The 142,822-nt window shown below is 41.5% G+C and overlaps 8 protein-coding genes and 1 long non-coding RNA gene across 14 annotated transcripts in view; 5 read left to right on the top strand and 4 right to left on the bottom strand.

Annotated features, from left to right (window-relative positions):
• ntrk1 (neurotrophic tyrosine kinase, receptor, type 1) overlaps positions 1-2,232 on the bottom strand; it is a 21,064-nt gene extending 18,832 nt beyond the window's left edge. For 2 of the 3 annotated variants that reach the window (XM_083529760.1, XM_083529759.1), the window contains exon 1: positions 1,868-2,230. In XM_083529760.1, the coding sequence (XP_083385886.1) occupies positions 1,868-2,064 (197 nt within the window). In that variant the 5' untranslated portion in view covers positions 2,065-2,230. Of the gene's footprint in view, positions 1-1,867 lie in introns of all 3 variants that reach the window. The other variant, XM_083529761.1, reaches the window with a different exon arrangement.
• Positions 2,233-35,136: 32,904 nt separating this feature from the next.
• LOC310719524 (apolipoprotein A-II-like) lies at positions 35,137-37,482 on the bottom strand. Its single transcript, XM_083529342.1, has 4 exons — positions 37,388-37,482; positions 37,208-37,278; positions 36,980-37,115; positions 35,137-35,455 (listed from the first exon to the last, which is right to left on the bottom strand). The coding sequence occupies exons 2-4, from the start codon at positions 37,251-37,253 to the stop codon at positions 35,236-35,238; spliced, it is 402 nt and encodes a 133-aa protein (XP_083385468.1). The 5' UTR covers positions 37,254-37,278; positions 37,388-37,482; the 3' UTR covers positions 35,137-35,235.
• Positions 37,483-40,603: 3,121 nt separating this feature from the next.
• rbm8a (RNA binding motif protein 8A) lies at positions 40,604-43,778 on the top strand. Its single transcript, XM_083529749.1, has 6 exons — positions 40,604-40,742; positions 41,289-41,348; positions 41,438-41,515; positions 41,649-41,785; positions 42,847-42,983; positions 43,241-43,778. Exons 1-6 carry the CDS (start codon positions 40,676-40,678, stop codon positions 43,284-43,286), a joined length of 525 nt encoding a protein of 174 aa, XP_083385875.1. The 5' UTR covers positions 40,604-40,675; the 3' UTR covers positions 43,287-43,778.
• Positions 43,779-44,656: 878 nt separating this feature from the next.
• On the top strand, positions 44,657-66,747 carry otud7b (OTU deubiquitinase 7B). 4 transcript variants are annotated; one of them, XM_083529687.1, is made up of 12 exons: positions 44,657-45,131; positions 56,814-57,000; positions 57,730-57,903; positions 59,520-59,753; positions 60,301-60,402; positions 60,786-60,913; positions 61,102-61,208; positions 61,339-61,466; positions 62,096-62,245; positions 62,471-62,585; positions 63,224-63,302; positions 63,479-66,747. In XM_083529687.1, exons 2-12 carry the CDS (start codon positions 56,916-56,918, stop codon positions 64,880-64,882), a joined length of 2,706 nt encoding a protein of 901 aa, XP_083385813.1. In that variant the 5' UTR covers positions 44,657-45,131; positions 56,814-56,915; the 3' UTR covers positions 64,883-66,747. The 4 variants fall into 4 exon arrangements, with proteins under 4 accessions (XP_083385813.1, XP_083385812.1, XP_083385811.1 ...); XM_083529686.1 differs by having other exon boundaries at positions 59,517-59,753; XM_083529685.1 differs by having other exon boundaries at positions 44,658-45,131; positions 63,224-63,308.
• Positions 66,748-73,035: 6,288 nt separating this feature from the next.
• On the top strand, positions 73,036-95,013 carry mtmr11 (myotubularin related protein 11). Its single transcript, XM_083529688.1, has 17 exons — positions 73,036-73,269; positions 80,884-80,953; positions 85,133-85,269; positions 85,480-85,549; positions 85,630-85,769; positions 86,480-86,564; positions 86,965-87,112; positions 87,779-87,866; positions 87,964-88,052; positions 88,607-88,731; positions 89,087-89,165; positions 90,123-90,193; positions 90,819-90,991; positions 91,126-91,296; positions 91,498-91,713; positions 92,528-92,809; positions 93,349-95,013. The coding sequence occupies exons 1-17, from the start codon at positions 73,216-73,218 to the stop codon at positions 93,754-93,756; spliced, it is 2,406 nt and encodes an 801-aa protein (XP_083385814.1). The 5' UTR covers positions 73,036-73,215; the 3' UTR covers positions 93,757-95,013.
• A 1,268-nt stretch (positions 95,014-96,281) lies between these two features.
• LOC310719715 (uncharacterized protein) lies at positions 96,282-99,956 on the bottom strand. The gene is made up of 3 exons (XM_083529704.1): positions 99,255-99,956; positions 98,806-99,069; positions 96,282-97,485 (listed from the first exon to the last, which is right to left on the bottom strand). Exons 2-3 carry the CDS (start codon positions 98,892-98,894, stop codon positions 97,161-97,163), a joined length of 414 nt encoding a protein of 137 aa, XP_083385830.1. The 5' UTR covers positions 98,895-99,069; positions 99,255-99,956; the 3' UTR covers positions 96,282-97,160.
• A 2,968-nt stretch (positions 99,957-102,924) lies between these two features.
• On the top strand, positions 102,925-133,917 carry sv2a (synaptic vesicle glycoprotein 2A). The gene is made up of 13 exons (XM_083529695.1): positions 102,925-103,567; positions 116,055-116,762; positions 125,333-125,513; positions 125,686-125,837; positions 126,963-127,096; positions 127,242-127,331; positions 127,678-127,788; positions 128,228-128,316; positions 128,641-128,805; positions 129,021-129,154; positions 131,091-131,294; positions 131,374-131,533; positions 132,821-133,917. Exons 2-13 carry the CDS (start codon positions 116,162-116,164, stop codon positions 133,002-133,004), a joined length of 2,205 nt encoding a protein of 734 aa, XP_083385821.1. The 5' UTR covers positions 102,925-103,567; positions 116,055-116,161; the 3' UTR covers positions 133,005-133,917.
• Positions 128,370-133,154, bottom strand: LOC310719717. The gene is made up of 3 exons (XR_014531558.1): positions 132,463-133,154; positions 130,609-132,394; positions 128,370-130,449 (listed from the first exon to the last, which is right to left on the bottom strand). It is a non-coding gene; the product is annotated as an uncharacterized lncRNA (long non-coding RNA).
• Positions 133,918-137,874: 3,957 nt separating the features above from the next.
• bola1 (bolA family member 1) lies at positions 137,875-139,744 on the top strand. Its single transcript, XM_083529703.1, has 3 exons — positions 137,875-138,003; positions 138,983-139,596; positions 139,664-139,744. Exon 2 carries the CDS (start codon positions 139,018-139,020, stop codon positions 139,456-139,458), a length of 441 nt encoding a protein of 146 aa, XP_083385829.1. The 5' UTR covers positions 137,875-138,003; positions 138,983-139,017; the 3' UTR covers positions 139,459-139,596; positions 139,664-139,744.
• Positions 139,745-142,822: the final 3,078 nt, after the last annotated feature.

Here is a 142,822-nt window from a genome sequence, read left to right as displayed (position 1 = left end):
AGCTTACCAAATTTCGTAAATGTAAATGAATAAGAAGTGCAGCAAATCAGAGTGTGACTCCAGGCTGTTTAGAGTAACTTCATCCAATCCCCTCGTTGTTGATTATTTTCCTCCAACAGCATGAAGTTTGGGTTAATTGATTCTCTCAGACTTATTAAAATGCGTTTATTGTTTTAGTTTTTTCCTAAAGTGTATCTGGGAATCCAAAAATGAGCCACGCTTCTTGTTTTCTTTTCCTGTTCTATAAAGATTAGAGGATTGTATGTCACTCAATAGATTTTAGAGTAGGCTCTAAACTGATAGTCAAACCAGACTAGAGTATGTTCAGCCACAAAACCAATTAAAATAAAATAAATGTCGTCTACAGCACTGAAAATGGCAGGAAAACAGACAGGGTATTGAATGATGTCCCAGTGCACACTCGGGTTACCGATCGCATTCTCCATCGGGGGAATCTGCGTCTTTTTTACGCACTATTTCTAGATTGCACGTGGAATCAAAATGATTGGTGAGATCTGACTGGAAGTATAAGTCTTCCGTTATAACAGGTGGCGCAACGCAATAAAGATCAACTTGTAATTTGTAAAGATAGTGATATCAGATGATGTTCTGAAATGATCACCATCAATATTCAATAACTCATTTATAAACATAATAATAATAATAATAATAATAATAATAATAATAATAATAATATTCTTAACTGTGTTTCCTTTTTACTCCTCCATGATGCAACAGTCCCAGGCACCAGCATATATTTATTTGTGTCTGATTGAGCCACAGGGCTCGTAACATAATTAAAGGGGAGGTGGGACGAGAATCTTGAACCACCCTCGCTTATTTGATTGAGCCAAGTGGGTAATATTTCATCTATTGTTCTCTGCATTTGTAGGCAATTCGCAGAATTGAATTTATGAACATGATGCATGATGAATTTCTGCTGCTGCTCTGGAGGTAATGGCTCTGCTTGTTGATGGTAGTGAGGTAATGCTTCACTTCGCAGTAAAAATTATGTCCCTGCGTCCGACTGATACAGAGAACGGCTTTTTGTTTCAAGCGTTTCTGTAGAATTGCATCACAAAACAGCGCCGTGGTTGGAACTCTGGGGGACAGAGTTCATGAAAACCCCGGTTGTTGCCTTCCAATAGATATGATACAGTAGCACGAGTCGGAAGATCTTGCCAAAGTTCTTTTATCAGTGTTCAAAGGAACTGCTTGTTATTTATGTCCACTTGGACAAAGCTGATAAAAACATCATTAAGAGCAAACCAGAAGCCTCTTAATGACCAGGACAGGATAGTTACATTCTTGTGAAATAGTTTCCCTGATTCTCTGAAATTCCTATTAAGGAAGCGACGTGTCTGAGATGTTTACCCAAACACTTAGAGTATCCAAATTGTGTGGGATGATTATACATTCTGTGTACAAGTTCAAGGAGGTTTTGGTATCATGTTTGGAAGATGGTTCAACATCGCGTTAATCAGCGCTCAAGGTTAGCATAAACGGACTTGAAGTTAAGTTAGTCACTTCTTAGCCTGGTCCTTAGACTAGTTCTTAGACTGGTTCTCTCGTTTTCTTCCAGTTTTCGAATGAGTCTAAACTCTGAGTAACAAACTTTTCTGACTGCATGCAAGTATTTGTGAAATCTCCGCTGACTGCATGCAATATCGTAACAACCTGATCGTATAAAAAGACCCACGAGCAGGTCTGTGAAAACTTTGTACTCATATTGGAAACGCATTCAAATCAATCATCAAAAAAACTGGTCAACCGGTCATGTGTTATAAAAGCAAACGAATCGCAGAAGAACGACGCGATTAGACAATCAGAATCAATCTGCATGCTTGATCTTCCAAACCTGACTCACATTTCCGTGACGTTCTCGCTTTCCTGCTGTGACAGCACCGGGATGCTCTTGATGCCGTCCACTTCTAAGCATTGGAGCATGGCAAAAGAACAGCGACAGGCCCCGGGGCATCCGACCCATGCTCCTGTTGCCAGGCTGAGCATCAGAGACAGAGCCAAGGCCATCTGGCACACGGCCCTGCCAGCCATGGTTAGCATAACCTGCCCTCGCTTCTCTTTACCGGGGATCTGGACTGCAGAATCTCCTGGATTACAAGGCAGCTATCAAGCCACTGGAGCTGAAATAAGGCAAGGGCCCAGGGGAACAGTGGGCTGCTGCCTCCTCTCCTTTTCCTCGCTTCTCGTCTCTCCTCTTCTCCCCTTCTCTGCTTCAGAGTTAGAGATGGAGAGAGGAATGGCAGGGGAGGGGCAAAAGAGTCCATTAGCTGGCGGGGTGTGAAAGGGGAGAGGGGAGAGAAGATGTGGTAAGGAGGGGGTGGCCTGGGGAAACAGAGACACAGAGTGATGTGGTCAGGCACCTCTAGGACATGAGTGGAAGCTGGCCAGAAAACCGAGGGACGAGTGCTGCAGGTGGACGGGATCGAGATCGAGGCCAACACCTGTTGGAGGGAGGAACCAGGCGGAAGTCAAGGACCTAAGATCTAAGAGTTCCTGTTTTGGATTTATCACTAGGAGATGTCCAAGCATCCAAGGCCAAAACGGCAACTGATAAAGAAGCTTCCAAATGAATTTCTTACAAATGAAGTTCCTTTAGTTTCTTAAAAACATCTCCACATTTATGAAACAGGAACCTTGATTTGGTTTCTTTAGCATCAATAAAACAAAAAAGGACATTCATGGGCCATTGTTCTTCTGAAGAGACAGAGACTTTTTTCAGAACCTCTTTGAGGAACAAACATTGAGCCCCAACCCCCTGTGTCTCACTGGGTCATAGTGCACTGACCATAATTACTAAAGCTGAATTGCCCCTTTTTTTGTTTTCATTTAGGACACAGCCCTGGTTCTTCCTCACTTCTATGTCGTTTCCTTCTGTCTCAAAAACAGACAAATTCATGTATGGTGGCATTCGGGGCCTTTGTCCTAAAATACTGCCTTTAGAGCCTGAAAAGATCTTTTCAGCACCGTCAAAGCAGGAGTTCACCAGAAAAGCTTTTAAGCCCTTTTCACTCATTTGGCTCCTGGTAGAATTATTATTGGCAAGTTGTTTACCTCTTTATACTGAGCTTCAGTCACGCATTGAATTATTTCTTGTTTTTTTCCCTCAGACCTTCTCCTGATGAGTTCAGAAATAACTTTGAGGGAAAAGAGGCCTCATTTCTTTCGTACTTGTTATTTCTGATACGTACGGATTCTGATGATGGAGATTTTTTTTTATCGTTCCGAACACTTTTTAATGTTTCAGCTCATTATCAGATGAATGCCATCGAACAATTTGAATGAACATCTTTAAGAAAGGTCAAGAGTTCAAGGCCATGTCCACACTAATATGCTTTCCTTTGAAAATCTATTTTTGTCTCTTCGTTTTGGACTTCCATCCACACTTAGATGGCGTCAACCAAGTTTTAGTCAACCAAAAAAGTCGGCCACCAAAGTGGATCAATTTGAAAATTCTCGTGTCGCAGCGTGGACTTTTGAAAACGATGCATTTTTAGTCATGTGACGCACCAATTCAGCCAAGATGGTGGACATCATTGCTGCGAAGTTTCAAACAGCCGGAAAGTAAATAGACACCAGGCAGAAATCACAAAGAAATCTTACGGTTTGCTCGTGTACGGTTTGTACCGGGACGTAAGAGTTTTCAGATGTTCCACTGTGGAAAAATATAATGTGGATGAAAACGGCGTTTTGAAAGACGCGTCTGCCCTCAATATAAATGTAAACATCTAAAACTTAGATTTGTTTTACCATAAACTACTATTACAATTTGCTCTGCTTGTTTCCCAGAGGAATGGTTTCAGAAACATCAAAGTGATGCTGACGGATCAGAGTGGGAATTATAATATAATATCCTTTATGTTTACTTCAACATGACTTCAATAAACTTGCGACAGGGTGTGGATCGCAACTTTCCCCAAGTCAATCGACAAATACGGCATTCACGCAGAAATGCGGCACGTTTTCGAAAAAAAACAACGGGTTCAAGTTTCCACTTTGCGTAGTATTTGATATTATTGGGGTTTTTTAAAAAAGAAATTGCTTTTTACTTGTCACATTGGAGAACTGTGAAATTGTTTCTTCACATATATCAGTGATGTTAGGAAGCTGGAGTCAAAGCACAGAGTCAGCCATGAAACAGCGCCCCCTGGAGCACAAAGGGCTAAGGGCCTTGCTGAAGGGCCCCATGAGTGGCAACAATTTTGGAGCTTAAATCCCCAACCTTCTGAGTAACCCAGAGCCTTAACTTCTGAGCTCCCACCTCCTCTTATACCCCCATAACTGAAAGTGTATTAATTCAGCATAAATCTACATTTAACTGTTGTCTGTTTTTGCATTTTATGTAACAGCTATAAATTATATGTTCCTTTATGAGCCTCGCTCAAAAACAACAAGCAGTTTGCCATGTAAAGAAACTGAAAAGAAGCGTAAAAGCTTTTGTTCTGAATGTCTGGGAAAAGGACAGTGATGGACGAAGTACACAAACCATTTATTAGAGTTAAAGTACAGATTTACTCAGGAAAATTGCTCAAATTAAACATTCACTTGAGTAAAAGAACAAATGTTTTTGCCTTCAAATGTCCTTAACTATCCAAAGTACTGATTTATTATAACTCTAATGTTCCTATTATAATTTTTATCACAAGACTTCATCACCTCAGTTTATGTGTAAAGACTCGAATGTGACTCTCAGCACACCAATGATGTTAATGAGTCAAACACTGATTGATTTCTATTCAAATTATCATTAGGCCAAAAAACACTTCAGAAAATCACTAATGAGGTCACGTGTGTTGTGGCGAGTTCGAGTCTGGAGTTTCTTTATTACTTATTCCTCTTTAATGTTCTGCTTGTCCTTCTCTTTGTTCTTTCTTTTCACATTCCCTCCCGGAATGCAGACTTTAGAACGTGTCTCAGTCAAGGCCTGCTCTCTTTTATACTTCGTTTTGTTTAGAAACATCTAATGTCTGACAAATAAATCATAACGGCTCCTCACTGGAGAACCTGAAGTGTGTGTAAATCCGGTTTCTTTATGTAACCTACCCTAAGGTTTGAGTTTGAACGTAAAAATATAATCACCAGAAACGTTATCGTGTCGGACTCAGAAACGTGCGCTGGCTTTATTAGTGCTCCGAATCAACACACTATTCAGGAGCGTTAATTACAGAAACAACGACTCTGCTGGGAGAAGGAACCTGGTGTGTGTGTGTGTGTGTGTGTGTGTGTGTGTGTGTGTGTGTGTGTGTGTGTGTGTGTGTGTGTGTGTGTGTGTGTGTTTGCGTCTCCAGGCTTGATCCTGATTGACGGATTAGAAGATGGTTAATTGCTTTCCTCCTGTGTCAAGGACTTTTCTTTCATTAGGGAAAAACCTGTGTAGGAGGAGGCACACCGGCTTCAGTTCTTCCATCTCCCTGATGTTCCTGACATGGGAACAATCCAGATCTTTTCACTTGTTTAACTTTGTTGTTGTATCTTGATGTGGTTTCATTCCTGCTTCTTGAGATCTCTTTAAAGACTCCCAAAAACAAGTAGAATTGAACAGAATTGTTATGTGGAGTTTTTCATGGGTTTGTTGGATCATCATGCAGTTTCTGCTGTTCAGGGAAACGTTCTACACTTAAACCCTTATAGAGAATTGGATTTTAGAGAACCCTTAATGTGTCATGAACTATAAATAAAGAACCTTCAAATAGAAGTGTCCTGGGCTACACAGGTCTGGGTGAAGACTTTGAAGACTATAATGAGCAAGTTTTAATGGTAGTGTGTGGAAGTGGTAGTGTGTGGAATTGGTATGATGTTGTAGTGGTAGTGTGTGGAAGTGGTAGTGGAAGCGGCAGTGTGTGGAAGTGGTAGTGTGTGGAAGTGGTAGTGGAAGTGGTAGTGTGTGGAAGTGGTAGTGTGTGGAAGTGGTAGTGTGTGTGGAAGTGGTAGTGTGTGGAAGTGGTAGTGGAAGTGGTAGTGTGTGGAAGTGGTAGTGTGTGGAAGTGGTAGTGGAAGTGGTAGTGTGTGGAAGTGGTAGTGTGTGGAAGTGGTAGTGTGTGGAAGTGGTAGTGTGTGGAAGTGATAGTGGAAGTGGTAGTGTGTGGAAGTGGTAGTGGAAGTGGTAGTGGAAGTGGTAGTGTGTGGAAGTGGTAGTGTGTGGAAGTGGTAGTGGAAGTGGTAGTGTGTGGAAGTGGTAGTGTGTGGAAGTGATAGTGGAAGTGGTAGTGTGTGGAAGTGGTAGTGGAAGTGGTAGTGTGTGGAAGTGGTAGTGAGAGTGGAAGTGGTAGTGTGTGGAAGTGGTAGTGGAAGTGGTAGTGTGTGGAAGTGGTAGTGGAAGTGTTAGTGTGTGGAAATGGTAGTGTGTGGAAGTGGTAGTGAGAGTGGAAGTCGTAGTGTGTGGAAGTGGCAGTGTGTGGAAGTGGTAGTGGAAGTGGTAGTGTGTGAAAGTGGTAGTGGAAGTGGTAGTGTGTGGAAGTGATAGTGGAAGTGGTGGTGTGTGGAAGTGGTGGTGGTAGTGGTAGTGTGTGGAAGTGGTAGTGTGTGGAAGTGGTAGTGGAAGTGGTAGTGTGTGAAAATGATAGTGTGTGGAAGTGGTAGTGAGAGTGGAAGTGGTAGTGTGTGGAAGTGGTAGTGTGTGGAAGTGGTAGTGAAAGTGGTAGTGTGTGAAAGTGGTAGTGTGTGGAAGTGGTAGTGTGTGAAAATGGTAGTGTGTGGAAGTGGTAGTGAGAGTGGAAGTGGTAGTGTGTGAAAGTGGTGGTGTGTGGAAGTGGTAGTGAAAGTGGTAGTGTGTGGATGTGGTAGTGTGTGGAAGTGGTAGTGTGTGGAAGTGGTAGTGGAAGTGGTAGTGAAAGTGGTAGTGTGTGGAAGTGGTAGTGTGTGGAAGTGGTAGTGAAAGTGGTAGTGTGTGGAAGTGGTAGTGTGTGGCAGTGATAGTGTATGATAGTTTAAATTTCAGCACCACTGAGCTGCCACTGTTGGGCCCTTGAGCAAGGCCCTTAACCTGCATGGGTAAATGTAAGGTTGTCTTGCAAATGCTATAAATGTAATGTAAGTAATGATGTCCTAAAAGTGCTGAATCAGCCGTTCAGACATCTTGACTGCTCCATTGTTTGACACAATGTTCCCAGATCTCGTAGTCTGATAAGTGGCGCGTTCTGGCAAACAGGACGGCGATGTGGCCAGAGGGGTTTGCGTCTGCTCGTTGTTAAAACCTCGCCTGGCATAAAGCCTGTCGGTTTAATGTCCTTCCAGGGAGCTCGGGAGTAAGTGGTGTAAGAGCTCTTCTGGAACAAGCACAAGGCTTTTACCTCTGCAGTGGTTAATAAGCGCTCCTGCGCAGGTCGTCCGCTGCTGGACGCTTGCTCCGCTAATGGGGAAAAGCTCTGCTGGGGCACTGAGGTGTGAGAAGTGTTGGGGCTTAGTGCATTTTATCTTTTCCTGCAAACTGACTCACCCCAGAACCCAAAAAGTCATTCGGATTTGTCACAAATTCATTTCTCAGTCAGTCACACTGTTTCACTTGTTTTTCATCCACTGTTTCCTGTTTAATTCTGTCTTCAATCCCAGTCCTGTCGCTGCTTCATTATTCGAATGTGTTCACCGTTTCTGTAGCATACTGTTTGTCTGTTAGCCTTTATTGTGAAACCTTTTAATATTAGACATTTGGTTTAAGTGCTCAGGTCTGATTCTGGGCTCATTTGTGGGTGTGGCTTATTGAATCTTATCATATATATATATATACATACACACAACCCGAATTCTACAAATGTTGGAACTTTTTTAATATGTAAATAAAATGAAAACTTAAAGACTTGTAAATCACATTAGCCAATATTTTTCCCCCAAATAGAACACAGAGAACATAACAGATGTTTTATCTGAGAAATTTTACGCTTTTATGCACAAAATGAGCTCATTTCAAATTTGATGCCTGCTACAGGTCTCAGAAAAGTTGGCACGGGGGCATGTTTATTCCACGGTGTAGCATCTCCTCTTCTTTTCAAAACAGTTTGAAGACTTCTGCGCATTGAGGTTATGAGTTTCTGGAGTTTTGCTGTTGGAATTTGGTCAGATTTTTACCTGATATCGGTTTCCAGCTGCTGAAGAGCTCGTGATCGTCTTTGGCGTATGTTTTGAAAAGAAGAGTAAAAGTTTTCATTTTATTAAAATTTTAAAAAGTCTCAAAATTTCCAGAATGGAATATATACAGTACGCAAATTACGGTACGGTACGCAAAATTCACTGTTCGGTACATACATCTCCATTTGAGAGAAGTTTTTGAAGCTGGACATAAAATGCTAAAGAATCCATTATTTCCTGTACAGAGTGAGGAGCCACAGTGACACTGCGCTAACTATAGTTTATTTTCTTTTTTTTTTATAAATATACCCCTGGCGTTTATGTTTTCAAGTTTAATTACAATAAAAAAATATTAAATTTCCGTATATTTCCGAAATCTTTATATTATTAATATATTAATTATTATAAAATGTGGGGTTTTTTTGGTTGACTGCAGCATGACAATATGTAGTGCTGGGAAGAGGGAGTGGGGGTAAATACTTATGCACCCCAGTGTACTGTATCTATGGAGTGTTCAGGACAGCATTCTGCATTGTGCTCCTCTGTTTTTATTACACTTAGAACAGGACTGTGAATGCGATCAGTAATTTTTATTCACCAACGCCCAGTCCACTCCAGTCCACTCCACTCCAAAAAAAGCTCTTTCCATCATCAGAGTTGTAGGGGAGAAAAGCAAAGAAAGGTAAAAAATGTTTTTATTGGTGAAAAATGTGCTTTATTTCGTTTTCTCCTGGACACATTTTGGACTGGGAACTGGTTTTATTTCCAAAAAAAACAAAGAAAAAGCATTGTGTGAATCGAAGATGTTTCTTTTGGTTGGTGACACAAAATAAAAACCCTCCTTCGATCGATACGCTACGTCACACGAGTGTAGGATTCAGACGTCTCCATTTCCAGTCTTTTTTTTTTTTCCACCTCCCAAACCTTATTTTTCGTTCGCCTCCCCTCTGTAGGAGAAAAAAAAACCATCAACACCCAAATGGTAATATTCGGAGCAGCTACCAGGCGGTGATAGTGAAACTCACTGGGGTAAACCTGATCGATGGGCTCGTGCTGCCGGGGGTTTCAGTACTGTAACCCAATCCAGGCTCGCTCATTAGGAGGCTTCTCAGGCCAGGGCTGGGGACTCGACGTTCATGCAGATGAGCCGAAACCCGAGCAGCTCGTGAGAGAACCCGTTCGAGTGGGACTAATGAACAAACAGACCTCTCCTCAGACTCATCTCTCCTCGTCTCGCTTTCTTTTCTTGTTTTTGGTGACTGTTCCACCTTTTTAATGTACTATATTTTTTGAGAAAGGTGCTGGTGAGACCAGAGTTGAAATCGTTCACCGGTTCCTTGTATCGTTCTTCGTAATGTAGAAGTGCCTCAAAAATCGTATATGAGATTATTAGTGGCCGTGGTGGATTGAAATGTGGGCGTGTCTTAGAAGCCAAATATTTGTAAATAACTGAGGCTTGATGTAGACGTTCCTGCTTCACTGAGAGGAATTCAGGCAGGTTCTAAAGCTCATATATGGAGATAAACGTAGTTTAGTGTGGGTGTGACGTAGGTAGAAGTGTGAGGGTGTCTTTGAATCCATCAATGGAAATAAACGTGGCTTAGACTGAAATACAGCTGTGAGTCCAGATGTGGAATTAGAGTGAAATATAGAAATGTAGACAGGTCTTAGAGAAATGAAAAGACGGCGTAGATCGAAAGAAGCATGTCTTTAAGTTCATAAATAAAAATAAGTGGGTGTGGCTTCGAATAGACCTACTAGAGACAGGAGTGTGGGAGTGTTTTTGATTCCATATATGGAAAAAAGAGCTCCTGATTGGACTGTCAGAAATGTGGGTGTGTCTATGAGTCAATATTCTGTGGATATAAACAAGAATGGCTATCAGTGGGCGTGGCAAAAGGTAAAATCTCAAAGTCTATGGAAATAAGAGACTGTGTATGGAAAAATGGGCGTGTCTTTGAGACGTTAAATGAATGTAAGATTGTGTTTTAATTGAAAATACAGATGTGTATTTGAGTTCATTTATGGAAATGAGACAGGGTGTGTCGTCGAGGAGAAAAGTGATGAGCAAACCAAACAGAATTATTATTTTTATTTTGTACAAATCAGTCGTTTGTATTTCACATATTCGTTTTAAAGTAAATAAGATTCAGGACTTCCAGCTTTTCGCTTCCTCGTCTTCCTCTTTCAGTCTTCGTATCCTTCCTTCTGTCTATGCCACCTCCTGTATTTCTCTCTCTCTCTGCATCTTCACAAATCCTGAATCATTTAACTCGACGTCCCCGCGATCGTTATCAGACGTTTCCCGAAAGTTGCTCATCCACACTGAAACGTCTAAAAAAAAACGTCCAATGTCGAGGGACGGCACTGTCACGTGACTAAAAAATCATAGAAAGCATTGTTTTTAGATTGATCCACTTCGGAAATCGTTTTCAAAAACCAAAACCAAAAACCGCCGTCTCAGCGTGGACAAGAGGCCAAAACAGAGAGAAAAAATATCCGTGTCTCCCTTTTCTCATGCTTTTCTCCTCTCCTTGTTGACTCAACCCATCTTTCCTGTTCTTCATCCTACATATATATATATCTTATATATAACCTCTGTTCATAATCTTTAATGATACAGTGTGCAACCTCCAGCTTTACTAGTAATAAGTTTTTATGGTACAGTCAGCGCAGGAGTCGGAATGAAACCCCACGGCTCTGGTGTGAGTAACGTGAACAGAAGGCATGCGGCGCTGATTCGGTCTCCTTTCTGAGTTATATAGATCTTTTACCCTTTTTCTTCCTCTCTCCCTGGTTCTGGGCGACTCGCGGGGTAAGAATAATGCACGGCCGGATTAGTCTATAATGAAAAACCTCACATGAGGTCACCTGCTCATAGAAGAATTCTAGACGATTAGGGTAATTTTTTCTCTCATTTTTTTTTTCTTTCTTTCGCCCTACACTTATTCCTCAGAAAGCTGCTCTTAAAAAGAACATTTCTAATTGACAATAGGAACTGAAGAAAAGTAGAATAGGTTTGAATAAAAGAGGTCCAAGGCCCTTAAGAAAATTGGACGGTGGATGGAAGTGGATGGAGTTGAAACCCACCGTTACAAAACCCAGGGTCACGTCGCTATTCACAGGCAAGAAAGAAAACTTCGCTCACGAATGATCCTTGGAAGAGTAGCCAATAACAATTTAAATTGTAAGTTGGAGCGTGGTTAATATACGTCACATCAGGAAACGTGAGGAGTGTTTAAGGAGGATGAGGGACGATCGAAAATGATTAAAACAATAGACGAATAGGAAACATCCAATTCGGGGTGCGTCTCAAATTAGCTTGTTAGTCGACTTCCTAACATTGCACCTTTCTTTCTTTCTTACAGTTCGTAGAAGTGGCGAATTGTTTGTCCGCCATTTTCTTTCAGGTCATTTCCAGTAAGGAAACATACAGACCATCAGCGAAATTCTGGGATACTGTGATTGGACCAGACCTCAAAATGGCCGCCTGATCCGGGCCTTGAGAAGCGAACAAGGAAGATGATTGAGAACCATCTCTTGTGCCTTTAAAGATAAATTTAGAACAACAATTGTAAATATTTAAAGTACTTTATAGGTTAAGTTTATCGCTTAGGGGCGGGGCTTCTCTTCGTACGTTTTCTTATGATGTGCAATCAAATAAAAATGTAACGACGATGCCGTCCACACCGACCGCAGCACCGAAACATCAAACCTCTTTCTCCATTTATAACTACATCTAAACTTCCCCACATCCAGGAATACACGCCTGCGAGTCCCTGTGTTGCAGCTTTTACTATAGAAATGATAAGAAAGAAGACGGAATTAATGGAAGAGACTCGTTGAAGGGTCTGTTATTTAATTGCGTTTCTCAACATTTATATTGGCCTTCTTTAATAAATCTTAGGGGACGAGATGAAATGAATAGGGATGTTTTTCTTTTTTCTTTTTTAAACACACACACGGCTCATGTCGTGAATTGATGATTGTGGACGATCGAGCGTGGCATTGAGCTGATGTGTGCAGCGTGGAGGCTGCATGTTCTCCACGGCCTTGTGACTCAAAAGGGATTCAGATGCTGGGAAATCGAACGTAACTCCAGGAGTAACTCGAGCTTTTGTACGCACACATGAAGGGACGCGTCTGAAAGGGTTCGAGCTTCCAGAATCGCCCCGATGGGAACATTCGGATGAATGAAAGAAGTAAAAAAAAAAAGTCCCTTTCGGTGTTTTTTGTGAAAGTTTCTGCAAGGGTCAAAAAAAGAGACGATTGAACCGTAAATACGATTTATTTCCAAAAGTACTGGGACACCTGCCCTTTCCTGCTATATGTGGTTCTTTTCCGAACTGTTACCACAAAGCTGAAGGCACTCGATTCTACAGGACGTCTTTAGATGCCGCTATAATAAAATTTTGCATTCACTTGAACTTGGACACCCAAACCTGTTCCAGCATGGCAATGCCCCTGTGCACAAAGTGAGCTTCTTGAAGATGTAGCGTCTGGCACAGGTCATTTAGACTTCATGTCCCAGGTATTCCTTTTAACCTATGACATCTTCATCTCAATCAAAAGGTGAAACATTTATTGGGGGTGGTATATCCGTTAAGGGTCACACTCCCCCTCCGAAGACACTAAACACGGCCCAAATCCTAAACTCTTGTTTAGTTTACCGGGACCCATTACACAATAAAGTCATAAAACTCATGAAACAATCCAAACTCGAAACTTGATCCAGCATGGCTGCTTGTGACAAACACACACAACCGGCTCCAGAATGTTTGGATTTTACCACAAGACAGATAACCCCCTTTTGCAGATATTCTGTTTGACCCTCACACACACACACACACACACACACACACACACACACCACCCCGAAAGCCAGATAACCCCCCCTGGTCTCTCTGGTTGAATTCACAGCGACCCTCAGACCATAAAACAATTCACTCTCGGAATTCGGCCCCAGTACGTCTGTTTGTGACACACACACACATATGCAGACACACACACACACACCAAAAGGGAGCATTCTTTTATTAATTAAATAATAAATAGAATGTCCCACTTCACATGATACAAACATACATCTTGTTTGTATCTTCTACTATAAATAAAGCAAGTGTTTGACTCTACATCAATAATATTTTAACCTTAAAAAAGCAATATACCTCTGTGTTAAATGTTGTCTCCTCTCTTCTTAAGGCTTGATTGACTTAGAAGTATCTGTTCTTTACTTTCCTGACAAGGGTGCATTTTATTTATCAGAATACAACATTGTATTAACATCAGTTAATTACTGATCTCTGTAAGTTAATGTACCTCTGCCTTATACTGCCATTCCTTTTCATGTTTAGGATCCAAATAACCGCAAAATTATCTGTTTCTTTATTTTTCAAACAATGGTGCATTTTATTTGATCATGAAACGTACCATACCGTCTTAATTCACTTCAGATAAAACTTTAAAGTTCAAACACATGAAACAAAGGGGAGTTTTCCCTTCAAAATCTCAACCCTTAGTATTGGCCATTCCCCCAAGGATGGGTGGGGTTCAGGACCTTTAAAACATCTTGAACCCAACCAATCATTGTCCAGTCAGAGTGCAGTCAGGTCCAGTCAGAGTTCAGTCAAGAGAGCTACTCGCTCACTCGGCTCGACCGGAAAGGCTCGGACCCCCGGGGCCCGGAGAGTCGGACGCTTCGAACAGCTCAGCAGCGACTCTTCGGGACGAGATCTCAAATCTCTTTTGAGATCTTCCAGCAAGCTTTATCTTCAAAACACCAACTGCTCTGATCTTCAGGAGAAGCTGGGAGAACATCTGACTCCATCCTAGCCGACTCGTCCAAGATTCTTTTGTCTACCGAATCCGGACTCTTGTGCAACAAGTCAATGCAAGTAACCGGTTTACCAACTCATTTAGATGCGTGTTAAGTTTGAACCCCTTAATATTAAGGCGAATTTAAATTTCCGTGACGTTTCTCAGTTAGGATGTGATTCATTTGAAGTAAACTGCCTTTCCTTTCTTTATCTCCTTCTTCCTTTCCTTTCTCTTCCTCCTTCCCTAATTTCAACTTTCTTTTTATTTTGTTTTAATTTAAATTTTCTTTATTTCTTTTTGTTGTTTGTTTGTTTGTGTAGTTAGTTTTATGTTGTGTTTGTCTCATTCATTAAACGCCGTATTTTTCATAAGTGATGATCTCTGAGTACGTTCCATAAATGAAGTTCCTGCAACATCAGGTCTGAACTACATGCTCTATTTAATTTAATTTAATTTACGGTATAAAGTAAAAGGGGGGTTGCGTCTTTCTTGGCCTCTTTTATAGAATTAATATAAAATTATACTGTCTGTTTGCCGGACGAACAGACAAATAAGTGTAATGTTAATTCCATTACCGTCAATTCAACTTAATTTAAATGTTTAGGAGTAACTAAAACCCGTTATAATTACTTATAAATATTTACCTTTCTTTGTGAGCTAAATTCGCTACATATAATGGTGGAGAATGCAGGCAAGACTGTGCTTCCAACTATATACTCAATTTATCTGTATTATAAGTTTGTCCATCTTATCCCCCAGTCGCTACAAAGATCTGGTGTACATGCGTTGGAGAGGAAGATCTTGCTGCTAAAGAGCTCTGATTTCATCCCTACTGAACATGGGATGAATTTGAACACTGACTGCACCCCAGGTCTCCTCACCTTCATCAGTACCTGCCTTTCAAAATACCCTTGTAGCTGATGAGCACAAATATTCATTAACACTCCAAAATCTATTGGAACATCTTCCCAGAAGAGTGAAGGGAATTATAAAGTGGGACTAAATGTGAAATACGATGCTCAAAAATCACATACCGTACTTATGACCGGGTGTCCCAATACTTTTGGCAATATAATGTAGTTCATTTTCTGTTCTAATAAGCTTCATTTTGCTGGGAAGATGTTCTACTAGATTTTCTGGAGATTTGTGGAGATTCATTTATCCACAAGGGTGTTAGTAAAATCAGGTTGGACCTAATCAAGTTGGAGCTCTACAGCAGGAGAGCTTCTACTCCCACCTCTGTAAAGCAGATCTTCATGAAGCTGGCTTTATTTTTGTCATGCTGGAGCAGGTTTAAGTCTCCAAGTTCAAGTGAAGGGACAATGTAATGTTTGTGCATCCAAAAAGACGTTTGATACAATTGTGTGCCTCCAAGTTTGTGAAAACAGTTTGGAGAAGAACCACATATGAGTGGAAACATGGAGGAGACATGAATGTGGTGGTTTATAGGAAATGAACCTAATAAGCTGAAGGTGAAGCATCAAGGTGTCTTCACAACTTCACTTCTGTGACATCACCACGTCCGTGAATGGAATAAACAGCACAGCATTAGCAGCACAGAATCAGCAGCACAACGCTCTTCATATTCACAGCATCTCAGCTCTCGGACACACGCTCAGGATTTGAGCTTAAGCTGCCCGAATGCTCCACATGAGCAGGATGTGAGACGCATGTGAGATCTTTGATCACGACAGGAGACAGGAACGTGCTCGGCTTGCTCAGAGACTCTGAAGAGACGGCACCCTCGGGAACAGATGGGGGTCACGGTGCGATTTGTTCGCTCTCACTACCTTAAAAGCGCAGCCTTGTTATTGTGTAAATTCAATTTACTGCCTTTCACAAGTGGTGGGTGTAACGTGTGTGTGTGTGTGTGTGTGTGTGTGTGTGTGTGTGTGTGTGTGTGTGTGTGTGTGTGTGTGTGTGTGTGTGTGTGTAAAAACATCATCAGTGAAAGACGAAATGAGGTCGTCCAGCAAAGAGCTGATTGTTCCTAGAGGATATTGAGATAAATTTCCACCTACCCCCTTTACCCCCCCCCCCCCCCCCTTACCCCCTCAGCCCCCCCTTCTAAATAATAAAAATGTTAGCGTGCCAAATGTTTAATAAAACATTGTTCTGTTTTGAAAACTGGGACAGGGGTGGAGTCAATTCTTACAAAAGTTACATCTCAAATCTTTCTTCCTTCACTATTTTTGACTGTGTGAAATTTGAAATCCACTCGTCTCACGTTTTAACGCAGAACAGAAGCGATACAGACGCCAGGACATCGCAGTACTGCAGGATTTCTCGAGTAGACACGTGTGTCTCATGTTTCTGTTTATTGAAGATCTACAATTAAAGTTTTTGGAAAATGGAGCTCTCGCTACACTGACTCGTGTGGGCTCGAATTTTCAGCTAGCCTTCTTAGAGCAGATGTCTGTCTGTCTGTCTGTCTGTCTGTCTGTCTGTCTGTCTGTCTGTCTGTCTGTCTGTCTATCTATCTATCTATCTATCTATCTATCTATCTATCTATCTATCTATCTATCTGTTTATTTAGGTGTCTATCTATCTATCTATCTATCTATCTATCTATCTATCTATCTATCTATCTATCTATCTATCTATCTATCTATCTATCTATCTATCTATCTGTTTATTTAGGTGTCTATCTATCTATCTATCTATCTATCTATCTATCTATCTATCTATCTATCTATCTATCTATCTATCTATCTATCTATCTATCTATCTGTTTATTAAGGCGTCCGTCCGTCCGTCCGTCCGTCCGTCCGTCCGTCCGTCCGTCCGTCTATCTATCTATCTATCTATCTATCTATCTATCTATCTATCTATCTATCTATCTATCTATCTATCTATCTATCTATCTATCTATTTAGCTGTCTGTCTGTCTGTCTGTCTGTCTGTCTGTCTGTCTGTCTGTCTGTCTGTCTGCCTATCAATCAATCAATCAATCAATCAATCAATCTATCTATCTATCTATCTATCTATCTATCTATCTATCTATCTATCTATCTATCTATCTATCTATCTATCTATCTATCTGTTTATTTAGGTGTCTATCTATCTATCTATCTATCTATCTATCTATCTATCTATCTATCTATCTATCTATCTATCCATCTATCTATCTATCTATCTATCTATCTATCTATCTATCTATCTGTTTATTAAGGCGTCCGTCCGTCCGTCCGTCCGTCCGTCCGTCCGTCCGTCCGTCCGTCCATCTATCTATCTATCTATCTATCTATCTATCTATCTATCTGTTTATTAAGGCGTCCGTCCGTCCGTCCGTCCGTCCGTCCGTCCGTCCGTCCGTCCGTCCGTCCGTCCGTCCGTCCGTCCGTCCGTCCGTCCGTCCATCCATCCATCCATCCATCTATCTATCTATCTATCTATCTATCTATCTATCTATCTATCTATCTATCTGTTTATTTAGCTGTTTGTCTGTCCGTCCATCCATCCGTCGTCTGTCCGTCTGTCCGTCCGTCCGTCCATCCGTCTGTCTGTCTGTCTGTCTGTGAGCGATTTTTCAGTCTTCAAGCTGCTTTTAATCTGCGTGATTTCAGCGCTCTGATTAGATGAGATGAGATTAGATTAGATGAGTTTAAATTAGATATGAGATTAGATTAGATTATTACCTCACGCTGTGCCAGATCTCAGTAAAATGCTATGTGTGATAATGAAGGAGATCCCTGTGTAGGATTTTCTAAGGAAGATCTCCAGAACCTGCTCACGTCATCAATCAGCATGATCACAACGTGAGCTAACACGTGAACACGTGAACACGTGAACACGGAGAGGAGAGATGATTCTCTACAATAACATCATGCTAAAGCTAGTTCGCCGTCACGCTGCAACATCCTCCGTGTTGGACTGGTTTTTAGAGCTTTTGTGGTAAAAGTCTCAGAACATCATTGTTGAGTGCCAGCAGATGATTTTACAATTTCTTACAAGAGTTCAGTCTGTGACTCCGAACATTAGTCCAAAAATCAAACATGTCAAACCTGAATTCATTTCGTCCTCACGCTGAACACGCTTTCGCATGTGGGACGAAGTATAAAAGCTGTTTTCTGCTTAAAAAATCAAGAACAAAGCATAAAAATCCTTCCTGCATGAGGAGAACTCGGTTAGGTTTCATTCTAGCCGTATTTTTTCGAATAGCAATAATTCGAATAATAGCTCGACCTTAGAAGTGTAATTGCTTCAGTAAATGCTTTGCTAATTTTCCCCCACGACTGACCCTCTCCTGCTGCCAATCGCTTTTTAAGTGCACATTATGCAATTAATTGAAGTAAGGTCCTTTTTTTTTTTTTTTTGCCCTTCCACATTTCTGCATTTTTGTGTAACCCCATTTATAAAATCTGTCCAAACACAGCGTGACCCTTTCAGGTCGAGTCGTCCGCTCCGGGTCGCGCTACGGCTCCATCAGCATCCACAGATCAATGAAAGGCCGAGCTGAGCATCGATCTCGTCCAGAAATGGCTACGCTCGTTCTCGAGCTCCAGCCGTGTGTTCGCGTGCCGGCAAGAAAACACACAGACACGAATACAACTCATTCATTTTATACTCGTGTTCAAGACGGGGGAAAAAATATCAGCTTCAAAAGTTATGGCACCCTTTATTCGATTTACTGCGATCCTTTTTTCGCATTTGCTTTTATTTCTAATTATATCTTTTCATAAATCTGGACACCACAACAACGTCTATTACTTTTATTTGCTGTGATTTTTTATTATTTCTTTGCTATAAAACTTCAATTTACTTTTTTTTTTCCTATTCTAAATATACTATTTATTTTACCTTGGAATTTTTTTCTGTTTTTATTATATTATTATTATTTTCATGTGGACGATCTTATAGAGTATCTTGTGGAGAATTTTGTGGAAGATTTAATGAAGGATCTTGTTGAGAATGTTGTGGAGGATCTCATCAAGGGTCTTTGGGAGGATTTTGTGGAGAATACCATAAAGGATCTTGTCAAGGGGTTTATAAAGGATTTTGTGAAGGATCTTGTCAAGGGCCTTTTGGAGGATTGTGTGGAGGGTCTTGTGGAGGATATTGTAGAAGATCTTGTGATGGATCTTGTGAAGGATCCTGTAGAGGTGATGAACCTCTTTCACAACCTTGTGCACATGGGCGACATTTGTGGTGCAGTCACACACACAATCGTTAAAAGCTCCTGTTCATTTAAGAACAACAAAACAGTTTGTGGAGATGAAGAACAAATCAGTTAATCAGCCAATAATTTTTACAACAGAAGAAAATTTTGCAATAGAATAAAAGATGAAAAGGAGGAGAAAGACATGAAGAGTCTGTGAAACCAAAGGAGGTATGATGGAAAGAATTCTCAGAATTATTGGAAATGAAATGAATGAAATAAATGATGTGCATTGAGTGAGAGGTTTTTTTTTTCCTGCCAAACTGCAAGGTTCAAATATATTGGCACCCCCCCCCCCCCCCCCCCCTCCCGTTCTTTTCCCAACAATAGCTCTTCCCCAGTCTCTTCCTGTAACACAGCTGGAGACACTTGTGGAGGATCTTGTTCCACTTTCCATCCATTTTAAACTCCATCATAGTCTTAAGCCTGTGCAGAGATGATACACGGGATACAGTTTTTCTCAGGTGCTTCGGAATGTTTGTCAGATCAGAAATGAAATTCTTGAAACTACTTGTTCAACCTTGTTCAAGTTGCGCAAAAAACAGAATCTGTTAAGCTTCAATTTCTATGACTTTATTTTACACTTTTTTTGTAAACGTGTCTTGAATTAATCAATTGTGAAAAAGAATCTTAAATGTCACTAATGAAGGCGACTAAACGGCATTAGATCAACCAGTTCACTACAATACTTTAAAGGTGAATCTCGTGAACCTTCAATTGGCGACAAACACAGACTTACAATTTATGAAAATGGATGAACAGCCAGGAAATAATGAACACCAGCACAGTAAAAGTGAGAATCCTGTCTGGTGGAGGATTTTGTGAAAAAACCCATACTATCTTATGCAGGATCTTGTGGAGAATTTTATGGAGAATGTTGTGGAAGGTCTTGTCCAGTATTTTTGGAGAATCCCATAGAGGATCTTATCGAGGGTCTTGTGGAGGATCTTGTAAAGGATCTTCAATTGGCGACAGACAGCGTGAAAGGCAGAGCTACAATTTAAAAATAAACCAAGGACCAGGAAATGTACGAACTCTAGTACAGTCGAGTAAAAGTGTGAATCCTGTCTGGTCTCCTGCACTCGATGTCCCACATACATTAAATTTGTGCTGATGATCTCCATAAAGAAGAAATTCCGCCTTGTGCATTTTCAATCGTTGTAATTCCAAACTGTAGTTTAAATCAGGAAGCACTGAAACCGTGCGCCATCATACTGACGACATTAAACATTTTGACGATCTTAAAAATAAACAAGTTTGTGAGGAACGAATCATTGAGCTCTATTTGTTTTGGGTCGGGGTGCTAATATTTTTGCAACTTGGAGTTTGTAAGAGAGTGCGATGTGTGGGAAGGAGATTCAGTACAAAGAAAAGTGAGAGAAAGACATTTAGGTGTAGAGTAAAAAGAGAGAGAGAGAGAGAGAGAGAGAGAGAGAGAGAGAGAGAGAGAGAGAGAGAGAGAGAGAGAGAGAGATGATTTGTGTGCTAGCATTACAGGAATTGGCCTCCTGGGTGGCATGAAAAGCTGCCTGATTGTATGGAGTGGTAACGTGATCTCGGCGCTCCTTCGCACTGATAGATTTATTTACATTTCAGCGCCTCGAGTCCGTCTGCACTGCAAGACAGAAAACAATGTAAGAAGCACATCAATATTTGTATTGATACGATCGTGCTCGGTTTCTCTGCCTCCTGCGTCGAGGTTCTACGTGGCCGTTTTATCGCATTATTAAGATCTTTTACTCAAATCCTGATGTCATGTACACACAGGAACTCGAATTCCTACGGGCCGAATGACACGGCTGTGTCCCAAATCACCGCTAGTGAGCTGAACAAAGGGACCTGAACAAATCGGCTTTTTTACACAGGCTACGAATCACAGTGAAGTCTGAAGTCCACTGTTTCTGTTCTAGAGTAAAAGTACTAATCCTCTGCTGAACTATGATCTTGTGGAGGACCTGGTAAGAGATCTTCTGGTGGATCTTGTGGATAATTTTGTGATGTTGATCCAGTGAGATGATCCAGTCATATGTTGATCCAGTGAGATGTTGATCCATGATGTGATGTGTAGCGCTGCTGCTAATGTCTGCTCTGTCTGTAGCAGTATAACATTATCACCTCATTAATATTTAAATGCTTCTGAATACTAAACCTTTTAAGTAATTAAAATTTGAATGCATTTTTTAAAGGGATTTGACAGCACACACACACACACACACACACACACACACACACACACACACACACACACACACACACACACAGTGATAAAAGACTATCCATGAGGATGAGACAAGGTTTTTGGTCTGTTTTTAAAACTAATTCTACTGTTATATTTTGCAACACCTCAAAGGTCAAATTTCTCTCTCTCTCTTTCTCTCTCTCTCTCTCTCTCTCTCTCTCTCTCTCTCTCTCTCTCTCTCTCTCACTGTTTCTCTGTCTCAGTGTCTCTTACACTCTCTGTCTTTCTATTTGTCTCCGTGTCTTGTGTCTCTATCTATCTGTCTGTCTGTCTGTCCGTCCGTCCGTCTGTCCGTCTGAATGTCTGTCTGTCTGTTTTTTTCTTTGTTACCATATTTCCCTGTCTTTCTCATTATCTCTTTTCACTATTTTCTCTCTCTCTCTCTCTCTCTCTCTCTCTCTCTCTCTCTCTCTCTCTCTCTCTCTCTCTCTCTCTCTCTCTCTCCATCTCTCTATCTTTCTCTCTCTCTCTCTCTCTCTCTCTCTCTCTCTCTCTCTCTCTCTCTCTCTCTCTCTCACTCTCTCTCTCTTTCTCTCTCTCTCTTTTCTCTCTCCATCCCTCTATCTCTCTCACTCTCTCATATCAACTCATCAGTGTCACTATTGCTATGCTGCTGCAATCCAGTTTCTAATTGAAAATGTTACACACTCGCGAGTGAAATCACGCGAGTGTGTAAAATTTACCCGACACACACACACTTACACGCTCATGTTGTAAATAATTATAGCGTGTGAAGCTAACATCTAAATCGCTATGAAAATTAGTCGTTTGAATCACATGCTCTGTACTAGCTTCATTAGCAGGTTAGCGGTGCAAGCTAGCTCTGCTAGGTTTGTGCTGTACGCTCAGCAGACGCACTAACGATCTTCACTAGCTTCAGTTTTCTCCTCCGCAGACGTGTAACGAGATGCTGTAAGGGATTTTTCTCTTTCGCGTATCATTCTTTCTGGGAAATGGAGAAATGTCCAAACGGGTATGGAATATATTTTGATTTGTCGCTCGCTAAGGTCATAGTGTCCTCAAGTTAGCGGTGTAGCATGAAGTCTGGGACTCTTTACGCTGAGATGATGACGTCCATCATTCGTTCGTATCAACGCAGTGTATGGTGCCGGAGGTGCAAAAATCCAGGAGACAAAGGTACAGTTTATGAAATGGACACACCTCAGTCCTGAGAGCATGATAGAGATGAAGAGAGAGAGAGAGAGATGGGGAGAGAGAGAGAGAGCGATGGAGAGATAGAAAGCAGAGTTCTCATTTAGGATAGTGGAGCCTCTTTAGCTTGGCGACCATTAAATATGAATTAAAAACCACACGGACCTCTTTGCCTCCGAAATGTCATTACGCATCTTTATGGCAAGCGATTGTTGAATAAGCATTTCACAGCGTCCCCAGGGTGTAGTGGGGGGGTCTGTAAGAGGTTCAAGGTGGGGGTGGGGGGGGGTGGGATTGTTGCCTTGGGGCAGCTGCCTGTATTGCTAACAGAAAGGTCTGGAAAATACGCAAGGATAATAGCCTCTGAAATGGAATTTACATTAAGAGCCCTAACTGAGTGGACCACTTCTGCCTCTGGCCCTCTGTGGTGGTAAGAGTGTGTGTGTGTGTGTGTGTGTGTGTGTGTGTGTGTGTGTGTGTGTGTGTGTGTGTGTGTGTGTGTGTGTGTGTGAATAATTGTGTGTATGTGTGTGTGTTTTAGGGAGTGAGATGCTTTTTTTTTCTGCCCTCACAACTGCCCAGCTGGGGAAAATGAAAATTAAATTGAAGCAGGTAAAAGGGAGTGCGCTACTTACAGTAAACATCATCTCTCTAATGTTTCTGGAGTGTTTATGAAAGACCTTTTGGTGCACATTTTCCAGATTGGCCTTCTATTGTGCGCTTTGTCCTCAAACCCCCAAAAAATCCACCATAACAGCCCCATGCTAGGCACGAAGGGCAGGAGGAAACTTTTAGAAGGTTCTCCAGACAACTTTCTTATCTCTTCCATGCAGATGGATGATGGAAAAATCCGGACCTTATGTACGTATGGAAGCAGAAAGCAGGGATTTTTTAACATTTGCTTCTGATAATCTATATTTTTCTGTGGTAACCATTAAGGCGAAGCAGCGGATTGAAAAAATCCTGAAGAACACATTGCTTATTTCAAGATCTTCTCTGTTAGCAATTGAACATGTTCCACAAGGCTGACTTTTTCCACTGGCCATCTGCACAAACTGTTTCAGCAAAACAAACCCTAACAAAGTAACATTTCCTGTAAAAAATATCCAATCAAATGTAACATCCAATCTGGAGTGCAGTCAGCATTCACATTCATCCCAAAGGTGTTCAAAAGGTTTGGAGCTTTATAGCAGGAGATCTTCCTCTCCAACCCATAGAAAATAGATCTTCATGGACCAGGTTTTGTGTTTGGGACTCAAGTGAGGGAAAAAATTCAATGCTCCTGCATCCAAAGACGTCCTACACAATTGAGTATCTCCAACATTGTGTACCTCCAACAGTTTGAACACGTATGGCTGGAACAATCAGGTGTCCCAATACTTTCATCCATAGTGTATTATTCATCTAGAGTTCTTGCTGCTGAGAACACGTTGCTCAGAAGCAAGAACTTTAAAAAGTTTTGAAAATGCGAAACCCTTAATGGTTCTGGTTTTTATGCAATTTTGAGCATTAAGTAGGATTCAGGATTTGCTCAAACACTTAGGGTTCTACATAGAACCTTAAAGTTCTTCTCACAGAGGAACAACCTCAAGAACCCTTAAGGGATCTGGATTCTTTTTTGCACTGTTGTACAAGGTCTTAAAACTCGGGACAGTGTAGGAAATGTAATGTAATGTTCTTCAGATTATGTAGGTTTCTCATTTTGGAAGAATAAAGGTTCTTCTTGGAACCTGACTGATTCAGGAGAAGACGTTTACAGCTTTATTAGGAACATCTTCACTGCACGAGTCACAGCCAAGAACTTGTAATTTATTTGAAACTGTTTTTGGGTGAGGCTTCGCTTCAATTCTTCATCTTTCTCATCACCTTCCTCTCTCCTTCTCCACTGTGCAGTTGTTGGCAGAACACACACCTCTTTACTTACTGTTTTTATTGACGTGTGTGTGTGTGTGTGTGTGTGTGTGTGTGTGTGTGTGTGTGTGTGTGTGTGTGTGTGTGTGTGTGTGTGTGTATTTAGGAGCTCTCAGGCTGAACGTGTTCTGGCAGGTAAAACCGTTTTATACAATAAATTATTGTGAGTTTTCTGCATTAAAATAATCTATAACTGAATTACACCTTCTTCCTGCTCCAATTCTACATCTGAACATCTCAACAAATCCTCCTGAGGCTGGAAAAAACACGATGTACAGACAGCTTCAGAACTATTGGCACCCTTAGTGAAGATGGGTAAATGTAGTTGATACATTTATATCTACACTAGAAGGAAAGGTTTGTAGACTCCTGACCATAAGTTTGCTATGCGCTTCTTTTTCCCACATTTCATCCCCATTTGTTGTTATAAGAACCTTCACTCTTCTGGGAAGATGTTCTGTTAGATTTTGTGAGGATTTGTGAAGACTTACTCAGCTACAAGGCTGTTAGTAAAGTCAGGTACTGATGTAGGTGAGAAGGTGAGGAGGCCTGGGGTGCAGTCAGAGTTTACATTCATTGATGATCATTTAGGGGTGGAGGAGATATAGCAGGAGACCTTCCACTCCAACCCATCTAAAGCATCTCTTTATAGAGCTGTCTTTGTGCTCAGGAGCATTGTCAAGTTGGAAAGCGTTTGGGTCTCCTAGTTTATGTGTAGGACAAATTTCATGCTACAGCATCCAAAGATGTCCGACACAATTGTGTTCCTCCAAGAACCGCATATGGCTGAAAAAGCAGATGTTGCAAAAGTCTTTGAAATGTTCCATCTGGTCTCTGCTAAACTGACGTTCAGCTGAAGCTCATGATTAATCCTGTACAAATCTTCTGCAGTTTTAAAATGAGTAGCAAACAAACATCTGATCTGCGTAACGCAGGAAACTGAGTAGTTGTGTATTATTTCTCATCACATGAATACGACTAAAAGAAACATTTGCATTGACATATTTTCTCAGGTTTCACTGTGGTCCTGTATGATGAAGATTTGATGGTTCTTTCTCCTCACATCCAATTCCAGCACAACGTTTGATGTGGTAGGATTCAGAATTTAAGAAACCGGGGACATGGGACACTGAGCCCCACTGCAACCTTCCAACAAAATTGACCTTCAGTTTTTAGTCCTTTAACGGGGCAGCGTTCATCCTGCCCACATGGGCCTCAATTAGTGCTTGTTTTAGGTCACTTTTTTTTTTTTATATAGATTATTTATTTATTTATTCTTTATTTGAACAGGATTTTTATGGATGGAGTTATGGATGAGGACTTGATTTTTTTTATTATCGTGTGTTGAATTTGTTAGAGAGGCCAAAATTCAGCATATGGACTTGCACATAAAAAAAAGTCATGAAACTAAAAAAAAAAAATACGATAAAAAAAAAAGTCATCATAAAAAATATCGCATTCAATTAATATGGCCTACTTTATTCGTGAACGAAATGCCGTCCCGGTTCCCGCTGCGTTTCTGCTTTTCCCAACTCGCGCGCACAAAAGAAAACCACATCCTTTTAACCGGAGGCTTTAATTCGCCTCCAATTCGGGAGCCGCGGAAACCCGTCACTCAGCGGGCTGCGGAGAGCGCGCGCACCTGCGCGGAGAACAATTTAGTGCAATTTGCATTTTTGCCTTCCTCCTCCTCATCATCATCATCCTCATCATCCTTAGCATCCTCCTCCTCCTCCTCCTACTACTGTAGCGCGTGGATCTCACCAGGAGGCGCGTCAAAAGCTCGCGCTCTGCCTTTCTTTTCTTTTACCGTGCGTCATTTTTTTCTCCTCCCTTCTTTTTTTCCCTTCTTCTTTTCCTTTTTCTTCTCCTGATTGTGTCAGGGTCGTTAATGGCCTGACCCCGTCTTAATGAAAGAATGGCGCACTAATTGCCAAACGAGCGCTCGCGCATGTAGACGGAAAACGAGTTAAATGACTTTGTTTGAAAAAAAAAAAGAAAGAAAGAAAGAAAGAAAGTCGAGAAAGAAAGAAAGTCGAGAAAAACGAGAGAGGCAATTAATGATCACACACGGACCACTGCTCTCTGACTACTGTTCTAAAAAAAATAAGATTAACAATGAACTTTATATCAACTGCTTTTAAAACAAGGTTAAATTTCATGATTGATTGATTGATTGATTGATTGATTTACCTAATTGCTTAATTGGATTTGTGGCTGAAAACACATCCAGATCAGTGCATGATTTCTGGGTGAAAATAAACATAAAAATATCCTCCTGGTTTACTAAAAAAAATAATAAAAACACAATTCCGGTGTGATTTTAAAGTCTGAGGATGGAAAAGTCTACCAAACTGTACCTTTAACATTAAAGAAGTACTGTTACTTCCTGTTCCATGTCCATTCTGCAAAATATTTCACAACATCTCTTTTTTATGACCTGCTGAACGGATCTATGGCCAAGCATGACCATAAAGTTCTTGAATGTTCTTGAAGGTGCATCTTCTGCTCCGTTAAATGTATAGCTTTTAAAATGATGTAAATGTGCCTTATTACACCCAAAGGAGCGCTAATGTACCCTGTATTAGCTTTCAGAGAGCTTTTGATGGCACCACAACAGTGGTACCATTTAGTACCCTTGTGTTCTCTGAGTGTTTGGAAGAACGACCTGTATGGGAAGATGCTGATATTATTTCATCATGGAATATTAAACTGCAAACTTTTCTTTGGTTTCTTGCTTCCGAATTACGGCCCAATGGCCACCGATGTACCTGTTATTATCTTTCCATCTCAATGTGTGTGTGTGTGTGTGTGTGTGTGTGTGTGTGTGTGTGTGTGTGTGTGTGTGTGTGTGTGTGAATAATTGTGTGTATGTGTGTGTGTTTTAGGGAGTGAGATGCTTTTTTTTTCTGCCCTCACAACTGCCCAGCTGGGGAAAATGAAAATTAAATTGAAGCAGGTAAAAGGGAGTGCGCTACTTACAGTAAACATCATCTCTCTAATGTTTCTGGAGTGTTTATGAAAGACCTTTTGGTGCACATTTTCCAGATTGGCCTTCTATTGTGCGCTTTGTCCTCAAACCCCCAAAAAATCCACCATAACAGCCCCATGCTAGGCACGAAGGGCAGGAGGAAACTTTTAGAAGGTTCTCCAGACAACTTTCTTATCTCTTCCATGCAGATGGATGATGGAAAAATCCGGACCTTATGTACGTATGGAAGCAGAAAGCAGGGATTTTTTAACATTTGCTTCTGATAATCTATATTTTTCTGTGGTAACCATTAAGGCGAAGCAGCGGATTGAAAAAATCCTGAAGAACACATTGCTTATTTCAAGATCTTCTCTGTTAGCAATTGAACATGTTCCACAAGGCTGACTTTTTCCACTGGCCATCTGCACAAACTGTTTCAGCAAAACAAACCCTAACAAAGTAACATTTCCTGTAAAAAATATCCAATCAAATGTAACATCCAATCTGGAGTGCAGTCAGCATTCACATTCATCCCAAAGGTGTTCAAAAGGTTTGGAGCTTTATAGCAGGAGATCTTCCTCTCCAACCCATAGAAAATAGATCTTCATGGACCAGGTTTTGTGTTTGGGACTCAAGTGAGGGAAAAAATTCAATGCTCCTGCATCCAAAGACGTCCTACACAATTGTGTGTGTGTGTGGGTGTGTATATAAATATATATTATTATAATACATAATAGCAGCACAAAGTGATACCATTTTTCTTTAAGCACAGGGGTGCACATACTTTCACACATTAACATGAATCTGATTAGAGAGATGTTTATATACTGTGGAAGTTTTTATTCCTATTGCAGATCAACACACACATTCCTGACCTTTATAACTATTTGAAGTGTGTTAGTGTGTTTGTGTGTGTGTGTGTGTGTGTGTGTGTGTGTGTGTGTGTGTGTGTGTGTGTGTGTGTGTGTGTGTGTGTGCGTGTGTGTGTTGGAATATTTTTATATAGAAACGGAAGGCAGGAAGAACAAATTGAAAAAAAGCTTCATTTAATATTTGTTTAACGTTTAATGGAAATATGAAGTGAATTGAAAGGTGTTTAATTAATTACAGATAATAATAATGTGAATATTCATATTATTATTAATATTAATGATAATTGTATTAAAGTGTATTTTGTTTTCATGAACCTTGAGGTGGTTTTTTTTTTTTATCCTTTTGTTTTTGCTACCCTCTGTAGATACTATAGAAATGTCCTCATAGATGTGGTTTGTGTGGATGAAGAATGTGAGCGGTGACACATAAATAATAAGCAAATGTGCACCGTTTATATTAATTTAATTTAATATAATATAATATATTGTAGTAATAGTGTCGTAATAATATTATTATAATACATTAATAGCATTGATATAAATAAATAAAAATGGGAGGTTACAAAATAATTGAAATAAATGTTTTTAATGCTGAATTATTTGTGATTTTTTTAATCAGGTGCTATTTTTTGAGTTTCACTTCAATAAAGTTATTAATAAACGTACATGTTATTAAACACTGACACTTTTTCAGACTTCGATTTTAATTCTATAAATCAAGAAATTCCCCATTTCACTGAGTTTTCTGTCTTTCGTATTTGGTTGCCATATAAAAATACATGATTGTAAAAAATGTATAAATTTGAACAAAAATTATTTCGAAAGCAAATTTTAGGTTCCTGATTTTATTGTGGGGAAAAACGACGTCCTGTCATGTGACTCTCCAAACAGCCTTGAGACCGAACCTTCAGTGCATTAAATGGGGTGATGAAGTACAGCATATGCGATGCGGTTTATTACTCGGAATTGCATGAAAAATTATTTACATTAAAATATATTTTGCAAAAAAAAAACATTTCATCTAAGACTGTGATTGGAAACATCAATAAATAATTGTTTGTATCTAAATGAGTTCACTTTCATAAGCAGAATTAGAATTTTGTTTAAGTTTTTTTGTGTGAATGATAGAAATCAGGTTGAGTCGTAGATAAATGTGTGCATGGAAGAGAGCAAAAATCAGATAGTAAACAGGAACAAATCCGGTTTCTGAGTGCGAACTTTTTTTCCCCCTTCGTTATCGGGTCACATCTCGATCTCCTCATTATCTGATTGTCTTCATGACGAGCGCATGCAGTTTGGTGCTTGGGCGTTGTTTTTGCTGCTGCCACGGTTTCTTTTAGCCCACTTAAGGCCTTTTGATTTCTAAGGAGGCCATTGTGTTTCCTTCGATTGCCTAGCAACTATCACCAAGGCCAGCACTCCACTGTTGCTGGGGTGAAAGCGCTCGGTGCCTCGAACTTCATCCGTATCTATGTGTTTTTTAGTCTGTAATTCAACAGGCTGCTTCGACGGCGTCTCGATCACGGCCTCCGCGTGTTTCATAAAGCTACGACTTTGATTTGGAATGAAAGTGTACACGAGACGTGTTTTTTTTTTTTTTAACAATTCATCGTACAAAAACCCGACGCGTAGATGCTGGTCAGCGCAGAAGAAACGTGTGAGGAGAGTCGTAGGTAGAGGTGGAGGTGGATGTTGAGGGTGGGGACTGGTGTGCGAAGAGAAGGCGTTTTTTTTTTTTTTTACTCGCAGTGACGTCATTTCTTTTACTCCATATCTTGAATAGCACCTGTGTGCAGGGCGGCTGTGGGTTGCCTGTCTGTCAGCTTTGAGTAAAAAAACCATAACCCGTGCCCAGGAAAAACATCTGTCAGTGTGCAACTGCTGGTCAGAGAGTCGCAGACGTCGTCTCATCTCGTCTCGTCTCGTCTCGTCTCACACAGAAGGCCGTTTTTCTGAACAACTCAGAACTCAGAAAGGTGAAGATTTATCCAAACGATCTCTATTTAAAATATTTTTTTATTACTAATGATTTTTTTTTGGTTTTTTTCCTCCTGATTGCCACCAAAATGACGCTTTCGAACGAACGGGTAAGTACTATTTTATTTCCTGCTTTGTTTTTTTCATTACTTTTAGTTCTAAACGTTGCACATCTTCCTCGTGCTTTTATTTTAACCAAACGACACGGCACTGGTGTAGTTTTATGGAGCTGTGAGAGATCTCGAGGTTGCAGAGTGAACTGCTGCCCTGGAAGTGATGCAACAATGTATCTTCCTGTTCATCCTCACAGGAACGCTGTGACATCAGGATGCTCATGCGAGATATGCAAATTCCTGAATTTGCATAGCGAAACCGAAATCGTAGTAAAACCTGATGTATGGCTCAGAGGTTCAACTTCACGTTAAAGATCCAACGCAAGCTCCGATTCATACGTAACAGATTTTACTCAGAATTAGATGCATGAAATTATCGAAGGTTCAAGAAATGACTGTCACAACACTCATGCCTTCATAAAAAAAATGGATTTGAGATCCTGGTCCTGCATTAATTGTTTTAATGCTAAAAGGGAACCTTTTGCACTTTCACCAAACGTTCATGCATTTTACTGCTGAATTTGTATCCTAAAAGCTCATTTAGCCTCAATTTTTGCTTCAAATCATACCCTCTTTCCACATTTCCCATTGAAATCGTACAGACAGAGTAAAGTCCTGAACGCAGGAAAAGTGCAGAACGATTTTTCTTTGAGTTTTTAGTTATTTAGTAATGAATTTCACCTCTACACCATGTGCACACTCCAAGATATAACATATTACACATTCTCACAATACACTAAAATCCAGTGATCACTTGTGCCTCCCGGATTGTTACATCGAAAAAAAGATTTTTCCTCTGTAAAGGTTTGGAGAAATTTAGAGCTTTTCTCTCATCTTTCTCCAAACTCTAGTAGTTTGGACAAATTTTTTAATTTTTTGTATATTTTAATTCTAATTATTTAGGACTCACACTTGGATATCACATGTATCAGATTTACATTCTCATGTTTTTATTTCTTATTATTAAACAGCCAATATCCCATGTGGAGCTGTCCGGTGCTGCACTGATTCAATGTTGTTGTGTTGTGTTGCTGCACTTCATGTGTGTGTGGGTCTGTTTCTGTGTTATATTTTGTCCATTTCTGTGGTTTTATAAATCCCCTCGGTCCTGGAGGAACGTTGATACGTTTCACAATATACTATAGCAAGTTTATTCAAGTGAAATGACAATAAAAGCCACTTGACTTAATATTAAGGATCACTCTTGGACTTATTAGATAATTAAAGATAGACGACTTGCACTTTCACGTGCAAAAAAACCCAAATCGTGTCGCCTTTATAAGACTTTATATGGAGTGTTTTATATTTGCAATATCAGACGAAAACTTAACAAACGAATAAATGAAATTTCTTCATTTGTGGATAAAATACAGTTCTATAAAAATGTACTAAAAAATGCCAGAAAGCCAAACGAACCCCGTAATGTATTTCAGTGATCTAGTGCTTCTGTAAGATCTCACATGATCTCAAATCGATCAATAAAAATAAATAAATTGGAGATGTTTTGTGCTCAGCGTGGCGGTGTGGAAGACTAGTGATTTTGTTGTTGGTGATTTTTAAGCAGACAACAAGTCCTTGTCTCCCTTACTGCCCTGAGACCCCCGGCTTTACCACACCACCTGATGAAAATTATGATAAAAAAAAAGGGATAAAATTTGGGAGACACTTGCATCCCATTATGGAGGGTACATGTTTTATAAAGTGTGAATTCATTTTTTATTTAATATATTACATGAAATGATTGCTATAGTTAACCTTTATTAATATTTCAAGGCAAACAAGTTGATCTTAATTAATTTAATAAGTAATGGTTTAAAGGTACCTGACAATCTCCTTTGTTTTTGAGAGAATGCTGCCCCCTGCTGGCTGAATTAACAATTGATCGTTTCGTAAATTCTTTATGTTGTTTAATCCCGTTTTTATATTTTTGCTTGAAACACATTTGCTTTTTTTATGGAGATTTTTGTTCTAAAGACCAAATCAGGTCGTGTATGAGTAAATATTATGTACAATATGTCATCTTTGATGATTTCCGAAATGTGGAGCTAGCATACCGTAACTAGCGTGACATTTTTTAAGTCGTATTTTGATTTTTTGGGCGATTAGAGATGGTCATTTCTGGAAATGTGGAAAAAAGGAAGGGAATGGAATTACTTAAAGGGAACAAAATAGGAATACGCCCCAGTAAGAAGTGTCTGAGAGTAAAAAAAATATTTATCTCGCCCTTTAGATTTGTTCATATCGTGTTTTTACTTCCAGTCACGTGATGAAAAGGCAGACGGATTTCTCTGAGTGCTCCAGTTGCAGTTTTACAAGCCGGAAACTGTTTTCTCAGGTTCAGAGAATCCACGGTCTATATTTCATACAGTGTGTATCTGAATAAAGCAATAATAATAATAATAATAATAATAATAATAATAATAATAATAATAATAATAATAAAACTACATACACTACATGTCCAAATGTCTGTTCACCCCTAGATGTTCTTGTTGAACATCTCATTTCAGATTTATTTCTGTTTTAAAAGGCTCTATTCTTCTCTTCTCTTCTCTTCTCTTCTCTTCTCTTCTCTTCTCTTCTCTTCTCTTCTCTTCTCTTCTCTTCTCTTCTCTTCTCTTCTCTTGTGATAAGTGATATTAGATAATGTTTCAGTTTATCTCAAACGTATTCATTGGGGTTGAGCAGGTCAGAGTTCTGCAGCGGACACTTCAGATCTTCTACTGCAACCTTAACACTGAAGCTCATGGAGCAGTGGTCATGTGTTTAAATAGAAAACGCAGCGCTACAGCTTACAGAGACTTTCTATACTGATACTGATGATTGTGCAGGAACAGTTTTTTTGGAAAGAACCACATATGGGTGTGATGGTCAGGGTGCACAAATAAAGGTACAGAAGGATAATAATAAACCTAATGGATCATTTTAATTGTTTAATTGCCACAATGTGTAAGGATTTACCTTAATGATCGTCAGGAATGAAAATTGTTGCTTTTGTTGACACAAAAACGTCCCAGTTTTATGAATCAAATGGATTTTGAAGGCTCTGAGGGCTGTACAGATACTGGTGTCAATTAGTTCCATCTAAAACACGATGAGTTAAACAAAAGCACAAATCACATCAAATTTACCTCTGATATTGTATAAGTAATTACCTTATAAAACTAATACGTCCTGTTGGAGCTCCAGAGCACAAAATACTTAACATGATGGTCGTAATTTGCTCTAAAGGCCCCTGTTTATTTATGTATTTGTTTGTTTGGTTGATTGTTTGTTTATTTGTTTATTTCTATGATTATTATATTAACTTAAGTGAAGATTTGTAATTTTTCGAATGTCTGTTATTTATTTTGTATGTATTTATTTATTATTTATTTATATTTAACCAACATCTGTCTGTATTTCATCTCAGACAAAACCACACAATTTCATATTTCCTAGCCGAGCTCTGTGTGTGTGTGTGTGTGTGTGTGTGTGTGTGTGTGTGTGTGTGTGTGTGTGTGTGTGTGTGTGTGTGTGTGTGGTGCATTTATAGAGGAAACAAAAAATATCAAACAAGTCAGATTTGTTCTGGTACTAATATAAATTCAGTTACATTAAAGGTAGAAAATCTTACAATGTGTTAATAAATAAAAAAATAAATGTATTAATAAATAAATGTATTAATAAATAAATGTATATACATTATATGTACAGAAGGATCTTTTTTTTCATGTCTTTTACACTGCTGATGAATCTACAGTGATGCATGTATTTGATCAGATTTATCTCTTTTCAGCTTTTTTCTGTTGTTGTTGTTTTTTTACTGGTTTACTTTTGATCAGATCTTTGGGTTTTTATCAGAGTTATAATCAGTATTTCTCCCTCGCTTGCAGGATAGGATTTGTAGATGCTGCTGCTTGGACCCCAGACTTACTGCCTGGATGCTCAGGGTCTTTCTTACGCATGTACAGATCAGACTGTTTGACTCGGACATCATCCAAGTGATTCAGGAAATCAATTCAGTACGCATGTGATGATGTGAGTGGTTTCGGGGGGGGGGGGGTTGTTATATCTGAGTGTTATATAGAAAGTTTTATACAATTGCACAATAAAATGATCCTTTTGTAATTCTCATCTGTGTCTTTTGTAGTAATTTACCCTTTATTCTATTTTTATATATATATATATATTATATATATTCTTTGGGTTGTGAAAAATTAACGTGTTAATAACGCATTCATCCGCATTTCTGTTTAACTGTTTTTGTTTTAATAAAAATATAAAAAAAATGAAAAATTAAATTAAAACGTTTGGCGCAACACACATTTAATCACGACGTCTTTTCTTTACTCGGATATAAAAAAAAATAGTAAACTTTACTGGAAAATAAATTTTAAACGTTTGGTTTAATGAAGCACCAAGTCTCAAATCAGCACCAAAATCCACCATGATGCACACGTTCGGCAATTAAAACGGTCCGTGTGGAAACATCGCAAAAACAGCCCTTATTTATATATAATATATGTATAAGCTTATCCTATATTTTTCTAATATATGACTCAAAATAAAAATAAAAATAATTGTGACATCACTGGGGAACATTAACAGTTATTTGGTGGAAACCTTTGACATGAAAATGAAATCATTAATGAGAGAATATAAATGAAATCGTGAAAAATGGGATGATTTATTCCATTTTAATTGTGCGAAAGAATTTTATGTGGGGGAACAAAAGACATGGTTTGTATGCGCAAACGTGTAAAAAATAAACACGAACACGCACTACTGTAAGTTAACACAATCCATCTGATAAACACTTAAACCTGTAAATAAACAATAATATAATAAGAGTCTCACGAATGTAAAGCCTTTGAACCCTTTTATTGCTTCAGATATGCGAGCGATGGCAGTCACAGGGCGATGTTAGTTTCCCATCCCGGCTTTTTTCTGGGTTTTAATCTTTACTGAGGGGGAAGGATGGCCTTGGTCTGATCAACCACGAACTTCAGCATGTCCTCGATCTGACTTTGCATCAGGTTGGTGTAGGGGGTGATCTGAGCACGGACCGAGGCGGCCAGAGGCTCCACCTGCTCTTCGATGTTGCTTGAGAGGGGCGACAGCTGCTCCTGGAGCTTCTGAACCACAGGCATGAGCTGAGCTCTGCTCTCCTCGAGGTAGGTCCTAAACAGAAACACAGTGACGTTAGAGACGTTTCCTTCACGGCTTTGCCTTGATTTCTGCAGAGATCTTGTGAGGTATAGTTTAATGGCTTTCTATCAAAGTGTATATATTTCTGATGCAATGAATATCAGTTGTTGTTTAGGTGCCACAGGGACCTCAGTGAACGAGTCAGCTGTACTTTATTCCAGCACTATTTTAGCAGCATTAGAAAGTAGCAGTAATTAAACAATACACAGTAATTACCGTTAACCTGACAATAGTTTCAATCATTTTTCAGTTTAGGCATCGAGAATCGAGAATTCTACATATAAATAGTGAAGATATAATAGTTTTTAAAATATATGTTAAGAATTAAAGCACTTATTAAGGACTTATTCAGCTTAATAACACACACACATATATATATAAACCTGTGAAATCAAAGGGGAATCACACGAACAATTATTTGGTTCAAAATAAATATTATCTTGTTCAAAATAAATGATATATATATATCAATCATTTATTTTGAACAAGAATTATAGAGAGGAAGATTAAACTAAACCCTGAGCACAGCATCAAGCATCATGCAGGTATCAAACACTGAAATATATTCAAGCAAATACATTACATAAAGTAGTTTAAGTAGTAAAAACGTACAAAATGAGAAGAGTAACTATTTAAAATGTACACATCATGAAATAACAACAATAGTGCAGAAAGAAGTAGTGAAGGTGCCACTCAAGCAAACAGACATAGTGAAAAAGGTGTAATTTTAGGGAAATGGGACTACTAAAGAAATATATATATTTGGGCTCTCAAAATGAACGCGTTAACGATGCATTAATGCAAATCCATTATAACGCCACTAATTTTATTAACGCACGATTAATGCAGCGTGCATTTCTGTTTAATCTTTTTTTTTTTCTTTAATTAAAAATATAAACAATTAAATAAAATGAGGCAAAATTAAAACCTTCTGCACAACACACATTTACTCACGACATCTTTTCTTTACTCAGATAGAAAAAAAAATTATAAACGTCACTGGAAAATACTTTTTAATCATAAAACATTTGGTTTAATGATGCGCCAAGTCTCAATTCAGCACCAAAATCCGCCATGATGCACACGTTCAGCAATTAAAACGGTCCGTGTGGAAACAAAGCAAAAGCAGCCCTTATTTATATAATTGATCCTATATTTAACAGTTAAAAAAAAAACTGTATAATAGGGAATCACACGAACAATTATTTGGTGGAAACCAAAGAAATAAATAAAAATCATATATTCATATATATATATATATATATATATATATATATATATATATATATATATATATATATATATATATATATATATAAAAAATAATATATATGCTGAATATATATATATATATTTATTTATTCAGCATTAAATATCACATTTCCATGGGAATGGCTTTTGGAAGCCACGTGTAAACCATGTAGGCAACTTAGAATGATGGAAAAAAAGAATGTGATATCATAAATATAAATAATTAGTAAATGAAGGTTAACTCACTTGGCCCTGTTGGCCAGATCGGGGGTCTCGAGGGCTTTAAGGTTTTGGATGAGGTCCTGGAAGTAGCTGGCAATCTTTTCAACCTCAGGAGGCAATTCAGCAGCTTCTCTTTTCACCAGGCTGGCAGCTTGGGATCCTGTTCACAACAAAACAAAAAGCATTACATACAATCGGAGTAAAACTACAAGACTACTGCAGTACTTTAAACAAAGAGCATTAAAATCTCACCGATGGCCAGAGCCACGACGAGGGCAGCGACGAGGGAGAACTTCATGATTGTAGACCAGGTAAGGCTTCACCTACAATAGAAACCTGTGGTTACTGGAGTAAATACAGAGAATACAAATGGAATATTCATGTCAAACTCACTCCAAATCGGATTGTATGGATGGAAAATGGAGCTCTTACCTTCACTCCTGAATGTGTAGGACTTTATTTTGCACCGGGCCTTTTTATAGCAGCTCCAGAGGTCACAGGGTGATAACGAGGTTGACGACATCAGCTTGATGAAGCGTTTAAATGCTGCGTTGGCTGCCGAACCTTGAGGCATCACTTGACACAGAGGAGATCGAGTCAAAGTTCAGCAATCTGACTCTAGACCCAGTTTAAGTCTCTATCAAGGAACCAAGTGCTTACACATCACATTTAAATTCATTAATTTGTTTATTTATATAAATCTGTCCATCGAATTAAAGCATTTAATTGCAGTTAATCTCATGATTGTCATGAGTGAACTCGTGATTAATCTCATCTTAATCACACATTTTCTTTTGCTCTAAATGCACCTTAAATTAATAAGTGTTTAATACTTAAATCAACATAAACACAGACGAATATAAATGTACATTTATTTACATTTATGCAAATGTATGTTTATTATTAGTGAAACCAAACTCATAAAATAACTGACAAAATATTCTTGTAAATGTTTTAAAGTAATTGTGGTGTTTTAAGTTACGCAGGACACCAGATGAAATGTTTGCTGTTTCCACACGGACAGTTTTAATTGCCGGACATGCGCTTCATGGCGGATTTTAAGTGAATTTTTTATAAAAATTTTTTTTTTAACTGACTAAAAAATGATGTTGTAAATGAATGTGTCACGTTAAAAGTTTTAATTTTGGCTTGTTTTTCATTTATTTATTTTATTGCATTTTTTTTATAAAAATGGTCAAACAGAAATACGTGCTGCATCAATCGCGCGTTAATAAAACGAGTGCCTTTAAAATACATTTGTGTTCACGCGTTATTAACACGCTGATTTAAAGTATATTTATAATATCAATTTATATATATATATATATATATATATATATATATATATATATATATATATATATATATATATATATATATATATATATATATATATGTTCATGTATTTGTTATGGAGAATGAAAAGCCAGGAAGAAGGTGCAGCGTGTGTATCTTTATACGAAAATATAAATAACTGATATTTTGTTGAGGACAAAAATGACTTTTTAATGAAACTACAGTATAACCCACTGATGGATGATTGGTAGGAATGACGGTGAAATGATTTCTGCTGCTCCCGGGAACAATGACTTCACAAAGTTTTACAGCTTAATGTCCATAAGGACAAAGTCTGCCTGAACTCTTTCTATCTCGCACTGATTGGATTTATCTACAGATTCGAGGCAGGGCTACGCCGCTGATGAAGTATATTTCCAGGAAAATAAAACTCCCGTGGCCACACACTGATTCTATAAGCTTGTGATTCTATATGTGTTTTAACCCCCGTGCTAATATTGTAGCTCTCCCTGCTGTGATTAGCGTCGTCTCTGAGGACATTTTTCATGCCCAATCACTAGGTAACTTCAGCTGAAGTGGACGTACGATAATGGGAGCGAAGAATTGCAGTCATTTTGGCTTTTTCTGTGCTGGATTTGTCAGGACTACCCGTCTCAAAATGATTGCAGCCTATGGTTATGGCAGAAAGAGTGCTCAAAGTGGTAGTTACACTGCCATATTATGATACGATGCTCTGAAAATATTGGAGGACCAGGCTAGCATGAGGATGGAAGAGGCACTGTGTTGCTTTTGTCTTTTTCTGTCATGCCCGAGACCCCATACTGGCTTGCAGAATGGACCGATATCTCGTTTGAAAAACAGCACTCGGGCCTGTCCAGAGGCGCCGATGGAGCACAGGCGAGTTCAATGCCGTGGCTGATCAGCCCCCCGGGAGACGGACCATTTTATAAAATAACCACCCATCTTGTGCACCATTTGAGCACTTTGCTTCACAGCATGAGGCCAGAAGTGCTCCAACTAAGATTTACTTAACAGCTGAGCTCAGAGACGCTGAGAGTGAACTGAGCACAGGCCGAGTCGCGAGCTGAGGGCTGATCCCAGACCAGCACGCAGTTTCTTTCTTTTCTTTATCACCAGCATGTCGTTTGAGATGTACATACATCATGCCATTTCAGACTAATTAGAATTTAACATTGCGGGTGGGATCGGGATTCACGATGCTCTCCATATCCCGCGGCTATTATTTTCCCCAAACGAATGTAAACGAGAGTTACACATGAGTACAGCATCGTTCACAGCTAAGTGCATGGTTCAGAGAAATCGCTTAGAACAGCATTTTCAAAAATTAATACATTAAAATGGATTTCGCCTGCAATGATCCACTGTACCTACATTTTAGACTTAAACATGATCGTTGAAATACATTAAATTAAAATAAATAAATAAAAATTCAACCCAGTGACCCGAGACACGGCCCGAGTCTGTAGATTTACTGTTACAAAATCGTAATAAATATGAATAGGGTATAATTGTAAGAGTTAGAAAGAATTCAATGTTAAATCCTTCATTCGAATTCTGAATTTTAGATCTTTGAAGGTTCAATGGTTTTTATTATTCTTTCTGGACATTCAACTGTTCAGGATCAGCAGGAGAGAGTGGAATTCATATTTTCCATTTTAAAACCAAGACTTTTTCAGTGTAAATGTATTAAAGTTGATTACCGATTTATAGACAGACAGACAGACAGACAGACAGACAGACAGACAGACAGACAGGCAGGCAGGCAGGCAGACAGACAGACAGACAGACAGACAGACAGACAGACAGGCAGGCAGGCAGGCAGACAGACAGACAGACAGACAGACAGACAGACAGACAGACAGACAGACAGAAGTGTATAAGTGTCCTATTTATAATAAATAACAGTACGATAAATAAGTGCATGTGGTCCATATGTACAGGAGTGAGAGTGAATAACGTACAGAAGGTGCAGTAGGTAATAATATATGGTGTGTATGAATAAATGTATATATAGTAATAAGATATTAATAAATAATAAGTATAGTAATAAGTATATATAGATATTAGCCTTATGCACAGATTACATGTGCTCATAACTGTAGTCAGAGTCTGTGTATGTAGACGTGTTGGGGATCTGATGATTTTTATGTGACCTTTTATCTTATTTCTGATCAAAGGAATAAAATTAACTCAAAAATGATCTGTTCTGTTTATGTAAAGTTCTATATTATGTTATTTTAATGTTCATGTTTGTTTGTTTATGTTTTTTCTTTTTTACGCATCTGCAGTTGCGCTGGACAGACGCTAGGTGGACCATTTTGCCCGGCCTTTTTTTTGTATACGCTTCACAAAGACGGAAGTGCGCAGTGCGCTTGCGCAAGTTTTCTCAGACCGACGGGCATCATGGCGGACGTGTTGGATCTTCACGAAGCGGGTGGCGAGGACTTTCCTATGGACGAAGATGGTGACGGTATTGTTGATATATTTGCGTGGTGAATTTCACCTCGGGGTTCTTGTAAAACAATAAACGCGTTCAGGGAGTTATTTTGTACGGTTTTGAATGTTTTACACGTTTGGGCCTTGTCCGCCTGCCTGCGCTATGCTAGCTGGCTAATTCATACATCCCCCGCTATTTATTGTTGCGTCAGATAACTAGTTATTAAATTAAACCAGGTTTAATATATATATTTATCTGGCACTTTCTTGACTGTATTTTTTTTTCCCTCTATAAATTGTACACGTACTGTTTAATGCATTGTTTAACAAACGCATTGTTTCAACTGTAAAATCGGACTGGTCCCAAATGACTCAGTTTTGAGCGAAGTGCACTAGAAAGGCGGCTTCTTCCCTACACTCTGTAGTGTGCATATATAGGGAGCATAGAGGGATTTGAGATCAGACCTCACCTTGTGTTTGAGGTTGATTCATTTCAATGGTCAGGTTAATGAGAAACATTCTTCACTGCTGTCTGGTGTTAAATTAATTTGTTGACTTCTTTTCTATAATGTTTATACAGAAAGCATTCACAAACTAAAAGAGAAAGCCAAGAAGAGGAAAGGACGTGGATTTGGATCTGGTAAGTTTATTTCATGCCAACACTTTATCGTGTGTTTGACTTGTGTGTGTATGAGACATGTAATAATCACGTTTGTGGTTTGTTTACAGATGAAGGTGCGAGGTCCAGGGTTAGAGAAGATTACGATACGGTGGAGCAGGACGGCGACGAGCCCGGACCACAGAGATGTGAGTCTGCCGCGTGTTTGGTTTGAGAGACGTGACGAGGAACCGGAGCACCGTTTCCAGACGTTTCTTCTGAAAATGTTTAACACCGGATTGTGTGGTAGCGTTTGACACCTCTGTGTGTGTGTGTTTGCAGCTGTCGAGGGCTGGATCCTGTTTGTGACCGGCGTTCACGAGGAGGCCACGGAAGAAGACATCCACGACAAATTTGCAGAGTTTGGTGAGATCAAGAATCTGCATCTCAATTTGGACCGGAGGACTGGTTACCTTAAGGCAAGTCACACATTTGTATCTGTTCTATACTGTTTCACGTTTTTAATACTCTAATCAACATGGCCATGGACATTATATTGATGCGAATGTATATTTATTATTAGTGAAACCAAACTCAATGTAGAGCATGGAGACAAAATGGCTCTTTTGCTTTGTTTCCACACGGACCGTTTTAATTGCCGGATGTGCTCACTGTGGCAGATTTTGGTGCTGATGTGAGACTTGGTGTATCAGTTTTTTTTCCTCTCTTATATCTGAGTAAAATAAGGGGGCGTCGTAAATAAATGTCGCGTTGAAGGTTTAAATTTTGCCTCGTTTATATTAACTTTTTTAATAAATGCACCTTAATAAATTTAGTGCTGTTATAAAAGATTATATATAATTTGTTGCATCATTAAAATAAAAAAGCCAATCAGGTTTCAGTAAGCAAAAGACCTGAGGACGTGCAAATCTTTTAGGAGCCACCTGTCCACTGTAGTTCTTAAGGTACCACAATAAAACTCGACACACCGTGGTCAAATAGTCGGACTGTTTTCTAGACTAACTGATTTCTAAAACCTTTTGCACCAAGAACTCTATTCCGATCTCAAACACGTCTGATTACTTATGATCAGAAAAGTGTGGGCGTCCAGATCGAGATGTTCTACATACATATGGCATGAAATATGAGATTGAAATTTCTACACAATTACCAGTGATGTATTTACTAAAGTTCATGTGAGTGAATGACTTTTAAAGCATAATTTTGCAACATCATGAATAAAATGGTGTTTTTTCGGGTAGAAAGTGAACTTGGTTTGCTGTTGGCTCTTCATACTGGTATTCCGCTGCGACAGTTTGAGCTCCACTTGACCTCGTCTGGGGTCGGCTTTTTTTAATGTGCAGTGGATTATTATTATTATTCCATCCACTGGGTGGCAGTGTTTTACAGGACTTCCACAGCTCTTCATTACGGCTCTTCTCTGCAATATTCAACTGTTTAAGTGGGTTAATTGTGTTCCTGCTTCTGTTACTCACTCATACGTGATTGTGGCGTGTTATTTGGTGTTTGTTGCTCACAGGGCTACGCGCTGGTAGAATACGAGACGTATAAAGAAGCCCAGGCTGCGATGGAGGGACTGAACGGCCAGGAGCTCATGGGTCAGCCCATCAGCGTGGACTGGGGCTTTGTTCGAGGGCCTCCAAAGAGTAAGAGGAGGTGAGGATCGGATTTTGTACAACAACCACAGAATCAGACAAAAAATATCATCGTATGAGGAGTCTCGCGCTCGAGTGTTACGTGTTGAGTGTGTGTGAGGAGCCGTCAGACCAGTGCCACAGACATGATATCCGGCAGATTGAGAGATATATATATAATCTTTTTTCTGTCTTTTTTTTTTTTTTCCCTTCTTTATTAGATCAGGTGTCTTTATAAATGTGTTTATTATAATTTTCCTTTTTTTCTGTCTCTCGTAGGGGAGGAAGAAGGCGGAGCAGAAGTCCAGACAGGAGACGGCGCTGAGCGTAAACACCCCCCCCCTCCCCCTCTGATGTTCTCTGTAGTTTTCTCTGTACATTCTCAACAACTAAGAAATCTGACTGTTTTCAGGTCGACAAAAAATAAATCTTAATATTAGGAGCAACAAGTTCGGGTTTATATGTGATCAGGTTCTGATGTGCACCGTTTTGGCATCACGTTTTCATAGCATTTCTCTTCTAAAAATATGACCCTGTTATTACCTGGTTTTAAAACTCTGTCGTAAACTTGTTCATTAGAGGATTGTCGAGGTGTAAAGGGGGACTTTTGTGTTTGTGCAGTTGCGATTCAACTATTTTTGTATAGTCACGTTTTTTTGTGGGTTTTTTTTTGGTTTTGCGTGAAATTTTTGTATAAAAATCAATGAAACTGATTCTTCGAAGCGAATTCGGGTTACGCCACAAAAGAATGTTGAGCCTGAACTTCTTTTTTTTTTAGTGATGTTTTTTCACTTCCAATAAACGTGTTTGTGGATGAGTTTCGCTGTGTGCTGTGTGTTAATTGTTGAGTTAAAAGCTTGAAAATAATGAGGAACCACCTGTTGGCCACTCACTGGTTAAAGTGATGGAATTCTCACCCGGTAGTCATGAGTTCGAATCCCACTACTGCTGCTGCAACCCTCAACTTCCTAAATAAATCATTGTTGGTCCCTCTGTCTGGGCGTCTGCCAAAAGACTGACATGTAAATGTTGTAGCAGCACCCTGTCCTTACTCACGTTACCTGTAGCAATGATTGTAGACCTTCAAGAAGGTACACAGATGTTAGCAGGCATGATTTTGTCCCACCAAAGAAGATCCTGGAGTTCTTGAGTGCAGGACCTGGTAAAGCTCATGTTTGGTGTAATACTCAAGTGTTTCACTTTAAATATATCTATTACTATGAAAACAGCCACTGATGTTTGCATGGCATTAACACCGATAAATAAATTTCTCAGAATTTACTGGTTAGCTTGATGCTAGTTCAGGTGTTTCAGGTATCTCTAACTGGAGGTGGAAGTATGTTATGCTGTTTTAAATAATTGTGTGGGATTTCCGTTGACTCTATGTAATAATCTGACGTCACTCATTCAGAGGCAGATTTGATTGATGCATTTTGTCCCATCGAAATTATTCAATTAAACACTGAATGTTGCTAATAGTCATTTTTCCTTTCCTGTTCATTAATTGTTTTCAGGAAACGAATGAATACTCTTAGTCTTAGCATGGGATTATCATTTAGGGTTTATTTAAATAAATTTAAAAAGAGGACAATTTTTTTTTTACACCAAAACATTGACATTCATGCGGTCATGTTCATAAAGTCTGTGTTTATTCCATTCGTTTATATATTTGTTTATTTATTTATTCTTGATTTAGCATCTGGTCTTCAGAACTCATTCACACAGCGCAAAGCGTCGCCTCGGATGACGTCATGACCAAGTCTGTCGGCGGAAAGCGAAAAAAAAAATGTCCCTCGCCGAATCCGATTGGTTTATTGAACCCCAAACCCCGCCCACATGAAGAAAATTGGGGTCCAACCACGTCCGCACCGAAATGCATACACCCACTCTGATTGGTCTGCTCTTGTGCCAGTCAAAGCGATCTCGTAGTTCCGATTGGCTGGTGGCGAACGCTGAGTTTTGCTCCGACGGGGCGGATTTCGTAGTGCCTCGGTTGACATTGTTGTTGTTGTGGGAGTCGGAATGTAGTTGCTGAGCGGAGCAGCAGGCTTCTATACCCGGGATACACGCACAGGACGGAGGAGTCCAGAACCAAAAGACAATTAGCTGGGAGAGAGGCACCGGGATGGGACCGTGAGGAGGAGATTTCTGCTGCGAGGCCGAGCTGAAGGTAAAGCAGACAACGGAGGAGGAGGAGGAGGCTGAGGTTAGCTTTATAGCATGGTGGCTAATATCGGGACTGACCGGCTCGCGAACTCCCCTAACAAGCCGCAGTGCGAATTCTTCTTCTGTAGAAGTGATTGAACTCAGCGCTTTGGGAGTGTGAGGTGAAACCAGTGGCTCTGGATGAACTCGGGTTTAAGTCTGTAACTAGCTGTAAGAAGGCTAATCCCCTACATCTGCACTAATCTGACTAGCTGTCCGGTGGATCGGTTCGGGTCATTTACCGAAACCTCAGGGTGGAAACTTCTCGAACTTTCCTCTTCACCCGTATCTCCGGCTGATCCCTGACATCTCTGATGACCCCTAACTGTGTGAGCAGGTCTGAGGAAACTTGGAGAACTTTAAGATTAAAGCAGAAGATGGGATGTAGTCGGTATATCGCGATATTGTATATCGGAGGACCCCTAAGATATGGTTTCTAGTCGATATATCGTGTTATAACACGGCATTGTTTATCAGACGGCATCTTAGTGACGGTTTGTCATCAATATATCGGTATATTGCAGAATCGCACATCGGGGCGCCTTTTACTGACGTTTTATAGTCAATATATCGCGGTATTGTATCTCAGGTGAACTCTTGAAGATGGTTTTAGTCGATATATCGCGGTATTGTATCTCAGAAGACTTCTTGGAGACCCTGAGGCAGAATACGCAGATCCAGGAATGAGGTTCTGTTCCTTTGTAATCTCGAAGCTCCTGATTATTATCAGTGAAAGAGTTGAAAGTGTCATTACAGAATTACAGAACCTCACACACACACACACACACACACACACACACACACACACACACACACACACACGTGCGCGTTTAGGAATGTTTGTAGTTATAAATTGAAAGAGCGAGAGAAAAACTGATCGGATGGAACGCAGTTGAAGGGTTTTCAGCTCCTGGACATGTGGAGAAGATCCAGAGATTCTGTGGCGGGAAAATGTTGGAAATTGGACCCGGGTGTAGATTAGATGTCTCTCTTTTTCTCCCTGTCTCTCTGTCAAGTCTCTCTCTTTCTTCCTCTTACCATTTCTCATTGTCCCTCTCTTAATTTCTCACTTTTTCTCCCTGTCTTTCTCTTTCTCTATCTCTTTTTTTATTGCTCCCTTACTCTCCCTCTTTATATGTTTCTCGCTCCTCTCATCCTGTCTTTCTTTTTTCGAGTCCGTCTCACCTTCTTTCTCGCTTTTCTCTTCATCTCCCCTCTCTCTCTTGCCCCCCGTCTCTCTCAGGATGAAAGTCGCTGAGTAATGAACTCCATCGGAATCCGATTGTACGTCGCTCGTTTCTGCGTAACACGTGTCCGTACGCCTCCGCGTTGTTCAGGGAAAAACGTCATAGGTGGTAAATCTATGATGTAATTGCTTCAACTGGGGCAATAAACATGAGCTTATAGCCCATGACTCATAATGATCTCACACTGACCTCACTTTGTTTGCTGGTTATACTGTTCCCTGAGTTTAGCACTCGAGCTGCAGATCCTTGCCCTGGTTCTTGGCCCTTTCCCTGGGTCCTGGGCCTTTCCTTGGCCTCTGGTCTTGGTGTCTGCTGTAGTGTTCACCAGGGCCTGAGCTGTGGGGTAGGTAAGAGTGCTGGTGGAAAGCTCTGGGATTACTGGCTGCCATGGCGAGTTTGGTTACACCGGACCCCTGAATTATTCAGCTTTTCATTTACAAGCGCTTTTGTTCGCTTGTTGTTCGGTTTCTGCAGCCAAACCCTAAACATGAAAGTAGGCCAAGCGAACAAGAGCTAGTTTTTTTAAGGCCTGCAGGGCCTCATTTTATTCACCCGTAAAAGGGGTGGAAAGGCTTCGCTGCTGATATCCAGCTCTGCTGCTGGATGCTTCCTGTGAAATCGATCAACTTCATTTGGAATTTTGGACCATAAGGAGCAGGGTTTTAGTGATTAGATGGACTTTATTGATCCTGGAGGATGTTTTGGGGAATTTGATGTAATTTGGTCGTTACTGAGAGCGTAAGAGTGCCGTTTAACGCTCCATTATATCAGCTACTTCCTGTTTAGGGTTGGGTGTAGTCACATGACCTCGATAAAGCTTCTAATACGCCCTACAAGTCAATTGATTAATCGTGTCATCTCACTCGCTCTCTGTGTAGTCTCGCTCGCCTTGCTCGCTCTCTGTGTAGTCTCGCTCGCCTTGCTCGCTCTCTGTGTAGTCTCGCTCGCCTTGCTCGCGCTCTGTGTAGTCTCGCTCGCCTTGCTCGCGCTCTGTGTAGTCTCGCTCGCCTTGCTCGCGCTCTGTGTAGTCTCGCTCGCGCTCTCTCTGTGTAGTCTCGCTCGCGCTCTCTCTGTGTAGTCTCGCTCGCGCTCTCTCTGTGTGTAGTCTCGCTCGCGCTCTCTCTGTGTGTAGTCTCGCACGCGCTCTCTCTGTGTGTAGTCTCGCTCGCGCTCTCTCTGTGTGTAGTCTCGCTCGCGCTCTCTCTGTGTGTAGTCTCGCTCGCGCTCTCTCTGTGTGTAGTCTCGCTCGCTCTCTCTGTGTGTAGTCTCGCTCGCGCTCTCTCTGTGTGTAGTCTCGCTCGCTCTCTGTGTGTAGCCTCGCTCGCTCTCTCTGTGTGTAGCCTCGCTCGCACTCTGTGTGTGTAGTCTCGCTCGCACTCGGTGTGTGTAGTCTCGCTCGCACTCGGTGTGTGTAGTCTCGCTCGCACTCTGTGTAGTCTCGCTCGACTTGCTCGTGCTCTGTGTAGTCTCGCTCGCGCTCTCTCTCTGTGTAGTCTCGCTCGCGCTCTCTCTCTGTGTAGTCTCGCTCGCGCTCTCTCTCTGTGTAGTCTCGCTCGCGCTCTCTCTCTGTGTAGTCTCGCTCGCTCTCTCTCTGTGTAGTCTCGCTCGCGCGCGCTCTCTGTGTAGTCTCGCTCGCGCGCGCTCTCTGTGTAGTCTCGCTCGCGCGCGCTCTCTGTGTAGTCTCGCTCGCTGTGTAGTCTCGCTCGCGCGCGCTCTCTGTGTAGTCTCGCTCGCGCGCGCTCTCTGTGTAGTCTCGCTCGCGCGCGCTCTCTGTGTAGTCTCGCTCGCGCGCGCTCTCTGTGTAGTCTCGCTCGCGCGCGCTCTCTGTGTAGTCTCGCTCGCGCGCGCTCTCTGTGTAGTCTCGCTCGCGCGCGCTCTCTGTGTAGTCTCGCTCGCGCGCGCTCTCTGTGTAGTCTCGCTCGCGCGCGCTCTCTGTGTAGTCTCGCTCGCGCGCGCTCTCTGTGTAGTCTCGCTCGCGCGCGCTCTCTGTGTAGTCTCGCTCGCGCGCGCTCTCTGTGTAGTCTCGCTCGCGCGCGCTCTCTGTGTAGTCTCGCTCGCGCGCGCTCTCTGTGTAGTCTCGCTCGCGCGCGCTCTCTGTGTAGTCTCGCTCGCGCGCGCTCTCTGTGTAGTCTCGCTCGCGCGCGCTCTCTGTGTAGTCTCGCTCGCGCGCTCTCTGTGTGTAGCCTCGCTCGCACTCTGTGTGTGTAGTCTCGCTCGCGCTCTCTGTGTGTGTAGTCTCATGCGCTCTGTGTGTAGTCTCACGTTCTCTCGATCTCTCACTTTCCTTTTATTCTGTCTCCCTCTCTCCGATCAATGAAGGTCTTGGTCCCCACCCCAAACCCCCTCTCGTTCATGTGTCTGAGTGAGCATTAAACATTAACACTGCGCTCGTCTCCTCCTGCTCCGTGAGCAGCTGCTGAGTAAGTGTGAGCCTGTATCGCTTACAGAGAGTCGGGTCTAACCGGAGCCAACAAACTCCCCCCGGACTCGTTCACGCTGAAAAAAACTCATCCTGATAAATAGTGCATGGGGCCCCGGGGCCGAGACGACCAGCAGGACTCGAGCGTGGGGAGACTCGGTCATGGTCACTTTCTACTCAGAGTATCGCTCTCCTGCGTTTCTCTCTAACGCTCTTCTAACCTGCATCCAAGCACTTTCACACCATCACCACCTCCACCCATCCATCACCACCTCCACCCATCCATTACCACCTCCACCCATCCATCACCACCTCCTCCCATCCATCACCACCTCCTCCCATCCATCACCACCTCCTCCCATCCATCACCACCTCCTCCCATCCATCACCACCTCCTCCCATCCATCACCACCTCCTCTCATCCATCACCACCTCCACCCATCCATCACCACATCCATCACCACCTCCTCCCATCCATCACCACCTCCTCCCATCCATCACCACCTCCACCCATCCATCACCACTTCCACCCATCCATCACCTCCTCCACCCATCCATCACCACCTCTGTGTGTGTGCGTGTGTGCGTGTGCGTGTGCGTGTGTGTGTGTGTGTGCGTGTGTGTGTGCGTGTGCGTGTGCGCGTGCGTGTGCGCGTGCGTGTGCGCGTGCGTGTGCGCGTGCGTGTGCGCGTGCGTGTGTGCGTGCGTGTGTGCGTGCGTGTGTGCGTGCGTGCGTGCGTGTGTGCGTGCGTGTGTGTGTGCGTGGGCGTGGGCGTGGGCGTGGGCGTGGGCGTGTGTGTCAGACAAGACTAAATTACCCACCCAATGCTCAGCTCTGTAATCTCTCTCTCTCTCTCTCTCTCTCTCTCTCTCTCTCTCTCTCTCTCTCTCTCTCTTTCTTTCTCTCTCTTTCACTTTCTCTCCCCCCCACTTACACATACCGTCTTTGTTCCTCGTCTTTTTCTCTTCTTTTTTTCTTCTCTTGCTCTGTCTATTTTTCTTCTGCTCTCTCACCATTAAATTTCCCTCTCCCCCCTTTTTTCCTCTCATATTTTTCCTCTTGTCTCTCTTTCCCTTCTTTAGTCTCTTTCTCTCTCTCTGAATTCAGTTCAGATTGCTTTAGTGGCAAAATTTTTAATGACAAAAATTCAGTTTCAACAATTCAGTTTGTATCACCAAAGTGATGGAACAAAAAACTAAACATATGAAGTGACAAATACAGAACTTACAACTGAAACAGTGATTCTCTCTCTCTCTCTCTCTCTCTCTCTCTCTCTCTCTCTCTCTCTCTCTCTGAGGGATGAAATGTGATGAGTGTCTGATCAGCAGCTCTGTTCTCTCAGACAGCAGTTAATAAAGTGAGCGCCGCACTCTGGCCCTCGTCCAGACGCATGACGACAGTGAAAGTCTCGCTGTCAGACTTGGCATTAGAGAGACGGAGAGAGCGAGAGATGGATGGAGGGAGAGACGGAGGGAGGGAGAGTTTCAGAAACCCGAGTCCGTCACTCGCGCTAGTTTACCCAACATGCACAGGTGTTACTCTGCGTGTTTTGGATGGAAACGGTGGTGGATGTCGGGGTAAACACACCCGCGGCTCACTGAGCTCCTGTAAGAGAATGCAGTCAGGAGAAGATCATCTCCGTTCATCGTTCTCCTCCAACTCATGCGTACTGAAGGATCACTAACACATTAAAAAAACTGCACGCAGGATGAAGTGCGATATCAGACGTCACTCACGTGCTTCGAGGCAGTAACGTAAAACGCCTTCGCAAATGTTTCCCGAGACTCGGCAGTGGTCCACCGATCGCTCGGGAACAGATTGGGCATTTTTTTAATAATCTGGGAAGTGCTGCAAATTAGACAGATCATTAGGCAGGTTCTTCTCTTTCATTCTTAATCTAGCCTTGTGTATTACATTGGTTAAATCTCATTCTACTTCTGAAGGGAGAATGAGAGAAGAGGATGAGAAGAACATTTGGAGAGAGAAGAAGATGAGAAGAACATTTGGAGAGAGATTGAGAACATTTGGAGTGAGAAGAGAATGAGAATGTTTCTCCTGTAAACACTTCTGTTGTCCCCTTGATGGTCGTCATGATCCTTCTCTGAAGTTCAGCTCTTTCACCAGGTTTAAAGCTGAAACCAGAGATGTTTTAAATTCACTGTGTGTAATAAGGAAAACCTGGGTGATGTTGGTACCCGATAATCGAGCAGAGCTTGAGGACGTGTTGCGAGACGTGATGCTCGTTTGTTTAGCAGACGTGTAGATGGACGTGGAGAACGTGTTCGTTCGGGACACTGATGAATATTGTGTATAAAAAGAAAGGAATGTAATAGATTGTGAATATGAAGCTGCGGCGACTTCACACGGATTGACGTAAGACGAAGCGACGCGAAAGCGAAGCTTCCGATCGAGTCCTCCACATTCCAGAACTTCTCCCCGGAGCCATGTTTCTGAGCTGGAACGCCGCACGAGTCTGCGCATGACTCCCGGGAATTTGCACTAAATCAAAACATGTCTCCCGCTCGCGCTGTTTGTAGAAATTAAACCCAAACGTGTTTAGGTGAAGGGAGGAATCGAGGAGGCGGAAACCTCATTATATTCCGAGTTTGTTTGCTGTTTGGTTTTGTTTTAATGGAAAATATTCTGCACTCTTTCTGTCCAAACGTTTCTGCTCTTTAAACAACCTGTTCCACATTTAGACTCCGCTTGCTCTTATAACGGCCTCCACTCTACCAGGAAGATGTTCCTCTAGAGTTTGTGAAGTTTTGTGGAGATTCATTTATCCACAGGTACTTATGATGGTGAGGAGGCCTTCACATTCATTCATGTTCAATAGGGTTGGAGATCTTTCACATCTTCCACCCCATGCACAGCAGATCTTCATGAAGCAGTCCACCAAAAATCACCTTCTCATAATAGAGATCAGTCAGAAGATGTTCAGGCGTGACTATCTTGACTGTAGAAAGAGTAGAAGGGGGAGACGGTGAGACAGGGAGACGGTGAGACGGGGAGAGTCCTGATGCTGTATATGAAGTAGAATCTGATTTGGGTGTGTTTATTTTGGTGAATGTGGGCGGAGCTGCTCTGTCGATGAACTCTGCACTGACATCACACGATAATGGTGTTAGTTTAACACACACGCACGCACGCACACACACACACACACACACACACACAGACACAGGATTTAGGAAGTTTGCAGGTCACAGTGTTGAAAAGGTGAAAAGCTGTTGAGTTCTCTGTCTGTGTGTGTGTGTGTGTGTGTGTGTGTGTGTGTGTGTGTGTGTGTGTGTGTGTGTGTGTGTGTGTGTGTGTGTGTGTGTGTGTGTGTGGTGAAAATGAGGTGAGTTCTTTTTACCTCTGGTGTGTATGTGTGTGTCACTGCAACAGCGATAACACTACTACAGAGAGGGAGAGAAATAAACAGAATGAGCGCGATAGAGAGAAAGTCAGACACACGGACAGACAGATGAAGAAATGCATTCAGGAATGGAAAGACTCCGTGTGAAGGATGGAGAGAGGCAGATGGTCAAAAGGCTGAATGATGGACAGAGTTAGATAGACTCATGAAAAGACAGAGACAGACAGATGCATGCACACACACACACACACACACACACACACACACACACACAGACAGATGTGACTCAGTTCCTGTTGACAGGTTGCTTTAGAGTGGAGGGGAAGTCCGGACGGATCGTACCATTCTGTTTGCTGAGTTTAGTTTGGCCCGATTCCTCCACGCTGTGAAAACCACGACATCGTTTACCTGCGCAAAACAAACACAACTCTGCATACACACCACACAAATGTTCTACAGAAACACAACAACACACATCGCTGCTTCCGCTGATGTACGGCTGCAAAATTCTGAGAATTTTCGAACTGGAAACTTTCCATGGGAATTATTGGGAATAAACTGGGAATTGATTAGTCCATAACAGGGAACTTAAATGTAGTTGTATTTTAGTTAAACAACCAGATTTAACATAGTTTTAGTTGAATTTCTACCTGCACATTCGTCAGTCACATGCACACACACACTTACTGCAGGGTCACTGAGGCCACGCCCCCTACAGGCACTGTACCTAGGGTATAGCTACACACGAGTCCGACGTTATCGTTGCTTCTGCACTGATTCCTTATCGTATCGGACCACCCTGGGTGGATCATCTTCCTGTATCAGCATCACTGGTGTAACAAAGTGCTTAATATTACAGTGAAACTCAGATCATAAACATCTGCTGAACTTCTGCTGAACGTAAATGTTTTGCGGTGCCGAATAAAGCGCGCTAACGGACCCCGTCCCGCCAAGTTTCGAGCTTCACGCCCTGTCCTTCTGCTCCGTCTGTTTCTTTTTTCCCTTTTTAGACTTTGCGGCGCACGATGTTATTTATAGACACGGACTATTTCAGGGCCATTGACGCTTTTTCTGAACCTCACACAATGCTGATGAAGACACTGAGTGGACCACGAGGTTTCACACTGACTCAGGAGGTTGTCACTGTTGTGTTCATCTCTGAAATGTGTGTGTGTGTGTGTGTGTGTGTGTGTATACGCTATAGAGAATGGAATTTGTGCTTTTTATATGAACTAGAAGATCCAAACCTGCTCCAGCATGGCAGTGCTCCTCTGCTCAAAGCCTGCTTCATGGAGATATGCTTTACATGTGTAGGAGCAGGGGATCTCCTGCTATAGCACTAGGGGGAACGCCAGAAGATTGGAGCTTATTATAAGAGCAAACTGGAAATAAATGGGGTCTGGTGGTCTGATGGTCTGGTGTCCACCAGCTTGTTTGGCCATGTGGTGTTCATGGACTTGTAGTAGTTGCACCTTGCCGTCTTTCAGCGCACGGATTAGGACCGAAACCTCTGGTTCTTCTGGTGCAGCACAGACATCAGATCATCACCTTTCGCAAAATTAAGAGGTCCAGATTTCTCTTTCTGAGGCAGATCACGTCACAATGCCACTTTAAACAAATGATGTGTGGTGTCTCGGATCCTCCTCCCGTTCCCATTCCTGTTTCCGTTCCTGTTCCTGTCTGGCAATAATCATGGTCTGGAATTAGTCTGGGGTTTTTCCCCATTCACAGTCCTGCTAATAAACCTCTCTCCAGTGGATGTTGAAATGTCCTCATGACTGTAATTCATCTCTCTCACTCACACACACACACACACACACACACACACACAGATTATATACACACACCGTCTGATCTGATTTGCTTTGCAAAAGCTTTGGAGCCGTGATGACGTTCATGTAGCTCCTGATCCTGACGCAGCGAAATCTCTGACCTGCTCGTGCTACTTTGACCGCTGATCACCCAGGTGTTTGATTGGCTTAGCTGTGTGTGTGTGTGTGTGTGTGTGTGTGTGTGTGTGTGTGTGTGTGTGTGTGTGTGTGTGTAAGTAAGTATTATTATTATTATTATTATAATGATTAGCAGGGCTGAGCGATATGACCAGAAGCGGAATGTCCTATCACGATACTCTACGCTACGATACACATTATGAGACGTTCTTTGTTTTTGCGTTTCAAAGTGAATATAACAAAAGATCGACCGGATTCAGGGATCCGCTGCGCACGGCAGGAGAAGCCAGGATTCTGTCTCGGTCCCTCATTGGCTGCTTTGAAACCCCGTACGCCAACGGCAATAAAAGTCAAGCAAGCTTGAAAATATTGGCACCTCTGGAAAATCCGCCTTCAGCCTCCTCAAGCATCGAGATGTTTATGTTCTCGTGTCGGATGTACCTGAGCTGGTCTCCTTTAAGAGGAGGCGTTGAACAGACGGATATGGAGCTGCCGGTGGTGATGGACGATGCTGGAGATGTGACTCACTGCAGTGTTCTCGCAGGCCCAGGCCCTGGAGGCTCTCGCAAGCTTCATGAGCCAGTATTAGAGCTTGGCCCAGTTTGGAGCTCTGTGTGTGTGTGTGTGTGTGTGTGTGTGTGTGTGTGTGTGTGTGTGTGTGTGTGTGTGTGTGTGTGTGTGTGTGTGTTTGTTTGTGTGTGTTTGTTTGTGTGTGTGTGTGTGTGTGTGTGTGTGTGTGTGTGTGTGATTACTACCTGCATCTTTATCCCACGTAAGCTATCTGACTGTTCAGAAGAAGGCAGGCTGAGCAATGTTTAGATGATTGTGAGTGTTCTAGTGTATGAGGAAGATACCGATAGGGTACAGGAGAAAAGGGGTCAGGGGCTTCGATCCTTACAGTGGTGGTGCTGGGGCATAAACCCCCTGACCTCCTGATCAGTAGCTCGGAGGCGTCCGTTTTTGTTGAGTGGAGTATTGAAGCGCTTTTCCTGATAGGACGAGGCGACAGATGCCATTGGGTGACTAAGCGTAGATGAGTCGGCAAGTCGTCGCCTGTCGCTCTGTAAGTGTGTGTTCGAGAGGTTCAGCAGCCGCTACCAGCTGGACTCATTATCACTGCGCTGAGCTACAGGGACGGCTGTTCTCCCTCAAAGAACCGACTTCACACCAACCTTTTCGTTAAAACCCACCGAGTCGTTTTTCAGCTGCAACCCGGACCTTGTTTTTCTTTGTTAAACTTTTAGCGATCGCAGGGCAACGTCAAGTATCTCAGTCAGGAAAACCGGTACGGAGACGGTGCGCTCTTCGTGACCAAATGATCCGGTTTTGATCTTACGGCTAGATTTTAACGCTACGACTAGTAAACGGGATGTGGACCGAATTCGAAGCGATCCGATTCTAGACGATGTTCTTCTCGAATCAGCTGCAACATGATTCGTTTGTTCATGTCGATTTATCAATCCAATTGATGCCATCCATTTTACGTATCGGGGCAGGGTTTTTTTTCTGAATCGACTCGAATATTTATAAGTGAGTTCATAAAGCTCTGCCCACCAGGATTTACCCTCATCTATAGACTGCATGCTTTTGAGGTTTTTTATATATATATATATATTCTGAACATTCTATTTTTATCATAATTACCAAGTGAAGGGCAAAAAACAGGCAGTAAGTTTATTAAACGTCGTCTTTAATCACCACAGGTCATTCGTTTCTATACCTCTCTATCCTCACGTCTTCCTTTTTCTGTCCAACCACCTGCATGTGTTCCCTCACCACGTCCATAAACATCCTTCTGTGCCTGGTGCCTCCACCCTCCGCGTTCTTCTACCACTTCATATACCGTGTGTGTGTGTGTGTGTGTGTGTGTGTGTGTGTGTGTGTGTGTGTGTGTGTGTGTGTGTGTGTGTGTGTGTGTGTGTGTATGAGTATGTGTTTTTTTATATATATATATATAAAAACACATTTGGACAAATCCCGTGTTTACTCATCCTCCGTGTGTGTGTGTGTGTGTGTGTTTGTGTGTAAGTGAGAGGGCGGGGCATTAAACTAAAGACTGTAAAGACTGTATTTTTCCCTTCTCTTCCTCTTTCCTATGAAATCACTGACTGAAAATATCCTCGCGCTGAAAAGTCCCTATTGTGGGGTTTATTTTTTATTTTTTTGTCCCTTTTTTGTTGCCTCATGTGATGAGTGAGTGCACTAGCTGCACGCCTTTTCTCAACGATAGATGAGGAGTTCTGAGTCACGAATGAAAAAGCATTAACACGCTTTAATTATGATTACAAGCCGGATGACCAGTGTGTGAACCTTAGTCATGTTCTAAATGGTGTCAGTTCAGGGTGTAACGCAATCACACTGTATATATATAAAACCCAAAGGGGGCGTGGCCTAAATCAGACTCGTTTGAATACGTGTACTAAAATATAAGGACTGGGAGAAATGGTGATTTGTTTACATTCTCACAATACTATATGATACTTATTCAGTACCACCGCTACCCCACGTGGCGTCCTCGACGCCGGACGTCCTTCACGGACGTGTCCTCCAGGAGATCTGCATCGATTTCCTCAATCGGATCGTTACAAACTTATTCATTCAAACTCGTATTGATTCTCAAAGTGACCGTATGTAACGATTCTTTCTCTCCTTCTCTCTTTCTCTGTGTAGGTGTAGCCGTACTGTTGTTGATCGTGGGCTGGAGGAGAGTCGCTCTCCTGTTCCTTTCCGCTGCCCCGATGTCCCCCTGCAGCGCCGTCGCTTCATGATCACATGACCCTGGATATGGACGCAGTCCTGTCCGACTTTGTCCGCTCTACAGGAGCCGAACCCGGACTGGCCAGAGACCTTCTAGAGGGTGAGACTTGTTCACTTTATTTCCACCATTATTTTATTTTTATTGGATTTGACATGAAGCAAAGAAACAAAACATTATTACATGCATAGCAAACTTCGAAATATTATACCAGATTGTCCCTAGCAGCGATTAAGGGGCCAAGCACTTTCTGGATCATTAGAAATAATTTTTATTTCAGGTTGCTCCGATGATTTGAACAAAAAAAATAAATAAACGACTGTACCACAAGCAATCGTATTTTTTGTGAAATATGAATAATATGAAAATTAAGATCGATATGAAAATGGCCCTTTATTAAAACAGTGCTTGGGTCTTTAAAAATGCAAACACTATTTAATATCTTAAAAATAAACGTATGTGTAGATACCTGGTGCTCCTGGAGTCAGTGTGTAACCTGATCCTGACCCTGACCATCCCAGTTGTGGCACCTAATGTAAAAAAAAAACACAGATAAAGACACATTTACAGCATTTGGCTGATGCCCATTATCCCGATCTCATTCATTCATCTGAGCAGCTCTGGCATTAAGGGCCTTGTTTAACTTGTGACCTTCGGATCTGAAGTCCAATGCCTTAACCACTAACCTACGCCGCCCCACTGCACGCCCCGAGCGTCCCAACTCCCGTCTGCAACTTTGACGTCTGGGTTTAACGTTCAAACTCGATCTCGGCTGCAGGGTTTAAATAAACACTCCGACGACGCCTATTGTTTGTTTTGGCTCCCCTTCAGGTAAAAACTGGGACCTGACTGCCGCCCTGAGCGATTTCGAGCAGCTGAGGCAGGTGCATGCTGGGAGTCTGACCTACTCGTTTCCAGAAGAAAGGGAACAGGTGCTGACTGAGCAAAAGGACATGACTAGGGTGGGACGACCTCTGCTGCACCGGCAGGACGACGTGGTGCAAGGTGAAGAATATCTGCACTCGGGGGGGGCATACCTGCTATTTATTCAGAACATCAGAGTACATCCTGCTCCTCTAAATCTCACCTACTTCCTATACACAAACACACAGTACACTGTGTGACCCAAAGTCTGAGGACACCTGACCATGAGATTGCTATGTGCGTCTTTTGGAACGTTCCATTCCACATTAAATCCCCATCTGCTCTTATCAATAGCTCCACTCTTCTGGGAAGAAGTTCCACTAGATTTGGTGGAGATTTCTTTAGCCACAAGGGTGTTATTAAAGTCAGGTTAGTACCATGTAGGTGAGGTGAGGAGGCCTATAGAATCTATAGCAGGATATCTTCCACATCTTCCAACCCATGTAAAGCAGATCTTCATGGAGCTGGGATTGTGCACTGGAGCCTCGTCATGCTGGAACACGTTTGGGTCACCTTGTTCAAGGCAAAATTTCATGCTCCTGCCTTCAAAGATGTCCTGTACAATTGTGTGTCTGAATCAGTTTGGAGAAGAAAGACATATGGTTGTAAAAGTCAGGTGTTCTTCTACTTTTGGTCATATGGCGTACATGTCTAAGAAAAAGCAGATCCTGGACGATAGCTTTTTTGTTCTTAAAGCACAAAAGCCGGTCCGTGTTTATTCAAGTGTTCATCACCATATTAAGATGAGGAAACGATGAAGACGTGTATATGTACGATGGCGTGGTTTCTGTAGCATTCTTGACCCAACCTGCACATTCCTGAGAATGCTCTGTAGGAATGGAGGCTGGTCAGACCAGTCTGTCTTACTGGCACGGTAATGTTGAACTCCTTAAAGCTGAACTCCACCCTGGAACACTTTAAAGGTGGCTGTATTGAAGTGAGCTGGTATGAAATGTTCTGTATTTCTGTTGTGTATCGCCCTGATATTTAAACAAGGTGTCCAATAGGTGGGGAAATTTGAGTTCGTACAGGTTACGCTGTTCACGTCTAAGAACTTTGTCTTTCCTTACTCACCGTCCATCACTGATGTCAAAATTTGGGAAAAGAGAGCGATGCTGATGATTCAGAGATTACGATGGAATTTTCCTTCAATATTTACGCCATTTAGCGTAGCGGTCTGACCGATTCATCGGTTTTGCTGATTAATCAGCATCGATAGTTGATTGCCGATAGTTCTAGCAAAAATCCATACCTATAGTTTTTCCGGGTTGCGTTATACAGTGCGAGAGCAGCCTCTAGAGGCGAATCACGTTGCGTGCCTTTATTTGACGAGTCTTCTAATTCATTTGAACTCTTTTTTTATTTTTTGTTTTTGTTTCAGTTTGAACGCATGTCTTTTGTTTTCCTCATTACTGATTAATATATTCATTATTTTTTTTTTACACATTTTTAGGTTTTAGTACCGTTTAATTTTTTGTTTTTATAATAGTATTATTTTTTTAAATGCAGTGTTTTGTTTGCTTTTTTTTTTTATCCAGTTTTCAAAACTAGTGGGTGATTAATCGGTTACCGGCGAATACTTTCCAACCCATCTATCGATATCGGTAAAATCCACTATCGGTCGACCTCTAGTTTACTGCATTGTGTGTGTATGATGAGTGTAACCCTGTGTCTCACGTCCACGTGTCGACCAGCAGCCACAGAGAAGCGTCTCTCTCGAGGGATCTCTCACGCCAGTTCCACTATCGTGTCTCTGGCTCGCTCTCACGTGTCCACCATAGGAGGAGGTGGCATCGGCACCGAGATGCTCCTGGACACCCCGGTGTGCACCTTCCAGCTGCCCGACCTCACAGTGTACCGCGACGATTTCCGCGGATTCATCGAGCGAGATCTCATCGAGCAGTCCATGATGGTGGCACTCGAGCATGCAGGTCAGTTCTAGGTGTAATCCAGATGTGATCTTCGCCCACGATTGAATTTTTCGCTTTTCCGAATCTAAAATAAGATGATGTAAAACAGATGCAATGGAAGTGAGTAGTGTAAAGCTCTTCTTTGATTGTGATTAAATTAACCGGATTGCGTTATCAGAGAGAACGTTGCTCAGATTTATTAGGAATGTCTGTAGTTTTATGCAGTTTTTTAGCCAGCCAATCATATGCCAGATTCATCTCTCTGGTTTGAAGCCTGTTAATTGGTCCAGCGTAGCTTCAGATTCTTGTTCCTGACTGGAGAGGAACCCGACATGATCTGCACAATCTGCTGGAAACGTAGACGGGTTTTTGCGTTCAATGTGAAAGTATCAGTTACTGAGATCAAGGAAAAAAATCTGGTGCAGTCGAGAAACATGTAGGATCCACGTAGTTCAGAGGAAGCACGTTTGAAGGGTGGGACACATCAGATTTTTTTCCAAAGGTCTCCCTTTTCCGATCGGTCACTGTAGAATTGAATGTAATTGAAACATGGTGTGAATGTGTGCAGGGCGATTAAACTGGTGGACGAAGCTGGGATCTGGATGCCAGAGTCTGTTGCCCCTGGCGACGAGCGGAGACGGAAACTGCCTCCTTCATGCCGCGTCTCTGGGTGAGTTTTCGATCGCCATGAATTTCTCCCGAGGTTCCTGTCCGAGCACGATGGCTGTTTATGGCTGTAACTCATCACAGCACAGGAATAAGGTTTAGTAGGACTTCCTTACAGTCAGAGCAGAAAAGATCACAGCTGGACGTTACTGAAGTAGGAAAGAAAAGTCCTACACCACAGAATATGTGCAATAATAATTATTTTTAGTAAACAAAAAAAATGTAGTATTGTATTCTGATTTTTCTGCCACCTGTTTTTACTGCGGCTACACATTTCATTTTACATTTCAAACTTAATATTTTTTTTACTGTGAGCGACTGCAATCAGACAATTTCTCTATGGGATCAGTAAAGTTTCTGATTCTGATATCTGATTTCACCATGCAGGCATGTGGGGCTTCCACGACCGAGACCTGATGCTGCGGAAGTCTTTATACGCCCTGATGGACCACGGCCTGGAGAGGGAGGCACTGAAGCGCAGGTGGAGATGGCAGCAGACCATGCAGAACAAAGAGGTGTGTGTGTGTGTGTGTGTGTGTGTGTGTGTGTGTGTGTTGAGTGTAAATGGCATAACCTGCTGACTGCACAGTCTACCTGATGATGTGTTGCAAAATTCAGCAATGATAAAAGCTAAGGCTAATTGCTGTGTGTGTGTGTGTGTGTGTGTGTGTGTGTGTGTGTGTGTGCGTGTGTGTGCATGCAGTCAGGGCTGGTGTACACTGAGGAAGAGTGGCAGAGGGAGTGGAATGAGTTGTTGAAGTTGGCCTCCAGTGAGCCCAGGATACACTACAGCACTAACGGCACTAACAGGTTCGTGTTCCTTCACTCCATCCGGTTAATGACTTCAGTCAGCTGGATCTGCTGCAGACATGCCACATTCTAAACAATCTGAAGATATTTATTTTGGGTGTGTGTTCGGGTGTGTGTTGATGTTGTACAGCGCAGAGTCGCAGGAGGAACCTGTGTACGAGAGTCTGGAGGAGTTCCATGTCTTCGTTCTGGCTCATGTTCTCCGCAGACCAATAGTAGTGGTGGCAGACACCATGCTGAGAGACTCGGGGGGAGAGGGTAGGAGACTTTCTCACACACATATACATATACACATACACACACACACACACACACACACACATACACACACACACCGGTTGGACGTGCACCGGTTCACGAGTGGAAGGCGGAGCAGACGTTACTACTGAACCATCGTAGCTCTGGAACCATCTGAACTACAACAAACAAAAAAAACAACAAACCAGCCTTAAAGAAAGTGACCAACCAAACAGAACGACAATTACTCTGATAAATAAATAATACAACTAAAATACAAACCATAAAAATATCAAACCAAACAAACCGAGTGACAAATACCAATAAAACCAGTGAGCCAGCAAACTAAAAGCACAAAACAATGAGTGAAGCAGTGAACCAACCGGAGAACCAAAACAGTAAACCAACCGGAGAACCAAAGAGAGAACCAACCAGCAAGTTAAACAGCAAACAAGAAAAAAAAAAAACAAACGAATCATCAAAACTTGCCAACAAGCCCAAAAAAACACAAGACAACAAACCAAGAAAAAACATTTAAATAAAGAAAACACCAAATGAACAAAGAAACCAATCAAAAATAACAAAAAAAAAGCTCTGTGTACACACAGCACCTGTAGATCTTACTGTTCATGTGTGTTTCTCTGTTCCAGCCTTCGCCCCGATCCCGTTTGGGGGGATTTATTTACCCGTGGAGGTCCAGGCGCACAAGTGTCACCGCTCGCCCCTGGTCCTGGCTTACGACCAGGCGCATTTCTCCGCCCTGGTTTCCATGGAGCAAAAGGACGGTTCCAAAGAACAAGGTATGGAGGACCAGTTGAGATGTTCTGTACAAAAGCTCAGCAGGATGAATTTCTTTTATACCGAAAGTCGTATGCGATTTTATCCGAATCCCTTCTAACACACCGCGTGGACTCCGGGGGCGAGGATTCAGATGCGACTGTTTTGATGTTTTTACCTATGATTTAAGCCGTGAGTGGATCTGCTCTTGAACATGATGAACTGATTAAACGTTTCCTTCTCTGCAGTGGTGATTCCTCTGACTGACTCAGATTATAAAATGCTTCCCGTGCACTTTGCCGTGGATCCGGGCAAAGACTGGGAGTGGGGCAAAGACGACGTGGACAACGTGATGCTTGCCAGGTACTGACCATGTCTCGTATCTATATCTGTACCCTTCCAGAAGCAGGAGACGTCTTATTTATTCTCAGGACGCGTTTTGAATATTGGATTCTCGATTCTGATTGGTCAGAAGGTGTTTACAGGTGCTCTAATTAGGGCTGTGTATTGGCAAGGACCCGGCGATACGATACGCGCCATGATACGGGGTTTGCGATACAATGTGTTGCGATACTGTAAGCAAGGCGATAATATATATTGGGATATTTCTCATTTTAGGAATAGGATATAATTTGAACTTATCTCTGGGACGTCCACAGCATTGCAAATAATTCTAACCTGTTGTGGTATAAGAAGAGCGATTACAGTTTCAGGCTCTGAATGTTTTATAAATGCTGTGAAAGAAAGGAAGAAACTGTTGTATCCAGCTTTTATTATGGAAATTCAGAGAAAAAAAGAAATGGACTCCAGAGTAGCGTATCCCACACCAGATTAGAATCACTGCAGTGCAGTTGCTAATGGAGTTTCAATTTAGACGTTTGCTATGAATAGAACGCCTTTGGCTCATTTATCCAGTCAGCTACTCTTTGTGTATTGGTTATTCGTTATTTAGTAAATATTCTGGGTGTGTTTTTGGTCTGAGGTTTTCTTTCTCGTTTCAGTGTTACTTTATCTCTGGAGGCGAAGCTCCACCTGCTGCACACCTACATGAACGTAACATGGCTTCCTCTGCCGTGTGAGGTACAGGTGAGCCTCTTACCAGAAAAGATCCGCCATTTAAACCACTGAGATTATATTTTACATTTGTCACATAAAACCTTGTGTGACGCTAACAAGCATCCTTAGATTCCTTATAATTAATACTGACATTTAGATTTTATTTGTTTTTTTTAAACTTGATTTTATTTCCCCTACAGCAAGCACCCCTGGCCCAGCCTGAGTCTCCGACCGCCTCGGCCGGCGAGGACCCCCGCACACCCCCCGATTCAGGAGAATCCGATAAAGAGTCCGTGAGCAGCAGTTCCAATGGAAATGGCGACAGCAGTGCAACAGGCAGCAGCAGCGGAACGGCGGGGAAATCCTCCAGCTCCTCCAGTTCCTCCAGCAGCGGCTCAACGGGAACGATGGGGAAAGAGAAGAACAAGAAGGACAAAGAAAAGGACAAAGATAAGAAGCGGGCCGACTCGGTGGCCAATAAGCTGGGAAGCTTCGGCAAGAGTCTGGGCAGCAAGCTAAAGAAGAACGTTGGCGGTTTAATGACAGGAAAAGCTGGGGCAGGGGGCACCGGTAAGCCCGAAGGCACGGAGAAGAAAAAGGGGTCCCTCCGGGGGCGCAAAGACAGCAAGGATGGCAAAGACGGCTCTCCGTCGACCCAACCCGGTTCGGAGGACTCAGGCAAGGGCTCTCCGTCCTCGCAGAATGGAAACAGCTCTTCCGAAGGCGATTCGTACAAGTACAGCACCGACGTAAAGGCGAGTCTAAGCATCCTGCGAGCGGCTATGCAGGGTGAACGCAGGTACATTTTCACCGGCCTTTTGACTACCAGCGACCGACAGCCGTATCAGGAAGAGATGATACAGAGGTACCTGGTGGATGCTGAGGAGCGCTTCCGCGCAGAGCAGGAGCAAAAGAGGGAGGCTGAGCGCAAAGGGGTGACTAATGGAGCCCAGCCCAAGAAAGAGCATTCGGAGTCTGGCTTCCGAGGATTTGAGGGTAAAGAGGACGTTCCAGAGGCGCCTCATCCGCATTATAACACCCTCAAATCGCCTTCTTTTACCCCATCGCTGTATACAGGAGTCGTTCCCATTCCTAGAGCCACCTTCCTCGAGCACTCGCCTGCGCCTCTTTCCCAGCACCTCCACATTCCCGGATACATGGACGCCCGGCGCCAGCTAGCTGGGGGCTCGCCGTCGACCTACCCAGGCCTGCCCGCCTACGCCACCTTACCCCGAAGCTGCCCCCTAAGCCAAGGCCCTGTTCATTCTCATGCTCATTACCATCCACCCAGCCCTGCCTGTGCAGCGCCTTGCTTCTCGCCCTCTTACCCCCATCAGCAGGATATCCCCGACTTCCACAGTGAGCCGGTCTGCGGCGCGTACGCCAACGGCTTGCTATCAGGACTGGATAGCCGAGGCGGGCCGCCTCCAGTCCGGCACTACTCCCTGGGCAGCGCCGGCGGTTTGGTGAGCCTGCAGTCGACTCGGTGCCGAACACCAAACTGCAACTATTACGGACACCCGGAAACCTGCAACTACTGCTCGTACTGCTACAGGGAGGAGCTGAAGAGACGAGAAACCGACACGGCCATGCACAGGTTCTAAGGTGTTTACGCGGTACCCCGCTAGTGCCGTCTTCTCGACGTGAGACTCGGCAGGTCTCGAGCACGAAAATTTCGACGGGGCCTTCCTGAGCCGTTTGCGGTTGGACTGTGCTTAGACGACTCCAAGGGGGGCGTGGATGCAAAGTCAGGAGTCCGTACTTTTGCAGTGGATTTTAGGCGGTAGATTTGTCGTCATCGGCGGCGCGCCGTTCTTTCTTGCTGCTTCGACGTCGCGGCGCTTCCGGCTTGTCACGAGGGTGTCGAGGCAGGTTTCCTTTTGTTTCGTTTTTTTTTTTTTTTTGCCCTGACCGGCGCAAACTTGCGCTGCATAAAGACATGCAAAATATCATAAAAACACGAAGCACAAGCAGAAGATGCACATTTGTACAACTTCACACTTACACTTATCGAGTGACTCTCGGAGACCTGTTTTTGCCGTTTGATTGTAAAGAAATTATTTTGTCTTTTTTTTTTTTTTAGATCCCAAATCACCCACTGTTTCAGCTCTGCCCCAAAGTCGCATCCTAACAGGATTCTCCTGACCATTGTGTTGTCCGGTATCTCCGAATCCGACAGCCCGAGGGCTTTAAGTGTGTAGTAGCTTGTTGTAGGTGGAGGTGAAGAGCGAATTTAGCAGGTACAGAAAGCTAACATTGAGTCCTCGTCATGTGTCCGAGTCAGCAAGACACTCGTTTCAGATGGCGTGTTAATTTATATTAAAGAAAGACACTAGTCTCTGTTCATCCTGCTGTTACCGTCTGCTGAAGTCTTTAGATATTATAACCCTCAGCTCAATATACTCAGTTTTGAGGAGTTTTTCGAAGCCTTTGAAGTTAAACTGTAGGGTGAACAAAAAAAAATTGCTTTTTTTTTTTTTTTTCCCTGAAATAATAAAAGGAGGGTCAGTGGACTTTTCTCTGCACAAAGTCAAGCACTTTTCTAATTTTCTGACATTTCTTTGTTTGCTTTGGTCCGATGATGATGATGATGATGATGATGATGAAGACCCCAGACTGTTCTGTTGTCCATCAAATGGTGTGTTTTTTTTTGTTTGTTTGTTTTTTTTTAAGCGAGACTCTTTTAAGCTCAAGAGACTCCTAATTCGGCTCGACTTCGCTGTTTCCTAGTTGCCTTGTCTGTCTCACTCCGGTCCTTGTTGAACTCAGAGCACTGCTGCAGAAAATCTCGTTTTTTCAGAGCAGGCATGTTGCGCACGTTCGAGGAAAAAGCTAAAGAAATACTTCTAATTGAATAATACATGGTAATAAACCGTAATAAATAATATATATGACTACAAACTTGAATTATTTGCGAAAACCGAGTCACCTACGATTATTTTCAGAAGCTTTCTCGGTTCATTTGGCGGTTTCACCTCGTCAAATTGTTCTCGTCGGGCCGTTTGGCGTCACTGTAGTCGATACAGGATGTCATGTTTCCGTGTCATAACCCGGGAGAGATCTTTACAGCCATAGTGAGCGAGTGAACACCATGTAAGATGGTCCCTTGGTGTGATCTGGAGTGTTGTACTCTGTAAAATAATTGCAATAATTACATTTTTTTTTGTTAACTAAAAAAACTGACCCATGCTGAATCGAATTGTGTGTTCATGTGGTCCTTCTTTCAAACTGGCAACCAGGTGCATGTTGGATTCACTTTGAACGTTTCCGAATGTAAGCTCGAGGTACAGGAAGTTTTTAGTTTTTTTTTCGTTTTAATGTCATTTACAGAATCGTCCACAGGGTGGCGAAGTTGTCAAGTTCTTCAGTATTTCTGTTTGTTAAACGAACAAACAAACATCAGCAGTATCACTAATCACCGACAGATTTACAGAATTATTACAATTAAGAAAAATCTATAGCAGATAAACTGAGGGATGCACCGAATATCCACACAAAATCAACATCTGTATGGTCTGTCAGTGTCTCTCAGTCTGATTGTTGTGATCGGATTTTCTAAACCAACTGTAGGTCAGACAGGTTTCTTTTCCAATTCGGTATGAGATCAAAACTTCAGGGTTAAAATTCAGCGCATCCCGTGTGTGTGTGTGTGTGTGTGTGTGTGTGTGTGTGTGTGTGTGTGTGTGTGTGTGTGTGTGTGTGTGTGTGTGTGTGTGTGTGTGTGCGAGACAGTATATTGTCTTTCTGCTTCCAAGCATCAGCTTCTAGAAATGACCTCACACACACTGGTCTGTCCTGTGGTTCTCCTAATAAATATAGAAAAAACATTTTCATCACGCAAAAGGTTCTGTAAAGGGTTCTTTACACACTAAGAAAAGGGTTCTGCAAAGGTTCTTTATGAACTCTAAAAAGGTTCCAAAAGGGTTCTTTAAGGGTTTATTTTTACAGGCTCTGAAGGGGTTCTTTACAGGTTTCGAAAAGGTTCTGTAAAAGTTCTTTATGGTTTCTCTAAAAGTGTTCTGTAAAGGGTTCTGTAAAAGTTCTTTATAGGCTTTGAATGGGTTTCTGTAAAGGTTCTATACAGGCTCTGAGAAGGTTCTTTATGGGTTCTGTAAGGTTCTTTGTGGGTTCTGTAAGGTTCTTTCAGGCTCCAAATTGGTTCTTTATGGGTTCTGTATAACAATATCCTTTTAAAAGTATTAAGGTATAAATTCACAAACAGAACTCATACAATCAGGTTTCTTTTTTTGTTGTCTGTACAGACACACACACACACACACACACACACACACACACACACAGCTTCGATTTTTACAATTTCCCTAGTATTTAAGAAAGTGAACTAAAACAGCGCTGTAGAAATATTTGAGTTATTTTTGTAACTCGAAAGAAAGCAGTTTTTCAGTGTTTTTAGCGATGAGAATGTACAGGAGGGGGCGCTGTGCTGCGGGACACTTAGGAGGTCGAAGGGATGAAGATGTCAGTATTCCTGTGTGTGTGTGTGTGTGTGTGTGTGTGTGTGTGTGTGTGTGTGTGTGTGTGTGTGTGTGTGTGTGTGTGTGTGTGTGTGTGTGTGTGTGTGTGTGTGTGTGTGTGTGTGTGTGTGTGTGTGTGTGTGAGATTTTAGGCTGACCCTCAGGAGCCTCTTCAGCGCTCTGGGTTTCTCGTGCGAACACTAATTTCTTCTTCTTTAAAAAAAAAAAAAAAAAACTAAACTAAAATGCTATGATTTGAAAAAAAATATATATTTATAATAAGATTTTTTTGAAGGTTTTTTTCTCCTCTTTCTTCCAAAACTGGGATGTTCTTTCTCGGTCTCGGGTTTGGTTCTGGTCGTTCCTGTGTAATGGACCTGGTTCTTTTTCTATCTTGTGTTTTTGGATGCGGGACGAAGCGGTTCTGCAGCACCGACACACTCGCATGAGACTGAAACTGTCGCATGAACAGATGCAAATTATTCAACCAAATTACCGATCCTGAAGAATCCGACATGAGTTCGGGGATCATTTCTTTCTCCGTTGTGTTTCCGACGTGAATTCAGGCTGTGTGATGGCGCCACCTACAGGGAAAGAACATCTGGTTTTTATGGGGGGGGGTTGTTTTTGTTTTTTTGTTTATTTTTGCACCGTTTGAATAAAATTCTCATTGTATTTAAACTTTATTTGTTTTGCCTCATTTATTACTGCATTAATACAAAAATCACGATTCGGCAACAATATGACGTGTTAGAAAAAAAAAATTATACTTTTTATTAAAAAACTTTTTTAGAATCAATATTATTATAAATTATATATTATATTGTTCTGCCGTATTTATTATACAATTATTCATAAGCACATCCAGCATCTATTATTATTATTAATGTGAGTAACACGTTTTGACTTTGAGAGTAAATCACAATATTTTTAAAGTTAATTGCGCATGTGTACAAAAATAATAATAATAAAAAAAAATACTACCTGACCAGAAGATTCATGACTTGCTACTTTTTGGGCATTTTATTCCACATTTAGTTATCATTTAAAATGAGCTCCACTGCTCTGGGGAGATGTTCCAGTAGATTTTGTGGAGATTCGTTCAGACACAGGAGTGTTAGTAAAGTCAGGTAGTGATGTAGGTGAGAAGGTGAGGAGACCTGAGGTGCAGTCAGCGTTCACGTTCATCAATAGGGTTTGGAGTTCTATAGCAGGAGATCTTCACGGAGCTGGCTTTGTGATCAGGGGCATCGTCATGCTGGAACAGGGTTCGGGTTTCCTAGTTTAAGTGAAGGGAAAAAAGTCATGTTCTTTCATCCAAATACGTCCTACACGATTGTGTTCCTCCAAGAACCACATACGGCTGGAAAAGTGGTTTGTCACTTTTGAAGTGTGTGTGTGTGTGTGTGTGTGTGTGTGTGTGTGTGTGTGTGTGTGTGTGTGTGTGTGTGTGGTTCAAAGGTTTTGGGACAACCAACTATATATATATATATACACAGTGGTGTGAAAAAGTGTTGGCCCCCTTCCTGATTTCTTATTTTTTTGCATGTTTGTTGCACTTTAATGTTTCAGATCATCAAACTAATTTAAATATTAGTTTCTTATAAAACACTTTTTCACACCACTGCATATAAACAGTATATATATATATATACAGTGTGTGTGTGTGTGTGTGTGTGTGTGTGTGTGTGTGTGTATATATATAAATACAGGTCTTCCCTGAGGTACCACGGTACGACTTTTTGATCTTATCGATGGCGATACGATAAAATTGTAAAACTATCCCAATGCTGTCAGCATGTTCACATCTCCTGCCCTGTGAGTACGTAATTTACAGTAGTGTAAATTGCTCTGTTTTGTTAAATGATGTACTGTAATGTGTTAATAGTTTAATACCCCTATACTGATCTCCATTCTTTAAGACTCCTGGTTATAGGCCACGTCTCGACTCCTGAGTAAAGTAGCGAGAACTTTGCATCAGTTTCACCTTCTGAGAGAAGTTTGACAAAAGCAGAAGAAATAGTTGGTTGAAGAAGAAGCAGGTACAGGGGGAAATCCAGCACCTTTCGCTCGTTCCTTTATGAAAACTCCATAAAGGGGAAGGAATGAAGAAGCCTGTGTGAGCGGTTCAATGTGTGTTTTATTCTGCTCACTTTGTGTTTTTATTAATACTTTATACTTAATAATCGTGGCTTTTGAAAATATCGGGATTAATATCGATATCGGCGATATTGGGCTTGCAAACCAGTAGGATCGCAAAGGGGCGGAAAAGTTCGTTTGGGGAATTTTGGAAACATTCCAGTTTGGAAACTTTTGGGGAATTAATTTAAATTGTATCATAAAAAAAAATATATATAAACATTTGTTTGGTCATAAGATGACATGCATACAAACAGATTTCAAGAATGAAATTTTTTTTATTCATTTGGACGTGCAGGATTGTAGAAATATTGTGTATGTTTATTGTGTAGGTTTAGTGCCTGTAGGGGGCGTGGTGCCTCAGTAATCCTGCAGTAAGTGTGTGTAAATGTGATTAATGAAAGTGCAGGTAGAAATTAAATCTGGTTGTTTGAACTGAAAATGATCCTGCAAGATTTTTCGTTTTTTCAACAACGTTGAAGTTTATTCCCATTCATTCCCGATAATTCCCATGAAAAGTTTCTGGATTGAAAATTCCCAGAGTTTTCCAAACCTACAAACACCTGGTATTGTTTGTTTATGTCCCAAAAACTGCTGAATTGTTCTAAGTGTAAAAGGTTGCACTGTTGCTGATGTATCTAAGATTAAAATCCCACCTGTAATCCCTAATCCCGGGTTTAATTCTGCGCTGCTCAGAGGAAACTCGGGTTTGTTCCCCGGATTTAATCAGCCATGATAAATTCTCAGTGAGAGTGTGATAAATTAGTCATACGGGCGCTGATGGCTTGGGGGTCAGTTTTCATTTCTTTTGACTTGGCAGGTATCTGTTTCAGTGCAGAGCTGAAACAGTCTTGAGCTCACAGCAACCAGATCGGATCGAACCTGGACGATCACTGAAGCCGTGCTGCTCCTGAGAACTTGCAGAACTTCTACGTTCCTGGGCTCCAACTGCAGTGAAACGGTAACGAGGACAGAAGTTAGAAGTTCTGCTGAATTACCTGTAAAGGATCTGAGGTGGGTGAGGGTTTTGGTTTACGGGTTACACATTTCACCGACTTCCCAGTTTGTTTTGAAGTTCACAAGTTCACTCCATGTTGTGCTGGTGTAGAAGAAGAATCAACGATGGGATGGGTTGAAGAAGGGGGTTGTGGTGTGTGTGTGTGTGGTGGTGGTGGTGGTGGGGGGGGATTTGTATACAAAACCTTTTTACAACTGTTTTTTTAATTTCATGTTTTCCTTTTTTTTTTATCCGTTTTTAGTTACAGTTAGTGTAACATTAGAGGGACAGCGCATGTAGGACGTTTTGGAGACAAGGTGAGGGAGGTGAGATTGAGATGGTTTGGACATGTGCAGAGGAGGGACATGGGGTATATCAGTAGGAGAATGCTGAGGATGGAGACACCAGGAAGGAGGAAAAAAGGAAGACCAAGGAGGAGGTTTATGGATGTGGTGAGGGAAGACATGCAGATAGTTGGTGTGAAAGAGGCAGATGTAGAGGACAGAGGGGTATGGAGACGGATGATTCGCCGTGGAGACCCCTAATGGGAGAAGTCGAAAGAAAAAGAAGAAGAAGTTACAGTTAGTGTTTTCAAGTTTTTGCTTGCATTATGGCGGGTATATAATATTTGGCTCTTCGTACAGGTGAGCGTTCTTATGTTCCTGGATGGTTTCTAGTAGGTTCTGGTTCTAGATGGTGAATCAGGATCAGCTGTCTTCGTTCACGTCCATTGTTGCTGCACCGAGTTGCGCTGTATTTTTAAATAAAAGTATAAAAATTTAAGAAATTCCTCCTTTCCCTGGAAAAACCTTTAAACCAGGGGTCCACAAACACCAGGCCATGGATCATTTAGTACTGGGGGAAAAGTTTGTAAGTTTTATTTTATTTTATTGACGGTCATGGCCTGGAAAAAAAAGAGAAAGTCTGTGTCAATTTCCTGCACTTGTTTCCGGTCAGTTCTTTTTTTCTGCTTCAGTAACGGAAGATTGCACTGATTCTGCATGATGCCAAGTTCAGTTACATTTTCATGAACAATAATTAAATAAAAAAAATCATATTATATGTTAATTAATCATTAGCATATTAACCTCATCACCCTGGGTTTTTAAAATATATTTTTAGTAGTAACATTTTGAGTTCTAAACCCCGGGGATTCTGGTTTTGGTGGGGATTTGAAATGAAGGAAAATTGTGTGTTTTTGTGAGGAAATAAAACACAAACGTATAAATGGTTCACTGTTTTGATCTGTTCTGGTCGACCTGTTCTCATGAGGTCCAGCTTTTCTTAAAAAGTCCGTCTCTAAGTGTATCTGTGATTATTTGAGCTTGTGCAGTTTGCTACAGATGCGGGCTACGAGCTCTGAATAGTGACGCTCTCTGATGTGAAAATGCGGTGTTATTGTATGCCTGCTAGACGGCTCCGGTGTCACCAACTCGAAATTTGATTGGTTTAAAGCAACAGCTCCATTCTCATGCAGTTGAAGCTCCAGGTGTCTGCACTGGTGATTCTGAAAGCCTCAAACTCTAATGTAAACAAACACTATAGGAAGCAGCACATCCGAGAGAAATGCTGTGATATGAAGAGACTATTGGGAATAATATAAAACAGGTTCATGAACAAAAATATCCATCAAAGTGTAAGTCAGTGATTCTGATGGACTGTAGGACAGCTGAGAAGGTCTTGCTGGTCCTGACAACCAAGTGGTAGTTAGTTATGGACAATCGTCCGTCTCGCTCTGTGGAAAAATTGGCTTTGAGTGAAACAAAAAAACTTTGATGGAAAAAATGTCAAAAAAAAAAAAAAAAAGCGGACCGCTGCTTTAAACGATTCCGAAGCGATCGAATCAAATAGGTGAATCGACTCGCTTGGGGTTTTTGATGCTCGCGCTCATCAGGCGCGCGCTGGCCCTTTAAGAGCGAGAGGCGCACGAGCCCCCCGTTCATTCCCTCTCCGGTGGCGTTTCGGTAAACATCATCATCAGCAGCAGCAGCAGCAGCGCGCGGATCTTCGGTGTAGTGAAGCCGGAAACCCGCGGAATAATCGCGAGGAACCTTGATGGAGCTTCGAAATATCCGCGTGTCTTTCCGCTGCTCCACCGAGCAGACAAAAGAGACTTAAACCGTTAAACAGCGGCTGTGCTTCGGCTTAACTCTCCATACACACACACACACACACACACACACACACACACACACACACACACACACACACACACACGCATGGAGCGGAGTGCTACATATTTACACCCAAACCCGTTACATTTTCTTGCCTAACCCCGAGCACAGAGTGTGTGTTCAGCTTGTGAGTAAAGAACCTCCTGAGGAACATGTTGACCGGATCGAAGACCACCTTCAAAGTCCGGCAGATGCCCGAGCTGAAGGTAAGAGTTTTATTTCCGACAAGCAACAGAAAGACCTGAAAGAAGCCTAGAAGAGCAATGTGAGTTTTCTATGAGCTCATGATGAGCTCTTCAGAAGACAGTGTTTTGGAGCCAAGGTTTGAGAACAATGATGCTCTGTACTGCAGTGTTTTCAGCAGAAAAGATCTAAATGTCCAGGTTCATGAGTCTGCTGTAAACCTGGGACTGGGATTAGAGCAGGATTTTGGGTGAAATATAAACACAGGCTACAAATTTTAGTCTTTTCTACTCTAGAGGCTTGAACAATATATCGTTTATCATGATTTTTTTCTTACGATATTAAACCGAAATTTATATTTCACCGATATCATTTCTGGGTTTTTTTTACGTTCCCAGCATTCTTATAAAAAAAAAAAAAAAAAAAGATAAGTGATTTGGTTGAAAATTGTGTTGGAATAATTGAAGCAAATGGATCATCCAGGTCCGGTCCGGTGTCACATTGGCTTTAGATTCTAACGACAGCTGATGTCGCTCGCTGAGTTTGACGTCCTCGTATTGCTGAGTTTGAGATGAGACTCATTTCTCAAATTCCTCACGATCGAAGGTTGGCGTCTGCAGTCTTTTGGTTGTGATGATACCGAAGGATTTCTTTTATTTGTGAAAAGAAAATCGGAAAAAACCTTCAAAAATAAATTAATAAAAGAAATAACTGTTTAAATTTCACTTTAAGAAAAAAACAAAAGAACGTTTATTGTTGGGGAAATATATATATATATTTTTAATGTAAATTAAAACACATCCTCAATCGATTTCCTGATTGATTAACGAGGTCATTGATTAACGAGGTCCCCACGAGGTATGTGTGTTTCATAAGAAACGTGTCCTGGTGTTCATTTCATTTTCTTTAAAAACGTCCTGTTTGTGTTTCGGAGCTTTCTTTGTGTGAGCTGTTATTTACGTTCCCCAGGAGCAAGTCATTACGCTGCTCAAACCCCATGGTTATCTCCGAGTTCCTGCTGCGTCCATCACCGCCTTTATTTCCACCCTGTAATCTTCAGTCTTAGGGTTAAACCCAGACTCAGTTGCTCATTTCAGTTTGTGTGAGTGTGTAAGATTCAACATGTAACATCTCATTCCACAATTAGTCTCCATGTGCTGTTCTAATGAGCTCCACTCTTCTGGGAAGATGTTCTACTAGATTTTGTGGAGAATCATTCAGCCACAGTCTCGTGTTAGTGAAGTCAGGTACTGATGTAGGTGAGGTCAGGAGGCCTGGGGTGCAGTCAGCATTCATGTTCATCCCAAAGCTGAAGATCTTCCACTTCAACCCATGTAAAGCATATCTTCATGGAGCTGGCTGTGTGCACATGATGATCATCATGCTGGAACAGCTTTGAGTCTTCTAGTTCAGATCAGGGAAATATTTATGCTCCAGCATCCTACACTGTTCAACACAATTGTGTTCCTCCTTACAGTTTGGAGAAGAACCCTATATGGATGGAGCAGTCAAGTGTCCCAGTTCTTTTGGCCAGATTTTCTCTTGGATACCCCTCCCCCTCCCTTTCCTGATGCTTGCGTACAGAACCATGATGGTCTCAACATCTGGCTGTTTCTACGGCAACCGCAGGCATAAAAAAAGGGAGCACATGATGTTGGGTTTTTATGACACGATTATACATACGGTGTTGAAAAGGAATTCCTTTGTGTGTGTGTGTGTGTGTGTGTGTGTGTGTGTGTGTGTGTGTGTGAGGCATTTTGCAGGTAAGACAGTAAATGAAGGTCACACAGAAGGGAGTTTTCCTCTTCTCCTTTCCCTTTTTCTTTGTCTTCGCTGCCGTATTCTGCCAACTCGAACTGCTCGTCCCATCGTTTCCAGCCTGTGCAGTTTCTTGTTCTGCTTTTAGAAACCCAGAAATAGAAATCTGTAGCGATTTTGGCTTTGCAACAGCCCTTTTTATTTAGTTTTCCTGCACTGACAGGAACAAAAATGTGTTCCTCATGAACATAGACTGCTGCTGAGTTTTGGACTGCGATCGGTCTGGAGGTGATTTACATCAGTATTAATATTAAGCAGCAGTGTATGCGCTCACTCTGGTGCTGGATCGTATCTACAGTGACAAAGGGACTTGTTTGGTGGACTTTTCCTCCAAGTATAAAAATGTGAATTCGTTATCTGTTGTAGCAATAAGATTTCAGACATCTTCATGATGGGAATGAGAGCGGTCAGGGCAAAAATGTTTATAGCTGATATTAGAGATCGACCGATACATCGGTTTTGCCAATTAATCGGCACTGTTAGTTGATTGCCGGATCTATCTGCAAAAATCTATACCGGGGTCACCAACGTGGTGCCCGCGGGCACCAGGTATCCCGCAAAGACCACATAAGTAGCCCGCGGGCCTTTTCTAAAAAGAGCTGTTTCCTACTTTGTTAAATCATTGTTGATAATTATTATGAGAAATCATTAACATGATTAGTGTCTTCACATAGATGAATATCATTATTTATTAATAATAACATATAATAAAAGGTAAATTGAGCAAATTTGTTATTTCAGATCAAACTGAAAACTGTGTGTATCAAATTGGTAGCCCTTCACATTAATCGCTACCCAAGAAGTAGCTCTCAAAAAGGTTGGTGACCCCTGATCTATATTGATAGTTTTTCCGGGTTGCATTATGTAGTACGAGAGCGGCCTCTAGAGGCGACTCAGTGACACCATGTGCCGTTTTTTTTTTTTTTTTTTTTTAAGACCTAAGACTTAGTGCTGCATGAAGAGAGCTATATTATATTTATTATTAATTATAATTTCTTAATTAATATATTCGTATGTTTTTTTATTTAGCACACTATGATTTTTATTATTATTTTTTTTTTTATAATGTTTAGTACTATTTTACATGAAGTGTTTTTAATTTTTTTTTATCAATTATCCATTTTAAAAACGGTTGGATAATCAGTTATCGGCAAGTACGATCCGACCTAGCTATCGGTATTGGTAATCCACCATCGGTCCACATCTAACCGAATAGCATAAGACAATGTTTTTTATAAAATAAGAAAAAAAGTGTAAATTGTCAGCAGATTGTTGAAAGATATGTCGTTATATCAGAAATAATTATTGATTATTTTTTAATAACTTGCTGACACAGTTGTATTCTTCAGTTGTTGCCTGAATTCTGCTGATCTTAGCTTTTTTTTGGAATCGTTTTCTAATTAAAGCAACGTTCTCTTCTTTTTTCAGCTCAGACAAGTTCTATTCGTGCTCATCACACCTTGGTGGTTTAATAAAAGCATCTGCTGAAAATATTTTGTCATTTTATCGGCTGTGGTCTGAGTAGTTCACACATCGAGCTGCCGGTGATGACAAGCAGCAGGCAAAATAGAACCGAAACCTGAAGTGAAGTACTTGTGAAAAGGAATTGATACTTGGGGATTTCAGCCTGATCATTTTTTGAGAAGTTCAGGGGAAAAAGAATAGTCTGATATACCAGATAAAGATTATTGTTTCGCTGGTCACTAGTTTCAAATCTGCAGATCTATTTTTAACTCTTACTATGCATCTGTCTATGTATATGAACAAGGACATGATTAGCATGTTTTGTCTATGGCTAGGCTACGTTAGCCTCGCTCTCAGCTGGCTTGCTCCTGACTCGTCTAAAACTCATTCATCATAAAGCTACAAGCAAACTAACCAGTCATGTTCTACTAAATACACAGACCAGGCAGGAATTTATGACCACTGGATTAATACTTCGGTTCGGTTTTGTCTCAAAGCAGCTTTAGAGAAGTTAGGAGATAAGGTGAACGAAGTGTATGTATCCCTGATGAGCAGCAATGGAGACTGTGTAGAATGTATTGCCTGGAATAAACAGAAGATCACCATGAAGAAGAACGTCTACCAAAATAACATTAATATAAACACTGTATGGATCAGACAATTTTTTTGACCAAGAGAACCGTTTCAGATTATACGATCTGCTGGGTGAAAGTCAGGACTGATGCATATGGGATTGTCCTTCTGTTTGCTTTTTGCTATTGTTCACTGTGTTTGTGTGTGTGTGTGTGTGTGTGTGTGTGTGTGTGTGTGTGTGTGTGTGTGTGTGTGTGTGTGTGTGTGTGTGTGTGTAAGTGTTGAATGTTTGGCAGTGACTAAGATTTGCTTTCTTGTGGCCTAAGATCAAGGCTGAGAAAAGCTACTGGTTTAAATATCACACACACACACACACACACACACACACACACACACACACACACACACACACACACACACACACACTCCCTGTGGACCATAACATCTGACCTAAAAGCTGGCTTTGACCTTTATTCTGTCTGAATTGTGCTCAAATGAATCTCGTCTAGCGACTGGAACGAATGAACGCGTGATGGATTTTGTGTGTAAAAGCTCGAGGCTATTTTATCTGTTCGAAGATCGACTGTTCGCTCAACATTTAGATGACGGAGAAAAGTACAGTTTACATTTGATCCAGGTGCACCGAGAAAACGATCCTTTTCGCTTCGAAAAAGCAAAAGCCTTTTGCTTTTGGACACGCCTTCCACGCCGCCTCTCTAAAAGCTTCTGTTACTGTTTATGGGTTCACAGTCTTGGAACTTTCCTCTCGTTCGCCTGCCAGGGACAACAAGCCGAGAGAACAGCCCAGTGAGGGAATAATCCCAGATCAACACCGAGACGCTTAAGCAGCGTAAACATTCGTCTGGCAAAAGTTTGTGGACACCCGGGAATATATTTGTGCTTTTTTTTTTTTTTTTTTAAACATTCCTTTGCACATTTATTCCATTTACTGTAATAATAAGCTCCACTCTTTCGGGAAGATGATCCACTAGATTTTATGAAGATTTTGTGGAGATTCATTCAGATACAAGTGTGTTGGTAAAGTCAGGTACTGATGTAGATGAGGTGAGGAGGCCTGGGGTGCAGTCAAAATTCACATTCATCCCAAAGGTGTTTGGAGTTCTATAGCAGATCTTTGACTCTAACCCATGTAGAGCAGATCTTCATGTACCTGGATTTGTGCACATTGTCCTGCTGGAACAGGTTTGGGTCTCAGTTTGGAGAAGAACCACATATTGCTGGACAAGTCAAGTTCCCCTAAAACTTCTGTCCATCCCGTGTCTGTTATTTCTGTTTGGTTTGAAAGTGCACGTTGTTCCGGAGCTCTGAGTGTAAATTCACGCATGAATGATGTCTAACAGTCCCTGGTATAATTTTTATCAAATGACACAATGTTCATGTGAAGTACCGATAAAGAACAATGGAGCTGCGTGCGGCGATCAAAGCCGAGGCCGTGTCGTTTCAGGAGAACAGAGTGCGGATCGATCCGCCTGGGTTCCTGTCTCGGGAACAAAGCTCGAGAGGAATCTGGTATTTTCTCATACACTAGCAGTACAAGACTCACTTCAGCGTCACCGTTACACAACAAGCAGCAGAGACCTTTTGCTCATTTTATCCCTTCTTTTTTTAATCAAATGATGTCATTTCTGTACACAGGAAATTGTGTAACCGTGTGACGAACACGTGTTTATGTAATATAATAATAACGATGTCAGTTGCAGTGTGAATGATTTGACCTGGTCACTGACAGCAGCGTGATGCAATGATGCAGAATCAGCGATTAGCCCATTATACATTTTGTGATGTTTAAATATAAAATGAATGATGTTTTTTTTTTTAAATAAATATAATGATTGAAATTTAAAGAATAAAAAATTAATCAGCAATAAACATTAATGTTTTTGTTGAAAACTAAAAATGTAATGATTTAAAAAATGTTTTAAATAAATGATCAATGTGAAAAATGTATTGAAAAAAGTAAAAATAAATTTTTTCTGGTAACCCGCAACATCTGGAAATTGCTTGTTATAAAATATATAAAATATATCAGTACATTCAGAAAGATTTCCGACCTCCTTTAATGTGTTGTTTGTTGCAGTCTGATGCTACAATTGTTCAGATTGATTTGTAGCATCAGACTGCAACATGTTCAGATCTCTGTACATTTAAAGAAGAAAAAAAAACCCCCCCTGAATCTCAGGTCTTTTTTTTAAATTGCTTTTTTCTCAACCGCAGCTGCATCATAGGAACGAGACTCGTATGTGATGTGGTGTGATATTTTTTATCACCTCTGCTTGATGTGTAAACATACAGGAAGTATTTTTGTGGTCGGAGGAGTAAAACTTTTAGACGCCATCTTACACACCTCAGTTTCTTCCTTTCTGTCATGTAATAGATTAAGTAAGTAATGGATATAAAAAAAAAAAAAATTAATAAAAAAAAACAACTTTGTGCTCTGTCACACTTCCTTCCTGCCTTGTTATCATCTCACCGCTCTGATGATCGATTCCTGAAACACACTGTGCTTTGTGCTTTTCATTCTGAGAGTAATAAAGGTATAAAAAAATTTTTTTATTTGTATGTCGAGGAAACGAGTCGTCACTGAAGCATTGAGACTCTAAAACTGGAGACTCCTTCCATCAATAAAAAGCTCACCAAATGTTTTACAAATCCACATGAATATTAATAATTACTTTCCGACCAATCAGATTCGAGAATTCAAAAGCAATGGTGTGTAAATGTTGTCTATTGTGGTATGTGACGTAATCACACACACACACACACACACACACACACACACACACACACACACACACACACGTGTGCTCCTCAGAACAGGTTTTGTTTGAGAGCAGGAATCAGGGCGCAGCTCGGTGCTTTGAACAGCACATGAATGAGTCCATCGTTCTCACGCTGGATGAAGCTCCTATTGTTCTCACTCTCAGTGTGAGATGGAGACCAGGGGGAAGAGGAAGACCTTCTCGGGCCTTATAAAAAGAGGCCATTGATCTGTCAGACACACAGACGTCCATTTTTCCCAGTCGAGAAGGGAAAGAGCTGAGCTCACGCCTGTGTGACTCTTTGTTTCCCTCTGCTCAGCTTTTTTTGCTTCTTGCTGTTTTTGTGTTGTTGGAATCCTCGGAGGCAGTGGCCTTTTTACCACTAAGTGGAGCCACATGTTCTCCAGTTTCAGCGGCTTCTGTGGAACTTTGCCGTAACTCTGCGTTGGCCTGCCAAGAATGAGTCTGGACGCAGAGCAGGAGACAGAAAGAGAACCTGAAACTTTATGTAAACATGAAGTAATGGGGGCGCGGTGTGTCGAGGGTTCGGACCTTCTCTCTGCTCCGAGCATTAAACGTTTATTTATTTATTTTTGTTTACATTTTATGGCATTTGGCAGACGCCCTTATCCAGAGCGACTTACGGCTGAGCAGGGGAGGGTTAAGGGCCTTGCTCAAGGGCACAGCAGAGCAGCTCGATGGTGGTGGGATTTGAACCTGTGACCTTCTGATCTTGATATAGATAAATAACTGGGTTTATTTATTATGTTAAATGACTATAATATCAGTGATCTGTAGAGAAATCTGTGTCACTTTGATTTGAAGTAAATGAAGCCTGGAACTTATAAATATAATATATATTATAAATAAATTGATGAAAGGGTTTACATTAGATTTTGATCAAAGAATTCTTTGATGTAATTTTTTGTGTGTGTGTGTGTGTGTGTGTGTGTGTGTGTGTGTGTGTGTGTGTGTGTGTGTGTGTGTGTGCTGCTCCTACAGGACCGAATCATGAACCAGAGCAGTGTTCGTGCTCGAGGCAGAGAGATGTTTGGTCTGTGCTGTTTACCAGGTGAGACTCCGGTCATCGTCTCGCAGCTCCACCCGTTTACTCACGGCTCATTACTGAACAATGGGAATTAAGCAGGTGGGATTGAGGTGGGGGAGGGGGTCTGAAACGTGAGGTTGTGTACGTGTTTGATTTACAGTACATTTATAGCATTTTGGCAGACACCTTTTATACAGAGCCACTTACATTCATGTCATACACTCAGTTGAGCAGCTATGAGGTTAAGGGCCTTGCTCAGGGGCCCAGGATTGGCAGCTTGTTGTGCCGGGAATGTAAACTCCATGAACTTCAGATTTAAAGTCTAATTCCTTATTCACCAGCTACGACCTCAGCTTTCATGGCTTTCAGGGGGGAAGTCTAACCATTAAAATCAAAATAAATTATAAAAAATACGAAATCACTAACTTTCTTAATTAACTTTAAGATATTTTCTGTGTGTGTGTGTGTGTGTGTGTGTGTGTGTGTGTGTGTGTGTGTGTGAGTGTGCAAAAGAGAGAGAGAGAGAGAGAGAGAGAGAGAGAGAGAGAGAGAGAGAGAAAATATGCACAAGCACCTCACCAGAACAGGAGCTTTAGGAGGAATGCAGGCCGTAGTCCAGACTCTGCTGAGCTAATCTTTAACCTTCAACACGTATTCAGAGACTTCTGCACTGCCAATAATTTACTGCTCACACACACACACACACACACACACACACACACACACACACACACACACACACACACGAATACTCTTTCCTCTTCATGTCCATAAATCCTCAGTTGTAATTGGTTTTATGACTATGGATGGTTATAACTCCTATGTAGGAGGGTTTATATCTGATTGAATGGTTATATCTGATAAATGCTGCTAAAAGGACTGTGGCTTCTGTAAATATCAGTTTAAGTGAAGGAGGGGTGGCTTCTGTATATGTCAATTTAAGTCCTAGTTAAGGAGGCGTAGTCTTTTACCCATTGGTCCTAGTGTAGTAGGCGTGGCTTATCCTGCTGGCCTTTCCCCATCAGTTCTGATGAATGAGGTGTGGCCTTTTCCCATCAGTTCTAATAAAGGAGGCGTGGCCTTTCCCTATCAGTTCTAATGAAGGAGGCGTGGCCTTTCCCCATCAGTTCTAATGAAGGAGGCGTGGCCTTTCCCCATCAGTTCTAATGAAGGAGGCGTGGCCTTTCCCCATCAGTTCTAATGAAGGAGGCGTGGCCTTTCCCCATCAGTTCTAATGAAGGAGGCGTGGCCTTTCCCCATCAGTTCTAATGAAGGAGGCGTGGTCTTTCCCTATCAGTTCTAATGAAGGAGGCGTGGCCTTTTTTCAGGCCTTATCTCTCATTTTTATTTTTACAAACGACGCGCATATATTACATACACAAACATTTATTTTGAACAAAACTATTATTTGACTCCACCTTTGTTTTTGATTACAATTCGAAGTAGAGATACACACAGAAATGTCTCTCTCTCTCTCTCTCTCTCTCTCTCTCTCTCTCTCTCTCTCTCTCTCTCTAACTCGCTTTCTCTCACACACTCTGTCGCTTGTGAAAGCGGCTAAGCAAGAGAGCTCGTATTGCTCAGACATTACAGCCCGTAGCCCAAGTAAAAAGCCCGCCAGCATTTGTCCTTTATCTGGTGTAACACAGACGGACAGAAACCCAATCAGCCAGCAGAGCATAACGGATCACGAACGAGCTTTAGGATTTATTCAATACTCCTTTTTTTTTTTTTTCTCAAACAAACAACCACACAGGAGTCTGGTCACTTCAAAGAGGTTGTGGCTTGTGTACAGTTATCTGATCCATCCACAAGATCGGACACTCGCTTGTCTTTTCCTCATCCACTTTCTGTCCAACTTCACCTCCAGATCTTCCAAGGAGTTATTGGAGTTTGCTGCTGCATCTCTGGATGTGCACACAGATCGAGTTCAAGGCTTCCATGTGATGTTCAGCAGATGTGCTGTGAACATTGTAAAAGCTGAACAAACAGGCAGGCTGCAGAGCGAGAACATGCGAGACTGAAAGTGGAGAGCAGTATAAAGGAGAAAAACCATGTGGTGTGGATCAGAGGTCTGAAAACTCTCAGGCCGCCTAATAAAGTAGATAAACCAGTCATTTATTGTTTATCACTCACCACTGGCTTTGAGGATGAACGACTTGAATGTGTCATGCAGGAGCGTCTCAGATCTCAGTGCTCAGTGCTCGCTGAAGTGAATTGCTAAATGATGAGCCACAGTTTCTCTCTCTGCCATTTTCACAATTCAAGGCTCGTTTCTAATCGTCAAACCCATCGATAATATCAGGTTTCAGGTTATTTGTATTGTAGAAGACACTGTAGCAACTTTTGATGTTTTCACAGAGCATTTCTTTACAGGGAGTTGATAAAAGCATTTTTATTGTGGAAAATGTTCAGATAATCCTAATTGTGTCCTCTTTCCATTTCCTGGGACAGTATGACCCTCAGCTTACAACATTACTGTCACCTGGGGTCAGAATTTGGTATCAGAATGTTTTTCTGAGCATGTCGAGTATCGAAGCATCCATAGTTTAAACGTTGTGTCATATCCAGTGTGTGCAGATTCCTCCCTCTGCGTTCTTCATTTCCTCCGGGCCGACCTCACATCTGCCTCCCAGGATGGCCAAAGAATGTCTGCGCTTCCTAACAGGCATGAAAGGAAAACTTAAGCGAATACATTTTTTCTTTTAAATGCGTCCTCAAAAGCTCTCTGAACCGCTGCATATTTTCCGAACACCTTCAGTCTGGATTTGGGAATGAACCAGCAGATCTTTTTCAGGCTCACCAGATGGTTCGCAACTTTTTGACTTTACTCAGAGGGAGGATTTCTTTTCGTGTGTCTTTTTATAAGGCTGCTGGTTAAAAAAAAAATCCTTATAGCAGCGTCATCAAATTAAAGCAAGAAGAAAAAATGAAGGGGGAGATTTTTCTTTGAGGACGCGAACGCTGAGGTTTTTCCTCCAAGCAGACCTTCAGAGTGACGTTCTGCTCCCGAGGGTGATGTGGACTCCTGATTACAGCCTCTGTCTGCATTACACCGGTGTTTATTTTGCACCTGTTTCTGTTGTATGTGACTCAGATGTTCTGACTGCTTCATCTCACTACCACATCACAGCTGCGTCAAAATGGCGACCTTTGAGACGCATCTTCATCTTAAGGGAGAAGGCGAAGTCAAGAGTGGATGAACATCGCTGGAAGAAGGCAAGAGATCAGACCTTCAATGAGCTCAACACCAGAAAATGTTGAAACTTGTACACGATCTGACTTCTGCACCCACCCTAATCGCTAGATTTGACACCTGCGAACTTCACCCTCTTCCTGAAGATGAAGATACGGCTCAAAGGTCGCCATTTTGACAGATCCAGCGTGAATCGCAGAAGATGCTCGACACACTTCAAAACGAAGACTTTAAGGACGCATTCCACAAGAACCCTGGGGGCGCTGTTCTGCTGTGTAAGGGGACTATTCTGAAGGTGACAGTGTGGAAAGGTGGATAAATAAAGTACTTTATTGTAAACAGAGCTCGTCCCAAAACTTTTGATACCACCTCGTAAGTGTACGACACTTGAGAAGGAGGCTCTCAGGTCTGCAACTTTATCGTCAGTGTCAGAATTGCCAAAGCTCTGGTGGAAAACCGTGAAGAAGGTTCAGTGAATCTGGGGAAGATTTCGTTTGATGTTTATGTTCCGTTCTTGAGGTCGTAAATAATAATACACGAGGTGGTTTGTTCAGAGGGCATGAACTCTGCTATGTGTGTATGTGTTGTCCAGCTGGGCAGAGCAGGTTTCTTCTCTCTCCAGCTGCGTCTCCATGAGGCGTAGATGAAAGCGCCAGACGGCGGGTTAGAACAGGAAGAGGCAGAGCAGCTCAGGGAATGCTCAGCGTAAACACACCGATTGGAGCGTAATAAGACTTGGTATAAAAAAAAAAATAATAATAATAATGGTGTTTAAGGAAGCGACGGTTTTTTAGTCCCAAGTCATTGCGCTCTTAACACGCGTTAGAATCTGGTCATGTGACCTACTAACGATCACGAAAATAACTAATTATTTTAATTGTGATCAAAGCTTTCTTTCGCCCTGTGAATGGGGGTGGGGCAGAAAAAAAAATCATCCCAGAACAGACCACGCCCCCAGTGTGTATTGTTAATTGTGCTGTGTGTGTATGTGTGTGTGTGTGCTTTAGGAGAGTGCGTCCTCCAGAGAGCCATTCTGGTCAGGAAGAAGCTCTCCCCTAAAGAAGGAGGCGGCTGGCTGTCGGGCACGCTCTTCTGCACCTATTTTCGAGTGGCTTTTGTGCCTCAGGACAGCCCGAGATCAGACGTGAGTCGCTTTTCACAAAGAAACGTGGTTGAAGTGCAAATCAGTTTGCGTGACTAGCGTGCGTTATGCTAAGCACTCTAACCTTTCTGTTCTTCTCATTACGCATCCACGATGAAGTATCCGGTTAAGATAACGCTCCAGTGATTAACACTGATCTGTTTTGCCTACAGCATCTCTTCATCTGCTTTCCCCGTTTCCTCTTTTGTGCAGGACAATGCCGATCCTGTGCTTCTCGGAGACCATGACGTCGCTCTGTCCTCCATCGAGAAGGTCGTGGCCGGTAAGAGAGTCGAACATGAAACGGTTTTGATCTCAGAGTCAGAGGCAGATGTTTATGCTCTGGTGTGCTGTGTGTTGCAGTGGGACCGTCCCGAACCAAACTGGTCACCCCTAACTCCTCTCTGAAGTTCACTCCCGAGGAGCTGGTGCTGTACTGCAGAGACCTGCGCATCATCTGTTTCCTGTTCGACAGACTCACTCCTGATGCTCAGGCTGTGGAGGTGTGTGTCTTACAGCGTTTATCTGCAGTGTCCGTAGAAGCAAGTGTTTCAAATTCACACCCATATGATTTTGTTAAATACTTTAAAAAAAGCCTCCGTTGTGGCTGAACGGATCTCCTCAAAATCTAGTGGAACATCTTCCCAGAAGAGTGGAGCAGATGGAGATTTAATGTGGAATGGAATGTTTAAAAAGAAGCACATAGCAATCTTATGCTCAGGTGTCCACAAACTTTTGTCTATGTAGTGTATCGAAGAAATAATAATAATAATAATAAAAAAGTAACTATTAAAATAATAGTAATTATTTAAAAATAAATATAATTTTATTTTTTATATATTTTATTTATTTATATATATATATATATATATATATATATATGAAATATTCAAATTGTTTTAATAAACAAGCAAATACTTATTTAGTAATATCAATTTTTTATACTTTTATAAAAAAGGTATATTTTAGCTTTTATAAAAAGAACATTTTATTTTAATATTTTAGAGTATGTTAGAGTAAATATATGTAATGTCTGCATGAATTATTAAAGATATTATAATGTATTTATTTATTCTAAAAAAGCCTTTAATACAGGGTGATTGTGCTCCTTGTTAGACTCTGACTAACTGTGTGTGAAGAAACGAGTTATTAAGGAAGCGAGAGTCAATTAACGCTTGTGACGTATTTAGACGTGATTTTTCATTCCCTGTAGATTACGTACAGCATCGCCAAGACGTACCAGCCTCTGAAACCGGGCACCATCCTGTCCTTCCAGAACGCAGCTTTGGGAAGCGTCGGTGAGTAAAAGTCCGGGTGATGATGAAGTTGTTGATGATTAGCAGGGATTCGTTCTCTGGTAAACCGGTTTGAAACAATCAGAACAGGATGTTTTATTCACCCGCCAGTTGGAGCAGCTGCGCTTCCTGAGTGCGCACAGATTGTCCTCTTGATCATCTTCACCCTAACATTTGGTATTCAAATAAAATGGTATGAATGTAAGTGAGACGGGGCAGGTCTCCTCTGAGCAGCTTTTCAGCAGTTGAATAATGCAGAGTAACATGACCTTCTGGCCTTTTATGCCAAGTGCGTGCGTGTGTGTGCGTGGTCAGGTTTATGCTCGTCGCACTGGTGCCTCTAAATTGTTAACACTCCATCTCATAGATTTCACGCTCAGTCTCTCTTCTTCACGCTTTACAGAGATGAAGCAGTTCCTGAGCAACCGGAGGCGCGACCCGAGCATGAACTGGTATGAGAGCGCAGCCGACTGGGAGCAGGAGCTGGAGCGGACCGGAGCCTCCGGCTGGAGGGTCAGCGCCGTCAATGACCGCTTTGAAATGTCCACCAGGTAACGAGCTAAAAAATTCAGCGTATACAATATAAGATGTGTAGCATAATCAACGAGTCGCGTCTTTTCATTTAAATGGCGGCGCGTGTTTTGGCGCCATCTGCTGCCAGTTAGGTAAATTGCAATATTACAGTGTGAGTGGTTGCCAGCAATAATAAGGATAATGGCTTATACAATAATAAATATTCGAAAACTTATAAAGTCAGGAGAACTTAAGGTAAAGGTGCTTTTTACTGCTTTCACATGTGACAACAGCACAGTGAAATGTATTCCCGGTGATGTTAGATGGATGGGATCAGAGCACAGGGTCAGCCATGATACAGCACCCCATGGAGCACAGAGGGTTAAGGGCCTTGCTCAAGGGCCCAAAAGTGGCAGCATGCTACATTTATATAATGTTGACAGCTGTGTGTTGTTGTTTTTTTTATTTATCTGATTTAAGATGTTTGGGGCATTATTTTAATTGATTATATATGCATAAATCCATGCAGTGTATGAAAAGAGAATGCAGAAGTCACATGATTACAATACCAAACATCTCACTGATTTTTCACAGTTCAGTCGAAATATAATCTTTCAGTAATTTTTTTATGATTCTGTTCTGCAAAACTCTTTCTTCTAAAGAACGGATTTCCACCTGTTCACGTTTGTCTTTCTGCTCTCCAGCCTGTCCAGGTTTAACGTGGTTCCTCAGAAGGTCCTCGACACCGAGCTGAAGAAAACATTCGCCCATTTTAACGAGGGTCGCATCCCGGTGAGTGTAAAATAGACCTCGTGGCGGGGCGTAAGGATTTTTACAGTATAACGCTGAATGTAGAAGTGCGGCGTTGAACCTGATTCGTTCTCTGCAGCGCTGGTGTTGGCGGCATCCGTGCGGCAGTGACCTGCTACGCATGGCCAGCTTTCAGAACAACATCTATCATGAGAAGGACGATATTCGGTTTGTAGCCTTTTAATACACCACGTGGACGTGTTGAGATCCTTTGACCTTCGTGTTTTGCTGTTATAATTAGCTCCACTTTTCTGGGAAGTTGCTCCACTTTGTTTACATTCTGGACCCATTTCTGGATGTTTATTTACATTAAACACCCAGCAGTGGTAGCGTGCTGGTGCTGGGACTTGAACAAATGCCCTTCTGATTTAAGGTTCACTGCCTTATCCGCTGAGCTATCATTTAGATGTTGGCCTGGGGTGCAGTCAGCGTTCACATTCATTTCAAAGGTGTTCAGTTTGGGTTAAGCTCTATAGCAGGAAATCTTCTACATCTTCCAACACGTAGCGCATATCTTCATAGAGTGGGCTTTGTGCTTAGGGGCGTTGTCATGCTGGAACACGTTCGGGTCTCCTAGTTCAAGAAAATGTACCGCTACATCCTATACAACTGTGTGCCTCCAAAATATGTGCTAAAATGTTATTGATAAACCACGTATGTTGTAAACGTATGGATCATGTGTTTGATGGTAGTGTGTGTTCTTACGGTGGTGTCCTGGACAGGAACCTGGAGCTGATCCTGTTTGGTGGACAGACTCAGTGTGTGGTGGTGGATCTCGGGGACGAAATGCCTTCACCTGCGGACGTGCAGGTCGCACACACACGACTGCGCTCCCTGTGTCTCGGAGGTGAGGAATTTCCCACTCAGGCTAAACCATCCGCGGACAGGCTAGGTCCAGGCTAGGTCCATAACCCCTGACTGATCAGTAGAACAGAGTGCAGAGACAAAATACTGCATGCATGATGAAGAATGTACAGAAAGAATAATTCAGATGTGTACAGAGGATTGGAGGAGATCACGATATCTATCGATGTCTATCAATATGTTTCCAAGTGTCCAAGAAGTGAAAAGTGATTTCAAGGACCATTACATCTGTTTCTATAGAAACAATAACTTATCATTTAAACAGAAATCCGTGATTTAGAGCTGCACTGTTGTCACAGAGTCTTCAACAGGATTGTGTTGACTATCCCTCCTCTCAGATATTTCCTCCTCCGTGTCCGTGCCGGATGATAAGTGGCTTTCCTCTCTGGAAGGAACTCACTGGCTGGATTACATCAGGTAGGTGCGAGTTTCAGCGTTCAGCCGTGACTCTGCGTTAACCTCAGTCTCCCCGCGTCCCAGAAATGACTTCCTGTAATGAATTTCTCCCCGGAGTTCATCGGCGTTTGTCGCTAACCGAATTACGAAATGAAAAGCCAAATGGCTCCTGACAGAACCGTTTTCCAATCACGTGATGAGACTCGTTATATTACACACGGACGAACTGAACTAAACGAGCTGATGGGATTCTCTCTCAATATCTTTAATGACAAAGCAGAAAGTAGAGTAAACGTTTAATTAACATCCAATAAACTCTTAAAAATGGCATAAAAACATCTCTATAATCATGAATATGCAAATTAGGCACCACCTTAATTTACATATATAGCATTTGGCAAACGCCCCTTATTCAAACCGACTTATTTATTTATCTCAATCATACAACTGAGCAGCTCCGGGGTTAAGGGCCTTGCTCAGGGGCCCAAGAGTAGGATTTGAACTTACAACCTCGCACAGGGATGTACAAAAAGTGCAATATAAGACAAAATTACAGAGTGGTCTGGATGAGGTTATTAGATCAGTCGATCCAATAGATATACATTTAGATTGTAATATTGATAATATACAGAATATTGATGACAACCACGATTACGTTTGTTAGCTACATTGTTTCCTACAACATGAGAGGAAAAGAGTCATCTTGTAATCATAACAAGGCATCTTTAAGGCAAATCTTTAGTGACAAATCATGTCACTTATTGAGTGACATGATGACATAGCTCCGCCCACAATTATATTATGGTATGTATTATGCTTTAAAATGATTTTCTGTCTGAATGATTTTCCAAACTAGAACCAGTCAAGTGTACTTGTTAAACGTGTGTGTGTGTGTGTGTGTGTGTGTGTGTGTGTGTGTGTGTGTGTGTGTGTGTGTGTGTGTGTGTGTGTGTGTGTGTGTGTGTGTGTGTGTGTTAGGTGCTGTCTAAGAAAAGCTGCAGAAGTCTCCTGCTTGCTCCAAAGAGGCCAAATAACTGTGGTTCTTCAAGGTACATCATCATCAGTAGATTATTGTTTTCAGATAGCAGAGAAGAGTATACACCCTCTCGTATCGTCTCGTCTCGTTCTCGCTAAATGATTTGACCCCTCTAAAAATGATGATTTGAGATTTCAGAGCTTGATGATGGCACACTTTAACGCTGACCCTTCAGTTAGCCTTCAGAAATAGCAGTCAGTAAGAAGAGAAACGAGTCAGTTTTGTTCTCAGCTCACTCGTCTCTCACTCTGAAACCTGCTCATTAGATGCTTTATGAAGGAAAAATAAATCTGACATGATGCCCAGTGTGACCACAAGAGGGCGCACGGAACAAATTCATGCTCAAACACGCACACTTTTATATGCACGCATACACAACCATGCACATTCACTCACTCACTCACAGACATGCACATATGAACACACAGACACAATTACTATATACACTTGCATAAATGCACACAAACACACACGCACAAATACATTCCATAACTTTAAATGTAAAAGTAGAGATACATGCATTAAAATGTAATTTCTGGTAATTTGGGGTCGTCTAAAAGAAAAACTTTGAACTAGCTGCACTGATGTTGTGATTCTCAGTCTTTAACGTTGTGCTGATGGGCGTTGTGTCCCTGCAGAGCCCGAAGACCGGGACATGAACTGTGTGGTGTCCAGTCTTGTGCAGGTGATGTGTGACCCACACTGTCGCACCGTCTCTGGCTTTCAGAGCCTCGTGCAGAAGGAGTGGGTGATGGCGGGGCATCGCTTTCTCAGCCGCATCAACTACCAACGGGACAGCGACAAAGAGGAAGTGAGAAAAACACCCCACCATTACACAACCTCTGCCAGGAGGTTACGGCCTAGCTGTGATTAAGTTGAGCCCAATGAGACCACTGAGGTCATTTTACAGTAAATAAATGAGTGTGATTTGTGACGTGTGTTCAGGCGCCGATCTTCCTGCTTTTCCTGGACTGTGTGTGGCAGCTGTGGGCTCAGTTTCCAGCCCGTTTCCAGTTGACTGAAGCGTACCTGCTGGCTCTCCACGACAGCATGCAGCTGCCTCTGTTTAACACCTTTCTGGCCAACTGCCAGAGAGGGCGATGTCGCAGATCACAGGTGCGCACACACACACACACACACACACACACACACACACACACTTTAAGTCAGGTCACCTACACACCACACAATGTTTTTTATACCACCGCACTACTGAATTCTGGATTCTGCTTATTCAGACCAAAAGTGTTGATTGATTTTTTATTACAGCAGTACCGACACTCGTGAAGCTGTTGTTTATTATGTGTTTTTTTGCAGAACTTGTCCCCGAGCTACACCCCGGTAAATGGGCTAAGAGTGTTACCCAGAGGCTCGGCTGAGGAGGCGGTGGACCCTCCTTACCCCCCTGTGTGGGACTGGGCTCTGCAGTACAGCAGTCAGAGACTTGCCTTGTTCACCCAGCCCTTGTGCCAACCCGTCTCCCCTGGGGCTGCCCTCAACGGCAACCTCAACACCAACCCTGAGCCCGAGGGGGTGAGTATACAAGAGGGAATGTGGGTGAGGATACAGATGGACATGGGCGGGTATACGGGTGAGGATGCAGGTGGATATGTAGGGGGTATGTGGGTGAGGATGCATGGGGACATGTAGGGGGTATGTGGGTGAGGATGTAGGGGGTATGTGGGTGAGGATGTAGGGGGTATGTGGGTGAGGATGTAGGGGGTATGTGGATGAGGATGTAGGGGGTATGTGGGTGAGGATGTAGGGGGTATGTGGGTGAGGATGTAGGGGGTATGTGGGTGAGGATGTAGGGGGTATGTGGATGAGGATGTAGGGGGTATGTGGGTGAGGATGTAGGGGGGATATGGGTGGGATTGCAGGTGGATATGTGGGGGTATGAGGGTGGGGATGCAGGGGGTATGTGGGTGATGATACAGGTGGACATGTAGGGGTATGTGGGTAAGGATGCAGGGGGTATGTGGGTGAGGATGTAGGGGGTATGTGGGTGAGGATACAGGTGGACATGTAGGGGTATACGGGTGAAGATGCAGGTGTGGAAGGGGGTATATGGGTGGGTATGTGGAGCTGATCTGGGTCATTATTGCTTGTGTTGAGTCATTGGATGCTAATTACATTTTTTAACTGTCCTAGTTGGGTAAAGGTGCAGTTTTTAAACCAGGCCAGCTTAAAAAAACAACTGTTCCAAATTCAATTCCCTTTTCTAATTAAATTCTCAGCCTGATTTGAGCTCCTCGTTTTCTAGTTCAAGGTGTAAAGTAGCCTCTCAATTCTCTCTTCTCTCTCTCTCTCTCTCTCTCTCTCTCTCTCTCTCTCTCTCTCTCCTCAGAGTGACATCGCTGTCGGCTCAGTGTTCCTGCTCTCGCGTGGTGTCTTTTCCTGTCCTTCCAACCTGCTGCCGTGGCGAACCGGAGGAGGTTCGGGTTCCTACAAAAAGAGCCATAACAGAGCTCCATCCTGTGAAGGCCTGCCTGCTCTCGAACGCCTGATCAGAGCTGAACCATTGACCTCCGCCCTCCACGAATCCCACGGGCCTCTGCTGCCTCTGCTCTTGGGGCCCTGCGTGCACATCTGGAGGAGCTGCTACCTGAGAGGGACGCTGCATGCGCAGGTACTCGCTTTGTGCTTTTTATAATAGAAATCAACTAAATGACGTAGATAAATATGTAGAAAGAGAGCAGTGATTTGGGTTGGTGAGATGAAAGTCAGTGTGATGGCGAGATTTAAGGGTTTATATCCTGTTGAAGTTCCAGTTGGAAAGCAGATCTCGCTTTATCAAAATAACATTACAGGTGGATGAAGTTGAATATGTAATTATCCAAAGACAGGTTTTATGAATAAAATGAATTTAAAATGTCCTTATTATTAATATTATTATTATTATAATTAATGATCTGTATAATGGCATATATTAAGGGATATTTATTTGGATACTGGTATAAAGGGTTAAATTTTCTATAGAGAGTGAAGGATATATTATATTACAAAAGGTCACAAATAGAAATGTTTAACATGTACATTTTTGTGTAAGTTTATTAATTAAATGTAATTAAATCTGATTGACAGACATGAGAACATTTCCAATAAACAAATAGTTTCATATAAATTTTTTTGCACATGAGATCATGAGAATCATCTTTCTGTTTTCAGGCTTTCACCTACCCGATGTCATCTAACACGAGGCACCCGGTGGAACAGCTAGCATGGGAGGTGGAGAACCTGCGAGAACGTCTGGCCCAGGCCTCCACGGGCCGTCCTCAGAACCACAAGAGACAAGAGCACCGCCGCCTCGGCTCCAACCTCAACCAAAACGCCAACAATGGCACATTCCTCTTCTCCTCTTCCTCCTCTTCTTCCTCCTCCTCGTCCTCTTCTTCCTCCTCCTCTTCTTGCTCTTCCTCATCCAGGAGCTCTCACCTGGAGAGCCCGAGCCGCATTTCGGGACGTTCCGGCTACAGCGATGGACCCAAACACACTTTCCTGTTCGGTCGCTCCGCCGCGGGTTCTAATGCCAAACTGCCCAAGAGTAGCGGCTCACTGGGGCACAAGCCTCGCTGAGCTTTAGGTAGGAGAACTAAACCATGTACATGGGGATGAAACCTTCTCACAGGACTAAGCGCTAGAAATATTCACTGTACACAAAGCACTCTATATTCCTTCTTTTACTTTACTTTCCATATTCAGCACACATCTGTGGGGTTGGGGGGAGCACAGCATTCCTTTACCTTTTTCTTTAATAGAATATACTAGTAGAGCATAGTGGTGTGGATTGAACAGTGCTTTGCATAAGTATTCAACCCCTTTTTACGCTCCACATGGGAAGCATGGTGGTGGCAGCATCATGCATTATGCAGAATCGTGCCATAATCTTTCCATTTCTTCGAAATAAATAATCATTAGAATATTTTTATAACCAAACGCTGATTCGAACGCCGGTTGGTCCACATGATGCTGCTACAGTAGTGTAGGTTGATTCTGATTCTTAAAGTCGTGTACAGGTGTATTTATTTTCAGATCAACGTAATCACTTGCTCCACAAACTTCGTCTTACTGCAGTATTACTGGCCGTTAAGTATACATTAGTTCCAGGATCTTATAAGGGTGGGTGAAAATGTATGCAAGGCACTGTGGCAATAGGCAACAGCATAGTCCTGGTAGTGCACCGTAGCTTTACTTATGGACATAAGGCAGGCATCTCTATTTCTCTGTATATTGTGTTTGTGTTATCATGTCCTCCCTTTTGAAATTAATGAAGTTCATTGCCAAATCTCTGCTTCTGAAGCTCAAAATATGAAAGTAAGTAAAGGGGGATTGTGTAGGATTTATGTTCTTATTGTCACCAATAGGTGGCGACAGTGTGCACGCAACTTTACGGTCCATTAGGACTTAACCTAAATAACAGTAACAAGCAAGAGGATGAGGGGTGTGTGTGTGTACGCACGACAAGGTACAATGCAAGGGGTGTGTGTAGTATCATACTTTATGTTTACTGCAGAATTAATGAAGAAAGAAAACAAATTTTGCATCATGTATATTATTTATAATATTCCCACGTCTGAGCTAATGCTCACTATTGTTTAACCCTCGCTGTCTTACCACATATGGGTTAAAGAGAACGAGTCCTATGATCATGCCACGGCTCTGAGAGGGGATGTACGGACCGTACCATCAGAGACGATATAGTTTATATTTGTGGGTTGTTTTTTTTTTTTTTTTTTTACTTTTTTTTTTTTTATATATGTGTTTGTACGTACTGCACAAGTCTCGGGTACTGCTTTCATGGCGTCTTTCGTCTGTGTGTGACTTTCACCAGATCTACCAAAACCTCCATATATTTAATGATATACAGAGGATTCCAAAAGTCTGATACAATGTTTTATAATTCGGGGGAAAATGCAGGAAATGTTCAGAGGGGTTTTTTTGTTTTGTTTTTTCACATTATCAGGATTTTAGATTTTTGCATTGTTTTTTGGTTATTTGTTACATTTTATGATCATGTTAAGTCCTTCAGATTTTCTTTGATCATCTACCACTGCCTGCTACTTACATTATTTGGACAAACGTATTGGGACACCTGACTTCTCCCTTTTTGAGCCATATGTGGTTCTTCATCAAACCTTTAGCACAAATCTGGAGGCTCACGGTTGTACAGGACGTCCTTGTGCCCTCGTATGAAATTTTCTCTTCACTTGAACTTCGAGCCCCAAACCTGTTCCAGCATCACGATTCCCCTTGTGCACAAAGCAAACTCCAGGAAGATCTGCCTTACATGGAGTTGGAGTAAAAGATCTCGTGCTATAGAGATCTGACCCTTAACCGTAACAGAAGCTGACTTAACTAACACGCTTGTAGCTGAATGAGCACAAACCTCCACTAAATCTAGTAGAACATCTTCCCAGAACAGTGGAGCTCATTATGCCTTTAAATGAAAACTGAATGTGGAATAGGATGTTCCAAAAAGCACATATGATCAGGTGTCCACACTTTTGTCAATACAGTGTAGGAAAAGAACGCATGATTGTAGGATTTTCAGTTGCTCTCAGACTTTTGGATTCTTCTGAACATTAAAACTTGATATGATGAAGACTTGGTGGTATAAAATGGTGCCACCGTGTGTTAATACAGAAGGTTGTGTTTTATCTGACTGTTGATGCGAGTTCCTCGTGACTGCACTTGAACTCCAGAAGAAAAGGTACTTGTTGGTGTAAATCGTTACTAACAATGTGTTGTGGAAAATATCAAATATACAGTGCCCATGAAATAAGCGTCTGCCTGAGTTTATTTACTGCCACACCTTTTTTATCAGATGCCTGAACGTCTGCGCCCACAGACGTTCTTCCGCTTTGAGGAAATGCCCGAGTTCTCGTTCCTCCTACTTGATCCTCACACTTTACTGAACCAGGCTGAAAGAGTCGGAGAGTCGGTTTGTTTATGCTCCGGCGGTACAGGAAGGAGAAACTCATTTCCTCTTTTTCTTCTCCGATTTATATCAGCGTTGCTCCCAGAACTTTGCTTTGACTGATCCCCGTTTTCTCGCAGATGAATTTTAAAATGAAAAAAAAAAAAAAAACTTTGCACGATGCGACATTCGGGACGATTTTATTTTTGTATGAAAATAAACATCTACACCATCACCGTACAAGAAGCAGGAGTTCATCATCGATATTTCAGTGCAAAATTCACTCAATACTGCGTTCCGGCGCACGGGACACGAAAATAACATCAAAACAGTCAAGAAAAAAGATCATTAAAGACCGTTACCATGGCTACCAACACACGCGTTCGTTAACCAATATGATGTACTTTTTATCCGTTTAGAGTTGCGTGTATAATGTATAATGCAATAAAACCGGGTAATTGCTTTCTAGCAGCTATAAACACTCGTTCCTGCACAGACCTCGCTTTTCTCAACAACAAAAATAAAAAATGGAGAACACGAGTAAAGAAGTGTGAACTCCTCCATCCTGAAGGTGCCTGAAAAGTTTCCTCCAACTGGAGACTCCTTCCATAAATGTTTTTATCCATGTAAATTTGGATTGTCCAGTTAAGACCCTGTGAACAAGCTGTTGCTATAGAAACGAAAACGTGTTAAAACGAGCGAATCGACACCAATCAGAACCCGGAATTCATCCGAATTCTTCGAATAATCGGGCGGAAACGTCCAAAGAGATACACGATCTTGTTTTACATGTTCATGGTGAACAGTTACACAAAATGGTCACGTGTTTGTGGTGAGAAACGTCTCGTAGATGTTCTGCAAATTCTCCACAGATGAATCGATTGTAATTCTACAGAATCAGGGGACTTTGTGTGCAGGAGTTAAGAGTTTTCTCTTCAGCTCGCTGGATATAATACCAGGAATAACAGGATTGCAAGATCATTTCTGCAGTTTGGGAATTCTGAATGGGTTCTTCATAACATCCGTCTGCTGTCCGGTAAAAAAAAAAATAAAACGTGAACGTTTAGTCTCTCTGGTCGTCTTTCTCCACGATCAGCCGTCTTTGGCTCCCGAGTGGAGAGTAGTCAAAGCCGTGGAGGTCGTGCAGGGACCTGCAGACGGGACAGGGGTATTCAGACAGACCCTCGATGTCCTCAAAAGCCATGTTGACGATGCGGACGGTGCAAGAATCGCAGTACAGGTGGCCACAGGAGAGGCGTCTGAGGCGGGCAGCGTAAGTGATGCAGCACTGGCAGTGAGGCTGAAGGTCCGAGCCTGGAGACAAGCTGCCGGTCAGAGAGCTGCTCTCCACACTCGATGGCTGGCTGGATCCCAGTTTCATGGATGACCTGAGGAGGGAAAATGTGTTGTTGAAACGATAAGGCTTCCTGTAGGTTTTTAGGTGTTGAAGGTTACAGCAGAGGTTGAGGAACTGGAAACCTGAACACCGTTCTTAACCCATTTTAGGAAAAAATATTTAAATTTATATTTATCTCAGGCTTTGAGTCAGGACTAAGATTGTGGTCGAGACAAAATAAGTCAAGACAAGATGAGATCTTGAAGATGAATATGAATCCAGCAGTGGGGGTCGAACTGAAACCGGGTTTAAGGTTCAGTAAAGTCAAACTTGGAGGAATGTTGGTTTCACAAATCACACCACTGTTTTAACTTGTGATATCAGTGAGGTGGTAAGAGGTTTTTTTTTGCGACGTTTAGGGAATAAACATGGCCAAGAACCACCTAAAAACAGGCTCAGGGGATCCATGCTTGTGTCTAGAAAAGAGAAAACCCGAGCACAGTACAGAGAAGAGAACCCAGGCACAGTTTATTTACAGAGTATTTATTTATTTAGGGGTCCAAGCACCAAGATATGAGCCTTCCAAACAACATGGCCACCACAGTTCTCTCATATCCAGCAGGTAGTTTGGTTTGAGCACTTTGGCATGACGTTTAGTGAAAAAGGTGTGCAGAATTTGAGTTATGGCCATAGATAAGGGAGGGGTTCCTTTTTTTTTTATTTATTTTTTTTACATACTTAAATAGCTGTTTTTCAGGAACTGTAATTCTGACTCAGCTGTTTCTTCCTGCACATCTGTACAAGGTGCTAATTTTCAACAATGACGGAGTTCCATGGACACCATCAGGCAATCAGATTTTAGCAATGAACTGTTTTTACAAATCTTGCTGAAAATATTTACCATTTAATAGTTGTCTATATCGTGGGGAAGAATCGAGTAGTTTGGGGTGATATTTGTAAAACCTTCTGGGACCCCACAGATCGTAGCTCGTGATTTGTAGATTGTGTATTTGTTTATTTATTTACTTTTATTTTGTGAATTCCAGAGTGTGAGAACGCCTTGTTCTGGAACGTCTACTAATTATTATTATTATTATTATTATTATTATTATTATTATTATTATTATTATTATTATTATTGTTATTATACAATTTAAGAAAGAATAGTTCCACCATCACCATAGAAACTGCAAGAAAATGAAAAAAAAAAAAGACAGCACGAACACGAAGGGAATAAAGTAACCCAGTTCCAGATATCTCCTTATTCCACTTCTTCTAGATGTAATGTTTAACATCGGCTACATGTCAGACCTGATGTTGGTGATGATGATAGTGGTGGTGGTGGTGATGATGATGGAGACCTGAAACTCACCTCTGAGATGAAGCCGGTGTTCCCTTTAAACAGTCAAAGCGAAGTGCGGAGAGAATCCTCCAAAACATGGCCATGCCTCTTTCTCTCATCACAGCGAGTAATCCTCCAGCTGTTCCGACATCCAGATGTGCGCTTACCCTTCGCTCACAGAGTGCGCCATAGAGAAAGAGAGAGGAGGAGGAGGAGGAGGACAGAAGAAAAGCTCAAACCGGGTCGTCGGGAAATCAGTTCACGGATGTAGAGCGAGAAAATTCCGGATTCAACCTTCAAAGGCGCACAGATGACAAGCACAAGTCAATACTGCGTCTCATTCACATCTCTCTCTTTCTCTCTCTCTCTCTCTCACACACACACACACACACACACACACACACACACACACACACACACACACACACACACACACACACACACACACACATGGTACATTCCAATGATACAACACACACCTGAGAAGTTTCTATCGGTCTTTAAAGGCTCGTGCGTCCACATCCTGCAAACATCGTCATTATTCTCGGGTTTTTAGAGCGCCACCTATAATCATCAAGAGCTGATGGGTAAAAAAATATATTCTGATCTGATCCTTCTTATAGCCCATGTCCTGGAAGATGCGTAACCATGGCAACTCCGCGAGAACGCACCCGCCGTCTGAATTACGCGCTTGGAGACGCGGCCCCCAAATCCATATCTTTTTTTGCGCATGAAGCCTCGGATCCTGATTCCGGCCCGAATCTGCGCCGCGGCCCACGCGCACTTATTTATAGCTCCTCGGTCTGCAGAATTTATAGCAGAAGAGGAACCTGTTCCACAGGAGCAATTCAAACATCTCACAACTGTTCCGCCTGGTGCAACCACTGACACCCGAGCTGAGAAATGGCTTCACTTCCTTTCTCCATACTGAGGAGTGCGTGTGTGCGTGCCTGTGTGTGTGTGTGCGTGCGTGCGTGTGTGTGTGTGTGTGTGTGTGCCTCAGCGTCAGTGCTGAACACTTTTGCCCTAAATGCGTGTGCTAGAAGTGAAGTCATTAATTAATTAATTAGCCGCTTGTGCGCGTATCCTGGCGCGCGCGTGTGTTAAAATGTAAGAAAATGAAAGGAAATAAGTGGTTACGTTTCTGACAAGTCACGTGATTTCGTCCCCCCCTCCGCGCCCTGGAACTGCGCGTGAACTCAGGTAGTGAATTGTGGTACGTGATAAAAGGGCACGTTTCCATTTGCGACGCGTGGTGACGTCGACAATTTGATTTCATGATTGCACTGTGTGTGTGTGTGTGTGTGTGTGTGTGTGTGTGTGTGTGTGTGTGTGTGTGTGTGTGTGTGTGGTGGGGGGGTCTGTCCGTGTCCGCGTCTCTGACCGGAAATCCGGAAATGTTCTCAGTAATCTCTTGCACTCTCAGGATCTGTTGTGTTTGTAGTGTTGCTCTAAAATGTGCTCGAGTGTAGCTCGTGCTGAAGGTCAGTATCACGCACACATCCAGAAGGAAGAGTCACATGTTCAAATAAAACAAAGAAGAAAACAGATTGCAAAGTTTTCTGTGCTTCACACGTGACTCACTGATTCCCCCTGAGAACCTGTGAGTCTCGGAGAACCTGAATTCTTCTGGACACATTCTCTCTCTCTCTCTCTCTCTCTCTCTCTCTCTCTCTCTCTCTCTCTCTCTCTCTCTCTCTCTCTCTCTCTCTTTGTTCATGCAGTAAAACCTGAATATTATGGTGTTTATCTGAAAAGTGATCTACTTCTGCACACACACACACACACACACACACACACACACACACACACACACACACACACACACACACACACACACACACACTTCTGTCCAAGACATTTGCAGTGTGTGTGTGTGTGTGTGTGTGTGTGTGTGTGTGTGTTTGTGTGTGTAATTTACACTGATCAGTAATAACATTGACATTATAACATTATTAGTGGTGAAGTGAAGAACACTGATGATCTTCATCATGGCACCTGTTAGTGGGTGGATTTATTTATCAGGCAGCAGGTGAATATTTTGTCCTCAAAGTTGCTGTTAGAAGCAGGAAAAATGAGCTTAACGATTTGAGCGAGTTTGACAAATTGTGACGTCTAGACGACTGGGATAGAGCATCTCCAAAACTGCAGCTCTTGTGGGATGTTCCTGGTCTGCAGTGGTCAGTATTTATTAAAAGTGCTGGAACAGTGGTTAATGCTGTGTGCTGTAGCTTTCTGATGTTAGAGAGTCAGACTTACACAATTCCTGTGACCGGTGCCAATAATTTTAGACTCCACAACAACTGTGGAGTGTAACACACACACACACACACACACACACACACACACACACACACACACACACACACACACACACACACACACACACACAAACTTGAATTAATTAGGAAGGAAACTTGAGAAAACGAAAAAAAAAAAAAAAAAAACCCTCAAAGAAATGCAGAAGAACCGGTGATGAAATGGTCGCAATCAGATGATGAAAGAAACTTGTTTCTCAGGTTGTAACGCAATTTTCTCAGCCGAACATCCAATCACATGCGATATGCAAATGAGTATGCTAATAAAAAAAATCAGAATTATCAGCGAAAATGTTTTTCTTTGGAAAAAAAAAAAGCCTGCAGTAAAATAGAGTAGCGTTTAGTAATTGCGTTTTATTTATTGGGGTCGCAGCGCCACCTGCTGTTTTCTTCCGACTTTATGATCAGATTCGGTTTCATAACATTTCATTATTTCCTACAAATTATACAAAGCTTAAACTCATCTAATCGAGTTATGGTGATATATAGTAAAACTGTTGCATTTGGCTGAAGATCTTCAATGTGCCACACACATCTACTATGTGATTCTAAAGTATTTCCGAGTGTGTTCATTGCAGGTGCTCATTACTGTGTTCCTTCATCACTGTTCTTGATCTAAACACCAGATTTGTGTGAAATAACTTCTTTTAAAATCCTCACATCTCTCAGGTGTGTGACAGAGCAGTGACATGCATGAAGCCTTATTTAAAACCCAGTCACATCATTTCACAGCCTGTTGCTAAGCAGTGTATGAGAGCATCATCATCATCATCAGCAGCATCATCATCAGCAGCATCATCATCAGCAGCAGTCTGGAATTGAGCTGAGGAACAGCCACCCATTTTTCTTTTTAACACAAGAGACTCCTTATGAAAGAAACTGATGCGAGGTAAAAAAAAACAAAAACAGATCAGGGTTTAAGATCCTTGACTTCACTCATCCTCATCGCTCCTGATTCATAATTCAGTGATGTGAAGTCAGAAGTCAATCACACACACTTTTGATCTAAGGCAGGAGGCAGTGCTGCATGTTCTGGACACAAATATGTCATTAAACTGAGACACACATGATTTATTATTGTATTTTTGTTAATCATTGTGGTCATGCTGAAACTGGATAATAAAGAAATATCCACACAAATAAATAAATAAATAAAATTATTATTATTATTATTATTATTATTATTATTATTATTATTATTATTATCTAAAGGGCATATTTAAGAAAAATATGAGATTGGCTGTATGAGCGAAACCTTATAACACTGGTGGGGCAACAAACAGCCAAATAGTAGTAGAATTATAATTATAATGATGATGATGATGATGCTGATGCTGATTAGTCTTATTATGCTATTATAACTCATTATACAATACATCTTCCAGCTCTCATGAACGACCATCTGTCTGTCTGTCTGTCTGTCTGTCTGTCTGTCTGTCTGTCTGTCTGTCTGTCTGTCTGTCTGTCTCTCTCTCTCTCTCTCTCTCTCTCTCTCTCTCTCTCTCTCTCTCTCTCTCTCTCTTTCTCTCTGTTTGTCTCTGTTTCTCTTTTCCTCTTTCTCTCTCTGTCCACTTGTCTCTTTACTTGTTTCTGCCTGTCGCACTCTCTCTCTCTATCTCTTTTTATCGGTTTGTCTGTCTGTCTGTCTGTCTGTCTGTCTGTCTGTCTGTCTGTCTGTCTGTCTGTCTGTCTGTCTGCCACCATCTCTCTGTCTGTCTGTCTGTCTGTCTGTCTGTCTGTCTGTCTGTCTGTCTGTCTGTCTGGTTCTCCTTCAGCAGAGTGTTTCTAAAGGAACATCTGATGTGCATTAAACGCGTCTCACCTCCGTGATCAGCGGTGAGCGCGAGACGCAGAGCACACTGCGTAGGGCGCATCATCCGCGTGCACAGACCGGTGACGTTGAGAACACACACACACACACACACACACACACACACACACACACACACACACACACACACACACACACACACACACACACAGAATAGCATGATAGCGTGTTCCCATGTTAGAATAACAGCACGTCACTAAGGACAGGACGTGACCATGGCATCACCATCAGCATCACCATCATCTCCACTACATGAGAACAGCAAACTAGTGTAATCCTGCACTCAGTCCTAAATATTCACATCTACAGAACACAAATTGGTATATAAATAATATATAGGATGGTGATGATCACATTATCGTGTAAAAAAGTAAAAATAAAAATGGATGTGGATTTATCGCGGGTTTTAATCGTATCCCCCCTCTGTTTTGTGGCCGAATGGTACAGTCCTATGTTGGGCAGGCGGAGGGAGGAGGGAAATCTCGGTGTAGTAGGGGAGCGCTGTTCTCCTGTTACACGGGTAAACCGAGGACCCTGGGCATTAAACAGGCATCCCACATTCTGAAGAAAACACTCCTTTTCCCCAAATCAATCCATCCTCAAGGAGAGATTAACGGAAAGACGACATAAAAAAATCATCCAGGTGAGTGTTAATGAGAGGATGGGAAATGATCCTATAGGTATTAGGATGGCTATATATTATATATTTTTTTATGATATTATATTATTTAAATAATAAAAATCTGCCCTTGAAATGAGTATAGAAAAAAATACATTATTTGGAAATAAAAATAATACTAAGTGTCCCTTATGTACTATGGAATGGTCCTAAAGGAGGCGAATCCTCCTGCATGATGTTCTTTATTCTCTAATTCCGCGCATTGATTCTGCTCTCAGAGCGTCGTGTCTTCTGCATGCACCTTCACACACCTTTGTGATCGAGGGAAAGATTGAAACAGGTTGTTTTATAATGGTGTTAATTGAAAACCGGTCTGAGCCTCGCCCCTTCCTTCACCTTCGAGCTGGGGCACAATGTCGAGCTGACAGCCCCGAAATGATGCTCTATTGTCCAGGAGTGATCATAACGGCGTTATAACACGTCATCAGACCCGCATTCATTTGCGTGTGTAGCGTGGAGGGAAAATGAGCTTCTTCTTTTTTTTTTTTTTTTTTTGCTGGTCGTCATGACGCGAGCAATGACCTTGCAGCAGCACAAGATGATAAAGAAGAAGAAAATGAAGCTGATGTAAATGGCAGGAGAGTGGGATTCTTTTTCCCCATGGATGCAAAAAAAAAAAAAGAAGAAGAAAAAAAAAAAAAAAGGTTTTGCACCTGTGTGAACAAAAGACACCTGGGTTAGAGATGGAGTGGAGATGTAGAGGTGTGGAGATGGAGTCAGGATGCAGTCACGATTCATGGGCAGTTTGGAGGAGGAATATTTGCCCTGTGCTGTAGTGGCCCAAATGAATGTAGTGCATGTGAATGTTAACTGTTAGCGTCACATCATCATGAAATTGCACCCTGGGATGAAAATACGAAATGGAACGTTTGATCGCAGGTCTTCCATCGAAGATCTTTATCCAATAATGTGCTGATTGTGATGGTGGGTCTGTCTGGTGGTCAGGGTCCGAGCAAGCTGAAGAACAAACAGAATATTGTCAGTGTGGGACAGAACAGCTATACACACATACTCGTCTTGATCATTTCCGCATGTTATTGTGAAACCTCTGCTTTATAATCGATTATTTCTCATCAGTAAACACCAGTCTTCTCACATGTTTGGAGCTGTGTATGTTATCTGTAATCTCTCCTATGGTAGATGCTCTCATCTTCGCTATGTTTATGGAAAATGTTACATTTCCACACACAGGAACCCTGAATTACCTTACACATGCTCCCACTAAACACTTGTTCCAAACATTGATCTAATGGGCTCTTAGCGAACTGAAGCATCCAGTTGTTCTGCAGCTTCATCCACCTGCTTGGTCCAAACCCCTATTGAGACATTTCACTAATAATCCCAGCTGTGGTGCTCGTTTTGATGAGATTCCTTGCAGTCTACTTTCTCCGGGCTGCAGCCCTATCGACCCTGTAACCTTGAGAGGAACCCTCGGAGGAACCTTCAGGAAGCCCTGAATGGTGGAACAGTTTTATGCTAGGGCGGAAAGCGCCGTTCTGGATTTATCACTTACTCCAGACGGATCCTGGGGATCATGTGACGCTTTTCCAGTCTGGTGTTGATTAAAGCTATTTCAGCTATTTGCTCTGGGTTCCGTCTGGAGATGTGATCGTGTGTGGTAGATCAGATCATTTGAATTGGATTTGTACAGTAGGTAACCACGTAAGATATCAAAAACAGAACCGTGTTTGCTCTTAGAGGTGTGGTTTAGGGCCGTCAGAATGAATCCATAGCTGGATGAAAATGAAGAGGTTCTTTGTTAAATTCACAGCAGCGATTGCGTGATGGTCAACGAACTTGAGAATTGGATATTTGCACCCAACCAGTCCCAACAAAAATCAGTGAGATCTTTCTAGTACCATTGACCTTGATGTGACCTTTTATATGTGTGCTCTGTTTTCAGGTAACAGAAATTGCTGGATGGTTCATTTCAGACCCATAAATGGTCAGTATTTAAAGAATGTTAAAGTAGTTTCATGTTGGTAGAATTTTCTTACACATCAGGAAGAAAATCGACAGCAGCAGATTTTGATTAAGGTGGGCGTGGCCTGGGCTGAGTCCTGGGCTTAGTCTTTATGATTACAGCAGCAGATCTTTACCACAAATCTACAGCATACAGGTGAGATCATTTAACCTTTGGAGCAGGAGGTGATTCAGTAGCACAGAAGCTTCTCGAGCTGTGGTAGAACAATAAGATGAATCGGGCAAAAAAAAAAAAATGCACTGCCCCCTGAAGTGCAGAACGTATCAACACTCTGTATTGTAAGAGGAGTTTGTTGTTTGCCGCAGGGCCACGAAAACGTCAAGAAAACGCCGAGCATTTTCAAAGAATCCCAGGAGCATTCTAAACCAGACCTCTGTGTTGATTTTAGAATGAACTCACAAAGAAAAGTTGCTAAAGGAAATGTGCATAAAACACAGGGAATAAATCAGTAGCCTGGGCACCACGGATAAGCAGATTACGTGTCCAGGCTATTAGCTGTTATTCATTTTCTCACAGGATTAGTCGGGTCAGTAGGCAGGAAGTCACCAGTGATGTTTTTTTTCTCCTGTTCAGCAGTCAGAGGAAGATAAAACCCTGCTCATTATTGCCTTTTTTATTATTTTTTTTAATACGCTGTGCATTTGACTTTCAAGCCGCTTGTTTCCCAAATCCACCGCACACATCAGCACATTTTTATCACACTGATTGTTTTCTGACTGTAAATGATAGACTGTAAATGTAGCGACTATTTATATTTTAGGGATATTTCTGCTTGTGGAAACGGCGCGAAGACGCCACATGAATCCGTGAGAACATGAAGATCTTTACTGTATGATTTGAAGCAGCACTCGGACAATTCGTAGCTGAAACAATAGCGACTTGCGAAGTCTTTTGTGACGATTGACAGAAGAGGTGATAATCAGAAACAGAAAAAAAATAAAAGGCTAAATATTTACTAGTAAACTGTATATTCATTGGGGTCGCGGGGGCAGCAGTCTAAGCAGGCCCCTGCCTTCGACTGCTGCCCAATCCTCACAGCACCGTCCCTCACGGTCCCTCCTGCTGGTGGTGAGCCCACGGGAAGGCGGCCCTACGTCACTCCGACGTCACGGACCTTGATATTTCCCTCATAAACATTATCCACCCCCGGAGCATAGAGGGTTAAGGGCCTTGCTCAAGGGCCCAATAGTGGCAGCTTGGCAATACCGGGGCTTGAACCCCAGACCTTCCGCTCGGCAACCCAGCGCCTTAACCGCTGGAGCCACCACTCCCCAGTAAACTGTATATTATTATTTTATTGCCTAAGCGACGGCATTTTAGAGGAATGTGTTATGATTGTGGAATATGCAGGATGCTGGCGATTTTTTTGGACTCACAAATTTATTTATAAAAACACACGAAACATTTGAAATGATGAAATGTTTATTTTACAATTGAAGATGCACTTTGAAAATGTTTTCAAAAATATTTTGATTATTTAGGGGCGGGGTTTGTGCACATACTGTTTATATAACGTCATTTACAACAGAATGTCACACAAATCATTTCTTGAGTCTATTTATTGCTCTGATCTCGATACCTTTTTCCGTCCTTGTACCTCCTGTTGTTCTGATCCAGCAGATAATCTGGTCTTCTGATAGCCAGTTTGGTCTCAGAACCACAAGGATTTAAAAAAACAACAACATGCCAGTCTTTATTATTATATATTAACACAAAAAATTCAGTTCCAGCCATATTTCCTCCATCTTTTATTTCCACCCCCACCTGTGCACACACACCTGCCATCCGCATCGTGCCCAAACACGGAAAAAGCCATTGTGTGTCTTTGTTTAGAAGGTAAATAACTGCTGTGAATAGCATATATTTGGTAATTCAGCTTATTATTCAGTTTTTGATTGTAAAGCTTAAAATGTCTTCTTCTTCTCATTATTATTATTATTATTCAGAACCTAATTTTGTGGTATTAGAAATTCATACACACTTCCTCACCCTCTTCCTCTTCCTCTTCCTCATCTGGGTGACACTGAATGCCCACTCATTACAGTTCCATTATTGTTGAGGTTTTCAGCTGTTCCCTGGTAGACACTTGAAAGTAGAACCTGTTCCTGGTCACTGTGGTCCTGAGCCGCATTGATTCTATTAATTCCAGTCCAAATCCATCTTCATGGTTCTTAAATTTAATCCTCCAGAGTATCTCCATGGATCTTTAGACTGTTTGAGTGATACAATCTTCAGTGGCAGCGAGTGGGCTCCATTTGCAAAGATCTCCATTCAGAGGTAGGATGAATGCCATGAATGCTATCTAACTAGCCTAGTTTGATTGTTAGGTTTATTATTCTCAGTGTTGCAGATGAAATAATGATCGATGAGAAGTTTGCTTGATGAAAAGCTGGCTTCAAAGCGTAATGTCACATCATTTTGCAACATTCTCATCCACCATGTTTTATTGTTCTCACTGGCTATGGGGGGAAAACAAAATGGTTAACGTCACACACACTGTTGTACCTCCATGACCGAAAAAGGTCTCTGAGCAGGTGTTTTTGGTGGATAAGATGTGCTCTATAATCCTAACCTGGGCCATTAGAATAAGCACCGTTTCATCAGAGCAGAGGCTCGTCAGGGTCGTGAGCGTTTCCTGGGATGCGGCGAGACTAAATGGACGTGCTGTAGTCGCGATGATGGAGCGAAGGTGTCCATGGCGACAGCGAATACGGAGAGCGATGAGAGACGAGTGCTGTCTCGAAATGTCCTCTCTCACTCTCTCCAGGAACTCATGCTGCAATCTAGCAGGTTACCATGGAGTATTTAGAGAAGTCATGTGCAGGTGTACAGTAGCTTAACAGTGTTGATGCGTAAGATGGTCTTTAACCTAACAGAAAAACAGAAAAGAATCGATTTTGTCATATTGCAGGAGGTTGTATTATCTCCCGGGTGATGCAGTGCCATTTAGTCTTTGTATCTTTAACTGTTTACATTTTTTGAACCAACTAATGCAAGAAATGTGTATTTTACTTCATTAAAAACCAATGTCCTACTTTTAGACATTTCTTTTGCATAGAATTCAAATGCACAATAGATGTAGTTCATCAGCACCTTTACTACTAAAGATGTTCTAGCAGGCATTTTAATTCGGGATTAGACAGAACTCGAACTATCACTAAGTTTAAAAAGGAGTAAGAAGGTCCATTTTCTTCTTTCGATGAGGTTCAGGAAATTCAGATGATGCATCTTTCTGTTGAATATGTTGAGTGAAGATACTGTTCCGAACACAAGATGTTAAATGGAGTCACACAGTAATGCTGAAATGATACAATTTCAGGACAATGTCTAAAGCCACAGGACTGCATCTCCCATCAGCCCCTCATGTCACTTGACACTAAAGACTTTCACCTGATTCCAATTCACATCTGATTAGCACTTGTATACAGCCTCGTTCTTCACGGCATTTACTATCTGAGATTTGTGCTTCTGCGGTTGTCGTCGATGTTATTTTGTGTAGGTCTTGGCTTTCGTTTGTATTTTGGAATGAAATATTATAATCATCGACACTTGCGTCTACGTTCACGCTCATTACAGGACACAGAGTAAATCCAGACGTGGTACTCAATTCATTCTGTGCTATTCAGACTGCAGACAAACAGCAAACCGCTTCTATTGTGTGTCCTTTTTTTCAAAGCGTTATTGTTCCATCTCCATCAGCTCTTCATTTCGTTTAGATTAAAGCAACAAGGCAGCTAAAAACGACTGCTAAATCATTACCTTGTCTTCGCTGTCATACATTAATTGTAAGTGGTTTATTTGTATTTGAGTTAAATAGAAATATGAGTCAGGACTGTAGCATGAATAATCTGATATATATATATATTTTTTTGTATGATAAAAAAAAGTTTTTTTTATTAGAGTCGTTATAGAACATTAGATTTCGCTCGGTTTATTTCAGTATGCGGCTCGGGATGATGAGTTTGGGGTTATTTAGTTCCGACAGTGTGTTTAATAGAGTGCGAGAACGTGGGAATGAGCAGAGCAGAATCAGCAAGCGTGGACATTTAATAATGACTCGAGAGCTAATGGGCTCGGTGCTCAGTGCTCGCTGAGGAGAACTGCTCACACATGGAGCCTACTTTTATTGTTGTAAGATGCTGTAAGATGATTTCTCCTTTATTAGCATTACATAATGGACTAGGTTTGGGATTATTGTTGTGTATGACCAGACATGTCTGCAACTTTATTTGGTAGATATTATTAACCTAACATGCATAATTATACAATTTTTAGAGTTTATTAATAGAGGAACGACAAAAAACATTTTGCTGAAATATAAATTCTGAACTCACGTCAGGCAAACAGCAACAGAGAAAAAGGAAATTTACTTGTTATCAACAACAAGCATCAACAGACTCTAGCTGAGGCACACACCTAGACAGCAAAAGAGTGGGCTGGAATAGACAGGAACTATATTAAGACACTAATAGCAAGACTGAGCTGTTATTAAAGTTAGTGGAGGTGGAACTTTTCTAAATCAGAAAATGAAATGGCATTGCAGGGAACATTCTTTTGTACAAGTGAATGGAAAGAGTGCGGTTAGAACAAGGCCACTTTTACCCCGTGTTTTGATGTGTACCTGTCAATGGGAAATTGTTATAGAATGAAGGGGTTAGGATTAGGGTTAGCAGTTGGGATTAGGGTTAGGTGTAGAGGTTAAGATTATGGTTAGCGGTTGGGATTAGGGTTAGGTGTAGAGGTTAGGATTATGGTTAGAGGTTGGGATTAGGGTTAGGTGTAGAGGTTAGGATTATGGTTGGAGGTTGGAATTAGGGTTAGGTGTAGAAGTTAGGATTATGGTTAGCGGTTGGGATTAGGGTTAGGTGTAGAGGTTAGGATTATAGTTAGAGGTTGGGATCAGGGTTAGGTGTAGAAGTTAGGATTATGGTTGGAGGGTGGAATTAGGGTTAGGTGTGGATGTTAGGATTATGGTTAGCAGTTGGGATTAGGGTTAGGTGTAGAAGTTAGGATTATGGTTAGCGGTTGGGATTAGGGTTAGGTGTAGAGGTGAAACATGTACAAGGTTCAGGTTGTTTACCGCACCAGACCAGTGTCTTCTCTTTCTTTCTAAAATCCTCTCCATGTGTGGAATAAACAGGACCGTCAGGATGCAAGAGACATGATAACTTTATCACAAACAGTACGCAATAGCAGCTATAAACAGTTGCTTTTTTAATCTATTTATCAAAGCCCTAAAACTGGAGACTCCTTCCAAGAATGTTCAGAAATAAACACGTCTCCTATTAGAAAAGATATTTACACCGTATGAACAATTTTTAACATTTAGATTGTTTGCTTTACTGGACAAGCGCATTAATATTAATATACACCTGTGATTTGTAACTGCTGTCATAGTTGCTGTCCCAAAACATTAATCCACGCCTTCTAACTAATTAGAATGTACAATTTTGATGACATTGAAGGCTTTTTTTCAGTATGGATTAGAAGCAGTCTGTAGTTTTATTTTGAAGGATGTTTCCATCCAGCTGTGAGAAGGAGTAGGTGGAGAAGGAGAAGGAGGAGAGGGAGGAGGACTATGGATGGAAGGTTGGCATCAGATGGTGTGTGTGGGTGTGTGATGTGGAGTTGACGGTGGGAGATGATAGCGTTCAGAGCGGGGATGCTGTGAGTCATCACGACTGCTAATGCGACGCTGTATAATTGAACTGGGTTCGCTGTTCCAAGTGAGCAATGGCACAGTTATTCATTATGAGTTTTTTATTTATGAAAAAAACTACAAAGTTTCTCAGTGTTTCTCTGTGAATGACCGTGTAGCACCACAACCACACCCACACTGTAAATCTGTAAATCCTAAATCTCCAACAGAAGGATTATCCTTATGATTAGCTAGTTCAAAGCGAATAGTGTATCAGACAAGGTTAAGCTCTTCACCCTTTTTGGATTATCATGTTTGACATTTATGTGCTCAATGGAAGTCATTACATATTTGATACCATATAGCAAATTACATCACTACAGAGATCGAGGCGTGTCCTGAGAGTCACATAGAATACAGATTAACATGGCAGAGGTAGAGCTGCATCTTCCTGCAGACACAACAAGAAAAGAATGTCGGGTTTTGTTTCATCTTTTGATTCATCTTTGTCTGTCAGAACTAAATAAATAAAAGCAAGTTATCATATTAGAAAAGTCGATTCAAAATCGGATCACACTGCATCGTAATATGGGTAAATTGTATCGCATGGCATAACTGCTTCAAATGTATCTTCAATGTATCGTATTATTGGCGATAAATCAGGATGTGAATCGCATCAACCTCAGTTATAGAGATGCACATCCCTATTATATACTATATAGATTATACAGTATATTATAGATAACTTGATTCTCATAGTTTTGGTGTATAAACTGTATACAGTGTGTTGAGTAAATATTCACAGTACAGTTTACTAAATCATTTACAAATTAACACACAAAATATGTCTGATCTGTCTTCCCTCTTAGTAGAATGATAAAATTCATTTATCATTTCACTTACAGTCTTCAAATTGATAAAGCAATATTTATTTGATGGTCTGGGTTAGAACCTGTATTTCCGTATTTGTCTGCTCCGGTGGTTTTTTTTGTCCTCCTATTGGATTTGGCTTGACTAAGCACAACTAAATGGGAAATCTCCCCCTGGGTTTCATCCATCTGCCCAGCAATGTGACAAATTTCCTTCACTCACTCCTTCACTTCACTAAATTTAGCTTCGACTCCTTTGCTGTGGGTTTGGGTTAATTTCTAGTTGATGCTATGATTCTTACAAAGCCGGCATGTAATTTCTTTTGCCTTTGCATCCCATTTTTCCCCGTGTGGCCATTTGCCAATTCCCACCTTCTGCCTAGTTCTCCCCTGGAGGGACAACGGCTACCAATGTGAAGGGGTGAAGGCTAACACATGATTCTTCTGAGACCCGTGCAGCCACCGCATGACATTCCGAGTGTGAATTATCATTATGGCGTTCTGGTGCGGTTCACAGCAGCTCAGGAACATTGTGTTTCGGTACATTTTACTTGCAATAAAAATCACATGCACAGCAGATTTAAGAGCGCATTCACATCCACTTCATTTATTTAGCTTCGGGTCTGTGTGCTCCATGTTCGGGTTATATCTTTTTATAAGGGTGGGTTTTATTGATCTTCTCTCTTTTTGCAATTTTTTCCAGGAATTTTGCCATAGAAAGTTTTCTCTCGCTTTTATGTTATTCTTTTGCTGCTTAGATTTAGACTTGTTCCCGAGGTTAAAGGTGTGTGTAAGGGTTGGACAACGTAAGGGACAAATTTAGCAGTGTATTCCAGGATGATTGGAATATAGAGACCCCTGGGTTACACCTTTACTCCACTCCTACGATCCGTTTCCTCATCTCATATTGGGCATTTCCTTGTCTTCTGCTCTCGGCTGAGCTCCTCTGGGTTTGTCAGCAGGCCTTGCAGCTGATTGATGCAGACTTTGGTGCAGTCCCAACACACACACACACACACACACACACACACACACACACACATACACCGTGTCCTCTTTATCATCTTGAAGTGTCGATGTCACGTTGCCCTTGTGTAGCCTTAGAGTCTGCGAGAAGAATCGCTGCATTCCCAGTGGCACCATCAATGCAGCTTCAAAATATTCGATTACATAATTAGGTCTTTCATCAGCGCTGAACAAGAGCTGGCACTGGCCCACCCCTTACACGATCGCTGCTTTACAATCGAGTCATTCCTAATGAAGCATGATGCTCTCTGTCTCTGCTCCTGGACTCCAGTCAGCCTGGTACACTCCCATTTGTCCTCATCACAGCTGCATGTTTGCACCAAATGACTGGCCTTTATATCAACAAAACTGGGGTTCGGGTTGGAAAAACCTCGAGTGGAAATCTGTGCTTCTCCAGGCTTGGGGATTTTTTCAAAACAGCCATCGTGTAGAGTTGCAGAAGTGATTTAACCGAACGGCAGTGTCGAGTAGTTGCTGAACTCTGGCTTTTACTTAGTTGCACTGAATGAAGTCTAAGTGAAATGTAAGTGTTCCACAGAGTTCGGCTCCCTGCTGAATCGTTAGCAAATAGAATGTCTGCAAAGTGCTGACCAACACGGCACTCTCCATCTCTACTGTCACACACATGAAGCCTTTTAAGCGAGAGGATTTTCAAAACTACGCAAGTTTAAGGTTCCACGTTGTCATACCTCGATCGATACTGATGTATTATGCATGATAGTTGCTGGCTTGACTTTGCTGGTCTGGTCATTGAGAGAAATCGATTCGAAGAATCGCCCTGCATACTCTACACACGCCACACGTTTCTAGGGGTTCTGAAATACGCCTAAATCACAATTGAATTTGTTACTGTTTGTGTTGCCCATGACATTTTTTCCCCCTTAATGTTACGTTCTCGATTTAATGAACAAGAGATTAAATAATGTCTTCTTATTCTTCTTCTTTTGACTGCTCCTGTTCAGCGAACAAACCCACAGCGAATCGTCCGTCTCCATACCCCCCTGTCTTCTACATCTCCCTCGTTGAAGCCAACCACCTGCATGTCTTCCCTCACCACATCCATAAACCTCCTTCTTGGTCTTCCCCTTTTCTCTTTTTTTTCTCAAAGTTTGATCTGTTAATGCTCGAGGGGTCACGACTGTTTGGTAGAAAAAGAGGGAGCAACACAATATTAGGCAGGTGGTCATAATGTTATGCCTGATTGGTGTATTATACATAATTCTAGCTATCTGCTAAAGTTAGCTTCCTGCAGATGACATCACTGATGACCTCCTCATTGCTGTACAGGTTTCGACTCGTTAATGACCTGCATTGGATACGAGCGCATGCTGTAAATGTTCGTCTGCCGTGAGTTCAGTTTTTAGCGATACGACACTGAGACAGCTTGCTGAGCAATGCTTCTGCTGCTCAAACAGTAAAATGAGCAGCGCTCTTTGTATCGACCTTTTCTCCCATCGAGATGGAAGCGCCAATCGTTTGGCCGCCTCATTATCTCTGGGGACACGATGTGGTGAGAAAGGTGAGAGAAGAAAGACCAGCATGCTCCCTCAAGCTGATGAGCTCTATTTGTGGAGAGGAAATCAACAGCGAGGGCATTCCACAAAGCAATTACCCCTGGGTGACAAGAAGAGAGAGAAGAGAGAGCAGAGCGAGAACAAGTGAACAAAGAGGCAGAAAACGAGATCTACAGCCTGTGCTGTCTCACGCGCCGTAACATTTCTCTATGAATGTATCCTTGTCTGCCTCACTGATGTCATGTCTTTATCTATATTAAGAACAACTCAGGCTTTGGAGGTTTATTTGTCCAACTAACAACATATTCCCAACCGGGAGCATTTTCATTGCTGTGGTTGTTTCTGATGTAGCTGTCATGTTCTCAGCAAGTTCCTTAGAATACTAAAATCACAGAGAGAAGGAAAGAGGCAGCTCACAAGGTCACATGCAAGGCCTCAGCGTGTACCAGAAAAAAAATCCATGGCCAGTCGATGGTTCTGTGAATAATTAGAGCTGGGTTATCGCCGTGTCCCTCAGAGATTTGTTTCCACGCCTCGCAGCTCTTTAATAACCAACACAGACAGAACGTTTCAGAATTTCAATTAATAACCATAACCTTTTATTTCGCTCAAATCATCATGGATTGTACAGAATTAATCGGAATGCGGCTCCAGAGCATGAAGTCCTACAGGATATTGCTACACTGATTTCATTTTGTCATAATAGTCCTGCTAACAAACGGCCTTTTAATTAATACACTGATTGATATCGGTGCTCGCGAGCTGTGCGCATCATCTGGCCTCGGCGACGGGCAAGAAATGAAGACAAACTATGATTTAGATAAATGAAGGAATAAAAAAATAGTAAAAATAGTCTTGTTTTTGGCTCTAGGTTCACTTGAATGGATCTGGTACTGCACAATCGATCAAATTTGTACCCAATTAGCAACGAGATAGATTTTATTAATTGCTCTATATCTATACTAACGTTAGCAAACCATGTTGGCTTGCAAGCCTACTGTCGGGCCTACTATTCTATAACTAAATCACACTGAGTTAATTGGTCCTGATTTGCTTCGCATCATGACAATGCTAACCCGACTGCTAGAGTATGTTAGCATGTCCATTTATGTTGAAACTGACAAAGAAACCTCTAGCGAAAAAAAAGAAAACTGCTAGCAAAAGTGAAACTATACCACTAAAACCCTGGGATGTGTTTGAGGCGAAACTCTGATATCAGGGCTACTTACTAACTAGCACCTCTTCAATCCAATTCGCTGGGTTTCTGATGTGAAGTCAAATGAAAAGTTCCCAAAGCACATGTGCTTCTGTCATATCATTTCCCCTGCAATAAATTGCCTTTTTCGCATGCGGGATTTTATTTGCGTTTGGTCTGAGCACCAATGCCCACGTATTTACCCTTTGCGTAATTGTGTTGCAGGTGCCGAGGGTTTTGAACTCCAAAAACTGCTCAGCTACATGCTAAGTGTCCTTCCCTGACGTCTCTTTGTCACAGTAAGTGTTCGCTCCAGCACAGATCTCATCAACATGGACGAGGGCTACAGAGACCGAACGGCCTTCATCAAGGGCGCCAAGGACATTGCCAAAGAAGTGAAGCGGCATGCAGGGAAGAAAGTGGGCCGTCACGTGGACCGCGTGGCTGACGAGTACACCAAGCGCTCGTACACGCGCTTCGAGGAGGACGACGATGACGATGATTACCCCGTGCAGGCCCAAGACGGGAGCTACTACCGCAGCAACAGCCGTGCCAACGACGACGATGATGCTGCACACAGTGACTCCACCGAGGGCCACGACGAGGACGATGAGATCTACGAGGGGGAGTACCAGGGCATCCCGAGACAGGACTCAGCAGGCAAGGCGGACGGCCAGGCGGGCGGAGCAGCACAGGTGCAGCAACGCGACATGGCGCAGTATGAGGCAGAGAGGCGCAAGGACCAGGAGGAGCTGGCGCAGCAATACGAGACCATCCTGCAAGAGTGTGGCCACGGACGCTTTCAGTGGTCGCTGTACTTCGTCCTGGGGCTGGCACTCATGGCCGACGGTGTGGAAATCTTCGTCGTGGGCTTCGTGTTGCCCAGCGCTGAGAAGGACATGTGCCTTTCGGAGCCAAACAAGGGCATGCTGGGTAAGTCATCTATCAGCTCATTTAAAGGTACAGGACCATAAAAAGCCCACAGCTTTACACATGATTGAGGAACTAAACACACTGTTTAATGGTAAACACCAGTTTGGCTCAGAACGTCATGAGTGCAAATCCTATCCTCACCAACAACTGGGCCCCTAAGCAAGGCCCTTAACTACTCAGCTGTATAACACAAATGTAATTTGATCTGGATAAGGGCATCTTCCTAATGCCATAAATGTACAGTAGATTTGTTCTTGTGGCATCATTATACTGTCGTTAAAATGTGGTTGTTACTGGTGACATTATGTTTCGGTGAGAATCTGCTTCATAGGGTAACATTAGTGTTAGCTAGAAAGTTATTTTTGTTGTTATGGCAACATTATATTTTGGTTAGAATGTGGTCATTTTGGTAACTATATTTTAAGTAGAATGTTATAATTCTGCCGATGTAAAATTTTGATTAGAATGTTGTCCTTTTTTTGCTACGTAATGTTTTGGTTTGAAACCTGGATGTTATGGCATTGTTATATTTTAGATAGAATGTGGTTATTTTAGCAACATTATGTTTCGGTTCGAAACCTGGTTGTGATCAATGCAGTATATTAATTCATTACTGAAATCCCACTCTGAGATTTGGACCTAGCTGACTAGCTTTGAGATAGAGCAGCGACCACACATGGAGGCGTTTCCAAATGACATTTTATGAATATTTTGTCAGAACATGATGCAGGGACAAATTATTCTGGCCAGATTATAGTGTCAGGAGTGTGACTGGAAGGAGGACCCGAATACAGGACACGACAGGGGAATAGTCAAATGAAAAAAAGTTCAAAAACAAGCCAAAATTCAGGCACGGAAACTGAGCAATAGAGTGCAGATCAAAAACACAAAACAAAAAACAGTCCAGAGTTCAAACCAGAATGTTGGGAGGCAGAGCAGAACAGGGATCAGGATCAGGATCAGAATCAGGAAGCAGAACAGGCAGGGTGGAAAGAATAATCTCAGGGGTTTAGGTTGATATTCTGGCCCCGAGTTTAAGTCTTTGTTGTCCTCAAATACGCGCTCTGCGAAACCGGAAGGTCCTGACGTATAGAACTGGATATTTCTTATGAGGTTAATATTTCAGGAGCACAGATGTTCTTCAATCACGTAGTATAATGTTATAATGTTGTGTCATACAGTCACAGCATATGTAAGTGTATGGATTGTTGATAATTGGGGTATTAAGGTTTTATCTCTGGAAAAATGGACTGTTGAAAAACGATATTCATTGTAAGCAGAGTGAAAATGATTGTGTGTAGGGGGTGGGGTGAGATTTATATTTTTTATGTTTGTATGTATTTATATTAATATTGAATTCACTAGTGCTTTTGAATCTTTTGTGGAAAGTGATCATGATGCAAATGAGTTTTAAGATTTTTATTTGACTGCTTGTGAAACGTATTTATTTCCCCGTCCGTGTCAGATGAGCTCTCAGGCCGTAGTTAAAGGTGTATTACTGCAGGCTGATGTCCGTTCCCATTTCTCACCCAGTACACCATCTGTCAGCTTCATTGAGAGGAGAACACTGAGCAGAGCACAGGGCTCTCTCTCTCTCTCTCTCTCTCTCTCTCTCTCTCTCTCTCTCTCTCTCTCTCTCTCTCTCTCTCTCTCTCTCTCTTCTCTACAATGCGATGACGCATTTGGAGCTATAATTAACTGGCAGAAAAGGAAGCGTTTCACAGAGCCACGGTGCTGCTGCAGCGAGAGAAAACGGAGATTACTTAGTTAACGTTCTCCAATACATTATAATTAAAACAGAATGAACTTCGAGCTTCACACTCATTCACATAGAACCAACGTGTGAATGAAAAAGCGTGTGTTTTTCATGAGAAATTCACCTTTTGTTTTTGCTACTGAGCACAATATCGTTACAAGCCTCATGTAATATTCATGATGAGGCAGCGTTTGTGCCGTTGTCGTAAATGCCTTTCACGATACTGCAATTCATTATGAACCTCACCCATCCAGGTCCATAATATATACATACACATATATATATATATATATATATATATATATATATATATATATACAGTGGGTACGGAAAGTATTCAGACCCCCTTACATTTTTCACTCTTTGTTATATTGCAGCCATATGATAAAATCATTTAGGTTCATTCTTCTTCCTCATGAATGTACACACAGCTCCCCATACTGACAGAAAAACACAGAATTGTTGACATTGTTGCAGATTTATTAAAAAAGAAAAACTGAAATATCACATGGTCCTAAGTATTCAGACCCTTTGCTGTGACACTCATATATTTAACTCAGGTGCTCTCCATTTCTTCTGATTATCCTTGAGCTGATTCTACACCTTCATTTGAGTCCAGCTGTGTTTGATTATACTGATTGGACTTGATTAGGAAAGCCACACACCTGTCTATATAAGACCTTCCAGATCACAATGCATGTCAGAGCAAATGAGAATCATGAGGTCAAAGGAACTGCCTGAAGAGCTCAGAGACAGAATTGTGGCAAGGCACAGATCTGGCCAAGGTTACAAAAAGATTTCTGCTGCACTTAAGGTTCCTAAGAGCACAGTGGCCTCCATAATCCTCAAATGGAAGACGTTTGGGACGACCAGAACCCTTCCTAGAGCTGGCCGTCCGGCCAAACTGAGCTATCGGGGGAGAAGAGCCTTGGTGAGAGAGGTAAAGAAGAACCCAAAGATCACTGTGGCTGAGCTCCAGAGATGCAGTCAGGAGATGGGAGAAAGTTGTAGAAAGTCAACCATCACTGCAGCCCTCCACCAGTCGGGGCTTTATGGCAGAGTGGCCCGACGGAAGCCTCTCCTCAGTGTAAGACACATGAAAGCCCGCATGGAGTTTGCTAAAAAACACCTGAAGGACTCCAAGTTGGTGAGAAATAAGATTCTCTGGTCTGATGAGACCAAAATAGAACTTTTTGGCCCTAATTCTAAGCGGTATGTGTGGAGAAAACCAGGCACTGCTCATCACCTGTCCAATACAGTCCCAACAGTGAAGCATGGTGGTGGCAGCATCATGCTGTGGGGGTGTTTTTCAGCTGCAGGGACAGGACGACTGGTTGCAATCGAGGGAAAGATGAATGCGGCCAAGTACAGGGATATCCTGGACAAAAACCTTCTCCAGAGTGCTTTGGACCTCAGACTGGGCCGAAAGGTTTACCTTCCAACAAGACAATGACCCTAAGCACACAGCTAAAATAACGATGGAGTGGCTTCACAACAACTCCGTGACTGTTCTTGACATATAACAAAGAGTGAAAAATTTAAGGGGGTCTGAATACTTTCCGTACCCACTGTATATATATATATATATATATATATATATATATATATATATATATATATATATATATATATATATATATATATATACAGTATTCACTCAGCGTCCACTTTATTAGGAAAGCCGGTACACACCTGGATTCGGCCAATCAACTCATAATATCGTAGAGATCTTCAGCAAAGTCAGAAATCATGGGATCTCAGTGGCTTTGCTGGTTCCAGATGGGCTGGTCTGAGTAAAATCTTCTCTGGATTTCTTACACACAGCTCTCTAGAGTTTGAATAAAAAGAGATAGCGATCTAAGAGATCTAAGAAAAGAATGGCTAAAGCTCCAGAGCTGACAGGACGTCTATGGTAACTCAGATAATCACTTTTTGCATCCATGGTGAGCAGAAAAAGCATCTCACCACGTTGACCTCCACTCCTGTCAAAGCTAATTATATCTTTTATCTACAGAGGGTAGATTTAGGAACATAAATAATATGCTAAACTCATTACACCCTAAAAGCTTAATCCTGATGAGCAAACGAAACGAGAGTAACGAGAGTGGTGAGGAAACCAAGACGATATGAGGAAGAAACCATGAGAATAAAGAATAATAAACACAGAGGTCAGTAGTGCAGAAAGTGCTTTCTGTGGGTCACATCACATGAATTTCTGAAATTGAACACCGCACACACACACACACACACACACACACACACACACACACACACACACACACCTCTTTTTTTCACACACCATCTACTGCACCAAGCTCGTTTAGGCTCGACTCCTACTGCTTAGAGATTCATTCGGTAAATTACATCCAGCAGAAGCCGTAGGATTCAATTCATTATTAATTTGTGCTTCCAAAATGTGAGTCTAAAGAAATTCTTTATCAAATTAATGACTTATAATCTGCCTCCTGTTCCCCGGTGTTTCCCCGGTGTTTCCCCGGTGTTTCCCCCTGCTGCTTATAAAACTATGTGCTAGAATGTTATTTATTTGCTGAAATGCAGGATGCTTACATTTTTTAATGTGAAACAAGGAAATAAATCAAATATGATAAAATATAATGAACGACCTGAAAGTGACCTTCACTTCTTGTTCTCTAACAAAGCAAATCATAAGAGCTGAGTTAAAGCAGTAACATTTGGAGGATGATCACAGAAGAAATTTCGTGTCTCATAAACTACTTACTTTCTTACTACTACTACTACATTCTTACTTTACTACTTACTAATCCTCACCTTCAGGAAAGAGAAAACGAGATTCTGGTGAGGGAAACATTATTTTCCTATAACAGCAATGCACAGAGGAAAGACGCTGATTTGGCAGAACCTTCGAAGAGCAAGGTACAGAGATGGAGCAGAGGGAGAGGTGGAGGAGAGGAAGAGATATAGAAGAGAGGAAGTGAGCAGAGGGAAGGGTGGGGCAGAGGGAGGTATGAATGAGAGGGAGATGAAGAGGAGAGAGAAAGATGGAGCAGGAGGAGGTACGAAGGAGAAGAAGAGATGCAGGAGACGAGGAGATGGAGGAGAGGGTGAGATGGCACTGAGGAAGGGATGAAGTGGAAGAAGACATGGAGTAGATGAAAAGATAATGGAGGGGAGGATGAGATGGAGTTGAAGGAGAGTAGGAGATGAAGAGGAGAAGGAGAGATAAAGGAGAGATGAAGGAGAAAAAGAGATGGAGCACACAGAGTGATGGAGGTGAAAGAGAGATGAAGTTGAGGGAGTGGGAAGGAAAAGATGGAGGAGAGGAAGAGATTGAGGCGCCTCGACAGTTCATCGAGCAAATTCCCTGCAGTGTGAGATTGTGTGTGTGTGTGTGTGTGTGTGTGTGTGTGTGTGTGTGTGTGTGTGTGTGTGTGTGTGTGTGTGAAAGAGAGAGAGAGAGAGAGAGAGAGAGAGAGAGAGAGAGAGAGTACATTTGCAGTACTGGGAAAAAACATACACACTATAAATAGTATCCCTCCCCCTCACTCCATCTATTTCTCCCCCTTTCTTTCTCTTTTTTTCACTCCCGAAGCCCGAAGCCTCTCCAGTATTCTGTTCAGGAGACTCGTCTGTGGTTGTCTCTTGTCTACCAACACTTCCCCCCATCCCAACACACACACACACACACACACACACACACACACACACACACACACACACACACACACACACACACACACACACTCTTTCCTTTTTTTCTGTCTCTAGCCCCTCCTCCCTTTTCTCCCTCTAACACGTCATCATAATGATGGAAGTAGCCCCGCCCATTAGTTGGTTACCGAGCAACCGCTTGGCTCTGATTGGCAGAAGCGTGCAGTGTGAAGCTTCAGCATCATCATTATCATGAACCAGGCATCACGATTCAAATGTGCTAATGTGCTGCTTTTTCTGCTCCGTTTTCCATCTCCACTGTTCATGTTCTGTTCACAAAGCAGTTCTTTTCTACAAATGATACTGAGTGTAATCAGCTCAAATGTATATTTAATTTATATGATTAACAATTATAATTAATGATATATATTCTGTATATAGAATTATAATATAGAATTTATTTATGTTTTATAGCATTTCAGAACCGTGTACTAATTTTTGGTTCCCTGCAGACATCTTGAGAGGTGTGAAGGTTTAGAGATGTGCTACAGATCCTGTACATTAAAATGGTTGCTATTAATGTTAAAGGCATACAGTACTGGTTTGGAGAAACAAAAAGATCGTTTAAATGTCATAAAATTTGCTATGCTACTGTACATATTTGTATATAAATAAAAAAATTAATGACAGACCTGCATAATTCTTATTATATTTTTCTTTTCAGAATTGTTTACAGATTTTCTTATCAGAAGAACCTTTAGACTGATTATTCAGTAACCGTTTTTGTTGAAAACCATTAAAAATAAATGAATTAATGGTTTAAGTTTAAAAATGTATCAATATTTTTCTTTTAGTATTTCCAAAAAAGTGGAGCCCTCAAAGGTTTTAATAAAAAAAAAAAAAGGAAAACCAAAAATTTCCCTTTTAGGATGCATCCACGTTAATCCAGATGTTTTAATCGAAAATTCCATATACACTGGCGTTTTTCAAACGTTTTTATCCACACTGTAATGTCGCTATACTGTGTATGCGTCAGGTCTTCGTCCTGAGTCATTTCCGTCACTCGTGTCCTTTTGAATCGATAAGATTGTGAGTGAATGTGACATTTTTTAGAAGGTTGTACAAAGAGACATTAATCTCCACCACTCAAACTGGATACAGCAGCTGCAGTATAACATCGTCCACCATCTTGAATGGGTCACATGACTAAAAATGCATCACCGATTCTTTTTTTCTTTATTATCTCGATTTCCCCAGGCCACAGCACAGAGAAATGCTGTCTCGGTGTGAATGCAGGGATAAAACCTGAAGAAAAACCTCAAAGCGCTTTTTGATTGGATCTGGATTAATGTGGACATAATCTCAGAGGGGCTTCAAAGTAAAAGCGTAGGAACCTCTCACTCTCCAACCCTGAAGTTTAACTCCTGTTAAATTCTTTAAAGCGTTGAGACGTTGAGATATTCTGAACATGTCTACAAAACCCAGGCAACAAGAATGAGCTTCATCTACATCTTCATCTACAGCAACACTAAAATAAAAACAGCCATAAAATAAAACGCAGATTATAATATAATAGTAATAATAATAATAATAATAATAATAATAATAATAATAATAATAATAATAACAATAATAATATACAAGGAGAACTGAATCGTGAACAATCCGGGGCTGTTCTTCTGCTTGATCGATTTCCTTTATATATGCTGCCGTGCTGCTTGTGTACACAGTCATCAGAGAGAATAATAATATTTAAACCGATAATCAAGTATATCATCACACTAGCTCAGTGTATAAGGTTTCAGGGAAGGCAGATCTTTCTGACATGTCCATCGTGTTTTAGTTCAGATCTGTCACGTGACTGACAGGAGGGTGTTGGGGGAACTGATCAGAACCACGGACAGTGGACAGATTATTGAGCTGTATTGAGGCTTATCTGAGAGAAAAGACTCTTTGCTGCATTGCGGTGATGGCTATCTCTCTCCTCTTCATCATCCCTGGCTCTCGTGGTCAAGGTGAGCGAATGAAAATATGGTCAGCTGCCGTGCCAAACGAATTCCCGACTTTACACTCTACAGTCTGAGTCACCGGCACGATCCTTCCTGTAGCTCTCATTGAGGCTTAAGGACAAAATAAAGTGTGAAAAACACTTCACTGTCTTCACTGTAGGACATATAAACATAATAATTGACTAGGCCACTATTTAAATTTACATACGGCATGATTTCAGAAAACAGCATTTTCACACTTAGAACAGGTTCAGCAAATGATTACAGTTATAGTGTTAAACAAATATCAATCGTCCAGGGGATTCGTTCAGATCTAACATATGGTTTTGCCTCTATGGGCAGTAGTAAAAAAAAAGATGCTCTGATTTGTATTTGTGACATTTTCAAAGCACCGACACCAAAGAAGTTAAAACTATGAAAATAATAACCTTTTAGAAGAGCATTTAACTACTGCAGCACTACTATCCATCATCAACTGAGGTTAACCAATCAGGATCGAGATATCAAGAGAGCTGTGTGTGTGTGTGTGTGTGTGTGTGTGTGTGTGTGTGTGTGTGTGTGTATAGCTCATACTACTGTATGAGTGTAAATGTTTTTTTTTTCCCAGGTTGGTAATGGAGTCTTTCAGTCTTTCTTCTGTCTTTCGAAAGCTCTTGTGAGCAGATTGAGCCGCTCGAGTAACAACCTGACAAATGTGACTGGTTAAAAAGAAGCCAGATTATCAATAAAGCACTCAGGCAGCAAGACAGACTCTGTTAGGGATGGTGACAGATTGTCGATAGAGACGCTTTCAACTCACTGAATCCTGAGCTGTTGCCTGTATGACTCACTGATGGACTCACGTCCCAAATCACACAATTAGAAGCAATCACATTTATGCAGAGCCATATTTCAGCTGTGTTCAGCAAAACTTCACAAAAATCCACAAAGCTGCTGTAATCTTCAAGTTTTTCTGTGTTGGATCAGGGTTTAAACTTTTCTTTTTTACATTAGCAGTGAGTTTTAAAATTCTTTACATACAAGTACACATCCGGTTCAGTTCAGAGACAATTGATTCCTTTGCTGTGTTTTAACATCATGGCCTCTTTCGAATTAATGTTCATATTGGTTGCTAGGCAACATTATGTTATGCCTAATTTAGCCCAATGCTCTCACTCTCTCTCTCTGTCTCCCAGGACTCATTGTCTACCTGGGCATGATGGTAGGTGCTTTTGTGTGGGGCGGCCTGGCTGATCGGATTGGTCGCAGGCAGACTCTGCTCATCTCTCTGTCCATCAACAGCGTCTTCGCTTTCTTCTCCTCATTTGTCCAAGGATACAGCTCCTTCCTGTTCTGCCGCCTACTCTCTGGTGTTGGGTAAATATATACCAACCAAGATGTGCTTGAAATAACATTACAGACCTTATTTACTCTGATAAAATTAAGGATAAACTTACTCAACCTCTGAGCTCATTTTATAGATGTAAGTATATAAAGGATAAAACTTTTATTTTAATGTTGTTTTTCTATCCCTACCTTCTGGTTTTAGAATTGGAGGGTCCATCCCTATAGTCTTCTCATACTACTCTGAGTTTTTGGCTCAGGAGAAGCGTGGTGAACATTTAAGCTGGCTCTGCATGTTCTGGATGATCGGGGGTATCTATGCTTCAGCCATGGCCTGGGCCATCATCCCCCATTACGGTAAATATGCAAACACCTAACATTACTGTCAACACCACTATGGTACCCTTTAAAACTCTTTAAATATTGTATGATTGTTTATTGTTACCATTTGAAAGGTAACATATAAAATCATTAATGAAACCATCAGTATGCACTCTTGTAGCTATGGTAGCACTTTATATACAATCATACAGCACTGTGGTAACTTTCAAACTCGTTGAAATACCCTCATCTCACTACAATGCTATGTATTGAAACCCTTCGAATACCAGTACCAACCCACTATGGTCACCACCAGGCATTGACAAACAAGGCAGTCGCCTAGGGTGCAACCAACTGGGGCGCCAGTGAGTGCCTCCTGCAGCGTTTACCTGTATTTCTGCTGAAGTTTAATATACTGTTTATCATTATATACTTGAATTCACTCAATTTTGCAATGATTATTTAATGTGTTTAACCTTTTTAATGAAAGTTTGTGAATGATTTGTATGGTGTGGGGGTGGAGCAATGTGGTGGGAGGGTGACCATAATCTCACCTAGAGTACAAAACAATGCTAGAAATGGCCCTGACCACCAAAACCATTTAAAAACATTATCCTCACTGTGTGAAGTCTTTAAATATCATCCCACACAAAGGAAAATGGTAAAATTGTTCAAATACCATCATATCTCATTATGGTGATTATCCAATCCCTTTAAATACCACCATCCCTCATTATGGTGATTATCAAAAGCCTTCCAACAATATCCATTTCCACTATATTGAATATCAAAACCCTTCAAATACCACCATCACCCATTATAGTGACTAAGAAAATCCTTTAAATAACATCATCCACCAATATAGTGACTATCAAAATCTTTCAAATACCTTCTGAGGTGAATATATAACTCTCTTAATTACCACCATCCCTCATTATAGTGACTATTAAAACCATTCAAACAACATCCTCTCCTTATGGTAAGATGATGGAACAAAATTTGTACCTCAACAGTTATTTATACATTGTATACTTTAACCATCGTTCTCCAGTAGGACAACAGTTCTTTCCTCACCCTTTAAATCCTACCACCCTACCATTATTCACAACTACACAAGCCTTCATTACTGTCCAATGGCAATTTCCCTAAATTCTTTACCAGGCTGGAGTTTCCAGATGGGCTCAGCCTACCAGTTCCACAGCTGGAGAGTCTTTGTTTTGGTGTGCGCTTTGCCCTCGGTGGCTGCCATCGCTGCTCTCAACACCATGCCGGAAAGTCCACGCTTCTACCTGGAGGTCAGTGATTTAGCTCATTCTTATTCCATAAATAACCCAAACAGACTGGAGAGAACAGAGTAGATCAGGTCACTTCAAATCAGAATGATTTACTAAATGATCGAAACGAGCGGGAAAAAAAGTCAAAAGACTCTTATGATTCCAGAACGGGAAACATGACGAAGCCTGGATGATCCTGAAACAAGTTCATGACACAAACATGAGGGCCAAGGGCTACCCCGAGAGGGTCTTCTCAGTAAGTACCAGTGACTTGCTCAGAAAACGAATGTTGGGAGAATATTAAATGCTTTCAATATTAATTATGCAATCGTGCAAATGAGTTTCCATTTATCTGCTACTGGTGGAGATCAAAGTGCCACACATTATGTACATTTAAATTGGTTATATATTACATAATCAAACTACTGTTTGATGTAGAATTTTCTGTGCGTTGCCATGGATACTGCTACTTGGTTTGAGTGGAAGCTCAGGATGGGAGAAAAAGCAGCGTTTGCGGTTTTGTTAGTTAGCGTTATGAACATGTAGATGATCATAAAACGCTGTTCAGGTGAATAAAATGTCGAATGCTGTTGTACATCCAGGTGACCACCATTAAGACCGTGAAGCAGTTGGATGAACTGGTGGATATGGGAGATGATACCACAGCCTGGCACCAGCGCTGGAAGCTCAAGCTTGTTAATCTGTTTCATCAGGTACAAGAGATAAATGATTACCGTTACCAATCTGAAACTGATTATATACTTATAACAGCATGTACAGAAGTGTTGGGAGTTCGTAACATGGTCTGCCCACCAAGTTTTACTATGATGTGTAAAATCAGTGCATTAATCTGCACTACAAACTAATGTAAAAGACTGTTACATGACACGAGATAATCTGACCAATCTGAATCCAGAATGCAGTACAATTTAATACATTTTATTGATGGTTTCAAAACTATATATTTGCATTAGTACAATGGCAGGTCTTTCATATAGATATTAGAGTCCTAGCAATCCTGATAAGCAGAGTAGCCAAAAATATTAGCAGATAAATTATGCAAGCTGGCTAATTATGTTGCCTCTTCAATACAATCTGTGGTGTTTTAATATATCTGTACATTCTGAATGTGGTTCCATTGTGCTTGTGTAGGTTTGGAGCAACTTCTTGACTGTTTTCAATCCAGAGTACCGCCGTGTCACCTACATGATGATGGCTGTCTGGTTCTCCATGTCGTTCAGGTAGACATTTAGAAGAATGGCGATCCGTGAACGTTCACTACAGGATGTTTAGTATGATGTTAAATGTTTCATTGTTTAACACAAACATCCAAATTGCAACAGTTTAAGCTTCCAAATATTAAACATTATCTAAAGCTAGCAGTGCCATCTCACTAAATGTTAAGTGATATATTGACCTATTGCAAAAGCTTTTGGTTTGCATTTCGGATTTTTATTCATTTTAGCATTAAATAAGTTCCACCTACTGTTCTACCATTGATATGAATGATTAGCTTGTATCAAGGTGTCTCGTTTATCAGTGTCCCCCACTATTCTCCTTCACAGCTACTACGGCCTGACTGTGTGGTTCCCTGACATGATCAAATACCTGCAAAAGCAGGAGTACAACTCACGCACTAAAGTCTTCCTCAAGCAGAAAGTGGAGCACATGACCTTCAACTTCACCTTGGAGAACCAGATCCATCATGAGGGAGAGTACTTCAACACCAAGTAAGTATTAGTACTTATGAAGTATGAGATACCAGACAAGAGCCCTAGTCAGAGCTGGCTTAATATTTGGATTTGGTTTGGGTCATTTCCAATACATTCATTCCACTGTGACTTGTATTCTGTTCGCAGCATTGTTTCATTATTATGCATTTCAAATCTCAAAGCTCTCACAGAATTTCCCAGAGCATGAAAACGTCCTTCTGGCTTTTTTGTAGGTTTTTGAATCTCAAGATGAAGTCCATGGTATTCGAAGACTCCCTGTTTGAAGAGTGTTACTTTGAGGACATCACCTCCACCAACACCTTCTTCAAGAACTGCACTTTCATCGCTACCCTCTTCTACAACACAGGTCAGACCGAGAGCTTTTTTATTTTTATTTCCAAGCACATCCATTTCTGCCTTCGGTTTCCCATCCGTATCCTAAATCCCCTTCAGGCTGCTGTATTTACCTGAAAAAATCACACATTGGAGAATTTAAAAGGTGGATAGAAGCAGACCTCGATCTCTGAGGTGTACAATCACTGAATGGTGGACAGCCAGGCGATGCGTTCCACCATCAGTCAGAATGACCTCATTCAGTGAAAGCGTGCAATGCGGAGGGAAAGGTTTCAGGTATCCTAGCAACACTGTCTGCTTTTCTGTCTGTTCAAGAATGCCAAATGCGAGTGTTGCTGCTGTGATTTTTTACTGAGAAAGCATCGAGATTCATAGAAATCTGAGAGCATTCTTGTCATCAAAGGGTGCCGTTTTCATGTCTATCATACCTTCAGAGGAGCTAACCTTGCTAATAATAACAAAATAAATCTCACGTTATGCCAACGTTATTGAATTCTTTTGCTTATAGTATGTATATGTGAATACTATTTATTAAAGGTCAAACGCTTCAGAAAAGTAACGGTTCGGTACGTACCTCTGTGTTTAAGACACGGTTCGGTTCATTTTCGCTATGGTGGGGGGAAGAAATGCACAACGTAAAATTGCTTGTCGTTTTTATTTTTTTATTTTATTAATGCAGCTTATTATTATTAACATTTGTAAACATCAACAGTTTACAAAACAATTGTAAATAAAATGACTGCTTGGTTTAATTTAAAATAAAATAGAATAAATCAAATTAATGCGATACACTTTTTTAATGATTAAATTGAGAAATTAATTAAATTGGTATAAATTTATTTTTGGGTAATACAGATGAGTATATTAATGCGTGCGTGTGTTTTACATTTAATGTTTAATTTTCTACTTAACTGTTCTACTTATTTAATCATAATTTAAGGAATGATTTTATTCCTTCTGTCCTTCATTCACGTGTACGTTACACCTCTACTATTTACAGACTTTTATTAGCTGGTCTTAATTTTAAAGCTAACAAAATCTACACTTGACTATCAGCTCACAGCTGGCAAAACTAAATGATGGTCAAAATGATGGATTAAATTCATCATACGAAACGTGTATTATAATGCCAATGTGGCCAAGAATTGTTCAGTAATCTTATAGTTCAGAACATTGGTGCACTTAACAGGCATATGATGATCACCAATCCTTACTGATATTAGCTCTCATTTCTTGCCCTACTTGATGTGTATTGGCAACTCATTACACTTACATTTGCATTCATGGCATTCAGCAGAAGCCCGTGTCCTGAGAGAAGTTCTAAATCTACACTGGTACGCGATTACAAACTTAAGATATCAGAAATCAAGAAATCAGCATACAACTCTGTTGAGGTTTTTTAATAACAGACAAAGCAAACCTGGAAAAGTGTTAGTTTAGGTGTTTCAGGAAGATGAAGGCCTTCACCCATCGCTTGAAGATAGCCAGGGACTCCACTGTTTAGACACCTAGACGAAGTTCATTCCACCTCCTTTGTGCCAAACAGAGAAGAGCTTTGAGGTATACTTACCTCTTCCCCTGAGAGAAGGTGGTACCAGTCGAGCAGTGCTGGAGGATCTCAGACAGCGTGGTGCAGTGTGAGGTGTGATGAGGTCACTGAGGTAAGATGGCGCTCGTCCATTTTTGGCCTTGTAGGCAAACATCAGTGTTTTAAATCTGATGCGTGCAGCTACTGGAAGCCAGTGAAGGGAGCAGCAGTGGGGTGGGGTGGGAGAACTTGTGCAGGTTGAACACCCGCAGCTGCGTTTTAGATTATTTGCAGTGGACGAGGAAGATCTGCCAGCAGAGAGCTGCAGTAGTCCAGTCTGGAAATGACAAGAGACTGAACAATCACCTGAGCAGACTGAGCAACTCATCGTTGTCTAAATCGTTTACTTTCTTTCTTTTAGATTTGTTTAAGTACAGGCTGATCAACAGCCGCCTCCTCAACAGCACCTTCCTGCATAACAAAGAGGGCTGCCTTCTGGACTTCAGCGACGATAACAACGCCTACATGATCTACTTTGTCAGTTTTCTGGGCACTCTGGCTGTCCTGCCTGGGAACATCGTGTCCGCTCTGCTCATGGACAAAATCGGACGCCTGAGGATGCTGGGTGAGTATAAGAGTTTCAGAAATGTCAGTGTTTTATTAGTGTGTGGTGGATGTCAGCTAAACATCCTGCTCTCCTGTAGCCGGCTCCAGCGTGATCTCCTGTGTCAGCTGTTTCTTCCTGTCGTTTGGGAACAGCGAATCGGCCATGATCGCCCTGCTCTGTCTGTTCGGGGGGATCAGCATTGCGTCTTGGAATGCTTTGGATGTTCTTACGGTAGAACTTTACCCATCTGATAAGAGGTACATTTGTTTTCTGTTGATCAAATTTCTGTCTTAATTGGATTAATTGATCCAATTCTGGTTAATAATTGAAGGCTTATAAGATCATTATTGTGACCAGGTTTTTATTACAATAAACTCATATTAGATATAGTTTTAAGTGTACTGAATGATTCTCAGTGGGTTTGGTGCATAACCACCGCAGTATTACCTCCTCTTCACAACGCTCTGGGGGAAGGTCTGAAAATTCTCATTCAGTACATCTGTAATCTCAGCACCTGCCACAGAGTAATAGACATTTGTATGAAGATGTGCAATGACTTACAGTGCCTGCTTCTTTGTGTCACACAGCGCCTCCTTGTGACTAGCTCAATATTCTTTTCTTCCTCCAAAGTTGATGATGATGGTGTTCTGTGCTATTAGTGCATGCTGAAGCCTTTTATTCTTCTATACATTTGTGTCATAGCCTACGTTTTGATAGGTACCATCATCGTACACCCAACATACATGTTCTACCCAAGTTTATTACCTCAATACCACACGTTATTTGTATCTATCTAATCGTATGATCTATGATTGCCGTGAAACTGCAGAAGACATTAGACTACTAATAAACAATCTTTCCTGACAGGATTTTTTAGGTTTTCTTAATGTCTCAGATGTTCTCCACTGCTAGTCTTAGCAAAATAGCTAATATATGCTAATCTGACAGGAGGTCTGACAGGATTTTTAAGATTTTTTTCATAAATGTTGATCTAAAGTGCTAATTTTAAAATGCTAGCTTTATGCTCTCTTGATAGGGTTTAGAAGCTTATCTTAGTAAACATGAACAGGGTTGTGGCTAGTCACAAATATTCTTTACTGCTAATCCTAGCATGATAACTAATATGTGCTAAACTGATTTAATTTGAGGTCATCACTTTTTTTCATTGCTAATCCTAGCATGATACCTAATAAGTTATAGCGTGCTTTAAGTCATGTTTATAAATACTAATAATCTCAATTGTTAATCGTAGCTAGCTAACTAACATCATCTGACCTGGTGGGATTACTGTAAGGATTTTTACCCCACTTTAATCGGTCGAGTTTGCTGTTTTATTGTTATTATTATTACGGATCCTATAAAATTTTTATTAAATTAGATCACAAACAGGTTATCTAATACTTACATTTGATACTTAGCTGCTCGGTGTAATAGAATGTCTCGTACCATTGGCTTTTTAAGGCAATAATGTTGCCTATAAAGCTGTTTTGAACCAGGTGAAAGATTACATTAGGAACTCACGTCGCTCTTCATATTTCCCACAGAACTACAGCTTTCGGATTCCTGAATGCCCTGTGCAAGCTTGCCGCCGTGCTGGGGATCAGCATCTTCCAGTCGTTTGTGGGCATCACCAAAGCCGTGCCCATCCTGTTCGCCTCAGGCGCGTTGGCAACCGGCAGCTTCTTGGCCATGAAGCTCCCGGAGACGAGGGGGCAGGTGCTTCAATAGTGCGGCCTCCGTGCCAGCGGGTGGCAGCGTCGAATTCGGGTGAATCCCCCTGCAGTGTGATCCCGATCCCCAAATCAATCACACATTTTGTCAGATTTGAATTTATAGACGGTATAAAATATCCCCTTCATATTTAAAAAAAAAAAAAAACCAAACATCTTAATCATCATCTCATCCATTCATCAGATCAAATCAGATCAGGTTTTACATAAAACTTTCACATTTGATTTGACATATCTGTACCATCAAGCGGCGCAGTCCTGACCCCGATAATCAGCATACTTAGAGGGAGAACAGAGGTCATGTGTGTGTGTGTGTGTGTGTGTAAACAACTGCCATTTTAAACACATTCCAGATTGTTTTATAGTTTGTGAATTTGTTAACCAGCCAGTGAAGAGTTTTTTTGCCCTTTAATCTCGGTCCACGGCGTTACGGTGAGGTCAGCACGTGTCGTCAGTCAGTGGGTAGATCTTTTCTGCACGGACAGTGTTTGCTCAGTGTTTGGTCCTGGTTGTCGTCGGTGTTTGTTGGTTGTCGTCGTTGTTTTTCTTCTGCTCACGATGTCCTGAGATTAGTTTTTTTTCGCGAGCGACTGTTGAAATCGGTTGAAAGGTGCAAGTAAAAATACATATATATATATAACTATCATAGCTACCTACAGAAAGGAATCTCTCAGAAAAATTGGTTTCACTGGAGGCATTTGTGTACGATAAACATAATGAAGAGTAGCAAAAGTAACAGTATGAAGAAATGTAAGTGCACCCCATTGACATCATCTCCGGTCCATGACGTGACGACCTACTGTGCATTCACGTGATTTGTGTTTCAGCCGTTCAATAGTTACGACCCATCGTTCTTTTCCTAGGGTTTTTGGAAATTCACAATTTCTCGATGGAGAAAAAACTAAACAAAACAATGTTTCCTATTTTTCTTTTATGGGGAAGAAATGACAGAAAACCTGAGGGGGAAAAAAAACTGATTTAGCACAAGATGATTAGAAAAGACTATCAAAGCGTAATAAAAGGTTTAGGTTTATTTTGAAAACTGATGTAAATGCTGTATTGAATATAAATATACAGTTACAGTCTGTCTGTCCTGAACACACTAATAGCTCATATTCTATATATAAATATTATAAATATATTTAAGAGGAAAACATTTCAGGTTCTGAAACCGGTTCAGTTTCCAGTAAAATAGTACCATAATGTCTTAGATTGGTTTTACTCGATGTCTGTATATATATATATATATATATATATATATATATATATATATATATATATATATATATATATATATATATATATATATATATATTTATCAGTTTGCTAAGGTAATATTTTTAAGTAGACAATATTCAGACAGAACAAGTCAATAGAAATTGAATCTGCGCATCATGGTCACATCAGTGACGCAACTTTCCATGAGTTATTTTTTTTTTCTTGTTCTTTCCACCATGATAACAGTGACCATGATGATGCTGTACCTGTAGGTGTGTGTATATATATATATATATATATATATATATATATATATATATATATATATATATATATATATATATATATATATATATATATATATATTTATGTGTGTGTGTACGTGTGTGTGTGAATGTGCTTGCATGTGAAAACGTGAAACAAGTGTTCCACAGATTTGCATTTATTTATTATTTATTTATAAAAGACTTTTTGGTTTTATAGCATTTTTTACTTTGGATGTCTGTAACTTCAGGCACAGGGTGAACTTTTCTTTTAATCGTCGTTGACGTCGTCACAACAAAAAAAACCCGAAACTATTATAGATTTAGAAGCTTTTAATACAGAGAGAATCTACGGATCGTTTAGCAAAAATCCAACAAACGAACAATTAAATAAATACAAAATAAAATGCTTCGGTTTGCAGGTGACGCTCTTCTTCTTTACTGCCATTTTGTAGGATAGCAGCCATATTTTAGATGCACTCAGTATGAAAAACATAAACTCTATAAGAGAACTCTAAGAGGCTCTCCTTCATTTTCTCATCAAGCTCGTGCAAAATTTCACGACGTCATCGCAAACGATTTTTGAAGCACAATCTGAGAACATCTCCAATCTGCTCTTCATGACCAGATCGCATTATAATTTGCAGTTTCTACTTCCGCTCCTCTCTCTCTCTCTCTCTCTCTGAGCTTTGTCTACTGTTTCTAGTGCAAAAAAAACAACCAAAAGCTTTTTTTTTGGATGCCAGTAAAATCCAGAGAGGATTCACATCGTCATTTGTGACAGTGTTCATCAGCAAGAACAAGATGTGATAGATATGAAGCTTGTGGGAGAAAGGAACACTCAGAGCCAGTAGTACTGAACTGTACCTTATTGCTGCTTTACACTGGGAATACACTCACAGTTAAAACAAGAGCATCAATTGTGAGTCATTTGCAATTTGCAATTTGTTCTTCAGTCACAAGTAAATCTTTACAGGTAAACTGCATGCATTTAGGTATTAAAGGTTCTTCAGGGTAACACCTTCAGGGTGCGACACCCTTATTCCTGCACACTGGATGCAGCAGGTTCCTCTTGCGGGTTAATGTGATGTTTATAACGTTTATTTATTCATCCACTAAAATGTTTGATCCTGGGCAGGGTTCAGGAACGTATCTGTTTATTTTTCAGACTTGAATGAAGTTAAATTCATTACAAACCATATCAGTGCTTAGATTGACATTGTATGGCATTTGGCAAATGCACTTATACAGGGCGAAGCACCAATTTTTATTGGCGAGCCAGTCAGGAGCTCAGCGGGTCAGCGAAGGTGAAAAAACCTGAACAGGGACCAACCACCTTTCAGGCTGCAGGCAGAAATGTTGTTGTACAGCGCGTGTCTCATTGTTGTTCTCCATCCTGCTCCACACTACGATGTCGATAGCGCTGTTGTACGCTGTCCAACTGCTGAATTAATCAATCTCAGTGGCATCATGATCTATTTGTATGTTACAAAAAAAAAATATATATAAAAGTAATCAAGGTTTTTGTGAGTTTTGCCCGTTCAGGTTGTTTTGTTTTGTTTGTTTGTTTCATTTGAACGTCTTTTGTTACAGGGTCTTTTTGTATTTTTCTGAAGAAGAAAAAAAAAGCGTTTACTTTGTCGCAGTCGATCGTGTGCAAAAAGAAATCAAAGCAATAAGTGACTGATGTGTTTCTTGGCTCCGCCCGCTTTTCCCATTTATTACCCTGTACCTACACTCGAACACTTTTGATTATTGGGATAATGAAAGCACACTAAAACTGAAATTTGCATAGTGATAAAAACATATTGAGAAAAAAAAATCGCTGTATAAAATCTCGCCTGTACAAGGCAAGTGTCTCTTCTCGTTCTCCAGATATACCACAGAACTTTTCTGATGCTTTTGTCGAATTCAGATGTATCGCCATGATTCAAATGTGATGGAGTTTATCACCTTATCATTGTACTGTGCTGTAGAGGTTGTAGTTGTTTGTATGTAAAAGTATAAATATGTGCAACTATAATAAAAAAAATCGTGGTTAAAAAAAAAAAAAAAAAGACAAAAAAAAAAGGTTTAACCTGAGAAATCGAGTGCTGGTGTACGTCGTTCATTTCGTGCTTGCGTTGGATTTTTTTGTACATGGAAATGACGTGATCATTTAATATGGAGACTGTTTTAATGTGACACCAAAATGGTTGTGTATTTCTGTGTGTGTTTGTGTGTGTGTGTGTGTGTGTGTGTGTGTGTGTGGGCGTGGACTTTTTCAGCCATGCTGGGAATTTTACTGCAACCACGCAGCCCAACCACGGCCTGTCGATGAAATAAAAACCTACGTATGAAAAATAAACCTGTCATGGAGATAAAATGATTTGCATTGCAGTTATTGACCTGAACAATATTTATTAATTAGTCTAAAAAAAGGGCCATTTAATGAGGGCCTATAGGCATTTTTGCCCTTGATTAAACTTGATCTAAATTCTGTAAATAATATGCTAGATGGATTTAAAAAGGAGGATGTATCCAGTTCTACAGGTGAAGGAAAGAAAAACAACTAATTAGGAACACATGCACCTCAATATGCATGATGAAATCAACCAATCAGAGCAGAAGAGATGAGATGAGGATGGGTTCCCTCTTTAGTCTGGTTCCTCTCAAGGTTTCTTCCTTATGTCATCTCGGGGGTTTTTTCCTTGCCACAGTCGCCACCAACTTGCTCATCAGGGACAAACTTACTTATAAAGAACATATTCACTTTTAATCACCACATTATCTGTGTAAAGCAGACTATGATGCTACCACCACCATGCTTTACTGTAGGCAAGACACAATATTCTTGGTTCTCCTCACCAGGATGTCACCACACATGCCTGACACCATCTGAGCCAAACAAGTTTATCTATGTCTCATCAGACCACAGGACATGGTTCCAGTAATTCATGCTGTTGGACAGGTTTTCTTTAGCAAACTGTTTGAGGGTTTTCTAGTGAGCAGCTTCAGAAGAGGCTCCTTTTGGGACGATGGCCTGCAAACCGACTTGTGGCAGTGTGTGGTGTACGGTCTGAGCACTGACGAGCGGATCTTCCGCTTCTGCAGCCTCTAAAGCAATGCTGCACCACTCATGCGTCTTGTTTATATAGATCTTCCTGCCCATGATTTTTTTGTGCATCCAAGCACATGGGCAGATTGTATGTACTATAACTTTTTTTTACACATTATACCTAACCAGAATGTTAAACTATGTTGGATAATAGCCAAAATTTAATGAGAATAAAAAATGGGATCACAATAATTTTTTATTTATATTATATTTTGACACTTTTGGTAATCAGATTCCTTTCATGGCCAGTAGGTGGCAGGATTGCGCTTTATTTTTTGGCGCCGCAGCACAGAAGAAGACCCGCCCACGTGTCTCGTGTTTTGAGTGTGTGCCATTTTTCGATCCGTACCGGAAACACGATTTGACAATGTGTGTGTGTGTGTCGATCAGAAGAAGCAGAAGCAGTGTGTTACACTAAGGTGAGAGTGTCACCATTTATTTGCTTTATTTAAATATTTAGCTGCATTAAAGGTGTGAATATAAAAAGCTCGTTTTCAAAATAGAATAAAATTACAGGAAAACTCCACCCTCACACATTGGGTTTATACTAAAATATATGTGATGTTTGAAAAGATTTTTGTGCTGATGCTTTTATTTTTATTTGGTGGTCTCGCTCGCTTGCATGTGTCCCACTCTGACGTCATAAAGGTTGCAGTGTCATCACTAAAACAGTGTTACAATGACATTTTTAAAAAGGGAGTCATTTCTAAAAGATACCAGTCACCGCTTTAATGTTTGTTCATTAAAACAAAATGACAAGTGTTGGAGTCAAGAGTGTAGTTCAGTGTTAGGTTAAGGGGGTTGTGTTGTGTTGTGTTGTGTTGTGTGGGAGTTCGGATCATTTTAGTGACTCGGTTCTTTGAATCTCGTTCATCAAAATGACCAAATCTTTCGTTGAATCGTTGAGTTCATTTGATTCCTTTTGATCAGATATCAAATAAAATGTTAAATTTTTCAAAGTAATGCGATGGACAGCGTATATGTGAGTCACGTGATAAAAATAATGCATGACTGACTTGAAGAGTCGAGAGAGAAACGATTAATTTCTGTTTTCATCCAGTAAAAAAATGAACGAATCACTCTAAGACGACTCGTTCTTCTGAGTCACATTAAAGACTCGTTCTAAATGAACGACTCATCAGTAGGTATGAGTATGAAAGTAAAAGCTCTTCAGGAGTTAAGCGCTGCTGCATTCCTCTCTTAAGGTCGAGGTGAAACAGAGCTAAATCTGACTGCATCAGAAGGCAGCTGAACAGCATTGTGGGTAATGTAGGAAACAAAAGTGATCTTTGACTATACTGCAGATGAACATGCAGGTCGTCCAGGGTGGATTTTTTTCCTCTCGTTAATGTAATCTCTCTTATAAATCTTTATAAGAAGTTATAATCATGCTCGCAGGTCTGCTGTGGCCATCATCTCCCTCCTCGTTCCCGATGCTGGTCCATGTCCGCCGCTTCATCCGTTCCTCCTCCATCACTCTCTACTCATCTAGATCATCTCATCCCATGGAGGCTGCTCCCAATCGCCCGGTCGAAGCCTCCATTAGCACCAAACTGACTCGGGCTCTCGAGCCGGAGCACCTGGAGGTTCTGAACGAGAGCCACATGCACGCTGTGCCCCCAGGTTCCGAGTCTCACTTCAGGGTGTTGGTGGTGAGCTCTCGTTTCGAGGGCTTGTCCCTGCTGCAGCGCCACCGCCTGGTCAACGAGACCCTGAGTCACGAGCTGAGCACCAGCGTTCACGCTCTCGCCATCCAGGCCAAGACTCCTGAGCAGTGGAGCAGCAACCCGAGTCTGGACAAGAGCCCAGCGTGCCTCGGAGGGTCCAAACATGACAGAACCACGGCAGAAAAACTCAAATCAGGACACGACTGATCAGATACTAATTACGTGAACTTTCGACACTTTGACTGCAATCTAATAATCTGAATAGTTTTTGGAGAGCAGCGGTTTTCTGTGCAGTAGTGTTTGAGCACTGTGTGATTTCACTGAATAAAAATTTAAATGATGTATGTGGGTGTTTTTCTTTTCCATCTCCTTGTGCTGTAGTTTGTAGCCTTCAACTGAAATTCATTTAAAGCATTTTTTTTGTTGTAAAATAATTAAAAAAATTATCCGTCTCAAAAAATTTCCTGTATGAGAAATAAATGTGAAATAAATACACCATTTTCTATATCAGCTGCTGTTCAAGACAAATCTGTAAACAGTAACGTGTATTAAATATCACAGGCTATAACGTTACTATATTTTTGAGATTCTGAGAAGAAATCAGCGGAGCTGAGAAAATTCCCATCAGGTTCATTTTCTGGATTTTATGATTTAGTTAGGTTTTCTGTAAAGTATTTATTTTTCAGTTCAAATTGTTTAATGTCATGTTTTATATAGAAATGTGTTAATTTTATTACATTTAGTAAATAAATCGATTTGTGTATGTTTTTTTTATTCCACCAGGGGGCGACATTATGTTAACATTCCAACAATGGCTCTCGAGCCGAAACCTCACATGAGCTTCATCTTCATGACAAGTCAATAAACTCTACAGAGAATTCATGATGTTTAATCGACCAAGAACTCTATTTATTAGTAAGTCTACAGTGTCTTCAGTTTCTGCCACCAATATCACAAAGACCGGATATTTTGAAGGAAGAAAAACATCTCCATGTTGGTCTTTAGTCATTTGATAGAACGTTGGAAATGACCCGAAGAGATTGCAAAGGTGCTTTAGAAACTATAAAACCCCTTTTTGGAGGTTAAGAGCCATTAATTATTATTAAGTATCTTGACAGTGTAGATAAATTCTAAAACACATTGGGTTCTCATAGGTTCTGCACAGAAGTCCTATCAGAAAAGCTTTTAGGTAGAACATTTCATTGGATCCTTAGCGATCACTTCAACCGTGTGTGTATGTGTGGAGTACAAACTCCAAATTGATGCATAAATCTGATTTCCTGAGAACCTTATTGGAGTTCTAACCTACACCCTTTTTTTCTGTATGAAGAACCTGAATTGTGTGAGGTTCTATTTTACTGTATTTTACGGTGCAGTTTTTGTGTCGCTGTAAACGAAGTCTTGCCCTGGAGGATCCCATAAATTAAATGAAGTGGTGTGGATGGGAACCCAAGCCGTGGTGTGTCAGAGTGGGCAGAGTAATGGTGCCAGGGCTGGGATCCTTCCTGTGGTGATGTTACCGTGAGTTCCATGATCTCTGCATTAACAATAAAATATACGCTGATATTAAAAATGTAGAGCCTTTAAAGTTCTGTATTCTTGTTTCTGTCTGGGGAAAGTTTTCCGTTAAAACGGAACCAAACAGAACCCTGTAGATCTGTGATAAAACTTTACGAATTGGTCATTATGTCCTTTGTCCCCTTTTTGGATAGTTTTGATGTTTGGAGCAAAATTAAATATTACAATGTTTAAATCGACATGTATTAATATTCTAATTACTTTTAATCAAAAGTCTGCTGTAAAATCAGAGCGAGTGAACGGTTCGTCTCTCAGGGCTGGAGAGGAACAACTGCTGTGGTGGTCCGGCTAGAAAAAACAGCATTGTGACCATTTTATGGCTCAGTTCATTAGTGTGAGACGGAAAGAGAGAGAGAGAGAGAGAGAGAGAGAGAGAGAGAGAGAGAGAGAGAGAGAGAGAGAGAGAGAGAGAGAGAGAGATGGAGAGACGAGGGAAAGAGGAGGGAAAGAGCCTGGGGCCGAACTGACAGGTCAAAGCAGGGAACCATGAGCACACGCTTCACTCCCCTTCAAAAAATATGTCTGATTTGTGTAGTTGGTGTCCAGGTGCTTTCTGAACCCTCCATCTGGGTGACAGAATCCAGAGCTTTAAACACAGGTGGGCTAATTTTACTGCCCTGATGGATCTTCGCAGACGGACGAGGGGTCACGCCGGGGGCGAGGCTGAGCTACAACATTCACTCAATCATTTATTTATTCATCAGTTAATAAATAAACAAATCATTTGTTTCATTAGTTAGCAGTTAATTTACTCCGTCACTTGGTTAGTGTTTTAGCATTCTCTCATTCGTTCAGTTATTTATTTATCAATCCCTTTTATTTACTGATTTATTTATTAATTTGATTATTATTTATTTGTGCATTTTTGTATTTATTTTCAATACTTCAGAAGGTTTAGTTTGTTTCCTATTTATTTGTTGCTTCATCAGTTCATTACCCATCCATCCATTAATCCTCCATCCGTCTGTCTGTCTGTCTGTCTGTCTGTCTGTCTGTCTGTCTGTCTGTCTGTCTGTCTGTCTGTCTGTCTGTCTGTCTGTCTATTCAGTCCATGAACTATTTCCAGCAACATTGCCTTATTTATTTGTTTGTTTGTTTGTTAGTTTGTCCACAACATTTAAATGTCTCTTTGAGAAACCTAATAAAATAATCAATGGTGCTCTTATCAGAATGGATCCTTAAAGAACCCTATAATGTGTTCTAGAATCTGAGAGATCTGCAGTGGTCTTGTAAAGGGTTCTGTGTGTGAGAGGTTGTATTTTATCGTGCAGTTTCTGCATCGCTGTAAACGACATCTTGCGCTGGAGCATCCTATAAATGTAATTAGGTCATGTGGATGGGAACCCAGGCCGTGGTGCGTCAGAGCGGGCAGACTGATGGTGCCAGGGCTGGGATCCTGGCCGCGGTGCCGTTCCCGTGAGCGCCCTGATTTACAGGCCGTGCTGCTGAAACTAGGCTCCCTAAGCATCGCTGACCTCCAGGTTCAGGAGTCAAAAGGTTAGAGACTTGGGGGGGTTGAAGGGCACCAAATGGCTGTCTGAAAAAAGCGCCTCTAGGGCCTGGGCCGTCTCCACGGAATTGACGTCTGTAACTTTCCTCGGTCACATGTGTTGCTTTCGTACTGTGGTGAGCCAATGGCTTTAACATTTGCCGCGACCATAAACTGCCGATCTCTGCGATGGGACTCTTAATTGCTGAAGCAGTTTGCTCCTCAGCGTGGTGCAAATGGCTCCTGTATAGGATTGTGGGTGGATTTTGCGTTGTCCTGTTGTGTTTTTACAAAGTGATCGCTTGAGCCAAACCTGCGTGAGATGTGTCCTTTGTGAATGAAATAATTACATTCTCATGAAAATAACAGCAGAATTCACTGGGGGGAGGTGTGTGTGTGTGTGTGTGTGTGTGTGTGTGGGTGGGGAAAGGGCTTTATTCTTCAGAATAGTTGTTTATCTGTTTTAAAGAAAACAATCAGAGTTAAGGTGATGGAAACAGCTCA

Source organism: Silurus aristotelis (assembly GCF_946808225.1).
Source record: "Silurus aristotelis genome assembly, chromosome: 25".
Taxonomy (NCBI): domain Eukaryota; kingdom Metazoa; phylum Chordata; class Actinopteri; order Siluriformes; family Siluridae; genus Silurus; species Silurus aristotelis.
This window is presented reverse-complemented; position numbering and strand designations above follow the sequence as displayed.

Bases quoted from the DNA above. Each gene is read 5' to 3' on its own strand.
- LOC310719524 (XM_083529342.1), bottom strand. From the start codon at position 37,253: ATGAAGTTCTCCCTCGTCGCTGCCCTCGTCGTGGCTCTGGCCATCG. The intron at 37,116-37,207 runs GTGAGATTTTAA...TGTTGTGAACAG, and splicing joins CGTCGTGGCTCTGGCCATCG to GATCCCAAGCTGCCAGCCTG. The intron at 35,456-36,979 runs GTGAGTTAACCT...GTTTCTGTTTAG, and splicing joins GATCTGGCCAACAGGGCCAA to GACCTACCTCGAGGAGAGCA.
- rbm8a (XM_083529749.1), top strand. From the start codon at position 40,676: ATGGCGGACGTGTTGGATCTTCACGAAGCGGGTGGCGAGGACTTTCCT. The intron at 40,743-41,288 runs GTATTGTTGATA...ATGTTTATACAG, and splicing joins TATGGACGAAGATGGTGACG to AAAGCATTCACAAACTAAAA. The intron at 41,349-41,437 runs GTAAGTTTATTT...GTTTGTTTACAG, and splicing joins AGGACGTGGATTTGGATCTG to ATGAAGGTGCGAGGTCCAGG.
- otud7b (XM_083529684.1), top strand. From the start codon at position 56,916: ATGACCCTGGATATGGACGCAGTCCTGTCCGACTTTGTCCGCTCTACA. The intron at 59,754-60,300 runs GTCAGTTCTAGG...GAATGTGTGCAG, and splicing joins GGTGGCACTCGAGCATGCAG to GGCGATTAAACTGGTGGACG. The intron at 60,403-60,785 runs GTGAGTTTTCGA...TTCACCATGCAG, and splicing joins CCTTCATGCCGCGTCTCTGG to GCATGTGGGGCTTCCACGAC.
- mtmr11 (XM_083529688.1), top strand. From the start codon at position 73,216: ATGTTGACCGGATCGAAGACCACCTTCAAAGTCCGGCAGATGCCCGAG. The intron at 85,770-86,479 runs GTGTGTGTCTTA...CATTCCCTGTAG, and splicing joins CTGATGCTCAGGCTGTGGAG to ATTACGTACAGCATCGCCAA. The intron at 91,714-92,527 runs GTGAGTATACAA...CTCTCTCCTCAG, and splicing joins CCAACCCTGAGCCCGAGGGG to AGTGACATCGCTGTCGGCTC.
- LOC310719715 (XM_083529704.1), bottom strand. From the start codon at position 98,894: ATGAGAGAAAGAGGCATGGCCATGTTTTGGAGGATTCTCTCCGCACTT. The intron at 97,486-98,805 runs GTGAGTTTCAGG...TTCCCTCCTCAG, and splicing joins ACACCGGCTTCATCTCAGAG to GTCATCCATGAAACTGGGAT.
- sv2a (XM_083529695.1), top strand. From the start codon at position 116,162: ATGGACGAGGGCTACAGAGACCGAACGGCCTTCATCAAGGGCGCCAAG. The intron at 116,763-125,332 runs GTAAGTCATCTA...TCTGTCTCCCAG, and splicing joins GCCAAACAAGGGCATGCTGG to GACTCATTGTCTACCTGGGC. The intron at 125,514-125,685 runs GTAAATATATAC...TTCTGGTTTTAG, and splicing joins CGCCTACTCTCTGGTGTTGG to AATTGGAGGGTCCATCCCTA.
- bola1 (XM_083529703.1), top strand. From the start codon at position 139,018: ATGCTGGTCCATGTCCGCCGCTTCATCCGTTCCTCCTCCATCACTCTC.